At 44.5% G+C, this 131,617-nt stretch overlaps 2 protein-coding genes across 6 annotated transcripts; both read right to left on the reverse strand.

The window, feature by feature from the left end:
• Nucleotides 1–7,756: 7,756 nt before the first annotated feature.
• LOC109897275 (WAS/WASL-interacting protein family member 2) lies at nucleotides 7,757–15,525 on the reverse strand. 3 transcript variants are annotated; one of them, XM_031833899.1, is made up of 9 exons: nucleotides 15,263–15,525; nucleotides 14,348–14,467; nucleotides 13,233–13,365; nucleotides 12,893–13,003; nucleotides 11,659–12,342; nucleotides 11,059–11,256; nucleotides 10,498–10,599; nucleotides 10,307–10,343; nucleotides 7,757–9,980 (listed from the first exon to the last, which is right to left on the reverse strand). In XM_031833899.1, the coding sequence occupies exons 2-9, from the start codon at nucleotides 14,405–14,407 to the stop codon at nucleotides 9,953–9,955; spliced, it is 1,353 nt and encodes a 450-aa protein (XP_031689759.1). In that variant the 5' UTR covers nucleotides 14,408–14,467; nucleotides 15,263–15,525; the 3' UTR covers nucleotides 7,757–9,952. The 3 variants fall into 3 exon arrangements, with proteins under 3 accessions (XP_031689759.1, XP_031689760.1, XP_031689761.1); XM_031833900.1 differs by lacking the exon at nucleotides 15,263–15,525 and adding an exon at nucleotides 14,653–15,187; XM_031833901.1 differs by having other exon boundaries at nucleotides 7,757–10,343; nucleotides 15,263–15,522.
• Nucleotides 15,526–25,106: 9,581 nt separating this feature from the next.
• On the reverse strand, nucleotides 25,107–113,954 carry LOC109898349 (junction plakoglobin-like). 3 transcript variants are annotated; one of them, XM_020493299.2, is made up of 16 exons: nucleotides 113,802–113,954; nucleotides 57,655–57,709; nucleotides 56,912–57,076; nucleotides 56,213–56,466; nucleotides 40,696–40,934; nucleotides 39,342–39,543; nucleotides 36,894–37,038; nucleotides 36,631–36,734; nucleotides 35,607–35,945; nucleotides 31,908–32,060; nucleotides 30,675–30,794; nucleotides 30,363–30,513; nucleotides 29,390–29,511; nucleotides 28,603–28,645; nucleotides 26,574–26,723; nucleotides 25,107–26,324 (listed from the first exon to the last, which is right to left on the reverse strand). In XM_020493299.2, the coding sequence occupies exons 2-15, from the start codon at nucleotides 57,668–57,670 to the stop codon at nucleotides 26,587–26,589; spliced, it is 2,190 nt and encodes a 729-aa protein (XP_020348888.1). In that variant the 5' UTR covers nucleotides 57,671–57,709; nucleotides 113,802–113,954; the 3' UTR covers nucleotides 25,107–26,324; nucleotides 26,574–26,586. The 3 variants fall into 3 exon arrangements, with proteins under 3 accessions (XP_020348888.1, XP_031689762.1, XP_020348889.1); XM_031833902.1 differs by lacking the exon at nucleotides 36,894–37,038 and adding an exon at nucleotides 37,981–38,125 and having other exon boundaries at nucleotides 113,802–113,929; XM_020493300.2 differs by having other exon boundaries at nucleotides 113,637–113,928.
• Nucleotides 113,955–131,617: the final 17,663 nt, after the last annotated feature.

The following is a 131,617-nucleotide window of genomic DNA, read 5'->3' on the forward strand; positions in this document are numbered from 1 at the left end:
ACTCCAGCCACATGAGGTCTAGCATTGTCTTGCATTAGGAGGAACCCAGGGCCAACCGCACCAGCATATGGTCTCACAAGGGGTCTGAGGATCTCATCTCGGTACCTAATGGCAGTCAGGCTACCTCTGGCGAGCACATGGAGGGCTGTGCGGCTCCCCAAAGAAATGCCACCCCACACCATGACTGACCCACTGCCAAACTGGTTATGATGGAGGATGTTGCAGGCAGCAGAACGTTCTCCACGGCGTCTCCAGACTGTCACGTCTGTCACATGTGCTCAATGTGAACCTGCTTTCATCTGTGAAGAGCATAGGGCGCCAGTGGCGAATTTGCCAATCTTGGTGTTCTCTGGCAAATGCCAAACGTCCTGCACGGTGTTGGGCTGTAAGCACAACCCCCACCTGTGGACATCGGGCCCTCATACCACCCTCATGGAGTCTGTTTCTGACTATTTGAGCAGACGCATGCACATTTGTGGCCTGCTGGAGGTCATTTTGCAGGGCTCTGGCAGTGCTCCTCCTGCTCCTCCTTGCACAAAGGCGGAGATGGCGGTCCTGCTGCTGGGTTGTTGGCCTCCTCCACGTCTCCTGATGTACTGGCCTGTCTCCTGGTAGCGCCTCCATGCTCTGGACACTACGCTGACAGACATAGCAAACCTTCTTGCCACAGCTCGCATTGATGTGCCATCCCGGATGAGATGCACTACCTGAGCCACTTGTGTGGGTTGTAGACTCCGTCTTATGCTACCACTAGAGTGAAAGCACCGCCAGCATTCAAAAGTGACCAAAACATCAGCCAGGAAGCATAGGAACTGAGAAGTGGTCTGTGGTTATCACCTGCAGAACCACTCCTTTATTGGGGGTGTCTTGCCAATTGCCTATAATTTCCACCTGTTGTCTATTCCATTTGCACAACAGCATGTGACCTTTATTGTCAATCAGTGTTGCTTCCTAAGTGGACAGTTTGATTTCACAGAAGTGTGATTGACTTGGAGTTACATTGTGTTGTTTAAGTGTTCCCTTTATTTTTTTGAGCAGTGTATTTTTGCCATCACAGGCCAGAATCATATTAAATGGATGTGGTATATCACATTACCACATCCATTTGGTAGGTATTTTCATTATTAAAACATGCAATGAACTACACGGAGGAAAAGTACACTGTGCATTCAGCACCATGGACAGAACTCTTGTTAACGGGTATGCACAAAAACAAGAGCTCAACATTACATTTAAACCACTCAATCAGTGTAAGTCTCTGATGGGCATTGACTACAGCAGTGAAGTCAGGTATAGTTTCTGACGTCGCTATGCGCAGGATTGCTGAGAGGTGAGAGTCAGTAAGAGATGATCTGTGCCTTGACTTGTTATATTTCATCACTGAAAAAAATGGCTGTTCACATACTTAGGTTGACCCAAACAGTACAAACATCTTCTGAGCATGACTCCTAATCTTTGGAAAGTTTTGTTCATCGAGAGATGCGTAGAACCTCGTCCGAGCATGATTACTCGGGCGGTATTGAATCAGGCCGCGTACGGACCGGTGTTGTGCGGAAAATCTCCCCACTGTCAGAATCTCCCCCTTCGCGTGAACGCGCACGCACTTCTTCATTGCAGCGACTTGCTTGCTAGTTGAGATTTCTGATCACGTTAGGCTGTGTTTAATTTGATTTCGATTCCGGGTTGATCGCGGGGGAGGCACTAGTAATGTCTGCAGTTTTCGGTTTGGCTATTTGTTTCAAGTGTATTGGTCTATAAATAAATCTATTTTCCAAAATTCGTCATCTCTCCCATGTCTTATTCGACTCGTAGTTGTTCTGAAATGTTTATTGCTTGCCTACATGACTCCCTACTCTATGTTTAATATGACATATATATTAATTATTAATTTCGTGGAACAGTTTTATTTTTTTTACTATTTTCTACATTGTCGAATAAATAACAGTGAAGACAAAACTATGAATTAATACATGGAATTATGTAATATCCAAAAAAGTGAAGAAAAAAAAAACGAAATATATTTTAGATTCTTCAAATTAGCCACACTTTGCCTTGATGGCAGCTTTTCACACTCTTGGAATTCTCTCAACCAGCTTCACCTGAAATGCTTTTCCAACATTCTTGAAGTTGTTCCCACATATGCTGTGCACTTGTTGGCTGCTTTTCCATCACTTGGCGGTCCAACTCATCCCAAACCATCTCAATTGGGTTGAAGTCGGGTGATTGTGGAGGCCAGGTCAGCTGACGCAGCACTCCATCACTCTTCTTCTTGGTCAAATATCCGTTACACAGCCTGGAGGTGTATTGGGTCATTGTCCTGTTGAAAAACATATGATAGTCCCAGTATGCGTAAACCAGTTGGGATGGCGTATTGCTGCAGAATGCTGTGGTACCCTGGTTAAGTGTGCCTTGAATTCTAAATAAATCATAGACAGTGTCACCAGCAAAGCACCATCACACCACCTCCTCCATGCTTCACGGTGGTAACCACACATGCAGAGATCAGCAGGGGGCGGCAGGGTAGCCTAGTGGTTAGAGCATTGGACTAGTAACTGAAAAGGTTGCAAATTCAAACCCCCGAGCTGACAAGGTACAGATCTGTCATTCTGCCCCTGAACAGGCAGTTAACCCACTGTTCCTAGGCTGTCATTGAAAATAATAATTTGTTCTTAACTGACTTGCGTAGTTTAAAAAAAATATATCCAAAAAGGGCAGATTTCCACTCATGTTTCTTGGCCCAAGCAAGTCTCTTCTTCTTATTGGTGTCCTTTAGTGGTGTTTTTTTTGCAGCAATTCAACCATGAAGGCCTGATTCATGCTCTGAACAGTTGATGTTGAGATGTGTCTGTTACTTGAACTCTGTGAAGGGTTAGGGCTCCGAAGTGGCGCAGTGCATCTCAGCGCCAGAGGCGTCACTACAGACAACCTGGTTCAAATCAAGACTGTATCACAACCGGCTGTGATTGGGAGTCCCATAGGGCAGCGCACAATTGGCCCAGCGTCGTCTGAGTTTGGCTGGTGTAGGCTGTCATTGTAAATAAGAACTTGTTTTTAAATGACTTGCCTAGTTAAATAAAGGTAAATTTCATTTTTTTAAGTATTGATTTGGAATGAAATTTCTGAGGCAAGAGGGCCAGCATCCTGGAGTTGCCTCTTCGATGTTGATGTTGAAACTGGTGTTTTGCAGGTACTATTTAATGAAGTTGTCAGTTATGGACTTGTGAGGCGTCTGTTTCTCAAACTAGACACTCAAATGTACTTGTCCTCTTGCTCATTTGTGCACTGGGGCCTCCCACTCCTCTTTCTATTCTGCTTAGGTCCAGTTTGCGCTGTTCTGTGAAGGGAGTAGTACACAGCGTTGTACGAGATCTGCAGTTTCTCACATGGAATAGCCTTCATTTCTCAGAACAAGAATAGACTGATGAGTTTCAGAATAAAGTGCTTTGTTTCTGGCCATTTTGAGCCTGTAATCGAATCCACAAATGCTGACGCTCCAGATACTCAACTAGCCTAAAGGCCAGTTTTATTGCTTCTTTAATCAGAACAAAAGTTTTCAGCTGTGCTAACATAATTGCAAAACAGTTTTCTAATGATCAATTAGCCTTTTAAAATGATAAACTTGGATTAGCTAACACAACGTGCCATTGGAACACAGGAGTGATGGTTGCTGATAATGGGCCTCTGTACGCCTATGTAGATATTCCATTAAAAATCAGCCGGTTCCAGCTACAATAGTCATTTACAACATTAATAATGTCTACACGGTATTTCTGATCAATTTGATGTTATTTTACTGAAAATGTTGAAATATACTTCTCCTATGGGCAAAGGAAAAAAAGGGGTGATGATATTAACAATTTTGATCCAAATGTGCAAATTGTCCAAACAGATCTATAAGATAAGATTGATTTTTATTTGACCATAAACATATGTCTCATTAATCTATAAGGTCCAAATAATGATGATTCTTTGAAAATATACAATAATTGATGAAGCCTAAAAGCAATAGTTATTATGGTGGGAGATAATACGGTTTAAATACCTCAATGGACTGTAAAGGAAATCGCACTACAAACGATCACCCTCATGCACTTAAGGAAATCACGAATATCATGGATATATTAGACCTAGTGAGAGATACAGAGGTTTAATATCCTGACCTAGTGAGATATACATGGCAGAGGCTCAATCAAGCCAGTCATCTTGACTACTATTTTATGTCATTCTCGCTGGCACCAGAAAGTCTAGAAAGTATTGATAGGGGACAGAATGCGGTCGGACCATCAAATAAATTGGCATATACATTACTATTACAGAATTTCCACATGGGAGAATATTGAAAACTGACTTTTTCACCAACATAACATAGGTACAGCAGATCCACCTTATTGTTTTAGACACTTCTAAAATGGGCCTTTAGAGGAAATTCAATTCAATACTCATCTTTAAAACAAAAGCAATTTAGGTCAAAATAGTTCATATTAACAAAGGAAATAGAAGGACCAACAGTATAGATAGATCGCAATAAAAACTACCAGAGAGGCACAGAATAAGTTAGAGGGAAAACAAAAAGAAATGGAGGAACTTATTGTATTTACTTTGCCATCATGGCCTTTTTTGCCTTTACCTCCCTTCTCACCTCATTTGCTCACATTGTATATAGACTTGTTTATACTGCATTATTGACTGTATGTTTGTTTTTACTCCATGTGTAACTCTGTGTCGTTTTATCTGTCGAACTGCTTTGCTTTATCTTGGCCAGGTCGCAATTGTAAATGAGAACTTGTTCTCAACTTGCCTACCTGGTTAAATAAAGGTAAAATAAAATAAAAGAAAGAAAGAAAGAAAGAAAAGTCAAGTGTAATATATTATAGAAATACAGCAAACTGGATGGAATATGGGGGAAAAAATGTACCAAATTATAATTTCATCTTCACCATAGAAATGATACCAAAAATAATTGACTGAAACTTGTTACAAAATGGAGCCAGCCATGATTCACCAAACCATATTTTGAAACAGGAAGCAAAGTACTTTTAAGCATATGTGTTCATTTCAGTCTCCTCCATCTCCACTAACCAAAGTTAAATTGTATGGATTTTTCTTTCTATTAATAATGTCAAATTAACATCTGTACAGAAAGACTCATGTGAAGGCCAAATGATGCAATTAAAGCCTTTAAGCCTGGGAAAACTCCAGGGATGGATGGCAGACCCTTTTTTGATGTACCCGGAGGACCGTTTTCAGCATGTTTTAAACCATAAAAATGGTAGATTATCAGATACTTAACAAGGTGGTCTGATTTCATAACTACTTAAAACAGGACCCAAGAGATAAATATAAAGATGCAGTCCATTGAAAAAATTAGAGGCCCCCTTACACTTCAGTGTTGTGATGCAAACATTCTGGCAAAATGCATAGAATTAAAAAGATAGTCAGATATTATTCATCCTAATCAGTTAAAAAAAATTTTTTTTACATGGACGATAGATTGGTAATAAATCATAAGTACTGGACACAATACAATGGGTTAAAGTTATGTGCAGTACCAGTCAAAAGTTTGGACACACATACATTGTAGAATAAGAGTGAAAACATCAAAACTATAAAATTACACATATGGAATCATTGTAGTAACTTAAAAAAGTGATAAAGTGATAAATCAAAGTGATGAATCAAAATAGATTTATGAGATTCTTCAAAGTAGCCACCCTTTGCCAAAGTGTGCAAAGCTTTCTCTCAACCAACTTCACGAGGTAGCCACCTGCAATGCATTTCAATTAACAGGTGTGCCTTGTTAAAAGTACATTTGTGGAATTTCTTTCCTTCTTAATGTGTTTGAGCCTATCAGTTGTGTTGAGACAAGGTAGGGTGGTATACAGAAGATAGCCCTATTTGGTAAAAGACAAAGTGCATATTATGGCAGGAACAGCTCAAATAAGCAAAGAGAAATGACAGTCCATCATGACTCGGAACATTTCAAGAACTTTCCTATTTTATTCAAGTGCAGTCGCAAAAACCATCAAGCGCTATGATGAAACTGGCTCTCATGAGGACCACCACAGGAAAGGAAGACCCAATTATTAATTATACAAAATTCTTGCAACCAATGGGATGTTATATACAGAGCGTTAGGAAAGTATTCAGACCCCTCGACTTTGTCCACATTTGGTTACGTTACAGCCTTATAAATCATTTATTTAATCAATATGAAAATAAGGCTTTAACCTAACAAAGTGCGGGGGAAAAAAAATCGAGGGGTCTGAATACTTTCTGAATGCACTGTATATGGGGGATATAACCATGCCAGCTCTGCAGATTTAGCTGCAGAGACAGAATCATTCGATCATTTGTTTTGGTACTGTCCATATGTACCTTGGTTTTTGGACACCAGTTCAAAAATGGCTGAAGAATTTAAACATTTACATGGAGGGAACTCTGAAAATAGCACTGCTGGGTGATTTGAAAAGTCATCAATCGAATAATACCTTTAGCTCAAATATTTCTTTCAATTTACAATCTGTAGAAACTATGAGAATAGAAAAGGTTCAGAACTTTTGTGAAACATCACAGCAATCAAAACTGGATGGTGTTAAGAGAGATGGGGGATGGGGTTAAGGTGGGACTAAATATAAGATTAGGCCTGGCTCGCAGTCTGCGTTCCAATTGATCCCAAAGGTGTTAGATTGGGTTGCGGTCAGGCCTCTGTGCAGGCCTGCCAAGTTCTTCCACACCGATCTCAACAAACCATTTCTGTATGGACCTCGCTTTGTGCAAGGGGGCATTGTCATGCTCAAAAGGGTAAGGGCCCCAAACTGTTGCCACCAAGTTAGAAGCACAGTGTTAAGATTTCCCTTCACTGGAACTAAGGGGCCTAGCCTGAACCATGAAAAACAGCCCCAGACCATTATTTCTCCTCCACCAAACTTTAGTTGGCCCTATGCATTGGGGCAGGTAGCGTTCTCCTGGCATCTGCCAAACCCAGATTCGTCCATCGGACAGCCAGATGAAAGGTGCTTCATCACTCCAGAGAACGTGCTTCCACTGCTCCAGAGTCCATTGGTGGCGAGCTTTACACCACTCCAGCCGACGCTTGGAATTGCACATGGTGATCTTAGGCTTGTGTGTGGCTCCTCAGCAATGTTCCCGACAGATAGTTATTGTGCTGACGTTACTTCCCGAGGCGTATTGGAACTCGGTAGTGAGTGTTGCAACCTAGTATAGACCATTTTTATGCGCTTCAGCACTTGGCAGTCCCGCTCTGTGAGCTTGTGTGGCCTACCAGTTCGCAGGTGAGCCGTTGTTGCTCCTAGACATTTCCTCTTCGCAATAACAGCGCCTAGGTGACCGGGGCAGCTCTAGCAGGGCAGAAAGGTGGCATCCTATATAAACTCTTCAGTAATGCCATTCTACTGCTAATGTTTTGCTGTGGAGATTGCATGGCTGTGCACTCGATATTAGACACCTGTCAGCAACAGGTGTGGCTGAAATAGCCGAAGCCACTAATTAGACGAGGTGTCCACATACGTGTGCATATAATGTTAAAGCTAAGTGTTATTGTCTATTAGTTTACACCAATTTGGGGAACATAAAAGGAAACATTCTTTAAATGATGCAGACAATAACATTGTAGCTTCCATCAATCTACCCCCTAAAAGAAAACTGATGTAATTGTGTAATGTGGGTGAACTATCCTTTTAACCAAAGCCGGTGGCACATTATTGCATCCTGTCAATAACATCAGATGACAAGGGACTGGACAGAGACAGGAAAAGTTTACTTGTTTCCATCAGTGACATTTTAATTGGTACAACATGTCTGACGCAGAAGGGTGAAATGTACAGAAGGAACCAGGGCCTGGATTAAGCCAAGTATGAAATGGAGGGACGAGAAGAAGACACGAATAAGGAGGTTCTCTCAATGTGAGTGCATACTGCTCCTGTTGAAATGGCCACACAGGCCCTCTGACACAGAGAGGGAATATCTAAATAACGACAGAAGGCAAGAGAAAGACATATGGAAATACTAACAGTTCGTCACTGGTTTCTGACAAAAGCCTGCAGTCATCTATCCCAGTTTTATTCACTATATTACAAGCTTTATACATATTAACATGTAGAATTGCTATGACTACCATTTTACCCATATGAGGTGTATACACTTAATGATTAGTTTATTTTTGTATATTTTTTTTAACACATCCTGAATTGACTTACAGCGAATGCGTATGATAAGGCAAAAGACCAGCAAAGGGTTTAAATAAAAAGAGAATAGCGAGTGACAGTTCAAGGGGGATTCTGTCACAATGAGGAATAAGACTAACCCGACAAAACAAACAATAGGAACCAATCACAAGTACCAGCCTTAAAGGTTCACGCCCTTGGGTAACAATGTGCATTTGTTTCAGGCTTGTGGTCAAGTGCATTAAGCAAAGAAAAATGTAGGGACTACATTACATAAATGTTATTCTGGAAATCAAGTAGATTTTTCTTTTTTCTTTCAAAAGACAGAATGTAGACTATGCCTGAGATGAACAACTTGGCTGTTAAATCACTAGTTTGTCCATTCAACCCTCAGCAGAAGAGCTCAAAATTGGTACAGACACTGCCCTCTCGCTCAACATTGGCCAAATCCATAATACACAACTGTTTTTTTTTTTTATTACAAGTTGAAGGGGTACAGCCTCACAACCATGTAACTCCCACGTCTATGGGAAAAACAAAATACTGCCACCAAGTGGCTATTGTGGGTATCAACATGTGAAATCAGCAGGATAAGGTTTGTATTTGAAAGCATCCATTTACTTACCCAACAACATAATTTCCCGCCCCCATCAATTTTGAACAATAAACTCTTGAACTGCTTCCAACTCATTGCCTGGGTTCGGGTGAAGTATTTTAATGTCAATGTAATGGTGCAGTATCCTGTAGCATGCAATGCATTTGAAAAGCTCTGTCATTTTTAAGCTTTATTTTACCTTTATTTAACTAGGCAAGTCAGTTAAGAACAAATTCTTATTTTCAATGACGGCCTAGGAACAGTGGTTTAACTGCCTGTTCAGGGGCAGAACGACAGATCTGTACCTTGTCAGCTCGGGGGTTTGAACTTGCAACCTTCCGGTTACTAGTCCAACGCTCTAACCACTAGGCTGCCCTGCCGCCCCGGCTAGGGAGCTAGTGGGGTTGTAGTGTTGAGTTAGTTGTGAAATGGTTTCAGTGACCCAGAATAGTGTTTAAAGGCATAATAACCTTCTGCTTTGCATTTAGGACAGCAAGCTCACTTTTGTGCATTTTGTCAAGACAAGACACACTGAAAAAGAAAAACAACATGCATCTATCTGGTTAGTCTTTTTCTGCACAGAGAGGAAGGGAGGGAGAGATTCCTTGCTGCAAGATCCCTTTCATGTGCACTATCATTCTCAACAGGATGACTTTTTCCACAAACCAACGATTGTCACAGGTGTTGATTACTGCCAACCATCACCGAGAACATATGGAACTATTGCTTTTGTCAGTCCACCATTCCAACCAGTCATAAGAGAACCCCATGACAAGCCTTGCAGCAGGGAGACAGGATGGGGGATATGAGCTGTTCCCAGTTCAGTTTGGAATTAGTTGGCACTTTTGGAAAGAACCTCTTATCTTCTCCAGTTCTCTGTTCCACAAACCGTATACCTGAGGGAACTTTCAAACAGTTTGCCGTTAGGACCAGGCTGTAGAGTCACCGCCGTTAGGACCAGGCTGTAGAGTCACCGCCGTTAGGACCAGGCTGTAGAGTCACCGCCGTTAGGACCAGGCTGTAGAGTCACCGCCGTTAGGACCAGGCTGTTAGGACCAGTCACTGGTTTCTTCTGACTGGTGTTCTCCCATTTGATGGTGATGTGGGGCTCTCACAGTGCATACTCTGACGTGGAGCCCGTGTGGTAAGGAGATGAATGTCTATCATACCGGTGTCAAAGTGTTCCCCATCCACACACGAGCCTGGAAACACTATGAATGGGTAAGTATGCCTTTGTGATTAAACAGGGCAAGTTCACCCACGCGGACACAGGCTGGGAATGGCATAAGTAAGCTGCCAAACTCCACCTCCAAATGGAGTGAGACTGCCATAGAAAACAATTCCTGGGCTATTTTCAAGGGCGAGCGTGTGAGTGAATGGTTGTGGAGCTTAGGTGAAATGTTGTCAAATGAGAAGCATGTATATGTTATATGCTGTAGGTTCCATGTGAGAAGGTTGTGTGTGTGTGTGTGTGTGTGTGTAACCCTTGTCTCCTGTACACTAGAAGTGACGGAGTCTCAGTGTTCACCTTCCCACAGGTGGTGCAGGAGGAGCTCCCCTCATCACTGCCAAAGAAACAATAAAACATCATTACAATAAACTATAGGCCTATGGGGAAAATATTGATATTCCTTTTTTTTTTAAAGTACTCTGCACCAGAAAATCTGTGCGTACGTGACTTATTGGCATGTTGCGTCACAATGATAAGTGAGCCCTCACCTCTGTTGGCTTTGCTGGGGTAGATCTTGGTGAAGTGCCGGTACTCCTCTGGAGCAGGGAAGTCATCCAGAGGGTGGAAAGAATACTTGGACTCAAAGTCATCTGTAGGGAGAGAAGGTTAGGAAGATGACCGTTCAGGTCAGGTGGTCAAGGCCATTGAGGGGCAAAAGGGGAGGAGAGGATAGAAAGAACAGTAGGGAAGGGTGTGAAGTGTCGGTCGTTCTCAATCCCCTTTTGTATTGATCCAAATTGTTCCACCCAAAGGAGCCATGGATCAAGTGCCCTGAAGCACGAGAGATTAATCAGCTCTCACAAATAAAATAAGTGTATATAACAAATATATTTTTTAAAAGTCAGTTTACCCTTTACTCAACTGAAATTGATTTGACCAACTCCGATGCATCGTTTCCCATTCTCTTTCACAGATCCAATACTTACGTGGACTGCAACATTTTATACATTCCAAAATACTCCGAAGTAGATTAATAACCAACTCTCATTTTCTTAGTCAATGTAGAGGGAAACCAAATTTGGTTCCAGTATGGGGGGAAGAAGACTCACCTACGAAGGAGCGGGAAATGGAGGTGTGTCCATTGCGGATAGGTGGGGGAGGGGGCGGGGGTCCGGCAGGGGTACGGGAGGGAGGAGGGGGGGGCTTGCCACGGCTATGAGGCTCTGAAGGGCTACCTCTGTAGGGGGGTGGTGGAGGGGGGGCATCCCGACCACCGTTTCGTTGACTCGACCCAGGCGGGGGTGGAGCTGTACAGAAAACGAATGGTACAGTCATTAAGGACTAATAGAGAAGCCACACTGGCTACCCATCAGTCATTACAATACAACAGTAAGACAAGAACGCTAGAAAAACACTGTAGGCCTGTCGTGACACGCCACCGTCCTGACTGTAGCGCCACGCCTTGCCACACTACTTTTTCTACACTCGTTTAAAATGTCTACACTAATAAACAATCACCCCTCCTCGCTTGCCTCACATTAAGATAGGTGATTGACAAGAGGAGATCGAGGTTAAACGAGGCAAAGCAAGAATTGTGACACAGCACAGCGAGAAAAATATTTCGAACTTAATGGACTTGAAATGGGACTGGCCCTAACCCAGCTCCATTTACAGGTAAAGGTACAAGGAGAGCACTAGTAGCAACACACCTGCTCCTCTACCGGGGGGCTCACGGACTGGAGGGGGTGGGCGTCCGCCTGGCGGGGAGGGGGAGGGAGGCGGGGGTGGCGCTTGCCCACGGGTTGGAGTGTGTCCAGGTCCGGGCGACGGCTTCTTGCTGAGGGAGTTGTGTCTCTGAGGTAGCTCCGGGGCGGCTTCGTTAACCGGGCTGGAGGGGCCGTTGGTCATGGGCTGGCGGTACGGGGGAGGAGGTGGACCCAGAGAGGAGGAAGAGGAGGATGCAGAGGAGCCCCCTGACGTCAGGGGCCGGCGGTTGTTGTTGGGAGAAGGGGGTGGAGGGGCGCTGTTGCGGGCCGGCACCGGGGATGTCCCCCTCTGTCCTGGCGTGGGAGGGAGGGGCTTCTCCCGGTTGTAGGAGGGGGCGGGTGGTGGTGCCTTCTGAGTCGGGGCAGGGGGTGCGTTGCCCCGGCGAGAGAAAGGGGGAGGAGGTGGAGGGGCAGAGGAGCTGTGCTTCATGCCACTGTTAGGGCTGCCTCCGCTGAGGGGGCGGGAGAGGTCGGGGAGGGAGGGCCTCTGGGATCGGGAGTGCTCCGGGGGAGAGGCCTGTTGGGCTGAGCAGTCTGTGTTGTCCTGGCGAACAGGGGGTCCGGGGGGACGAGGAGCAGCGGGGCGCGTGCCAGGAGGGGTCAGGGCTGACCTGCCAACCGAACCATCTGCACCAAAAAATGTTTAAATAAAGTCATCAGCAATTCATACATGAACAGAGAAACATGTATAGGACATTTCTCAGTCCAGAGTTACTACAGAACAGAAATGTCTTGTTATGTTGTTTTATTCATCATAATCCATTTTCTAATATTTTCTCCCTGACAGAGGGTAAGGCCTTTCTTAAGATTAAATCTAAGACTAATGCAGACGTGCAGGTTAGGGAACTCATTATTGTGAAACAAAAAAATCTCCTTCAGCCATGCCTGTCAGATCTATTACAGCCCTGCCCTCTGACAACACTGAAACCTGACGTGCCCCATCTAAGCAGTCAAAGACCAGTGCTGATTTTTCAACCAATTGCAATCGTGCTTTGACGAAGAAGCTTGCTCCCAAACTTGTCAGAGATAAATGTAACGGAAGGGAATTAAATTGCTGTGCTAAACCTTCTTCTTCAACACAAGTTTGACAGACCACTCATTCGGCGGTCCAGATTGTTTTGGGAAATCTTTGTAAGTGACACCATCAGTAAAAACAGATTAGATATTAAATACTTGCCTCCGACTGGTCTCAATTTAGGCACACCTGCCTGGAAAATACCTCCCATCGGCTGAATGACCCCTGACGAGCCTCCTCCGCCTACATTACTAACGCCATCTCCTTTAGGATCTGGACAGGGAAGAAAGGGAAGAAAACAAGGGAAGAAAACAAGGTTAAATGACATGCATTACAATATTAACCTATTATATGTATAATTACACTCATGGTCTCTCCATGCACTACCCTAGCATCAGCAGTTCTGTGCTTCTTACTTCCATCCAATCAGATTAGTCAGTAAAAAACCACCAGAATAGTAGATCTGTTACAGGGGTGAACCTTAGTGGTGCCGTGGCCTTACTTTCTAAGATGGGTGCGCTCCTGTCATTTACCACGCCGACCTTCTTCAGCTTGGCCCCTTTGTGGATGTCCCCGAGCAGGGCTCCTCTGCCTTTGGCCTCATCTCGGTTGAGCTTAGGTGGGGTGGTGTTGGCCTGCAAGGGGGGAGGGGAAGAGAGAGCCCGCGTGTCCTCTAGTTAGCTCAGCATATCACACTTTATGCTACCGTAGAACAGACCCGAGTACACAACCCAATTTCTCGTGGACAGACTACATAAACGGTACAGTAGATCTGTCATGATACAACAGGATGTGTATGATAACGAGCAGCATTAGTTTGGGTGCTTTGGACAAATCACGATTTCAGAGGAGGCTTTCGAAATTGGGATGGGAGGGGCCATTCGGCCCATAGACTTGGTGTAACGAGCCAAGATTATACATAGCCTGACAGGTAACAGCTTGTGTCCGAGGGGATACAGCACAATACATTTTTAGAAGATTTATATTTTGTGAGTCCTTCACATCAAGTCATTAATTAGTTGTCCATTGCATAAATCCATATCGTTATGCAGCCCCATCTGCAGAGGCCTGGTCGGTTGACTGCTCATTATGTGAATTACTTCATGTGTAAACATTTTTATTTTTTGAGGATGATTACATGAGCAAGCAGCGCTAATCACCAGAACTGCTCTGCTACGTCCCGAATGGCACCCTATTTATTTAATAGTGCACTACTTTTGACCAGAGCCCTATGGGCCCTGGTCAAAAGCAGTGCACTATTAAAGCAAATAGGGTGCCATTTGAGACACAACCTCTGATTGGGTTTGGCAGGGAAAGGATGGCACATACAATCACAGGCCACGAGGAGAGCTCATTTCAGATTTCAGTAGTGTGCTCTCTGAACAAGGTAAAAAATGCAGCTTCACAATACCAGTGAAAAAGGGATCTGAGAGTTGTCAAGTTGGTTACAACTAATTTATGTAAACTACACTAGAGCTAGGCCAACATCATGGCTCATACCATTAAATATGTCCCTATCATTTGTTTGACAGATACAGTTCGCCATTAGATCCACACATTTCCACAGGAAACATTTTGCATCCAGGTGACACGTTGCATACTTGAATAAGGTCTTACCTGGCTGAGGGTGGGGGGTGGAGGGGGGCCTCCAGGGGGTGGAGGGGGGGGAATGGGCATCCTGACCTGCTCAACAAGTCTTGTGGATGGCCTGGGGTCTCAGATAAACTCAGTCACCACCTGCAATAAACGCAGAAAAACATGTTTCAGAGTCATCTAGTGACATATTTCAGTCTTATCTAGCATGAATTTGTCAACTAGTATAGTTCGCTAAGTAGAAGTGGTTCACTTTGATTTGATTGTTTCCCTTGCAATAAATTATATTTTAAACCACGCAGCTAGTCAGCTAATAAACGTTAACATACCGGTTTCATGTGACATTACTGATGACGTCTTCACTTCGTTAGCAAGTTGGCCTATCTAGCTAGCTAGTTATGCTAGCAGAGGGCTAACGTTGGGTCAGTGCTGCTGTGTAATGGAAATGAGCCGACTGTAGATAGCGTTAAATCATCCAACAGTGTGACGTCTCCAAATAAACCTGGTCCTCGGTAGCTAGGTCAGATTAGCCAATAGTTAGCATAAATCGGTTGACTAACGTTAGGTAGCAAGCTCACAAATGTAACGTTAGCTAGCTATCCAATTAGCATACAAACTTGAAGCCATTGCGGCGGCCCTTCAGCAAAAGGATAAGCTAACTCCATACATAACAGCTCAACTAGTTAACCATCTTGTAGTAAAGTATGGCTACAATACATCCTAACAAACGTAACGTTAGCTATGAATCTCAGCTATATCGTACATGGCGCGAACTCATCATGGCTATAATGTTTGTCTAATGTTCATGGCTATCATGTTAACTAACTACAGGATCTGTTGCGAGCTAACTACCTGGGTTAGCTTGCCAGAGTTGGCAACCTTTGCAAATTAGATTAATTAGGCGAATTGCTAGCGAGATTGCTTCAGAATGCAACTTACTCCAGTTTCTTAACAGTCCATTCGTTTGATATTTGACGTTTTAACTCATATTAGTTTCTTCGTTCTCGGTAGTTCCTTCATCTCAAGTGTATTAATAAGTTTCAAGCTGGCCATTGATATTTCACTCCTGCATTCACGCACACGCCCCTTCACTTGCAGCAGAGAAGATCGAAGTGTGCAGACGGAAAATGCCCAGAGATGGTAAAGAAAGCGAGACACCCCACTCCCTATTTTTTCGAGTCGGGACCACCGTGGTCTACCTATTGCCCCCGCCCCGCGGAGGGGGAGCCCCCAGAAACGTAACATCTTTCTAGGACAGGGAGGGGGGAATGGGGCACCAATGAGCGGTTCCAGGAAGTGAATTCTCAATAAAATCACCCGTTGTGATAAATATTATCGATAGTAATATTACTGTACAACGTACAATTCGTATGTTGATGTAGTGCCCATTGGTTAAGAATGTTTCAAACTCTGTCTTGAGAAGTCATGTCTTTACCGTCACTTTCTGCCACAAAGAGCACAAAATAACTACACGTACCATGAGCCTTGAGGTCAGTATCGTCAGAACACGTCACTTTACAGAGAACGATAGAGGCCTCTAATGGCCAAAAGGCTACATTCGCATGGCCAGCGCCATTGAGGGCTTCCACCATGCTTCTGCTATTTTAAAGTAGTCATAGTAGTCAACTGGGTGGGGATTCCTAAGGGTTGTTGTTGCCTCAATGGTGCTGCCCATGCTGTCACCGACTATAATGGCGCAGATTTAAAGATGAGTCCTCTATCTATCTCCATGTATATTTTTTAAATATTTTTTATCTCATTTTCCATCTACGGACTGAACATACTCTCCTGCAACCCGCCTCACCCAATGTGGTATGGATCTGCTAGTTTTTATACTTTAGAACCGGAACCCCCTTCAGAAGCTAGCCAGCCATCTACCTACTAGCTAGTAGTCACTTTTGCTGTTTTGGTTAGTCATTTTTGTCTTATTTCACTGTAGAGCCTCCAGCCCTGCTCACAATGCCTTAGCTAGCACTTATGTTCCATGCGGTAAAATGGTGCCTCTAGAGACAAAACTTCTCTCATTGTCACTCAATGCCTAGGCTTACCTCCACTGTCCTCATATCCTACCATACCCTTGTCTGTACATTTTGCCTTGAATCTATTCTTCCGCTCCCAGAAACCTGTTCCTTTTACTCTCTGTTCCGAATGCACTAGACAACCAGTTCTTTTAGCCCTTCAGTACTCTTATCCTTCTCCTCCTCTTCCTCTGGTGACGTAGAGGTTAACCCAGGCCCTGCAGCCCCCAGCATCACTCCCATTCCCCAGGCGCTCTCATTTGTTGACTTCTGTAACTGTAAAAGCATTGTTTTCATGCATGTTAACATTAGAAGCCCTGGTGCCCAACTGGGCAAGAGGACAAGTACATTAGAGTGTCTAGTTTGGGAAATAGATGCCTCACAAGTCCTCATACCAAGATGGCGTAGCAGTAAGTCGTCCTGTCATGTCGTGTCCCTGTATATTTCGTTTATTTTTCGTTTATTTTTCGTTTTTTTTACATATTTTTCGTTTTTTACATAGCTATCCCTTTAAAAACATTTTGCTAAACCTAAGCTTCCAAATACGCTGGATCTTCACAACTAGCTATCTAGCTAAACCGCAACCCCGGATGATTACCCCTGGCTAGCGTTTCCACCCACTTAGCTTGAAGCTAGCCCGGCCTGCGCTACCACCGTAGCATACTCCTGAGCTACAATACCCGGGCCCACGACCGGTCTATCGATGTCACCGCATGAAGAGGAATAAACAGACTCACCCCATCGCGACGTCCCCCAAAGGCTAACTCTCTAGCCCTCGCTATCTCCCTGCTTGCTAATTCGGCCTGCTAACTGCTAGCTTGTCCAGCTCCGGTCCGCTAACTGCTACCTTGTCTAGCCCGGGCCTACAAACTGTTAGCTTGTTAGCACAGGCCTGCTAACCGCCTGAATCGCTGCGTCCCAAACGCCCACCGGACCCATATTTACTTTCTATCTCTTTTGACTTTTAATTTGTTTATACCTTCCGGAAACCTGCCTCACCCAATGTGATACGGAATCGCTATTATTTTTTATTTATTTTTAGAACACACTCAAGAACCTCCAGAAGCTAACCAGCTAACTAGCTACAAGCTATTTAGTCATTGCTAGTTTTTTTTTTACCTGGATAACACTCGCCAGTCCAGCTTCCCTGCCCCATCCACCGCTGCCCCCTGGACACTGATCTCGTGGCTACATAGCTGATGCACGCTGGACTGTCCATTAATCACGGTACTCCATTCTGCTTGTTTGTTTTATCTGTTGGCCCCGTTGCCTAGTCTACGCCATTTTACCTGCTGTTGTTGTGCTAGCTGATTAGCTGTTGTCTCACCTACTGTTTTAGCTAGCTTTCCCAATTCAACACCTGTGATTACTGTATGCCTCGCTGTATGTCTCTCTCAAATGTCAATATGCCTTGTATACTGTTGTTCAGGTTAGTTATCATTGTTTTAGTTCACAATGGAGCCCCTAGTTCCACTCTTCATACCCCTGATAACTCCTTTGTCCCACCTCCCACACATGCGGTGACCTCACCCATTACTACCAGCATGTCCAGAGATACAACCTCTCTCATCATCACCCAGTGCCTGGGCTTACCTCCGCTGTACCCGCACCCCACCATACCCCTGTCTGCGCATTATGCCCTGAATATATTCTACCATGCCCAGAAACCTGCTCCTCTTATTCTCTGTCCCCAACGCTCTAGGCGACCAGTTTTGATAGCCTTTAGCCGCACCCTCATACTACTCCTTCTCTGTTCCGCGGGTGATGTGGAGGTAAACCCAGGCCCTGCATGTCCCCAGGCACCCTCATTTGTTGACTTCTGTGATCGAAAAAGCCTTGGTTTCATGCATGTCAACATCAGAAGCCTCCTCCCTAAGTTTGTCTTACTCACTGCTTTAGCACACTCTGCTAACCCTGATGTCCTTGCTGTGTCTGAATCCTGGCTCAGGAAGGCCACCAAAAATTCAGAGATTTCCATACCCAACTATAACATCTTCCGTCAAGATAGAACTGCCAAAGGGGGAGGAGTTGCAGTTTACTGCAGAGATAGCCTGCAAAGTAATGTCATACTTTCCAGGTCCATACCCAAACAGTTCGAACTACTAATTTTGAAAATTACTCTCTCCAGAAATAAGTCTCTCACGGTTGCCGCCTGCTACCGACCCCCCCTCAGCTCCCAGCTGTGCCCTGGACACCATTTGTGAATTGATCGCCCCCCATCTAGCTTCAGAGTTTGTTCTGTTAGGTGACCTAAACTGGGATATGCTTAACACCCCGCCAGTCCTACAATCTAAGCTAGATGCCCTCAATCTCACACAAATCATCAAGGAACCCACCAGGTACAACCCTAACTCTGTAAACAAGGGCACCCTCATAGACGTCATCCTGACCAACTGGCCCTCCAAATACACCTCCGCTGTCTTCAACCAGGATCTCAGCGATCACTGCCTCATTGCCTGTATCCGCTACGGAGCCGCAGTCAAACGACCACCCCTCATCACTGTCAAACGCTCCCTAAAACACTTCTGTGAGCAGGCCTTTCTAATCGACCTGGCCCGGGTATCCTGGAAGGACATTGACCTCATCCCGTCAGTTGAGGATGCCTGGTCATTCTTTAAAAGTAACTTCCTCACCATTTTAGATAAGCATGCTCCGTTCAAAAAATGCAGAACTAAGAACAGATACAGCCCTTGGTTCACCCCAGACCTGACTGCCCTCGACCAGCACAAAAACATCCTGTGGCGGACTGCAATAGCATCGAATAGTCCCCGTGATATGCAACTGTTCAGGGAAGTCCGGAACCAATACACGCAGTCAGTCAGGAAAGCTAAGGCCAGCTTCTTCAGGCAGAAGTTTGCATCCTGTAGCTCCAACTCCAAAAAGTTCTGGGACACTGTGAAGTCCATGGAGAACAAGAGCACCTCCTCCCAGCTGCCCACTGCACTGAGGCTAGGTAACACGGTCACCACTGATAAATCCATGATTATCGAAAACTTCAATAAGCATTTCTCAACGGCTGGCCATGCCTTCCGCCTGGCTACTTCAACCTCGGCCAACAGCTCCGCCCCCCCCGCAGCTCCTCGCCCAAGCCTCTCCAGGTTCTCCTTTACCCAAATCCAGATAGCAGATGTTCTGAAAGAGCTGCAAAACCTGGACCCGTACAAATCAGCTGGGCTTGACAATCTGGACCCTCTATTTCTGAAACTATCTGCCACCATTGTCGCAACCCCTATTACCAGCCTGTTCAACCTCTCTTTCATCTCGTCTGAGATCCCCAAGGATTGGAAAGCTGCCGCAGTCATCCCCCTCTTCAAAGGGGGAGACACCCTGGTCCCAAACTGTTACAGACCTATATCCATCCTGCCCTGCCTATCTAAGGTCTTCGAAAGCCAAGTCAACAAACAGGTCACTGACCATCTCGAATCCCACCGTACCTTCGCCGCTGTGCAATCTGGTTTCCGAGCCGGTCATGGGTGCACCTCAGCCACACTCAAGGTACTAAACGATATCATAACCGCCATCGATAAAAGACAGTACTGTGCAGCAGTCTTCATCGACCTTGCCAAGGCTTTCGACTCTGTCAATCACCATATTCTTATCGGCAGACTCAGTAGCCTCGGTTTTTCGGATGACTGCCTTGCCTGGTTCACCAATTACTTTGCAGACAGAGTTCAGTGTGTCAAATCGGAGGGCATGCTGTCCGGTCCTCTGGCAGTCTCTATGGGGGTGCCACAGGGTTCAATTCTCGGGCCGACTCTTTTCTCTGTGTATATCAATGATGTTGCTCTTGCTGCGGGCGATTCCCTGATCCACCTCTACGCAGACGACACCATTCTATATACTTTCGGCCCGTCTTTGGACACTGTGCTATCTAACCTCCAAACAAGCTTCAATGCCATACAACACTCCTTCCGTGGCCTCCAACTGCTCTTAAACGCTAGTAAAACCAAATGCATGCTTTTCAACCGGTCGCTGCCTGCACCTGCATGCCCGACTAGCATCACCACCCTGGATGGTTCCGACCTAGAATATGTGGACGTCTATAAGTACCTAGGTGTCTGGCTAGACTGCAAACTCTCCTTCCAGACTCATATCAAACATCTCCAATCGAAAATCAAATCAAGAGTCGGCTTTCTATTCCGCAACAAAGCCTCCTTCACTCAAGCCGCCAAGCTTACCCTAGTAAAACTGACTATCCTACCGATCCTCGACTTCGGCGATGTCATCTACAAAATGGCTTCCAACACTCTACTCAGCAAACTGGATGCAGTCTATCACAGTGCCATCCGTTTTGTCACTAAAGCACCTTATACCACCCACCACTGCGACTTGTATGCTCTAGTCGGCTGGCCCTCGCTACATATTCGTCGCCAGACCCACTGGCTCCAGGTCATCTACAAGTCTATGCTAGGTAAAGCTCCGCCTTATCTCAGCTCACTGGTCACGATGGCAACACCCATCCGTAGCACGCGCTCCAGCAGGTGTATCTCACTGATCATCCCTAAAGCCAACACCTCATTTGGCCGCCTTTCGTTCCAGTACTCTGCTGCCTGTGACTGGAACGAATTGCAAAAATCGCTGAAGTTGGAGACTTTTATCTCCCTCACCAACTTCAAACATCAGCTATCTGAGCAGCTAACCGATCGCTGCAGCTGTACATAGTCTATTGGTAAATAGCCCACCCTTTTCACCTACCTCATCCACATACTGTTTTTATTTATTTACTTTTCTGCTCTTCTGCACACCAATATCTCTACCTGTACATGACCATCTGATCATTTATCACTCCAGTGTTAATCTGCAAAATTGTAATTATTTGCCTACCTCCTCATGCCTTTTGCACACATTGTATATAGACCCCCCCTTTGTTTTCTACTGTGTTATTGACTTGTTAATTGTTTACTCCATGTGTAACTCTTTGTTGTATGCTCACACTGCTATGCTTTATCTTGGCCAGGTCGCAGTTGCAAATGAGAACTTGTTCTCAACTAGCCTACCTGGTTAAATAAAGGTGAAATAAAAAATAAAAAAATAAAAAAACTGGCAGCTTCATTAAATAATACATGCAAAACACCAGTCTCAACGTCAACCGCGAAGAGGCGACTCTGGGATTCTGGCCGCCTAGGCAGAGTTCCTCTGTCCAGTGCCTGTGTTCTTTTGCCCATCTTAATCTTTTCTTTTTATTGGCCAGGTTTTGCTCACCTGAGTTAGAGTATCTCATGATAAGCTGTAGACCACACTATCTACCTAGAAAGTTTTCATCTGTATTTTTCGTAGCTGTCTACATACCACCACAGACCAATGCTGGCACTAAAACCGCACTCAATTTTATTTATTTATTTCACCTTTATTTAACCAGGTAGGCTAGTTGAGAACAAGTTCTCATTTACAACTGCGACCTGGCCAAGACAAAGCAAAGCAATGTGATACAAACAACAACACAGAGTTACACATGGAATAAACAAACATACAGTCAATAACACAATAGGAAATAAGTATATATACAATGTGTGCATAAGCAAACAGGAAACAATTTTACCTCATTTTTATCAGCATGTTAAATGTGCATCCAGAGGGAAAAAAATTCTAGACCACCTTTACTCCACACACAGAGACACGTACAAAGCTCTCCCTCGCCCTCCATTTGGCAAATCTGACCATAATTCTATTCTCCTGATTCCTGCTTACAAGCAAATATTCAAGCAGGAAGCACCAGTGACTACTTTTTTTTAAAAAGTGGTCAGATGAGGCAGATGCTAAACTACAGGACTGTTTTGCTAGCACAGACTGGAATTCCTGGATTCTTCCGATGGCATTGAGGAGTACACCACATCAGTCACTGGTTTTATCAATAGGAGCATTGAGGAAATGCCCCCATAGTGACTGTATGTACATACCCTAATCAGAAGCCATGGATTACAGGCAACATTTGCACTGAGCTAAAGCGTAGAGCTGCCGCTTCAAGGAGCGGGACTCTAATCCAGAAGTTTATAAGATCCCGCTATGCCCTCCGAAGAACCATCAAACAGGCAAAGCGTCAATACAGGACTAAGAATGTCAGAATAATAGTAGAGAGAATGACTTATTTCAGCTTTGATTTCTTTCATCACATTCCCAGTGGGTCAGAAGTTTACATACACTCAATTAGTATTTGGTAGCATTGCCTTTAAATTGTTTAACTTGGGTCAAATGTTTCGGGTAGCCTTCCACAAGCTTCCCACAATAAGATGGGTGGATTTTGGCCCATTCCTCCTGACAGAGCTGGTGTAACTGAGTCAGGTTTGTAGGCCTCCTTGCTCGCACACAATTTTTCAGTTCTGCCCACAAATTTTCTATAGGATGGAGGTCAGGGCTTTGTGATGGCCACTCCAATACTTTGACTTTGTTGTCCTTAAGCCAAATTTGCCACAACTTTGGAAGTATGCTTGGGGCATTGTCCATTTGGAAGACCCATTTGCGACCAAGCTTTAACTTCCTGACTGATGTCTTTAGATGTTGCTTCAATATATCCACATCATTTTCCTACCTCATGATTCCATCTATTTTGTGAAGTGCACCAGTCCCTCCTGCATCAAAGCACCCCCACAACATGATGCTGCCTATGCTTCACGGTTGGGATGGTGTTCTTTGGCTTGCAAGCCTCCCCCTTTTCCTCCAAACATAACGATGGTCATTACTGCCAAACAGTTCTATTTTTGTTTCATCAGACCAGAGGACATTTCTCCAAAAAGTACGATCTTTGTCCCCATGTGCAGTTGCAAACCGTAGTTAGTTGTTTTTATGGCGGTTTTGGAGCAGTGGCTTCTTCCTTGCTGAGTGGCCTTTCAGGTTATGTCGAAATAGGATTCATTTTACAGTGGATACTTTTGTACCTGTTTCCTCCAGCGTCTTCACAAGGTCCTTTGCTGTTGTTCTGGGATTGATTTGCACTTTTCGCACCAAAGTACTTTAATCTCTAGGAGACATAACGCGTCTCCTTCCTGAGCCATATGACGGCTGCGTGGTCCCATGGTGTTTATCCTTGTGTACTATTGTTTGTACAGATGAACGTGGTACCTTCAGGCATTTGGAAATTTCTCCCGAGGATGAACCAGACTTGTGGAGGTCAAATACATTTTTTCTGAGGTCTTGGCTGATTTCTTTTGATTTTCCCATGATGTCAAGCAAAGAGGCACTGAGTTTGAAGGTAGGCCTTGAAATACATTCACAGGTACACCTCCAGTTGACTCAAATTATGTCAGCCTATCAGAAGCTTCTAAAGCCATGACATCATTTTTTTGAATTTTCCAAGCTGTTTAAAGGCACAGTCAACTTAATGTATGTAAATTCTGACCCATTGGAATTGTGATACAGTGAATTATAAGTGAAATAATCTGTCTGTAAACAATTGTTGGAAAATGACTTGTGTCATGCACAAAGTAGATGGCCAAGCTTCCTGACATCCAGGACCTCTATACCAGGTGGTGTCAGAGGAAGGTCCTAAAAATTGTCAAAGAATACAGCCACCCTAGTCAGAGACTCCTCTCTCTGCTACCGCACGGCAAGCGGTTCCCGGAGCGCCAAGTCTAGGTCCAAGAGGCTTCTAAACAGCTTCTACCCCCAAGCCATAAGATTCCTGAACATCTATTCAAATGGCTACCCAGACTATTTGCATCCCCCCCTTCTGTGATGCTGCTACTCTGTTATTATCTATGCGTATTTACTTTAATAACTCTACCTACATGTACATATTACCTCAATTACCTCAACACCGCACATTGACTCTGTACCGGTACCCCCTGTAAATAGTCCCAATATATTTATTTACTGCTACTCTTTTAAGTATTTGTTATTCTTATCTCTTACTTTAAAAAAATAAAAATAATTTATAGGTATTTTCTTAAAACTGCATTGGACTTGTAATTATGCATTTCACCTGTTGTATGAGGCGCATGTGAGAAATACAATCTGATTTGATTTGAGATGGAAACGTCAGACATCCTTCCCAGTGAATTACCACAACAGTCACTTGGTGGCAGTAGGCCTATACTGTATGAAGTCGGGAGACAAATCAAATCAAATTTTATTTGTCACATACACATGGTTAGCAGATGTTAATGCGAGTGTAGCGAAATGCTTGTGCTTCTAGTTCCGACAATGCAGTAATAACCAACAAGTAATCTAACTAACAATTCCAAAACTACTGTCTTATACACAGTGTAAGGGGATAAAGAATATTTACATAAGGATATATGAATGAGTGACAGACACACAACCACTGACTGCCTCCTTTCTCTTATGTTATCCCAGAAATCCTATCCCTATAATCAATGCTGAATTTCTACCTTCTCTTTATACACTTTATTTCATACTTCTCTCTTTTTTTTATGGCTCTCTTGGCACAGTAATGGCGGTTACATTGGAGCCGTAACCCGGATCCGATTCAATGGCGCCGTTTCAAGCTGTGGGTGAGTTTATCCGGTACGATCTCCCTCTGTTACATGCACAGATGAATAGGGGTTAGTGATCAGCATATTCATCATAAGCGTTGGGGTTGTTATTACTATTTGAAACCCGAATGTGGTACTGCGAGGGCAGATTTCCTGCCTCTTAGGGACACATGGGGGCGCTGTGAGACAGAGTTTCCTTTGGATTCTTCACCGCCAGGCTGCAGTGGTTTCAAAAGCTGGAGTTCGGGCCTTGCTTGACTGACAGTGGGTGAAAGCAATAATGACCTCAAGGCTAAATAAGATCCAATTAGCCACACAAATACACAGGAGACAGGCTAGTTAATATAGTTTGTTTATTTGAAAAAAAGTTTCAAACTAAAAATGTTCTGTAAAAATGCATATTCGTAGTGTTAATTTCCCCTTCATTCATATGGTACACTCCTCTCTTATCAACATCATCCTTCGATCATCCCTCGTTTTCCTTTGCCTTTTCTATCATTTGGTAGGTAGGAATGTGCAGCGGGGTCGCTATGGAACACACACTCTACAAACAACAGGATCACGATTACTGCTTCCCTCCACACAACCCCCCCACCCAATCAAAATAGAAAATAAACAGAAAGCTGTATGATTATCATCGTCACAAAATAAATCTCTTTGGCATACACCCCCTGCCTCTGACCTCAGTAAAACACACTCCCAATCTTCCTCCCCGCCTCCCCAAAACCCCCAGGAATCAAGACAAAATCAAAAACATCTTCCATAACAACGCACATACTTTGTGGAAACGTCAGTTGTAGTAGCTGTAAAAGCGTGCGGGCCTGCCAGACATGACATTTTGTGTCGTACACACATTTTTATGTTGAAGCACAATGTATTAGTCCATGATGCATATGTATGCGGTGTCGGTTGAGTGTCTGCAACTGTTGGTGAGCAAGACCGGTCCACAGGAACAGAGGGTGCACCAACCGCACCAGCTGAAGTTGTGGTCCAGTGTGCTTGGGAGACCACTCGACTGGGAGAGAGTGGTTGTGGACAAACCTTCCGGGGGGGGGGGGGGGGGTGCTTGTCTCGGAACCTCAGGCCCAGCAGCAGTCTGGATCATGGACTGGACTGGACTGGGGGGGGATAGACAGCACTGCTGGGCCTGAGCACTCATTACGTGATGAATAAGATTTCTTGTCTGAACTCAATGTTACTGGTTATTGTCGAGGACTACTGTATGTGGCTCTGCATACCGGCATGTAAATTATACGCATGACGAAAATGTAAAAAAAATTGCAAGGTAAATATGCAAGGAAACGCCTAAAACCAACACAGCATCTGAAAGTTAAATTTCAATTTCCCACCACATTAACTGTAACAAAGCAACTTTTCATTTTGAGGAACACAAAATTATTTTTTTCTTTTTTTATTACATTTTTCTTGTGTTTTCTGACAACAGCCCCTGATTGGCCAATGTCTCCCCATGAAATAGGAGTTTCCCTTTGTGAAATCCTCGTTCAGCTGTCCCTCCATGGTGTTCATGCCAATTTCACTCCTTCCATTTTGTGCCTTCAATGGAAGAGGCAGTTATTTAGACATAAGTCATGTTTCATGCGTGTCTTAAAATGTTGCAATGATGGTATGTTGAGGTATTCGTGTGTGTACTATGCAATTGACTATGTCACTACAGAGCTGAGCTGTCTGTTTTTTTTTACAGCCATTCTGGGCGTGTGTGTTTGTGTGTGCTGGGGAAAGTACGGGCTGTGCATTAGAGGAGTGCTGTGTAGCTGTGTGTGAGTATGCATCCATATCACTGACCTTGCACTGTGTGTTAGAGTGGCTCTGGGTAGGCCTGTCGGGGATCATAGGCCATCTCAGGCATGTACTGCTCATGCATCTCCGCTTCCAGTGGCATCTCGTCCACGCCCAGGTCAGAGTAGCCGTAGGGGGGGTAGCCTCCATCCAGCTCTGAGGGGAAGGAGGGCGAGAGAGATGAGAGAAATATAGAATTCACAGGCCAACAGAGAGGCAAGCTCATCTGGTGGATTGACACTGACAGACGGTGTGCAAGTATCCAAATTATTAGACAGGCAGTCAGAAAGGGGCTTTGCTCCCATCAGCAGGAGTTTTCCTGTGACGGATGGATAGAAGAGCAGGAATAACAATCTCTTCACCTTCACCTCTATTCTATTCCATTAATGCTATTTCATACCCTGTTTAATAATGTGAGCACTGCAATATGGATAAAGCGTCAGCAGCGAAAGGACGGATGGTGACTAATGTACCACACACGCGCACGCACGCACACTGGGGGATATAGGAGGGATAGAGTTCAGAAGTATAATTAAAGATATTGAGATGAGGAGGATTTACTGTATGCAGAGAGAGGGATGGATGAGAGGAGAGGAAGACAGAGTGGAGATTCACAACTAGGACATATGACAAAGGCCTGAAGCTTAGCTGGAGAAAGACGCCGTATGACTGCAAAGAGATAAAGTAGTGACCGATAGAGCTAGGGGGAAAAAAACAAAAGATAAATTCACCAGATAGAGAGAGTGCCAGTGTTTTCTGTAGAGGAGAAGTGTTACGCAATCACAGGAAGGCGGGAGGGAGCATTAGCCGAGCAGTGGAAAAGAGAGAGTGTGTGTCAACTCGGCAGCGTGTGTGTGTGTGTGAGAGAGAGAGAGAGCGGGATAGAGTGCGGGAGATCGCTTGACGATGATAGATGGCCAGTTAATGGAAATGTAAATGACATGGAAATGTGACCAGAGGGGAAATAGATAGATACCTCTGTGAATTTAATTCCATCCCAGATGACAGCACCCCCCCCCCCCCCTCTCCAGGGCATGGAGGGAGCAGACACATCAGAGAGAAACACACACACACATGAACGGACATGAATGCACGTACGCACACACACCCACACTCTCCGCAGTGTGGCCAGGGGGCCGAGTACATTGTATAAACAGCAGGGGTCCCCCACACTCCCTGGGGTCTGATGGACTGCTGAGGGGAAAAGGACAAGACCTGGCTCCGGCTTTCTATAGACACGTGTCTCTCGTTTCCCTCCTCTCTGATGCTCACTACTGTGTGTGTATGTGTACGCGTGTATATGAGAGAGAAACTCAATTATTAGTTTTTTTTCTTTTCTTCCACTCATGTTCAAGTAAGTGTTTGTGTGTGTGCGTGACTAGTGAGACGAGGGCAGACTTTGCTGTGACATTGCTTGCGCGTTGACTTAATGAACACCCTCTGGCACACACAGTCCACTGTCACTCGTCACAGCCACTAACAGGAAACCAATCAAGTGGCACTTAACCTAAATGCGGTCTGACGCTGGTGTGTGTGTGTGTGTGTGTGTCAATCCATTTCAATCCGTGTGTGTCAATCCATCTCTGCCTCTTTCTCTTCTGGTCTGCAATCTAACTCGCTCTTGCCTTTTTTTGGGGGGGGGGGGGTGAAACGCAGTAGTGTAATGTAAGATGTTCATTGCAGTAGTATAATTAAGCATTAAGGCCTGAGGAGGTGTGGTATGTGGCTGATGCACCATGGCGAAGGGCTGTTCTTACGGACGACGCAACGCAGAGTGCCTGGATACAGACATTAGCCGTGGTGTGTTGGCCATATACCGCAAACCCCCAAGGTGCTATTATAAACTGGTTACCAACACAATTAGACCAGTAAATAGTAAATATTTGTTATACCCATGGTATGCAGTCTGATATACCACGGCTTTCAGTCAATCAGCATTCAGGGCTTGAACCACCTGGTTTATAATATAGCATAGTATACAATAGTGGTGTACATTGGTGTATTGTACTGTAAGATAGGACTGGTCCACACTCACCATCCGCCAAGTATGCAGCTTGCATGGGTACAGCATTGTGGGCCTGGAGAGAAAGAGAGAGATTTAGAAATATTCATGTAAATCTGTAGCATTCTAGCTTCAAAACACGATACTTTCACCGATCCCCTTCTAAAAACAACGACAGAGGCAGACGTTGACTTTACACCTGGTGCCCACGACGCTCAGTCATTAAATCTATCCCTTTGGAGGTCGATACTTCCTCACGGCGGATGTAGTGTAAACAGTATACCTGTCTGCTTTGGGCCTCCCAGTCTCCTTTCCCCTTGACAACCTGATGAGTCAGCAGGTTCCCGGCTCGATGTGATTGATTCACACCTGGGCCAGATCCGCCACTAATCCAATCGGTGAGCCTCGATAGTGGTAATTATCCAATGAGCTTTGGGAGCCTGTGGCGAAGTGTGGGGCTCGGAGATACTTAGCGCATTAGGCATGCCGGTTTTGAAATCATGTTCAAACACTAGATATAGTTAGTTGTCGGCGATTCATTCTTATAGTAATGCAAGCATGGAAGGTAAACGTACAGATTGATTACTGAGTGGTATTGATTGTGTCGTGGTGTGGCGTGTATTTTGATTTTGCTACAGTTCTTCCCTGAAGCAATGACTGACCTGAGAAATATTGGATTGGTTTAAAGCAATCCCAGGGTGGAGGCCAGTCAAGCCCCTATAGACAACTGAGATGAACCTTAAAGGTGTTCAGCCACTACTGACTGATCCTTGTACTGATCGCTCCCAGGCTATAGGCGGCGTCAGAGGCAGAGGCTTACCATCTCCCAGGCCGCAGGGTCGTGTTTGAACAGTGAGTGGGTGAGCTCCACGGACACACGCTTCCTGTAGTCGGAACTCTTGTCCTCCGAGATACGGAAGAGAACGGCTGCCGCATAGGTGGCTGTGAGGGAGAGGTTGGGGAGAGACGTGGAAAGAGGGGGGGAGAGAAGAAGGAAGAGATATCAAGAGGTTGTTTGTCATTGCCTCTATGCTACGACAGTTATGATGAGTACTCAAAATGCTAATGGGGTACATTGAGAAACATTGAGAAAGTGAGATGGGCAGAGAGAGGTGGGAGGCAGAGATATAGAGAGATTTAAAGAGACAGAGAGTCATGTTTGATTAGTCAGCACACATTATTAAAAGGAGATGGAGAGAGCCCAGGGAGAGAAAGAGAAAGAGGTCATATTTGTTTGTAAGAGGTCTGTGTGCATATGCTTGTGAGAGAGAGAGAGAAAGAGAGCGAGAGAAAGAGAGAGCGAGAGAGAGAGATAAAATAAAGAAAGTGTGGCTTACGGTGTGTTTGTTTCTGAAGACTTGTGCATACACTCGTAGAAAAAAAGGTTTTCCAAAAGGTTTCTTCGGTTGTCCCCATAGTAGAACCCTTTTTGGTTCCAGTTAGAACCCTTTTGGGTTCCACGTAGAACCCTCTGTGGAAAGGGTTCTACATGGATTTCAAAAGGGTTCTACCTGGATCCAAACAGGTTCTACCCGGTACCAAAAAAAGGTTCTACAAAGGGTTTTCATATGGGGACAGCTGAAGAACCCTTTCAGGTTCTAGATAGCACCTTTCTCCTCTAAGAGTGTAGGAGTGTAACGTGTGTGTGCGTGCGTGTATATTTGTATGTACAGTATATGGCACTGTCTTGAAAGCCCAAGTCTGTAAACAAGATATATTTGATTGTTTGTTGAAAGTCCAAGTGCTACATAAAATCCACTAAAGCGCAAGCTGCTGTTTATGAAGAGACTGACCGATGCCCTCGTTGTTGGAGTGCAGCAGCTCCATGAGCGGGGCGGAGGCACCCTCTGCGTCGATCATCTCCGCAGACTGCTTGTCCAGGGCCAGCTCACACAGCACCCCCGCAGACACACGCTTCACGTTCTCCACGTACGAGTACAACAGCTACGGACGGATGGTGAGAGCGAGGGAGAGCTCAGACACATCTGCTAGAATACACCAAAAACTCACAAGTACACTCACTCGCTTATTTTCACTCTCTTTCCCACGTTCTCTCTCTCACACACAAGTGCATACAACACCAACTGAGAGTATGGTGTATTAACCTGTACAAAGAGTGGGATGGTCTGCATGCTGGCGATCTCTCCCCTGTTGACGGGGTCTCTGGCCAGGATGTGCAGGGCTCCTGTACAGCCCTCCACTATCTCCTCCATACGAACACCATCCTGGGAAGAGAGCGGGGAAGAGATTTAGGAAGTGTGTGTGTGTAGTATGTGTAACTTTGTGGAATCCTCTGTGGGATTATACATTGATGTATGGGTTTGTTTTCAGCACTTAACATTATGTGTGTGTGTGTGTGTGTGTGTGTGTCTGATCTACTTCATGTAAGCTGGTTTGACAATCTTAACAATGCAACAGCTGGGCGCCATTCACTTTGACACTCAGAGAGGACCTTAATCCCAATGGCGTCAAAACCCTGTAAAATGATTAATAGACTTGAGAGGGTGTATTGGTGTGTATGTGTGTGTATGTATCCTGCCTCATGTTTAAGTAAACCATTTACAGACAATGAGCAAGGGGAATGGGCCTGTTGTGCTTAGTAATGCTTTTTGGCTTGCTGGAAAAATCTGACAGGTGAAACCAGAAACAGGTGGGAGCATATGTCTGCAACCTTCTGCTGAGAATCAGTGAAAAACTCCCCGGTCATCTCTCACAAACTTAGCCTACATTTCTTGTTTTCCCTCAAGCCACAGCTCTCTGTCTATACGTGTGAGTATTGTTGTGCAGCTCAGAGTTCAAAGTGGGCCAGTGGACTGAAATGGATCTCTGTCACTGGGTCTCCCGAGCGGCCAACTGGCCTACACTGGGTTGGAGAGGCCTGGAATGGGGGGGGGCGTGTGCTGGCGCCGTGGCATGGTGTTGACCACTGGACTATCCTGCTGGGACCCTGTGTGACGCATTGCAGCCTTTTACTGAGTCTGAAATTACAACCTACTTGTTTTACAGCGTGAGGAACGGTTTCAAACACAGAGAATGCAGTCTTGGAATTTGTGTGATTTGATGTGCAGGAGTGCTGAAAGAATGTTGCCTCGAGTGCTTCAGTGTGTTTGAATTCTGTATTCGGCTGAGGTGATTGTGTGATATGGCTAGCGTGTAATGGAGTGGATTCATCCGTGGTATGTGGGTTGCAACGGAGGCGACTCCCTCTGTGCAAGTGCTGTGACTGTGAGTGACTTGCATATTTGTGGTGAAGGTGACATAACTTCTATCATTCTGGATTATGACAGTGTCATTCCTGTGACAGTGAGTCTTATGTGTTGAATGGCGTCGTGGCCGACCTGGTACGTCTGCTGAGAACTGGAGGCGTGTCTCTGGGTGTCCTGGTGAGCCTTCAGCAGCAGGTTGACCAATCGGGGGATGGCTCCAGCATCCCTCAGTGGGGCCTGATTGACTGGGCACAGCGCCAGGTTACGGATCAGACCAACCGTGGCCTACGGGAAAGAGAGGGGGGGCGGGTTGAACGTAGCTGTATGGGGAAAAAGCATCAATATAATCTCTTTTACTGCTACAACACCTTGTCCACAAATACATGATATACTGCATGACTATGAGAGTGCATGTATGAAAGCATACAGTACACATCTATTAAGGACTTGGCACGGCAGTGTGGCGCTCATGTGAAAGAATGCATGCGTACCCTAAGATATACACCTATATGTGCAACTGTGCAAGCCGTTGCACGCTGCGGCAATGTAACTGCAGTCACATTTAGCAGAACGTGAGATGCCATCTCCTGAAATGATGGTATGGCTTACCATAACCCTGCCCTGTCCTCTGATGTTTCCTCCCATTTCACATACCCCGACCTCTAGCCCCAACAGGGGCCAATAACATCTTATATAAAGTCCCCTTTTAAAAATCACATCATTCATTTCGCATCATAAAATAACAACATCCCCTTTATTAAAAGTGCTCCGGCTGGATTGAGAATCCTCCACTGGCGTGTGCTGTGATGGAGATCGGGTTGCCTAATTCTCCATACACACACACACGAGCACACACACATTCCCTGCTGTCTGTCAATGAGGAGTGCAGATCAGGAGGAAAATTCAGGCATGGCTCATAGCGTCTGCCTCTGTACCGCACTGAGAGAGAGGGAGAGGGAGAGGGCGGAACGATTGGCTCATTCAGACTGTAAATGAATTATTAAATCCCGTTTAGGCACAAACATGTCTGTGTACGCAGTCACAGATGAACATACACACGAGTGCATTCCAGCATTCCCAGGTAAATATTTATATGGCTCTCTCTGCTTATCCATATGGGTTTGGACAAACACACACACACACACACACACACACACACACACACACACACACACACACACACACACACACACTCCACCACAGTATGAGATTTAAATTCAGAAGGCGTAAATGAGTGATTAGGCACAGCTTGGTGCAGAGCGACCTTCTGGCTGACATAGAGCAGAAGGAGGCAGAGATAGAGGAGTGTGTGTGTGTTATGGAGAGAGCAGTGTGTGTGTGAGGGAGAGAGCTGTGTATGTGTGTGTGTGCGTGCGTGTGTGTGTGTGCGTGTGAGGGAGAGAGAGAGCTGTGTGTGTGTGTGTGTTTGTGTGTGTGTGTGGGAGAGAGCAGAGTGTGCGTGTCATTCATGTTCTTTCAGTGGGAACTAAGTACTAGTCAATCAGAGCTAATGAACTCAAAAAGCCTAATATCCCCCAAATGGGAAGAGTTGTATACATGGTCAAGGAATCGGGAACAAGGTGCCAATACATGGATAGCTGGCTGCCGATAGGCCTTAGAAAACACCTTTCTTTCAGTTGGAGTAGAGGATGAGAGACGTCAATGTTTACCTGGTGCTACAGATGGGGGAGATGTGTCACTGGAGTCATGAAGATACACATGGCCACTTGTCAAGTGTACAGGCATAGGCCTACATGCACACACACAGAGAGTACAAATACTCTTAAATTGATTACTTTCCTCTGTCCTTAAAGACCAATGACAGGTAGAAAAGACTAGATAGCTGCCTACCATAGTGCTTTCACTCACTCATCAAATACTTTCAGATCAGAATTGAAGGAAAGGACACAAGGAAAGAACACCTCGATGGACTATTGGGAGACAACCACGACACACAGAGAGGCTAGTGCACATCAGGGTAAAAATAAAGGGCCATTCTTGTGGACCAGTGCCCATGGGAACAGAGAAGGACAGCAAGACACACAAGCACACTCGACCATTGAAGGGTTCTGTTCCGATTGGCATGAATTCAAGCGTGCTTCACGGATGCTGCTTGCTCGGAGCGAATCAGAGGAGCATCTCAAAACCAATCAGCGATCAGACACTGAAGCACGGGGTTGGAGGGGGAAGGGAAACGAACCTTCCTTATCATACTAGTTGACTGTCTAGATCATAAGAGAGGAAAACAACCAATCATAAAGCAAAGGTGACATGAATTGGTAGGTGGTATTTTTAAAACAATGACAATGTACCATTGATATTACTATTACTGGTATCAAACTATTGCTATACTGTATTACTATTGATATTACTGTTATGCCTACTATCATCTTAGTATATCTACTGTAGATCAATAGCATAGCTAATAATGTTAGATATTGGTTTACCCTCATACTAGGCTGACATTTTAGCATGATTTATTTTGGCAAGTTGAGCATGTAACTAACTTGCCATCCTTAAATCCACCTGCTGTCAAAGATGGGAGTGCATTATTCCCTGATGAAACAATAACACATTGATATAAATTCCCAAGGTAGCCACTTTGGAAAAATCCAACCAATCTTGTTTTCATTGCAAAAAAAAAGAAATGACAGCGACGGCCTTGCAAATCCCAGATGATGTTATCCTGGTTTCACAGTGACATTGTTGTGTGAAGCATACTACACTCACTGCATGTGAGTCTCTCTCTCTCTCAACAAGTTAGCCATTTCTATTTTACTTCATCTTTGTGTATTTTCCCTCCCTCCCTCCCTCCCTCCCTCCCTCCCTCCCTCCCTCCCTCCCTCCCTCCCTCCCTCCCTCCCTCCCTCCCTCCCTCCCTCCCTCCCTCCCTCATTTTCTCCAAAACAAAAACAAAAAGCCAGAGAGTTGACAGTGGGAGCCAGCGGGTGTTGTCCCAGCAGGATTATGGGAGGCACGTCCTGTGCCCTGCCTCGGGGTACAGCCCAGAACCCTGCCTGCACTACATCTCGCATCGTGAACAACTTCATCCCCTATGCAGGTCTCACTCTCTCCAAAACATCCCCTCTGACCTGCTTTAATTTAAAAGTAATTCTTCATTAAAGTACCACAATTTTCAAACGACACTTCCAGCTAAATGAAGGGCTCTATTCAATCTCTAATACTGAAGTGTTACGGATTCCGCAGATAGAAATGTTAAGTTAAGGTCATTTCCAACTGGGCCGACATATGCAGTGTTCACTATGAACAAAGTCTCCACTAAAGCGGGAACATTCAATCACACTGTAAAGTTGAACTTCCGCAATGCAAATGAAATAGAGCCCTATATAATACAGCCATGTTGTTTCCAATTAAAGCCTCAAAGAAAATTCATTCATATGTACAGCGGCATCATACTTTGCAAAGAAGGGGACAATGAGTGGTGGCTGTACGCAATGGTTTTAACCTCACTCAAGCGCCCGTTAAATCAGGAATCATTAAAGGCGGACTGCAGCTGCTGGATATAGACACATAGACAAATTGGATGTACCACAACCAGTTATTTAGGTAAACAAAAGAACCACAAAGACAAAGCAGCCAACCAAACAAAACAACCGAACACTCAAGCCAGACAAAACAACAAACAAAAGATCAACTGGCCAGACAAAACAACCACAACCAACCTGCAAACTCTTTGATCCTTCAACCTCTCACCTTCAACTTCAACAGTAATGGAGCTTCCAGCCAGACAAGACAAAAAAAACAGTATACCCTTTTTCTCAGCTCTTCCCCACTCCCACTCCCTCCCCAACCAACTATCTCCCCTCTCACCTTCACCACAGGCCAGTAGTGGGGCTGCCCCAGCAGCTTGACAATGGCAGGAATACCATAATGCAGCCTCACAGCATTCTGGGCAAGCTCCGCGTCCTGGTGGCGTGACGTCAAGTGGCGCAGGGCGCAGACGGCGGGCTCGGCCACGTCCTCCTTTTCTCCGGCCCGCAGCACGGCGTGGATGAGCGCCTCGACGCCGCCGCACTGCGTGACCAGGGTCTTGTTGCGGGAGTTGTTGCAGGTGAGGTTGGACAGGATCCCCGTGGCGCATGTCAGCATGTTGACATCGTCCGAACCCAGCTGTCCCACTAACACCTGCAGCAGGCCGTCCAGACCCTCCTACAGACAGAGAACGGGGGGAGGTAGGAAGATTGGGGATTGAGAATTCCATATTTGTCTTTGTTTGTTCATTATATGTTTTACTGTAGAACTCCAACTACTGTATGTTACTGTCTCTGTGGAACTCGATGGTACTGTCTTTAACAGGGGAGAACGACTGCCTCATTGAAGCCACAGCAGTTCGCCCGATTTCGGGAGAAAACAGGATCTCCCATTATAGAAAATGAAAAAATGTCGATCTTCATGGTCCGTCTTCATAAAAATAAATACATGTTATGAAGACAATCTTGGTACCAATAACTGTTTTTCTAATACACAAGATGTACAGTATGTCCTTGAACCGATTATTTTAAAATCGCACACAGAAGAATTTAGTTTGCGAATGGCAGCCTGCCGTACCCTGGTCGGCCTTCAACTTGAATTTCTCAATGAAAGCGGGCAGCACTGAGCTAGCCTGCAACGTCAGCTCAAACTGTGCATGTTACATCTCCATGAGGTGCAATCTTAACCGACTTAATTTGGTTTCAATGCGCTATAGTCTTCACATAGGAATAGATACTGTCACGTGATCGATGGCTTTGTTCATTAATATATATAGTCATTGGTCTTTATAAACTCTGTACTATTTCTGTATTACTCTATGGTACGGTCTCTGCGGATTCAAAATGGACTCCTGAGCTCCTACCTGTTTAGTGGCAGCATCAGACAGATTCCTCAGGGTCCAGAGGCAGTTCTGTGTGAGGCGCTGGCTGGAGCCAGTCAGGTGCTGTCCCAGGGCTTGCATGCCCCCTGGAAGGATGAGAGAGGGGAGGTTAAATGGCTCTTTTATGGTAAGGATGAGATAACAAACACACGTACAGACACACACATATGTACTAACACACACATAACACACACCCTCCCCAAAAACACACACACACACACACACACACACACACACACACTCACCAGCTTCCACTATGGCGGGCTTGTTGCTAGGGCACACTGAGAGAACTTTGAGCACACGGCTGGTGGTCCACAGCAGTTTCTCATAATTATAGTTCCTCATGATGAAGACCAGCCCCTCAGGGCCCCCGTTAGCTAGGATGATAAGCTGAGAGGAATAACAATAACAATGAAAACACACTGTCATATACAATGAAATAGCATTACAGAGTTTGGACAGTACATTACATTGCATTGTTCAGTATATTACTGATGTAATAGAGGGTACATTACTAACCCCATACAGGGTTTTACATTTGCTGCACCAATGCAGCTGTAAGCAGCCAGTGTTAAGGACATGTACAGTGTGTGAGTGCTTGTGTGTGTGCATGTACACACACACACATCACGTGTATATACACCCTTGCTCTCCTGCAGTGCAACTGCAGGTGGCACTAAAAGGGACCACGCATAATCCAGACCTGCAACTACACACACACACACACACACACTGTGAGAGCAAGATTGCAAGATTATGCTATAATGCTGTATTTGCATCAAAGGGTTGTTTAATGCAACAGAATAACGGGTTGTTAGAACTCTCATCTGTGTGTGTTCTACTGAGGATGGGCCTCTGGAAGATTTACGATGTCTTTGGGTGATACCGCATTCCAGATCATGAGTTAATGTTTCTGTTCTATAAGGTAGCAGGGAGAGATGACTCCAGGGCCAGACCCTGGTCTCTACACAATCAGATACTGTCTGCTGTGAATACTAAGTATCTTTCATACAAATCTTCACCTTGTGACCCATTCCATACATCTGTTGTTTGTCATGTAGACTGAAGGGGGTGTATCTTGGCTATAAAAGACCTTTGCACCTTTGTCTCGGGGCTCTCAACGAATCATCCGAGGGTGATTCGTCGACCAGTCATCATTATCGTAGAGCACTCAATCGATTCACTTTATATGTGTGTGTTGTATTGACCTGCTCTCTTACTAATACGTGAATAAAGATTTAGATGAAGTATAACTCTGACTTGTATGATAAGTTTGTCTCTCCTCAATTGACAGTAAAGAAATTAACCACCACAACACACACACACACACACCAGCTTCCACTATGGCGGGCTTGTTGCTAGGGCACACCGAGGGAACTTTGAGCACACGGCTGGTGGTCCACAACAGTTTCTCATAATTATAGTTCCTCATGATGAAGACCATCCCCTCAGGGCCCCCGTTAGCTAAGATGATAAGCTGAGAGGAATAACAATGAAAACACACTGTCATGTACAATGAAATATCATTACAGAGTTTAGACATTACATTACATTGCATTATGAATTGTCTCGCATATGATTGTTAGAGTGTGTGTGTGTATTTAATTTAATTATATTTACTTCATGTTCAGTATATTACTGATGTAATAGAGGGTACATTACTAACTCCATACAGGGTTTTACATTTGCTGCACCAATGCAGCTGCAAGCAGCCAGTGTTAAGGACATGTACAGTGTGTGAGTGCTTGTGTGTGTGCATGTACACACACACACACATCACGTGCATATACACCCTTGCTCTCCTGCAGTGCAGCTGCAGGTGGCACTAAAAGGGACCACGCATAATCCAGACCTGCAACTACACACACACACACACACACACACACACACACACACACACACACACACACACACACACACACACACACACACACACACACACACACACACACACACACACACACACAGTGAGAGCAAAATTGCAAGATTATGCTATAATGCTGTAATTGCATCAAAGGGTTGTTTAATGCAACAGAATAATGGGTTGTTAGAACTCTCATCTGTGTGTGTTCTACTGAGGATGGGCCTCTGGAAGATTTACGATGTCTTTGGGTGATACCGCATTCCAGATCATGAGTTAATGTTTCTGTTCTATAAGGTAGCAGGGAGAGATGACTCCAGGGCCAGACCCTGGTCTCTACACAATCAGATACTGTCTGCTGTGAATTCTAAGTATCTTTCATACAAATCTTCACCTTGTGGCCCATTCCATACATCTGTTGTTTGTCATGTAGACTGACGGGGGTGTATCTTGGCTATAAAAGACCTTTGTACCTTTGTCTCGGGGCTCTCAACGAATCATCCGAGGGTGATTCGTCGACCAGTCATCATTAACGTAGAGCACTCAATCGATTCACTTTATATGTGTGTGTTGTATTGACCTGCTCTCTTACTAATACGTGAATAAAGATTTAGTTGAAGTATAACTCTGACTTGTATGATAAGTTTGTCTCTCCTCAATTGACAGTAAAGAAATTAACCACCACAACACACACACACACACACACACACACACACACACACACAACCCTGGCTGCAGTGAAGATGCAGGTAGTCTGTGCCAATACCACTATGCCAAATATGATGGCTCAAGCATTATCCTCCAAAGACACCCCCCCCCCCGCACCACACACCTTGCTTTCCTGGTTTCCATAGGAGAGCAGCTGCAGGCAGTCTGTGGTGATGGCCAGGAACTTGGGGTTGCTCTTCTTCAGCAGGGGCACCATCCTCTGCAGGCCGTCGGCCAGGCGCACCGCCATCTTGGCTCCCTCCTGATGCAGTAGCATGTTGTGTAGGGTGGTGATGGCATAGAACAGCACTGACTCCATGGGAGAACTGAGGGAAGAGGAGAGGGGAGGGGGAGGTAAGAGGAGAGTGGAGGGAGGGGAGAGGGAGAGGGAGGGAAATAGGGAGAGTAGGTTGAGAAAAAGAGAGAGGCAGAGGAAGAGATTGAGGTGTGAGAGAAATTAGCATGACCTTTCTTTTCCCAATTAGTTCCCTCTGAATTTAATTTGCTCGAATCTGCTCTTTGTATCATTAAAAAGCACATATTTTTCTATCGTGAATCTGCATCTAAATCCCTATTTGATAGTCTTGTACAGGTAGGTTTTTCCATTTGTATTTATCTGAATTATGTTTCTGAATTAATTAAATGTCTTGATTCAGTTTCTGTCTAATGCCTCCTAGACTGTTATACGGGGTTTATACTGTGTGAACAGAGATAAAGAGACTCTCTGCCTCTATGAGAAATAAATATGAAACATGGCCACCGCTTATCGTGAGGTTAAAATGAGCCTGGTGGTCAGGTTGAAATGATGTGCAGACCAGTTTGGCCAAGTTAATGAGCACAGCATGACACCTCATTTCTGATGGGTAATAATGTGATAGGCTAATATCGTAGCCTGCAGGCAGTAGTGGACATGGTGGTGGGGATACACACACATAAGCATGTATGCACGCACACACACACATGCTCAAGCTTGCATACATGCAAGCACACACACACACACACACAAATTAGCACACACAGCACGTACACAATTGCAGATGCAGAGACAGGCCAGAACAGTGCGTGCCTAAATCACTTTATTTCTAACACTGAATTCCATCTAACGAGTATATATTTTTCTCTCTTTCACCCCCTTGCTTTTTCTCTCTCTATATTTCACTAATTCACTCCCAATCAAACCACCAACCTACAATGCCTATAAAAATATAAATCCATCACCATCCATCCATCCATCCCTCCCTCCATTCATCCATCCATCCATGCCTATTCACCCCAACCAGTCCATTCCCTACTTTAACCATAAAAGTATCCAAACATCTATCGATCCTTCTATCCACCCATCCATCCATACCTACTCCTTCACATCAAACCATTTACCAACAATCTATCCAAACATCTGTCGATAGTTCCCTCCATCTATCCACTCCCATCTACCCCTCAACATCCATCCACCCACTAATCCATCCCTCCTCTCCTACCTGAGCATGCGGACCAGGGCGGGGATGCCCCCGGACTTGAAGATGGCGAGCAGGCCCTCTCTCTGGTGGGACAGGCTGTGGAGGATGCTGGCGGCACAACGGGCTGTCTCCATGTCTCCCGTGTTCTGCATGGCCCGCACCACCGCCGCCACCATCTGGGGGGACTGCATCAGCACCCGGCGAGACGCCTCTTTCCGCGTCAGCTGGTTCACGATCATGGCCGCCTTGTTGACCACCACCTGTGGGGAATGAGACAATGCATAATTGTGCATTTCTGTGCATGCAAAATGGTGACATTGGATTGGGGCCCAATGTTAGGTCTGCACATTTCTTTAGGGTCATGGCTTTACGGCATAGCTGATTTCAAACGTTGCACTTCAGCAATTCATTGGTTCATTGAACATAGGAATTGATAACAAGATTCAGGAACAGACCACGCCTTGAGTTTGAATTGTGAGTAGAAGACAGAGAAGGACTAGGGTTCATCATGACTTTCAATCATAATCAGAACTAGGCTTCAACACAAGCAATGTTGTACACTGAATCCTTTAAGGACAGCTGAAATTATGTTCAATGACAATATAAACCTATAGAGGATTTGTTTCTGGGGTAGTCCTAATCTGTGTCCAATCTAACTGGCTCAGTCACGACCTTGACAAGCACAGCCACAGCCACAGAGAGCTAGGAGCTAGTCAAGCATGGAACTGGATCAATGCTAGCCAGTAGGACGGTGCTCGAGTGTGAGGAGGGACAGCACACAATAGTGACAGAGTCAATGTCACTATTAAGTACATAATGGTACTTCTATAGTACAAGAGATACAGTGCCTTCAGAAAATATTCATACCCCTTGACTTATTCCACATTTTGTTGTGTTATGGCCTGAAACTAAACATTGATTAAATAAACATTTTTCTCACCTATCTACACACAATACCCCTTAATGACAAAGTGGATTTTTTTTTTTTGAAATGTTTGCACATTTATTGAAAATGAAATACAGAAATATCTCATTTTCATACTTTCTAGAAGCACCTTTGGCAGCAATTATAGCTGTGAGTCTTTCTGGGTAAGTCTCTGAGAGCTTTCCACACCTGGAAGGTGCAACATTTGCCCATTATTATTTTCAAAATTCTTCAAACTCAAATTGGTTGTTGATAGGGGATACTATATGATGTTGTGGTGACTCCGGTCACAACTTGCAGGCTTGTTTTCGAGTTGCTGTGCGTTTTGTTGCCAACCTGTTTTGCTACCTGACAACTTTACGGTTTTCACTTTTTAATTACCGTTCATATATTTATTTATTTTTTCCTCAACTTTTTCACTCCGGACGCTTTATCTGGACACGATTCGTCAGGACCTCCAACAGCCGAAGCTAAGTAGTAACATTAACATGATGCCTTCTAATTGCAGCCGCTGTACTCGCCTTACGGCGAGGATAGCTGTGCTGCAAGCCCAGCTTCAGACGCAATCGTTAGGCAAGGGTAATTTCAGTGTAGGAAAGGATGAAACAGCGTCTGTGGCACCAGTAAGTACAGATAGTAGTGTAAATCCCCTGGCACAGTCCCCGCAGCCGGACAACTTTCTCACGGTTTCTGGAAGGAAATGCTGTAGGAACGCTCAACCGGTGTCGCTCATTCAGCCGACAGAAACTTTCAACCGGTTTTCCCCATTAAGCAGCGGATCGGAGTCAGAGGCCGATTCTTCTCTGGTCTCTACTCCTCCCGTTACGGGGTCTGAGACGCCGAAGCTTCCCACCATTAGCTCTGACAAATTGAAAACTCTAGTCATTGGCGACTCCATTACCCGCAGTATTAGACTTAAAGCGAATCATCCAGCGATCATACACTGTTTACCCGGGGGCAGGGCTACCGACGTTAAGGCTAATCTGAAGATGGTGCTGGCTAAAGCTAAAACTGGCGAGTGTAGAGAGTATAGAGATATTGTTATCCACGTCGGCACCAACGATGTTAGGATGAAACAGTCAGAAATCACCAAGCGCAACATAGCTTCTGCGTGCATATCAGCTAGAAAGATGTGTCGGCATCGAGTAATTGTCTCTGGCCCCCCTCCCAGTTAGGGGGAGTGATGAGCTCTACAGCAGAGTCTCACAACTCAATCGCTGGTTGAAAACTGTTTTCTGCCCCTCCCAAAAGTTAGAATTTGTAGATAATTGGCCCTCTTTCTGGGACTCACCCACAAACAGGACCAAGCCTGACCTGCTGAGGAGTGACGGACTCCATCCTAGCTGGAGGGGTGCTCTCATCTTATCTACCAACATAGACAGGGCTCTAACTCCTCTAGCTCCACAATGAAATAGGGTGCAGGCCAGCATAGTGGAGTCTGCCATTAGCACAGTCAGTGTAGTCAGCTCAGCTATCACCATTGAGACCGTGTCTGTGCCTCGACCTAGGTTGGGCAAAACTAAACATGGCGGTGTTCGCCTTAGCAATCTCACTAGGATAAAGACCACCTCCATTCCTGTCATTACTGAAAGAGATCATGATACCTCACATCTCAAAATAGGGCTACTTAATGTTAGATCCCTTACTTCAAAGGCAATTATAGTCAATGAACTAATCACTGATCATAATCTTGATGTGATTGGCCTGACTGAAACATGGCTTAAGCCTGATGAATTTACTGTTTTAAATGAGGCCTCACCTCCTGGCTACACTAGTGACCATATCCCCCGTGCATCCCGCAAAGGTGGAGGTGTTGCTAACATTTACGATAGCAAATTTCAATTTACAAAAAAAAAAATGACATTTTCGTCTTTTGAGCTTCTAGTCATGAAATCTATGCAGACTACTCAATCACTTTTTATAGCTACTGTTTACAGGCCTCCTGGGCCATATACAGCGTTTCTCACTGAGTTCCCTGAATTCCTATCGGACCTTGTAGTCATAGCAGATAATATTCTAATCTTTGGTGACTTTAATATTCACATGGAAAAGTCCACAGACCCACTCCAAAAGGCTTTCGGAGCCTTCATCGACTCAGTGGGTTTTGTCCAACATGTCTCTGGACCCACTCACTGTCACAGTCATACGCTGGACCTAGTTTTGTCCCATGGAATAAATGTGGTGGATCTTAATGTTTTTCCTCATAATCCTGGACTATCGGACCACCATTTTATTACGTTTGCAATTGCAACAAATAATCTGCTTAGACCCCAACCAAGGAACATCAAAAGTCGTGCTATAAATTCACAGACAACACAAAGATTCCTTGATGCCCTTCCAGACTCCCTCTGCCTACCCAAGGACGCCAGAGGACAAAAATCAGTTAACCACCTAACTGAGGAATTGCGCAATACCCTAGATGCAGTTGCACCCCTAAAAACAAAAAAAATGTCTCATAAGAAACTAGCTCCCTGGTACACAGAAAATACCCGAGCTCTGAAGCAAGCTTCCAGAAAATTGGAACGGAAATGGCGCCACACCAAACTGGAAGTCTTCCGACTAGCTTGGAAGGACGGTACCGTGCAGTACCGTAGAGCCCTTACTGCTGCTCGATCATCCTATTTTTCTAACTTAATTGAGGAAAATAAGAACAATCCGAAATTCCTTTTTAATACTGTCGCAAAGCTAACTAAAAAGCAGCATTCCCCAAGAGAGGATGACTTTCACTTTAGCAGTGATAAATTCATGAACTTCTTTGAGGAAAAGATTATGATTATTAGAAAGCAAATTACGGACTCCTCTTTAAACCTGCGTATTCCTCCAAACCTCAGTTGTCCTGAGTCTGCACAACTCTGCCAGGACCTAGGATCAAGAGAGACGCTCAAGTGTTTTAGTACTATATCTCTTGACACAATGATGAAAATAATCATGGCCTCTAAACCTTCAAGCTGCATACTGGACCCTATTCCAACTAAACTACTGAAAGAGCTGCTTCCTGTGCTTGGCCCTCCTATGTTGAACATAATAAACGGCTCTCTATCCACTGGATGTGTACCAAACTCACTAAAAGTGGCAGTAATAAAGCCTCTCTTGAAAAAGCCAAACCTTGACCCAGAAAATATAAAAAACTATCGGCCTATATCGAATCTTCCATTCCTCTCAAAAATTTTAGAGAAGGCTGTTGCGCAGCAACTCACTGCCTTCCTGAAGACAAACAATGTATACGAAATGCTTCAGTCTGGTTTTAGACCCCATCATAGCACTGAGACGGCACTTGTGAAGGTGGTAAATGACATTTTAATGGCATCGGATCGAGGCTCTGCATCTGTCCTCGTGCTCCTAGACCTTAGTGCTGCTTTTGATACCATCGATCACCACATTCTTTTGGAGAGATTGGAAACCCAAATTGGTCTACACGGACATGTTCTGGCCTGGTTTAGATCTTATCTGTCGGAAAGATATCAGTTTGTCTCTGTGAATGGTTTGTCCTCTGACAAATCAACTGTAAATTTCGGTGTTCCTCAAGGTTCCGTTTCCGTTTTAGGACCACTATTGTTTGGCCCTGTCCGGGGGTGTCCTCGGATGGGGCCACAGTGTCTCCTGACCCCTCCTGTCTCAGCCTCCAGTATTTATGCTGCAGTAGTTTATGTGTCGGGGGGCTGGGGTCAGTTTGTTATATCTGGAGTACTTCTCCTGTCCTATTCGGTGTCCTGTGTGAATCTAAGTGTGCGTTCTCTAATTCTCTCCTTCTCTCTTTCTTTCTCTCTCTCGGAGGACCTGAGCCCTAGGACCATGCCCCAGGACTACCTGACATGATGACTCCTTGCTGTCCCCAGTCCACCTGGCCATGCTGCTGTTCCAGTTTCAACTGACCTGAGCCCTAGGACCATGCCCCAGGACTACCTGACATGATGACTCCTTGCTGTCCCCAGTCCACCTGGCCATGCTGCTGCTCCAGTTTCAACTTCCACCTGACTGTGCTGCTGCTCCAGTTTCAACTGTTCTGCCTTATTATTATTCGACCATGCTGGTCATTTATGAACATTTGAACATCTTGGCCATGTTCTGTTATAATCTCCACCCGGCACAGCCAGAAGAGGACTGGCCACCCCACATAGCCTGGTTCCTCTCTAGGTTTCTTCCTAGGTATTGGCCTTTCTAGGGAGTTTTTCCTAGCCACCGTGCTTCTACACCTGCATTGCTTGCTGTTTGGGGTTTTAGGCTGGGTTTCTGTACAGCACTTTGAGATATCAGCTGATGTACGAAGGGCTATATAAATAAATTTGATTTGATTTGATCATTGCTAGACAACCATTTTCAGATCTTGCTATATATTTAAGTCAACTGTAAAACTGTAACTCGGCCACTCAGGAACATTCACTGTCTTCTTGGTAAGCAACTCCAGTGTAGATTTGGCCTTGTGTTTTAGGTTATTGTCCTGATGAACTGTGAATTAATATCCCAGTGTCTGGTGCAAGGCAGACTGAACCAGGTTTTACTCTAGGATTTGCCTGTGCTTAGCGCCATTCTGTTTATTTTTTATCCTGAAAAACTCTCCAGTCCTTAACGATTACAAGCGTACCTATAACATGATGCAAACATAACATTGACACATTTTTTGCAGTATTACTTTAGTGCCTTGTTGTAAACAGGATGCATGTTTTGGAATATTTGTATTCTGTATAGGTTCCCTTCTTTTCACTTTGTCAATTAGGTTAGTATTGTGGAGCAACTACAATGTTGTTGATCCATCCTCAGTTTTCTCTATCACAGCCATTAAACTCTGTATCTGTCACCATTGGCCTCATTGTGAAATCCCTGAGTGGACTTGGGCTGTTGCAGTGACCATGTTACCGCCACACAGGCAGTCATGAGTCGTGATCACAGTAAAATTCCAGTTGACTGTTGAGTCACAGTAATCTAATTTTATGCCCTCTGGACATGCTTTGGTAGTACCCAATTTGCTAACTACCATCAGGTCCTAATGGCCTCTATTTTCCCCCTAACCGCTCTGACATCCATGAAAATGCTTCGAAAAACACATCAAACACTTATCATCTTATCAACAGTTGGCCAATCATACTTTAAAACTCACCTCACTGTGATGATTAATTTGAAGAAAGAAGTTCAACAGCAGGTTGAAACAGTGTTAACATGGTTGTTGTGGATGCTGTTTCAAAGCCTAACACGACGAACTGGACAGCCTTTCTAAAGTGATGATTCATTCGAAACACTCACGCATATTAAAGCTTCTGCATAGGCTTACCAGCCCAAGCCAGAAAAAAAACTCAATTACAATGATGATTGTGCCATTATACAACACACAGCCTAGAGCATATTATGCATGGCAGAAAAACATAAAAAACACTGATTTAAGACGTCTTGGTACATAATTGTTCTAGCCTATGCTCCAAAAGTAAACAAATTTGTATATATTTTTTTATTTTATTTTATTTCACCTTTATTTAACCAGGTAGGCTAGTTGAGAACAAGTTCTCATTTGCAACTGCGACCTGGCCAAGATAAAGCATAGCAGTGTGAGCATACAACAAAGAGTTACACATGGAGTAAACAATTAACAAGTCAATAACACAGTAGAAAACAAAGGGGGGGGTCTATATACAATGTGTGCAAAAGGCATGAGGAGGTAGGCAAATAATTACAATTTTGCAGATTAACACTGGAGTGATAAAAGATCAGATGGTCATGTACAGGTAGAGATATTGGTGTGCAGAAGAGCAGAAAAGTAAATAAATAAAAACAGTATGGGGATGAGGTAGGTGAAAAGGGTGGGCTATTTACCAATAGACTATGTACAGCTGCAGCGATCGGTTAGCTGCTCAGATAGCTGATGTTTGAAGTTGGTGAGGGAGATAAAAGTCTCCAACTTCAGCGATTTTTGCAATTCGTTCCAGTCACAGGCAGCAGAGTACTGGAACGAAAGGCGGCCAAATGAGGTGTTGGCTTTAGGGATGATCAGTGAGATACACCTGCTGGAGCGCGTGCTACGGATGGGTGTTGCCATCGTGACCAGTGAGCTGAGATAAGGCGGAGCTTTACCTAGCATAGACTTGTAGATGACCTGGAGCCAGTGGGTCTGGCGACGAATATGTAGCGAGGGCCAGCCGACTAGAGCATACAAGTCGCAGTGGTGGGTGGTATAAGGTGCTTTAGTGACAAAACGGATGGCACTGTGATAGACTGCATCCAGTTTGCTGAGTAGAGTGTTGGAAGCCATTTTGTAGATGACATCGCCGAAGTCGAGGATCGGTAGGATAGTCAGTTTTACTAGGGTAAGCTTGGCGGCTTGAGTGAAGGAGGCTTTGTTGCGGAATAGAAAGCCGACTCTTGATTTGATTGGAGATGTTTGATATGAGTCTGGAAGGAGAGTTTGCAGTCTAGCCAGACACCTAGGTACTTATAGACGTCCACATATTCTAGGTCGGAACCATCCAGGGTGGTGATGCTAGTCGGGCATGCAGGTGCAGGCAGCGACCGGTTGAAAAGCATGCATTTGGTTTTACTAGCGTTTAAGAGCAGTTGGAGGCCACGGAAGGAGTGTTGTATGGCATTGAAGCTTGTTTGGAGGTTAGATAGCACAGTGTCCAAAGACGGGCCGAAAGTATATAGAATGGTGTCGTCTGCGTAGAGGTGGATCAGGGAATCGCCCGCAGCAAGAGCAACATCATTGATATACACAGAGAAAAGAGTCGGCCCGAGAATTGAACCCTGTGGCACCCCCATAGAGACTGCCAGAGGACCGGACAGCATGCCCTCCGATTTGACACACTGAACTCTGTCTGCAAAGTAATTGGTGAACCAGGCAAGGCAGTCATCCGAAAAACTGAGGCTACTGAGTCTGCCGATAAGAATATGGTGATTGACAGAGTCGAAAGCCTTGGCAAGGTCGATGAAGACGGCTGCACAGTACTGTCTTTTATCGATGGCGGTTATGATGTCGTTTAGTACCTTGAGTGTGGCTGAGGTGCACCCATGACCGGCTCGGAAACCAGATTGCACAGCGGAGAAGGTACGGTGGGATTCGAGATGGTCAGTGACCTGTTTGTTGACTTGGCTTTCGAAGACCTTAGATAGGCAGGGCAGGATGGATATAGGTCTGTAGCAGTTTGGGTCCAGGGTGTCTCCCCCTTTGAAGAGGCTGATGACTGTGGCAGCTTTCCAATCCTTGGGGATCTCAGACGAGATGAAAGAGAGGTTGAACAGGCTGGTAATAGGGGTTGCGACAATGGTGGCAGATAGTTTCAGAAATAGAGGGTCCAGATTGTCAAGCCCAGCTGATTTGTACGGGTCCAGGTTTTGCAGCTCTTTCAGAACATCTGCTATCTGGATTTGGGTAAAGGAGAACCTGGAGAGGCTTGGGCGAGGAGCTGCGGGGGGGGCGGAGCTGTTGGCCGAGGTTGAAGTAGCCAGGCGGAAGGCATGGCCAGCCGTTGAGAAATGCTTATTGAAGTTTTCGATAATCATGGATTTATCAGTGGTGACCGTGTTACCTAGCCTCAGTGCAGTGGGCAGCTGGGAGGAGGTGCTCTTGTTCCCCATGGACTTCACAGTGTCCCAGAACTTTTTGGAGTTGGAGCTACAGGATGCAAACTTCTGCCTGAAGAAGCTGGCCTTAGCTTTCCTGACTGACTGCGTGTATTGGTTCCGGACTTCCCTGAACAGTTGCATATCACGGGGACTATTCGATGCTATTGCAGTCCGCCACAGGATGTTTTTGTGCTGGTCGAGGGCAGTCAGGTCTGGGGTGAACCAAGGGCTGTATCTGTTCTTAGTTCTGCATTTTTTGAACGGAGCATGCTTATCTAAAATGGTGAGGAAGTTCCTTTTAAAGAATGACCAGGCATCCTCAACTGACGGGATGAGGTCAATGTCCTTCCAGGATACCCGGGCCAGGTCGATTAGAAAGGCCTGCTCACAGAAGTGTTTTAGGGAGCGTTTGACAGTGATGAGGGGTGGTCGTTTGACTGCGGCTCCGTAGCGGATACAGGCAATGAGGCAGTGATCGCTGAGATCCTGGTTGAAGACAGCGGAGGTGTATTTGGAGGGCCAGTTGGTCAGGATGACGTCTATGAGGATGCCCTTGTTTACAGAGTTAGGGTTGTACCTGGTGGGTTCCTTGATGATTTGTGTGAGATTGAGGGCATCTAGCTTAGATTGTAGGACTGGCGGGGTGTTAAGCATATCCCAGTTTAGGTCACCTAACAGAACAAACTCTGAAGCTAGATGGGGGGCGATCAATTCACAAATGGTGTCCAGGGCACAGCTGGGAGCTGAGGGGGGTCGGTAGCAGGCGGCAACCGTGAGAGACTTATTTCTGGAGAGAGTAATTTTCAAAATTAGTAGTTCGAACTGTTTGGGTATGGACCTGGAAAGTATGACATTACTTTGCAGGCTATCTCTGCAGTAAACTGCAACTCCTCCCCCTTTGGCAGTTCTATCTTGACGGAAGATGTTATAGTTGGGTATGGAAATCTCTGAATTTTTGGTGGCCTTCCTGAGCCAGGATTCAGACACAGCAAGGACATCAGGGTTAGCAGAGTGTGCTAAAGCAGTGAGTAAGACAAACTTAGGGAGGAGGCTTCTGATGTTGGCATGCATGAAACCAAGGCTTTTTCGATCACAGAAGTCAACAAATGAGGGTGCCTGGGGACATGCAGGGCCTGGGTTTACCTCCACATCACCCGCGGAACAGAGAAGGAGTAGTATGAGGGTGCGGCTAAAGGCTATCAAAACTGGTCGCCTAGAGCGTTGGGGACAGAGAATAAGAGGAGCAGGTTTCTGGGCATGGTAGAATATATTCAGGGCATAATGCGCAGACAGGGGTATGGTGGGGTGCGGGTACAGCGGAGGTAAGCCCAGGCACTGGGTGATGATGAGAGAGGTTGTATCTCTGGACATGCTGGTAGTAATGGGTGAGGTCACCGCATGTGTGGGAGGTGGGACAAAGGAGTTATCAGGGGTATGAAGAGTGGAACTAGGGGCTCCATTGTGAACTAAAACAATGATAACTAACCTGAACAACAGTATACAAGGCATATTGACATTTGAGAGAGACATACAGCGAGGCATACACTAATCACAGGTGTTGAATTGGGAAAGCTACCTAAAACAGTAGGTGAGACAACAGCTAATCAGCTAGCACAACAGCAGGTAAAATGGCGTAGACTAGGCAACGGGGCCAACAGATAAAACAAACAAGCAGAATGGAGTACCGTGATTTATGGACTTTAGATCCAGCTTATTTGGAAGCTTAGGTTTAGCAAAATGTTTTTAAAGGGATAGCTATGTAAAAAACGAAAAATATGTAAAAAACGAAAAATAAACAAAATATAAACAAAATATACAGGGACACGACACGACAGGACGACTTACTGCTACGCCATCTTGGATGATCGCCTTTGAGTGTGGACTGTATTATTATTCATACTGGATGGACCTTACGCTACGCTCCAAAATGTATATGCACGAGTCTGGGAGAGAACATATAGCCAGGCCTAGGCGATGCTGTTGGTTCATTGTTTGTGCAGGGCGGTTTACAGTTAGCCTACAATTAGTGAATTTGTATTTGATTTGGAATAGCCTAGTAATAGGCATTTTTTACAAATATCTTCATATTAATTGAGTGTCACATCTTCAGCTATACAGAATATCTCACCACCAAGCATTTCCATCTCCTCCTCTCTCTCCTTTATCCTTTCTTGGGCACGCAGACAGGCTGTCAACAGTTGTTTTGTTACAAAAATACACTACTATTGATGTTCCCTATGCTCTATGCTCGCTTTGAGGCAAGCAACACTGAGGCATGCATGAGAGCATCAGCTGTTCTGGACGACTGTGTGATCACGCTCTCCATAGCAGACGTGTGTAAGAACTTTAAACAGGTCAACATACACAAGGCTGCGGGGCCAGACGGATTACCAGGACGTGTGCTCCGGGCATGTGCTGACCAACTGGCAGGAATCTTCTGCCTCTGATTGAGTCTGTAATACCAACATGCTTCAAGCAGACCACCATAGTCCCTGTGCTCAAGAACACAAAGGCAACCTGCCTAAATGACTACAGACCAGTAGCACTCATGTCCGTAGCCATGAAGAGCTTTGAAAGGCTGGTAATGGCTCACATAAACACCATTATCCCAGAAACCCTAGACCCACTCCAATTTGCAAACCGCCCAAACAGATCCACAGATGATGCAATCTCTATTGCACTCCACACTGCCCTTTCCCACCTGGACAAAAGGAACACCTATGTGAGAATGCTGTTCATTGACTACAGCTCAGCGTTCAACACCATAGTACCCTCAAAGCTCATCACCAAGCTAAGGATCCTGGGACTAAACACCAAGCACGTCCACATTCTCATTGACAGGGCTGTAGTGGAGCAGGTTGAGAGCTTCAAATTCATTGGTGTCCACATCAACAAAAAACTAGATTGGTCCGAACACACCAAGACAGTCGGGAAGAGGGCACGACAAAGCCTATTTCCCCTCAGGAAACTAAAAAGATTTTGCATGGGTCCTGAGATCCTCAAAAGGTTCTACAGCTGCAACATCGAGAGCATCCTGACCTGTTGCATCACTGCCTGGTATGGCAACTGCTCGGCCTCCGACCGCAAGGCACTTCAGAGGGTAGTGCGTACGGCCCAGTACATCACTGGGGCAAAGCTGCCTGCCATCCAGGACCTCTACACCAGGCGGTGTCAGAGGAAGGCCCTAAAAATTGTCAAAGACCCCAGCCACCCCAGTCAGAGACTGTTCTCTCTACTACGGCATGGCAAGCAGTACCGGAGTGCCAAGTCTAGGACAAAAAGGATTCTCAACAGTTTTTACCCCCAAGCCATAAGACTCCTGAACAGGTAACCAATGGTTACCCGGACTATTTGCATTGTGTGCCCCCCCCAACCCCTCTTTTACGCTGCTGCTACTCTCTGTTTATCTTATATGCTTAGTCACTTGAACTATACCTACATGTACATACTACCTCAATAAGCCTGACTAACAGGTGCCTGTATATAGCCTTGTTAAACTACACAATGTCTTGTGGGTACCTGCACAATGTTATTACAATACATTATCTTTCGATACATTGTACAAAATTCAGTATTTTCCCACACTCTACACCAGCCAAGTGCAAATTGGGGGAGGGACACAACAAATCAATAGCTTTGCATGTGTGGCTCATTACCACAATCAATCAGTACGCTCAGAGGGCCTTAGCCATTTGTTTTGCAGAGAGAGAAGCTAGTGTGGAAGAAATGTCTTCCACGTTGAAAGATGACGTATTTTCAGAATATTAGAAACATGTCTCTGTCAATTCGGAGTCTGACAGTGAGTTGGAAGAAGAGGATGACATTGACCCTCAGTCAGCCCCAGGACCAGCCCGTCAGCAACCAGCTCATCAGCAGCCTGCAGGAGCAGAAATATGGATGTAGAAAATAAATTGAATGGTCTTCTTTCCCAAGGAATGAGCCACCCGCATGGCTGGCAATGTGATAAGGATGCAACCAAGGTTGACGCAGATGGCGGTAACTCATGGGCAGAGTCTTCTTCTGAACTGTTCATCCCAGACACCATGTAGAAAATCATTCTGGACTGCACTAATTTGGAGGGAAGGCGTGTTTTTGGTGGAAGGAGATTAACCAACTCATTTACATGTATTCTTTGGGGTTCTTATCCTTGCTGGTGTTTTCAGATCTAATGGGGAATCAACAGAATCCCTGTGGGGATGCAGAAACTTGCAGAGAACATTCCTGTGCAACAATGTCCCATTATTTCCAGGATGATCCGCTTCGATAATCGAGACACCCGACCAGCTCGGTGGCAGAGAGACAAGCTAGCTGCAATCAGGTCAGTGCAGAGAGACAAGCTAGCTGCAATCAGGTCAGTGCAGAGAGACATGCTAGCTGCAATCAGGTTAGTGCAGAAAGACAAGCTAGCTGCAGTCAGGTCAGTGCAGAGAGACAAGCTAGCTGCAATCAGGTCAGTGTAGAGAGACAAGCTAGCTGCAGTCAGGTCAGTGCAGAGAGACACGCTAGCTGCAGTCAGGTCAGTGTAGAGAGACAAGCTAGCTGCAGTCAGGTCAGTGCAGAGAGACAAGCTAGCTGCTATCAGGTCAGTGTAGAGAGACAAGCTAGCTGCTATCAGGTCAGTGTAGAGAGACAAGCTAGCTGCAGTCAGGTCAGTGCAGAGAGACAAGCTAGCTGCTATCAGGTCAGTGCAGAGAGACAAGCTAGCTGCTATCAGGTCAGTGTAGAGAGACAAGCTAGCTGCTATCAGGTCAGTGTAGAGAGACAAGCTAGCTGCAGTCAGGTCAGTGCAGAGAGACAAGCTAGCTGCAGTCAGGTCAGTGCAGAGAGACAAGCTAGCTGCTATCAGGTCAGTGTAGAGAGACAAGCTAGCTGCTATCAGGTCAGTGTGGGACAAGTGGGTGGACCACCTTCCCCTATTTTACAACCCTGGGCCCAACGTTACTGTTGATGAGCCGGTCATGCCATTTAGGGGCCGCTGCCCCTTTCAAGCAGCACATACTGTCTAAACAAAATATGGAATCAAGTTCTGGGCTGCCTGTGATGCTGCTTCATCATATGCGTGGAACTTGCAAGTGTGTACGGGGAAGCCAGATGGAGGAGCCCCTGAGAAGAACCAAGAGATGCGGGTTGTCCTGGACTTGACACAGGGACTCCGTGCCCACATCATCACATGCGATAACTCATGAGTACGCTGCATAGGGGATGGGAGAATCGGTGGCCAGGAACATAAAAAAACGCAAATCATAATTGATTACAATGCCACAAAAGGTGGGGTGGACAATTTAGACAAGATGGTGACTGGCTACAGCTGCAAAAGAAGAACCCTACGCTGGCCACTTGTGATATTCTTCAACATCTTGGACACCTCGGTGTACAACGCGTTTGTCATCCAGGTGGCGTTGAACCCAGATTGGACCAGAGGGAAGCTCCAGAGGAGACAGTTCTTTCTCGAGGAGCTGGGCAAGGCATTGGTAAAGACCTCAAATCCAGAGGAGGCACCATATCCCAAATGACCCCAGATTCTGGAGCCATCATGAGGAGGATTCAGGTGAAGGATGCTGATGCCCCATCAGCCCGACCCACAGAACCAACAACTCCAATACCAGAAGTAAGTGTGAGGGATGTTGTTGTATTTGTGTGCGTCTGACTCTCTTACCTTGGCCTGCTGTAACTATATCATGTATGTGATTGAGTGAGTGTGATGTTAGTACAATTCCTGAACTAAGTGTTATCATCCTTCTAGATTGCAGCCAGTAGCAACAAGAAGAAGCGCTGCGATGTGTGTAGACCCAAGGACAGGAAGACACAGTAGACATGCATCAAGTGCAATAAATACATTTGCAACACATACAAACGAACACCACACAATTATAATAACATAGTCCTACAGTAGGCCAACTCATATTCAGTTTTTCTGAAATACATTTTCTTCATATCATAATGTTTATTTAGAACGGACTAAAATAAATAATGGATGCGTTGTGATGGTGTATTTTAAATAGATGTATTAAACGCTAGTTAAATGTAGATGTTTCAAAGGCACGCATCAGCAGCTTGAACGCGTGGAGGCCTGGCGATGCTAAGCGGGTTAATGTTAATTAACGGGAAATTACCATGAGACCGGCAGTCTTTTGCATGACAGTAACGGGCTGACACATTTCATGACCGCCACAGCCCTAGGAAGGACGCCTGTTATCTTGGTAGTGACTGGGTATATTGATACACCATCCAACGTGTAATTGAAAACTCCACCATGCTCAAACAGATATTCAACGTCTGCGTTTCCCTTGCCACTGTGGCTGAATCTGTGAAATTCACTGCTCCACTGAGGGACCTTACACGTAATTGTATGTGTGTGTCGGGGACAGAGATGTGGTAGTCATTCAAAAATCATGATAAACACTATTATTGCACACAGAGTCCATGCAATTTATGTGACTTGTTAAGCAACCCTTTACTCTGTATTTAGGCTTGCCACAGCAAAGTGGTTGAATAATTAATGACTGAAGACATTTCAGCTTTTCCTTAAAAATATATATATATTTCTAAAAACATAATTCCCGTTTTGACATTTTGGGGGGTATTTTGTGTAGGGCAGTGACAAAAAAAAGAAGGTAATTTCATGAATTTTAAGTAAAGGGGTGTGAATCATTTCTGAAGACACTGTACATTAGATACACATAGTACACACATTTATCTTACAATAGTCACTGGCTGAATCATTTCCAAATCAGCCTATTTGTTTAAACAGTGCACTAGAGTTTTATCAAAGATTGCTCCCACCAGGCAGCATGAGGCGGTTGAGTGGGGGAGGAGGGACAAGGTCATCCATTGGAATGTCTTTAATCTAGAAATCAAAGACCATCTCTTCTATTTGATTAGCTGCATCACTCATTTATTAATACTGATTAATACTGAATACTGAATACTACTTAAAATTTTTTAAATAGGAGCACATTGGAAATAGTGTTGTTTAATGCATTCATGTGTTAACAGCTAGGCTTTGTGAAAATTGGATTTATAACAAAGTTCAGTTTTTTTTGTTAACTCTTAGAGGTTAGTTACCGCATCATCATCGGCCAGCAGCTTGGTGAGCTCTGGCACGGCGCGAGTGGCCAGCTCGGCGTCATCCTGGTAGTTAATGAGGTGGACGATGGCGGTCTTGAGGAGCTGCGAGGGCTCAGCTAGCCGCTGTACGTTGGTCTGCTGACCCGGGTCAGTCTGACTGGACAGCACCGCCTCGCCCTCCACCAGGGTCTCTGGGAACATGGCCGCTCTCACTCGCTGGGCCCGTGTCAGGGTGTACTGGGCCTCCATCTCTGGTGGGAGAGAGGGATGAAAGAGGGTGGAGAAAGGGAGGAGGAGGGGGAGATCATTGGATACGTGATAGATACATCCATAGATAGTGTTTCAAACTAGTGATAGTTTGAAAGTTGTTCTAGCACCTAGTCAGTGAGTTCCTAGTCAGTGAGTTTTCAGAAGAAGAATCATGCCTATTTTAAGACATGAGGACAGTCCAAACTGGCCTGTGTACGTATGTGATGGCGTATGAGCGAGTGAGTGAATCACAGCATGATTATGACATTGAATGAGTAAGTGTTGACCTATTTGTACAGACAGACAGAGAGATGTAGAGAGACTGAAAGAGAAGTAGAGAAAGAAGGAAAATTGGAATGAGAGAGAAAGGGAGGGACGGGAAGAGAGAGTGGGAAGTGGGACTATGAGAGAAAGGGAGAGAGCGAGAGAGAGAGAGAGAACTTATACCTGTAGGGTTTTCCACCAAGGTGGTGGTGACGGCATACTTCTTGGCGCTGTACTCTGTGCCCTCATCATCTCGCATGGTGGTGGCACCTGATTGGATGCCGGAGTCGTGGGCATAGTACGTCTGCTGCCACTCGGCCACCTTCACTGACCCCTCTGCCTCGTTCACTGTGAGGAGAGGGAGAGAGAGAAGAGAGAGAGGGAGAGAGAGAGAAGAGAGAGGGAGAGAGGGAAGAGAGAGCGAAAGAAAGACAGAGGAGAGAGAGAGAGAGGGAGAGAGAGAGATGGGGAGAGAGCGAGAGAAGAGAGAGATGGGGAGAGAGCGAGAGAAGAGAGAGATGGGGAGAGAGCGAGAGACAAAGAGAGAGAAGAGAGAGGGAGAGAGAGAGCGAGAGAGAGATAAAGAAAGAGAGAGAGAGAGAGAGAGAGAGAGAGAGAGAGAGGTTGGAGACGGGTTGGAAGAGTGACATATCCCTTTTCACCATCCTAGACCCTGGATTAACCTTGTGACACAGTGGATATGTAAAACAGGCTATAAAAATAGTGTGATTGATTGACTGACATCCAGTGGTCTGTTGTCTCCCTCTGCACCATATTCAGACACTATACTTATGCTCAGTCACTCTGAAGGGACGGTTGCTAGTGTGTTTCTAGGGTACAGCAACACAGTGCTCCAAACTTTGGTTAATCAAGAATGATTCTTGGCAGATTAAACGAAGCCAGCGAGTCTTTAACAAAATACTTACTTTGCATGGACATCATCACAGTCCACTCTCAAAACTGGCCTTTGGAGAAAACTTTCTAGAAGAAAGGAGAATAAAAGAGAAAGAGAGAACATTAGGCCGTGAATCATGGTCCTGTGTGGCTCAATTGGTAGACCGTGGCCCTTGCAGCGCCAGGGTTGTGGGTTGGTATCACTACTGTAAGTCGCTCTGGATAAGGGCGTCTGCTAAATGACATAAATGGAAAACGACCATCAGAGAGCTAATAAATCTGAAGAAAAACAAAAACGAATGCATCCAGAGCAACTATACATTACAATGCCCTTATTGCTGCGGGATACCAAAACAAATGGAGCATCTACTGTAATAACTCATTGTATAAACAACTAGACTATTATCTGCCTGGTAACAACTGAAAAGTTCATAAAACACCTTTGGCTGTTGATTTGCTTCATTGAGTCCAATGCTCCCATGTAAGTGAGGCACAACTAAACTGGACACTCCAACCAATGTAAAATGTCAAATTAATGTCAACATAATATTAAGTGCCCCCATAAAATCGAACTAAGTTTGTGCGTCCCCATAAAATCAAACAAAGTTTGTGCAGCACGACAGTAAGGACTGAGAGTGGCGTAAATGGGACAGACATATCCTGTCCCTACGGTACAGCCAGGCCCAACTACTGCAGGGCGGGTGGGGGGGGGGGGGGGGAGGGGGGAGGGGGAGAGATGGTGACATTTAAGAAGTGGTGAGCGTCACTCCCTGAAAAGGTTTGTCCTTTCCTTTCGCAGAACAATGCTTAATTCATGACTATAATTAGGCCAATGGTGGAGATGAGCGACAGAGGGAGGAGGCTGGCGGTGGTGTTGCAGAGAAATAATCCAAATGCATTATGGGAAAGAGCATTGTCCCCTGCTGTTTGTGACAAAAAATTCCCCAAGAGACATCAGAGAGCTTTTCTGCATGTTTGTCGCTGATGTAAATAGCTGCAAAGTACTCGCTGGAAGGCTCTTAATCAATTATTGACCCTAATTTTGGGTGGGAAATCTTGTTTTTCTTCTTCTCTCCTCTGAGCTAATCAATGTCTGAATTGGCCATTCTGCCAAATAGCTCAGATCTATTTGCTAACCACTTACTGAGCAGCACATAAAACAAAGTGATAAATGCATGAGCGAGTGATCTAGGCTACTTGGAATGTGTGGTCGTGTGGAGCACAATATGAGTGTGTCTGTGTGCACGGTGTATGTCCACTGTCCATGTACAGCTGAAGTCAGAAGTTTACATACACTTAGGTTGGAGTGATTCCATTTCTTGTTAACAAACTATAGTTTTGGCAAGTCGGTTAGGACATGTACTTTGTGCGTAACATAAGTCATTTTTCCAACAATTGTTTACAGACAGATTATTTCACTTATAATTCACTGTATCACAATTCCAGTGGGTCAGAAGTTTACATACACTAAGTTGACTGTGCCTTTAAACAGCTTGGTGTACCTGTGGATGTATTTCAAGGCCTACCTTCAAACTCAGTGCCTCTTTGCTTGACATCATGGGAAAATCAAATCAAGTCTGGTTCATCCCTGGGAGCAATTTAAAAACGCCTGAAGGTAACACGTTCATCTGTACAAACTATAGTACACAAGTATAAACATCATGGGACCACGCAGCCGTCATACTGCTCAGGAAGGAGAAGCGTTCTGTTTCCTAGAGATGAACGTACTTTGGTGCGAAAAGTGCAAATCAATCCCAGAACAACAGCAAAGGGCCTTGTGAAGATGCTGGAGGAAACAGGTACAAAAGTATCTATATCCACAGTAAAACGAGTCCTATAACGACGTAACCTGAAAGGCCGCTCAGCAAGGAAGAAGCCACTGCTCCACAACCGCCATAAAAAAGAGACCACGGTTTGCAACTGCACATGGGGACAAAGATCGTACTTTTTCGAGAAATGGCCATAATGACCATCATTATGTTTGGAGGAAAAAATGGGGAGGCTTGCAAGCCAAAGAACACAATCCCATCCGTGAAGCACGGGGGTGGCAGCATCATGTTGTGGGGGTGCTTTGCTGAAGGAGGGACTGGTGCACTTCACAAAATAGATGGAATCATGAGGTAGGAAAATTATGTGGATATATTGAAGCAACATCTCAAGACATCAGTCAGGAAGTTAAAGCTTGGTCGCAAATGGGTCTTCCAAATGGACAATGACCCCAAGCATACTTCCACAGTTGTGGCAAAATGGCTTAAGGACAACAAAGTCAAGGTATTGGAGTGGCCATCACAAAGCACTGACCTCAACCGTATAGAAAATGTGTTTTGCAGAACTGAAAAAGTGTGCGAGCAAGGAAGCCTACAAACCTGACTCAGTTACACAAGCTCTGTCAGGAGGAATGAGCCAAAATTCATTCAACTTATTGTGGGAAGCTTGTGGAAGGCTACCTCAAATGTTTGACCCAAGTTAAACAATTTAAAGGCAATGCTACCAAAAACTAATTGAGTGTATGTAAACTTCTGACCCACTGGGAATGTGATGAAAGAAATCAAAGCTGAAATAAATTATTCTCTCTACTGTCATTCTGACATTTCACATTCTTAAAATAAAGTGATGATCCTAACTGACCTAAGACAGGGAATTTTTTACTAGGATTAAATGTCAGGAATTGTGAAAAACTGAGTTTAAATGTATTTGCCTAAGGTGTATGTAAACTTCCGACTTCAACTGTATGTGCATCTGATACTAATCTTGTTCGAAGCGAGATATCTAAAACTCATTATGCTAGCCTGCATATAAACCACATTTTCTCCATTCCGAATGAGAAATTGCTAACAAATGATGACAGATACACTCTCTTTAACTGAACTTAAACTGACTGGAAGGCAGACGGAGAACAAAACAAATGAGCAAAGCGTAACTGCTTTTCTCCAGGCATGGAAAACGGCTCATACATTTCATCATCACCCCCTTCACGACGTAATGAAGTGTTCCGCGTGACTGACAGGTAGATGAAAGACCTCCAGTTTCCACACCAACCACACAATCACCCATAGAGCCAATGAGTGAGGGCCTCGATCCGCACCCACACTAAGAGATAATGTAGCCTGTCTGTCTGACACAAAATGGCAGGGTGACATGAAAACAGAAGCAGATTTGGACATTTGGACTGTCACAACAGGCTTTCAGAGAGCCATTTTCTCAGGTTTACTGTTCGATGTTCAGTGGCACCTTGAGAGAAAAAAACCTGAATGTTAGTTCTCGATCTAAAACATTTAGAAACCTCCACTAAGACAAACTGACAATTCTCTTTAGCACAAGGGTGTTTTTGACAGAAGCCGTCATTCTTAAGTTTGTTTCTGCAATCTCTACGGACACGCCTTTTTCTCACAACCTCTTTTTCCTTTCTCTATTTCAATCCATCCCTCATGTTCTCTCTCCAAGGACACCCAATCTCTTTGATCACTTTCAGCCACACCATTAAACTCTCTAGGTTGTATTTTCTCAATCGTACCTTCAACCCTCTATTAAAAAATAACTTTTCCTTCAAATGTTTTTTTCTCTCTCTCTCTCTCTCTCTCTCTCTCTCTCTCTCTCTCTCTCTCTCTCTCTCTCTCTCTCTCTCTCTCTCTCTCTCTCTCTCTCTCTCTCTCTCTCTCTCTCTCTCTCTCTCTCTCTCTCTCTCTCTCTCTCTCTCTCTCTCTCTCTCTCTCGCTCTCTCACTCTCACTCTCACTCTCTCTCTCTCTCTCTCACTCTCTATTTACTCTGGAGAAGAAAAAAAAAAACAACTCCACCATTCTCTCACTGTCGCTGGGACACACACAAGGCTTCTGGGAAATAGCTTTTTTAATTGTTGTTGTTATGATGCCACAGAGTCTGTTTTCCACCAAGTCATTAATCAAACTGGCCATGGAGTGTCTCATGTCGATGCATGCACACACGCACACGCACACACACACACACTCCCCAAGAGCCAGTTGGTCTAGCCTTCGTTAGTGTTCGTTAATGTTCATTCAGTTTATCTGAAGGCTTTGATTTGGTTCAAAGGGCAAAAACCTCCTCTATATATTTTTGTATTTCCTTTCACATTAGAATACAACTGTGATACTATTTAAAGTAGGCTATACACACGTACTGCTGGGTTTAATCTTGATCAGTTGCTTTGAAGAGTATTAAATGTGTGTGTGTGTGTGTGTGTGTGTGTGTGTGTGTGTGTGTGTGTGTATACGTGTGTATCCTCATAGGTCAAGGACAGAAATAACCAGGGCAGGAAAGAGCAGAAGAGAGGAAATTCCTGTTTTCTGTCCATTGTCCCAGTGAAGGTCATGATTATATTCACGTAATCTCTTTTTCACTTTCCCTTTCTCTATATCCCATTCTTTCTTTCACCTTTATAAGTCCCCTGCTTGCTTTCTCAATAATTATTGGCTTCTCTCCTTGTATGTTTCTACTTCTCTCTTGTATTCATCTCACATATCAATTTCTCTCTTTCTCTCTTTCACTCACACACACATCAAGGCTGCTGTTGCCAGGGCTCTCAGGCGCAGGAAGGATGTTTTTGGACGGCGCACAGCTGAACAATGATACACCAGCGGATCTGCCTTCTTCCATCTGACCTCAAGGGCCTGTGCAAGTTTGGCAGTCTGCGTTTGTGTGTTTTCGTTTGTAAGTCGCAGGTCAACAGATTGTGTGCGATGTGTTTGTATGTGTGTAAGACGTATTGATGTTCATGACACACAAATGTATTGGTGACTGACTCACGGGTCCTTGGTACTTATACTTCACTGTGGATCAAAATGTGTGTGGGTGAGTGACAGTGTGTGTGTGTGTGTGTGTGTGTGTGTGTGTGTGTGTGTGTGTGTGTGTGTGTGTGTGTGTGTGTGTGGGTGCAGACAAGGTCAACGGTCACCCCGTCTCTCCATGACTGACTCATCTCCGGGATCTGATAATGAGATGACAGTCTCTCTCTCTCTAACTCTCTAATCGCTATACACACCGGGCCATGCAAATGAAAGCAGCGGCCGTTTATTTGGCGTCACAGTCGGCTGCAGACACGCCATGTTTGCCAAATTCCTGGAGTGGATCTGATGACACCGTCACTCCCCCCCGCCGGTCGCCCTCCAATTACAAACCCAGACAGTGTTCCCAACTTTCCTTCCCCCCCGATACCTGTGCTACTGATCTCAGACCTTTGAAAAGCTACTGCTGTTGCTGTTGCTGTTGTTAATTATATTTCTACGTTGTTGTTCCCCAGGGCAAGCCCTACGCTTTTGGGGCCTTAAGTGAACAATTGTTGCCCCCATCCCCTCCACCTTGCAGGAAATCAAAAAATGTTTTAGAGTTCATTCCCTGCAATTCTACACATTTTGCCATGACTTAAGCCATGTTATGCTATCTGAGAGAGAGTGACTTAATCAAATGAATGGGGGCCCCCTGGAGGTCAGGGCTCCTGGGCACGTGCCCTACATGACCAGTCGATAATTGAGACCACGATTAGTACACGTTTAGATAGCTGTCTAGACTAACTTATCAACCCCAAAAAATCTTAGCTGACATGGGCAAATTGAGTGACTATCAGTGACTGACATTACAAGAGATAAACTGTTTATGCACAACCAAATTTATAAACTGCACCTTGTGTATTCTACTATTCTAACTCTCAAAAGTAAGTTGAGACCATGACTGCGTTCCCCTCCCCACATAAAAGGTGCGGGAACCTAAGCGGTCGCTTATGCCACTTATGCCTAGGGATGGCCCTGTTGTTCCCTCCACAATGCTCTCCCACTGTTCCTAGACCTGTGAAAAGGTGCTGCTGCTGCTGTTATTCTAAGCTCACTGACACTCTCCCACTGTTCTCAGACCTTTGCAAAGGTGCTAGTGCTGTTCCTGTTGTTGTGCCCTCCCAGTTGCTCTATTCACCCACTGTTCCTAGACCTGTGAGGAGCTGACTGCATGTTAAGTAGTGATCCCTTGTTTGGAGACTGACAGTAACATTTTGTACTTTGATAGGTCAGGTTGACCTAAGTATTCCAGTGGAGACACAACCACCACACTGAGCTCCAGAGAAACCATCTCACTGAGCTCCAGAGAAACCATCTCACTGAGCTCCAGAGAAACCGCCACACTGAGCTCCAGAGAAACCATCTCACTGAGCTGCAAATTAGTTTGGAGAGTGGACGCTGTGCAGAGTTCTGCTTTTGTCCTCCCAACCTAAATAATTCAGGTGTTTACAACACCCTTCTGTCACCATCACCCTGACAGCAGCTCAAATGTCACTTAAAGGGATAGATCAGGTCAAATTTATATTTGAGTCGAATTACCCTTACCTGAGTTGTCTGAAGGCCATGCTGACAGAATCCACAAGAATCCATTAGTTACTTCTGCCACGGTGGCGAGTTAGCAACCTTGTGTATTTTAGAGAAACCATCACACTGAGCTCCAGAGAAACCATCACACTGAGCTGCAAATTAGTTTGGAGCGTGGATGCTGTGCAGAGTTCTGCTTTTGTCCTTCCAACTTCGTTAAAATTCATGAATGTAAACAGCCAAAACGATGTTAGCAATGCTGCACTACAAGCCCAAACCTCTTCAAAAACACTTAAAACGACTATTTTTGCAGTATTAAGCTAATATTCCAATGCTCTGATAGTTCAATTAAGCCACTGTTGAGTTTGTTCACAGCTCTGGTAATCAATCTGTGAGTGCCCAATGGAATACAATACAACTTTTTACAGCATAGAACAGAAAAATATGCGGCGGTGCGACTACATGAGTAAAAAGTTCCAGTTTAAAGTGTAAAATGTTGGTCCCATGTTTCATGAGCTGAAATAAAAGATCCCAGAAATGTTCCATATGCACAACAAGCTTTTTTCTCTCACATTTTGTGCACAAATTTGTTGACATCCCTGTTAGTGAGCATGTCTCCATTGCCTAGATAATCCATCCACCTGACAGATGTGGCATATCAAGAAGCTGATTGAACAGCACGCCCATTACAATGGTGCACCTTGTGCTGGGGACAATAAAAGTCATTTCTCGACCATTAGCTGCCTCTAACGTCGTTTTAGAGAATTTGGCAGTACGTCCAACCAACCTCACAATCGCAGACCGTGTGTAACCACGCCAGCCCAGGAACTCCTAATATGCTAACTCCTGGCTGTGGCCTGACACCATGGGGCTTCAGACACAACTCAAGGTAAGGGTAATTCAACCCAAATATAGATTTGGCCTGAAATATGCCTTTAAATGCATCTATAGAAGTCTAGGGCTGTGTCTACACATGACATTTACAGTGCATTCAGAAAGTATTTAGACCCATTGACTTTTTCCACATTTTGTTACGTTACTGCCTTATTCTAAGATGGATTCAATAAAAAATGTTCCTCATCAATCCACACACCTAACATTTATTTGCACATTTAGAAAGAAATATATATCACATTTACATAAGAATTCAGACCCTTTACTCAATACTTTGTTGAAGCATCTTTGGCAACAATTAACAGCATCAAATCTGATGCTACAAGCTTGGCACACCTGTATTTGGGGAGTTTCTCCCATTCTTCTCTGCAGATCCTCTCAAGCTCTGTCAGGTTGGATGGGGAGCGTCGCTGCACAGCTATTTGCAGGTCTCTCCAGAGATATTCGATCGGGGTCAAGTCCGTGCTCTGGCTGGGTCACTCAAGGACATTCAGAGACTTGTCCAGAAGCCAGTACTGTGTTGTCTTGGCTGTGTGCTTAGGGTAGATGTCCTGTTGAAATGTGAACCTTCACCCCAGTCTGAGGTTCTGAGCGCTCTGGAGCAGTTTTTCATCAAGGATCTCTCTGTACTGTGCTCCGTTCATCTTTCCCTCGATTCTGACTAGTCTCCCAGTCCCTGCCGATGAAAACATCCCCAAGGCATGATGCTGCCCCCACCTTGCTTCACCGTAGGGATGGTGCCAGGTTTCCTCCAGACGTGACGCTTGGCATTCTGGCCAAAGAGTTTAATCTTGAATTCATCGGACCAGACAATCTTGTTTCTCACCACCCTGACCAAGGCCCTTCTCCACAGTTTGCTCAGTTTCGCCGGGCGGCCAGGTCTAGGAAGAGTCTGTGGTTCCAAATTTCTTCCAGTTAAGGATGATGGAGGCCACTGTGTTCTTGGGGGACATTCAGTGCTGCAGAAATGTTTTGGTACCCTTCCCCAGATCTATGCCTCGACACAATCCTGTCTCTGAGCTCTACGAACAATTCCTTCAAACCTCATAGCTTGGTTTTGCTCTGACATGCACAGTCAACTGTGGGACCTCATATAGATAGCTGTGTGCCTTTCCAAATCATGTCGAATCAATTACATTTACCACAGGTGGACTCTAATCAAGTTGTAGAAACATCTCTAGGATGATCAATGGAAACAGGATGCACCTGAGCTCAATTTCGAGTCTCATAGCAAAGGGTCTGAATACTTATGTAAATAAGGTATATTTTTTATTTTTTTTATATATTTTTTAAAAACATTTCTAAAAAACCTTTTTTCGCTTTGCCATTATGGGTATTGTGTGTAGATTGATGAGGAAAATGTTTTATTTAATCCATTATAGAATAAGGCTGTAACGTAACAAAATGTGGAAAAAGTCAAGGGGTCTGAATACTTTCCGAATGCACTGTACATGCAACTTCTTCTATCAGAATACAAAGATTGCATTGACAAGACAGGTCGCATTGTAGTCTGACTTCATTCAGATCAGGGATATATTGTGTGCCAATTTCTCCTCAGTCTAGATGTTATCAGGCTACCGAAAGCGCATATTGTGGGCGACGTCGTCAAGACTCTGCCCACAAGTCTCCAGATAACTTTGGGAACAAGAGACACCTTTAAAATGTTTGAGGAAATTAAATTCCAAGAATGTAAAGGCATGTGTCTGCAATCCTTTTAGCTTTGCTTGCTAGCTAGCTACAGCTGGCTAGTTAGTTACAGTAGTTAGCTAGCTACAGCTGGCCAGTTAGCTACAGTAGTTAGCTAGCTACAAGTTGGTGTTGTGTTATTTTCATGTTTAGCCTATTCCACCATTTGCAGAATGCACATTGGGAATTTGAATATAGCATGGGAAAAGGGAATCCGGACTCAATGTGGACATGGTGGACACATTTACAGACATCATTACAGACATCATTTGAGTCAATTGGAGGTGTACCTGTGGATGTATTTCAAGGCCTACCTTCAAACTCAGTGCCTCTTTGCTTGACATACTGGGAAAATCAAAAGAAATCAGCCAGGGCCTCAGATTCTTTTTTTAGACCTCCACAAGTCTGGTTCGTCCTTGGGGGCAATTTCCAAACGCCTGAAGGTACCATGTTCATCTGTACAAAAAATACTGCGAGAGGTCCCGGGTTCAGATCCCGGATGAGCCCCCACTTGTCACAGGCCGGCTCATAGCCTGTGGCAAAAATGAGGGGACACGAACAACAGGTATGGGCCAATCAAAAAGGTTCTTTATTATAAACCAAACTATTAACTTTAAACAAAGAAAAAGGAATGAGGTGTGAAAGTATCATAATGTAAGGTGTATGTAATGTGCAGGGATGCGTGAATCTCTGTGTGTGAATGACTGAGTGAAAACTATGCAAAACTACAAAGGAACAAACAAAACAGGATCATACCTGGAGGAGCAGAGAGAGAGACAAGAGTGATTAGTGAAGCGGTTTAAATACCCTGAGCCCAGGTGACTCCAATCACTAACGACCCTCCTCTGCCTGCAGGAGGAACCGCCCCTACACTGCAGAGAAGGGGCCGTGACAGTACGCAAGTATAAACATCATGGGACCATGCAGCCCTCATACTGCTCAGGAAGGAGACGCGTTCTGTCTCCTAGAGATGAACGTACTTTGGTGTGAAAAGTGTAAATCAATCCCAGAACAACAGCAAGGGACCTTGTGAAGATGCTGGAGGAAACAGGTACAAAAGTATCTATATCCACAGTAAAACGAGTCCTATATCGACATAACCTGAAAGGCTGCTCAGCAAGGAAGAAGCCACTGCTCCAAAACTGCCATAAAAAGCCAGACTATGGTTTGCAACTGCACATAGGGACAAAGATGGTACTTTTTGGAGAAATGTCCTCTGGTCTGATGAAACAACAATAGAACTGTTTGGCCATAATGACCATCATTATGTTTGGAGGAAAAAATGGGGAGGCTTACAAGCCGAAGAACACAATCCCAACCGTGAAGCATGGGGGTGGCAGCATCATGTTGTGGGGGTGCTTTTCTGCAGGAGGGACTGGTACACTTCACAAAATACATGGCATCATAAGGTAGGAAAATTATGTGGATATATTGAAGCAACATCTCAAGACATCAGTCAGGTCAGCTTGGTCGCAAATGGGTCTTCCAAATGGACAATGACCCAAGCCTACATCCAAAGTTGTGTCAAAATGGCTTGAGGACAACAAAGTCAAGGTATTGGAGTGGCCATCACAAAGCCCTGACCTCAATCCTATAGAACATTTGTGGGCAGAATTGAAAAAGCATATGCGAGCAAGGAGGCCTATAAACCTGACTCAGTTACACCAGCTCTGTCAGGAGGAATGGGCCAAAATTCACCCAACTTATTGTGGGAAGCTTGTGGAAGGCTACCCGAAATGTTTGACCCAAGTTAAACAATTTAAAGTCAATGCTACCAAATACTAATTGGGTGTATGTAAACTTCTGACCCACTGGGAATGTGATGAAATAAATAAATCATTCTCTTTGCTATTATTCTGACAATTCACATTCTTAAAATAAAGTGGTGATCCTAACTGACCTAAATTTTACTAGGATTAAATGTCAGGAATTGTGAAAAACTGAGTTTAAATGTATTTGGCTAAAGTGTATGTACATTTCCGACTTCAACTGTACATGTAGGTGTAAACGCATGTTGTGTTTGGAATTCCATGATCAGAACTCCACGATCAGAATAGAAAAACTGCATTACTGTCAAGTCATAGCCTAGGTAATCTAGAATCATCTTGCACTCCTCCATTGTTAACCTTAACTATGATATAAAATGTAAAACTGGCCTTAGATCAGTGTCTTGAGGTTAACTTTGTTCTATTCCATATAGTATTCCATATAGGACATTGGCTTGAAAAGAACATGTTGATTCCACAGCAACACTGCACTGCATGATGAAAGGCAATATGAAAGGCTTTAAAGAGAGTAGCTGGTTCAGTTCAGGGAAAGTACTTTTTTGCTACTGGAGTTTCTTATTCCTCACAGTGAGTACATTTACATAATCAGTTTAATATGAAAGCATTACTGTGTATGTCAGTAGGCAGATTATGCAATAGTCATGTAAACACCTTACCCTGCTAGTCTTAGTCGGCGTAAGGTCAACATTTCAGTAATTATAATGGCGATTAACACATCTGGTTTTCTAAGCAATCTTTGAAATTATGAGCACATAAGAACACTGTCGTTGGCGTTCCAGCAGTGTATTTCGTGCATGTGCTAGCACCAGCCGAGCGAGCCTACCTCTTCAGCACTGCCATCTGCCCGGTACAGTTGAAACCCGGGATTCATCTGCGAAGAGAACACTTCTCCAGCGTGCCAGTGGTCATCGAATGTGAGCATTTGCCCACTGAAGTCAGTTACAACGCCGAACTGCAGTCAGGTCAAGACCCTGGTAAGGATGACAGGCACGCAGATTAGCTTCACTGAGACAGTTTCTAACCATTTGTGCAGAAATTCTTCGGTTGCGCAAACCTATAGTTTTATCAGTTGCCCGGGTGGCTGGTCTCAGATGATCTCGCAGGTGAAGAAGCTGGATGTGGAGGTCCTGGGCTGGCGTGGCTACACGTGGTCTGTGGTTGTGAGGCCAGTTGGACCTACTGGCAAATTCTCTAAAACGACGTTGAAGGCGGTTTATGGTAGAGAAATTAACAGTAAATTCTCTGGCAACAGCTCTTGTGGACATTCCTGCAGTCAGCAAGACAATTGCATGCTCCCTCAAAAATGTGGACATCTGTAGCATTCTGTTGTGTGACAGAATTTGTTGACAAATGTTTGAGTGGCCAGCACAAGGTAATGCTCATGCTGCTTAATCCGCTTCTTGATATGCCACACCAGTCAGGTGGATGGATTATCTTGGCAAAGGATGCTCACCAACAGGGACGTAAACACATTTGTGCACAACATTTGAGAGAAATAAGCTTTTTGTGCACATGGAACATTTCTGGGATCTTTTATTTCAGCTCATGAAACCAGCACCTTAAATGTTGCATTGATATTTTTGTTCAGTATAGTTTACAAACTTTTTGAGAAGAATCAAATATTCTTCAAAAAAATCGCATGTGGTAGAACATTTATTTTCATTGGTGATTTTCTGAATTGATCAAAGTGCCATCAGGTAGCCTGATTTCAGATGTATCCATGTAAACCAGAGTATTAGGAATATCATTCTTCTTGCAAAGCATGTAAACATTTTAAACAAACTATTCTATTAATCTGACTATCCGCAATACTCACATTATTGTGTGCATGTAACCGTACTCAGAAGATGCAAGAAGATGTTGTTTATAAGGGATAGACGTATACGAGACATCTTTTATATGTAAAGCCTTTACAAGCAATATCTTCACTTGCTCCCTCACATTTTTTTCCACATATTATAGAGGCAACTGTATGCTTTCCTTTTCTGACTTTACAGAAAATGAACCACCTCTTTCTTTCTTTGCCCCAACCGCCATTTCTCTGTTCCCTCTCTCTCCCCATCCAACCAGATTCCAATCAAATCGTTTGTGTTTGCACAATTGTTGCTATACGACTTGAAACAAGGGCTATAATGGATTTGGATATAAAGAATTACTGGATTTTCCCCCTACAACATCATTACAACAATATTTTGTTGTGGTTTTCGCATTTCAGCGACAACACAGAGTTACACATGGGATAAACACACGTACAGTCAATAACACAATAGAAAAATATATGTACAGTGTGTGCAAATGTAGTAAGATTAGGGAGGTAAGGCAATAAATAGGCCACAGAGGCGAAATAATTACAATTTAGCATTAACACTGGAGTGATAGATGTGCAGATGATGGGGTGGGGTGCAAAAGAGCAAAAAATAAATAAATATCAATATGGGGATGAGGTAGTTGGGTGTGCTATTTACAGATGGGCTGTGTACAGGTACAGTGAACGGTAAGCTGCTCTGACAGCTGATGCTTAAAGTTAGAGAGGGAGATATAAGTTTCAGTCATTGGCAGCAGAGAACTGGAAATGGTGTGTGCACTTGTATAGGTAGGCTAGATCTGTAGGAATATCTCGAAATGATCATTCCAAGTAATTTTGTATTTTTAATAATGTTCTCAACTGGCCTACCTGATTAAATAAAGGTGAAATAAGAAAAAATATATTTAAAAAATGTGTCTAGCTGAATCACCTCATCCTCTGCAAGTGGCTACAATCAGTAGTTAACAAACTCCATAGGGTAGATGATCTAATATGACTAATCATCAATCAATACAGACTGATCATTGGAGGATGGCGGGTGATCATTAACTGAAATGATGTCACTAATGTACTTATGGAGATCGATGAGGTGATTAAACATGGTGCACTCTCAGAATAGGATAGGAGAATATTGGGAATTAGTAGATGTCATGTTTCCATGTGAACGAGCGCAGCATGGACTAGCATTCAAACTCAGAGGTAACAGCAGGGTTTAGGCTCATTTGTGCCATAGCTCAGCTCTATGCAGTATATTTTTAAAGCTAAGCCAAGGGCCAGGTGTCATAAGAAAGTTTCCAAGTGAGTCGCGGAGGGTGAGAAATGATTTGAGCACAACAAAAAACGTCCCTGCTAGTGGTGAACTTTCTATGGATTTCAATGGAATGATGGGACTGACCAGATGGAAAGGAATGATGGTCTATTGTATTGGACCAACTAACCAAGACATTATAGCCAGGACCTTTTTTGCTCTCCCTTTTATTCAGTTTGTTCAAAAGAACTGCCCTTCACACAAGCACGATCAAGGTGATGAGTTTGGTTTGTTCAAAGGAGCTTTAGGAATACCTTTCTGTAATAATGAGTTGGCGTAAGAACTTAGTGTGCAACAAACTACAAAGCGGGTCAAATGTGAGAAACAGAATAAATAAAGCGGACCAAAAGGACAGTCAATTATTTATTCGTTCCAGTAAGAGTAGTAGCGTTGCCTCACATGACTGGCTAATTATCTCATATCTGCCACGTAAGTGGGCTCAGCTCACAAGGAACCCGAGCACAAGGGGGATGAGGATACAGGTCAAAGAAGAGACCCGAAAACTGCCTTTTCGGGTTCACAAAAGAACATGCCTAACCTCACATGCCCCCAAAGAGGAACAACTTATTTTCTATCCCTTTCTCCTAATCTTAAATTGCACTGGCAAGTGCTGTGCCCCGCAGAGATAAGGTAAAGAGACACCAACCCGGCCAAACGTTTGAAGGCCAGGTAACAAATGGATCCTGTCACGACAGTGTCATGAATGAATTAGTTGGGCATTTTTCAGAATGCACCCAGTTCCAGTTCCCAGCCAGACTCATCCACTAGACTGAGGGAACATCAAGAGGAGACTTTTTAATGAAGTGTGAAAAACTATTTCCGACTTTTTGTCAAGAATCGTAATGTTCCCCCAATGGGCTACTTAACGTTGGCAAAAAAACAACAACAACTGCAGCTTTCTGTTCTAAAGACTTCAAAAGGTCCTGAAACTGGTGGCTCAATTCAAAGATACCAGGCAGACAGACAGACAGTCTGGCTTTAAGCAGTTGAGCGATGCATCCCGCAACTTCAAACAGCCACCAAAGATTTGAGAAAAACAGAGCTACAGGGTGATTATCGAAAGTGAAAAATCCTATTATCATCCACTTCTGAAAACAGTCATGAAATGACGGCTGGCGTCAATTCAGCAGCGGTATTAGAATCTAAATTTAGACTATAAAAACCATTGGAAATCGGGATGCATTTTTTTGTGTGTGATGGCTGCACCTTTGATGTCAACCTGGAAGCCTTGTTGGCTAATGAGGTGTGGGAAGGGGATGCTGAAAGAAAAGACCTCCACTTATCTCCTGCCTGTATCCCAGCACAGCAGTTTCAGTACAACAGGATAACCAAGTCAGCCATGCACGCACGCACACACACACACACACACACACACACACACACACACACACACACACACACACACACACACACACACACACACACACACACACACACACACACACACACACACACACACACACACACACACACACACACACGTCTCTGTGGGGAATGAAAGCCTTTTCATCTTCAGTCTTCAGTAATCCGCTGCTATTAGCAGTGCTGAGAGGAGGGAGGGAGTCGCGTAGCGGCCCTGGGATGACGGATATGTGCCAGCATGGCGGTGACTGGTGATCCTGAGAGGCAAGCTGAGGCGGCAAATAGAACAATCCCTCTCATCTCGACAAGCTCTGCACATGGGACACGGAGAGGGAATTAATCCCTAGGAAGCTCGCTAATTAACTAATGCAAAACGTATTTGAGCCTAACGAGACTTCCGTCATCATTGCCTTATCAACGCCTCCCTCGCTCGTTATGAGTCTGCAAGCTAAGCTAATCATAGTTTTGAGAAATACTCTACATGAGGGTGCTGAGAATCAGAGTATGGAAGAATGGATACTGAACGATAGCCTGTGTTTGGTTTGCTAAACTGCCGTTGGACATGCAGTTCTGGAAAGGAAATGAGGTACACTCAACAGTAGCAAATTAAAGAGGGATAAACCTGCGCAACTGTGCGAGACATAAAATGCTAATTAAAGAGCATGAAAACTCGAAGGTGTTGATGCCCGGTTTGTGGAATATATTCAGCCAATTATGCTTTTCAAAACACTAGCCTCTGACTGTACTGTCTGTTCAGCCAAGGCCAAAGCTATGGTCCACTGAAACAAGTTTATTGCGAAAAATGAAACCTTGAAAGTCTGCTACAGGAATAAAATAAACACATCCGTCAATAACTTCACCCGAGTAGAATGCTGAGTGGGAGAGTGTTGTTGGAGAGGAAATGGATTTCATGTTTCATGTTCAGTGGCGATTTTAGCATGTAAATCTTGGTGGGGCAAACCCCCACACTATAACGGTGACAAACGGTGCCCACAAACTGTCAGGGCCTACATAAAGCTGTCCCTACAGCAGAGTCCCAACAGTAGTCCCAACACCTTACCACTGCTACAACTGGCTATCAGTGGAGCCTTGTCTGGCAGCGAAACAGTTAATTCAGCCTCATTTACCTAGAAACACAGAGCTGATATGACTGACTTGCTTAAACAAATGTGGTTTCTACTGACAATTGAGATGCACAAACTATGGCATAAGAGGACGATTTTGATTAAGACATTAATAAGCGAGCTAGGATGGAGTCAATAACTATTTGTTCAGCGATTTTGAAATGTACAGAGGCAGAATTCAGAACATGGGCCGTTCTTACATTGTTCTCCCTGTACACCAAGTCAGAACCATATAATAAATAAATGGGGCATATAAGCAGACAATGAAAGCTCTTACAATATTTGATGATGACATTTCTCTAGTGTTTCTGTCATTTCTTTAGGCCACATGTGCACCACCAAGTCAGAACAGTAGGCTAAGTTATTAGGGTGAGGCACATGGGCTACTACACAACATACACTTAGTATGACTTCCTTAGCAACAGTATACATATCTCCCTGGCATATTACATAATTTATGCAGCAGCATACAATACATTTTCTGACTCACCTTGTTATGCTGTATTCACTTGAACAGGAAGGAGGCGCAGAGGTCCTTTGTTGGTAAATTTTGTCAACAAACTTTGTCATCAAAGTCTGGCATTCTCTGGATTTATGGTGCTTTCAAGACAACTGGGAACCCTGAAACAAACAGGTCAAATCATGATGACGGCAGTGATCTTCAGTTCAGAAAAAGAGGCCAGAGTTCCCGACATGGAATTCCCAGTTGGATGACCGTTCACAACATATTTTTCCAGTCGGAGCTCGTTTTTTTTCAGAGTTCCGAGTTGTCTTGATTTTCCAGTTCCAAGTTTCCAGTTGTTTTGAACGAGGCAGAAGTCATGGCCAAAGTTGAATGTTTATCCTTTTAAGCTTGGTCCACACACCCACTCCACTGAAAAGCAGTCTTATGATTGCTTTGCAATGCTTGCAATTAGGCACTGATTCCATCCAAACCCCTCATTGTTGAATTTGCAATTTCCAAATTGTTGTGTAATGTCTATGTCCAATGGCCGATGAGCACCAATACATTTTTATCTATAATTTATATTCACAACTTCTCTTCTAGCTTGATAGCTAAGATTTTGAAAGTATGATGTTGACATGATCAGTACAATCAAAGCTACGGTGAGACATAACATGATTTGACATCATTTTATCTGTGGCCAATAACCTTGAGCCTACTTGGATGGGCACTTCTAATGTAACTATATGGCAGCACCAAAGGGGCTAGAATTTTAGAGCTCTCCCTGTCGATTTCGCTGTGACGTAGTGTCCCCATGAGTAACAGAACTAGAGAACATTACCAACCCCTACGCTCCGTATTTTCCGCTGGCTGCCCCACTACCACAGAAAGCACTGAGCTAGGCTGAAACACGTGCATTATGGAGCTGCCTTCCTCAAGAAAACAAAAAAGAGACCATGTTTGTATGCAGCTTTATTAACACAAATATGTTTTTTTTCTCTCCATTGTTTTGAAACTGATATATGACATGTAATAATGACAAAATAACATGCAAAACATGCAAAACATTTTTTTACTAAACAGGTGAGGGTCAAAAGAGGTGGGGCATCTCTCTAAATTCTCTTTCCCATCCTTGTCTCACTCACTCAATTGCGTTCTGACCGCTTCCTCTACACACGTGTGCTGCTGAGTGCGCACAGAAGCTCCCGGAAGCCTACAGAAATGAATGCCTATAAAAATGTATCTAACTGATGGGATACACAAGCTACATTCCTTGCCAAATGATGACAGTTTCATCACACTTTCAAAAATGACTGGTTGATTGAAGTAGGGAAATATGTGCTCCAACAATGAGCTGCAGTTTTGGAATAATTGCATCCCGTCTATTTTCCGCTTAGGCTACTTTTGTGAACTACTAGAGCCATTTAAAAGTATTTGTAAAAAAAAAATATTTCACCTTTATTTAACCAGGTAGGCTAGTTGAGAACAAGTTCTCATTTACCACTGCGACCTGGCCAAGATAAAGCAACGCAGTGCGACACAAACAACAACACAGAGTTAAACAAGCGTACAGTCAATAACACAATAGAAAAAAATTATGTTTATATACAGTGTGTGCAAATGGCATGAGGAGATAAGGCAATAAATAGGCCATAGTAGTGAAGTAATTACAATTTTGCAAATGAATTGTTTAGCCTAGGCCATAAACCTTCTAATAGACAGATTCCACACTGAAAATATGCAAAAACATTAATTTGATAAAGAGTGTCTTTTCATCCGAATCATTAAGCTTAGGCCTACTCATCAAACAGATGTTGGGGCTGTAATTCATCGCCATGCAGTGTGGAAATATCCATACATTTGGAAAATTCCAAAGAACAGGCAGAATAAACTAAATTGAACGTCGACTGATTATGTTTTTTCAATGCCGATACTGATACCGATCATTGGCGGACCAAAAAAAGCAGATACCAATTAATCGTCCGATTTCTATATATACAGTTAAAGTCAGAAGTTTACAAACACTTAGGTTGGAGTCATTAAAGCTCGTTTTTCAACCACTCCACACATTTCTTGTTAACAAACTATAGTTTTGGCAAGTCGGTTAGGACATCTACTTTGTGCATGACACAAGTCATTTTCCCAACAATTGTTTACAGACAGATTATTTCACTGTATCAAAATTCCATTGGGTTAGAAGTTTACATACACTAAGTTGAATGTGCATTTAAACAGCATGGAAAATTCCAGAATATTATGTCATGACTTTAGAAGCTTCTGATAGGCTAATTGACATAATTTGAGTCAATTGGAGGTGTACCTGTGGATGTATTTCAAGGCCTACCTTCAAACTCAGTGCCTCTTTGCTTGACATCATGGGAAAATCAAAAGAAATCAGCCAAGACCTCAGAAAAAAATTATAGACCTCCACAAGACAGGTGGGAGCAATTTACTCCTTGGGAGCAATTTACAAACTGAAGGTACCATGTTCATCTGTACAAACAATAGTACATCATCTGTACAAACAATAGTACGCAAGTATAAATACCATAGGACCACGCAGCCGTCATACCACTCAGGAAGGAGACGTGTTCTGTCTCCTAGAGATGAGCGTACTTTGGTGCGAAAAGTGCAGATCAATCCCAGAACAACAGCAAAGGATCTTGTGAAGATGCTGGAGGAGACAGGTACAAAAGTATTGACATCCACAGTAAAATGACTTGTATATCGACATAACCTGAAAGGCCGCTCAGCAAGGAAGAAGCCACTGCTCCAATATCGCCATCAAAAATCCAGACTACAGTTTGCAACTGCACATGGGGACACAGATGGTACTTTTTGGAGAAATATCCTCTGGTCTTATGAAACAAAAATAGAACTGTCTGGCCATAATGACCATCGTTATGTTTGGGGGAAAAAGGTGGGGGCTTGCAAGCCGACGTTCACCATCCCAACCGTGAAGCACGGAGGTGGCAGCATCATGTTGTTGGGGTGCTTTGCTGCGGGAGGGACTGGTGCACTTCACAAAATAGATGGAATCATAGGAAAATTATGTGGATATATTGAAGCAACATCTCAAGACATCAGTCAAGAAGTTAAAGCTTGGTCGCAAATGGGTCTTCCAAATGGACAATCACCCCAAGCATACTTCCAAAGTTGTGGCAAAATGGCTTAAGGACTATAAGTCAAGGTATTCGAGTGGCCATCACAAAGCCCTGACCTCAATCCTATTGAACATTTGTGGGCAGAACTGAAAAAGCGTGTGCAAGGATGCCTACAAACCTGACTCAGTTACACCAACTCTGTCAGGAGAAATGGGCCAAAATTCACTCAACTTATTGTGGGAAGCTTGTGGAAGACTGCACGAAACGTTGGACCCAAGTCAAACAATTTAAAGGCAATGCTACCAAATACTAATTGAGTGTATGTGGACTTCTGACCCACTGGGAATGTGATCAAATAAATAAAAGCTGAAATAAATAATTCTCTCTACTATTATTCTGGTATTTCACATTCTTAAAATAAAGTGGTGATCCTAACTGACCTAAGACAGGGAATTTTTACTTGGATTAAACGTCAGCAATTGTGAAAAACTGAGTTTAAATGTATTTGGCTAAACTGTATATTCTTAATATTGACAATTACAACAATACTGAATGAAGACTTTTATTTTAACTTAATATAATACATAAATACAATCAATTTAGTCTCAAATAAATAATGAAACATGTTCAATTTGGTTTAAATAATGCAAAAACACAGTGGCGGAGAAGAAAGTAAAAGTGCAATATGTGCCATGTAAAAAAGCTAACGTTTAAGTTCCTTGCTCAGAACATTAGAACATATGAAAGCTGGTGGTTCCTTTTAACACGAGTCTTCAATATTCCTAGCTAAGAAGTTTTAGGTTGTTGTCACGGCGTCCGCCGAAGTCAGCCCTTCTCCTTGTTCGGGTGGTGTTCGGCGGTCGACGTCACCGGCTTTCTAGTCACCACCGATCCATGTTTCAGTTTCATTTTGTCTGTATTACACACACCTGGTTTCAATTCCCATATCATGTTCCTTATTTAAACCTCTGGTTCACATTTCTGTTCTGTCCGTGATTGTTGGTGTCTTTAGTGGTTGTTGATTGTGCTAGTGTGTATGTATGTTCCTATTTGGAATTTTTTATTGACTTTTTGAGTAAACTCAGTTGTGTCCGACTCCGCTACATCTCTGCACCCAATCGCTGACAGTTATAGTTATTTTAGGAATTATAGGACTATTTCTCTCTATACCATTTGTATTTCTTATACCTTTGACTATTGGATGTTCTTATAGGCACTATAGTATTGCCAGCCTAATCTCGGGAGTTGACAGGCTTGAAGTCATAAACAGCGCTGTGCTTCAAGCATTGAGAAGAGCTGCTGGCAAACGCAGGAAAGTGCTGTTTGAATGAATGCTTACGAGCCTGCTGCTGCCTACCACCGCTCAGTCAGACTGCTCTATCAAATATCAAATCATAGACTTAATTATAATATAATAAACACACAGAAATATGAGCCTTGGGTCATTAATTAATATGGTAAAATCCGGAAACTATAATTTCGAAAACAAAATGTTTATTCTTTCAGTGAAATACGGAACCGTTACGTATTTTATCGAATGGGTGGCAACCATAAGTCGAAATATTGCTGTTACATTGCACAACCTTCAATGTTATGTCATAATTATGTAAAAGTCTGGCAAATTAATTACGGCCTTTTTTTTTAGGAAGAAATGGTCTTCACACTGTTCACAACGAGCCAGGCGGCCCAAACTGCTGCATATACACAAAACCACTCTTTGAGAATAACGGTTCCAGACGCAAGATGCGCATCACTTCGCGTTGGCAACTTTTTTCCTTAAGAAACATATTATTCTGTTATATTACATCATGTTTTTCATATATAAAAATATAAAATAGGTGTGTCTTGACTGTGATAAGGGCTCGGGAAACAAGAGTGTCTTGTCTGCCAAATTAACAAAACAAGGCTATGCCATTGCACCGCCATAGGCTTCTACAAGCAAGCGCCATTGTTGAGGTTACTATATACTAGGGGGTGTCAGAGGAAGGCCCAATAAATTGTCAAAGACTCCAGTTACCCAAGTCATAGACTTTTCTCTCTGCTACCACACGGCAAGCAGTACCGGAGTGCCAAATGTAGGACCAAAAGGCTCATTAACAGCTTCTACCCCCAAACCATAAGACTGTTGAACAATTAATCAAATGGCTAGTCGGACTCGTTACATTGACCCCCTTGTTTTTACACTGCTGTTACTCGCTATTTTTGATCTATGCATAGTCACTTTACAAATTACCTCAACTAACCTGTACCCCCGCACATTGACTCGGTACCAGTACCAGTTGATATTACGGTGTAAATAAATTAATCTTAAATGGCACTTGTTTTTTTATTGACTGAATAGTATACTGTATATGGGGCAATTTAGCAATTCAGCATATTTTTTTCCAGTGCCGGCCTTGTGTTCTAAAAGTATAGATTTTTTTCATTTGAGTACCTGAGTACTCCAAAAATAAATAATGCGAGTACTCGAAAAGTAAAAAAATGTCAAATACCCCTCGCTACATCAGACATCATTACCAATGTAAATACATTCATTTCAGAGTAAAAAATGTCTAATAACCTTCACAGTGAGCAGTCAAAATGTTTTTGTTTGTTGTAGGTGGTCTTTATTACAGGCCGAATGGCATCCTACTGAATCCATAAGACCCTGAACGTGCCACCTGCAGATAAATCAATGGGAAGGCGCAAGGCAGGGATCGATAGTGCTTCTGCTTTCTCTCTGGTGGATGGAGGCTGTCAGCCCACAGAACATCAGGACATCTGACGGCAGGAATGGGGATCCCAGGGAATGATGAGAGAACGATGAAACGTAAACACGGGAGAGATCGAACCCCCTGCTAATATCCATGATGGATTCTGTGAGTGTCACGGTGGGGCGCTGTGGTATGTGTTTGTGTGCACGAGATTATGTGTGTGTGTGTGCGTGCATATGTGTACAGTGCACTGCGTGTATGTCAACGTGCATATAATTGATATCCGGGGGGGAGCAACACTTCCTGCATTTAAAGTTAACAAGGGAGGTTGAAGGTCGCGGAGGATGAGTCTAGCTGTCATTTCTACAGGATCAGATCAGGCAGGGGATGACATTTACAGCACCATCCATATCCAATCCAATGTCTGACTGTCTGTTCATCCGGAAAAACACTTCAAATGGTTGAGGCACGATCGTGGTTTTTGACCAAGATGTGATTATTTTGATTTACATACTGTAGCAGCTTCTGACAAACCTTGAATGCTTTCTGTCCCGACTGCATAGTGACCTTCTGGAGGTATCAGAGGATCATGAAATATGAAATTTCTGCGTAAACACAGAGAGAGAGTGAGGAGAGTCATGTATTATTGAATTACACAGAGGAGATATATCAGGAACATGTCTACAGCTGGTCACGAACCAACACTGTAAAGGTGTCAGTCTCGACATAGTGGAAATGGAATTTACACATGGCCACACATTCAATCTCAGACGTACTTCCCCATATGGGTCCCGGTAGAAGCGCACCCAAATCACAGGCTAACTAAAGCCAAATGATTTAGCCGACATATCCAGTCAAAGATCCACGAAGATGGGAAACATTCTAGCGCTTCCCTCAGCTTTTGTGGCATATGTACAGTACTTTGTCACCGTGGTTACGATTCATTCCTAGTTTGAGAGCGCTGTGGGAGCTGTTTTTGACGACAATGTCAGCTCCCACGCCGCACCTGCTCCCCCATGCGCTTGGTAATTATTTAGTAGGAAAGCAGCGTTTCACCTTTTCGCCAAAGTGATCAACACTGCAAAGCAGAGCCACTCCGCAACCAACTGTGATTAAATCAATAGAGAGGTAGAGGTAAATTAAATCCTGCTCCTATGTGTGCACTGCAGAGCTGAGCTGAAATGAAAACAGTGTTTGGGTTGGTAAAGTGTATACGCGGTGCACGCACGCACGCACGCACGCACACACACACACACACACACACACACACACACACACACACACACACACACACACACCTCCTCTGTTCTACCTTCTTTCAGAGGTCAGTTCAGAGAGAAAACTAGTGAGCGAAGGAAGACCATGACGAAGCCCAATCACTATCAAGTGTAACACTATTCTAGGTTCTCTGAATCGTTTTTTACGTCTAAGTCCGTAAATGTTGACAAAGGGCTCTCTTATCTGATTTTTTTTGGTCGACATTGTAGTGGATCCGTTGGACCTTGTTCCTGGATGTGATTTGCCAGTTCAATAGCTCATATCAAGTGCTCTTGGGAAGGTTGAGGGATGAAGGTTTCTCTATTGAGACTGAACGAGAGACAATAGAAATTAACCTTTATAGTGATTAAGCTCGCCCTTTCAAAAACGTCTCATTCAGAGGACCGTAAGCTGCACTATATGACATGTTAAACTCTCAAATCAATAAAAAACAACAACAACAACAACATCCAGTTTAACTGCAAACACAACACATCTGAAATCTGACTACAACTCTCATTTCTACCATTTCATCACAGGTCTTTCCCCTTCTACCGAATGGGCAGTCACCTCAAAGACACACCAAACCGTAACATACATAATGATCACATGTACTCCGTCTTGGACTGTAGCTTATTCTGTAATAGTCTCATGAACAAAACAAATACGTTGTCTAACTTATACCATACTATCCACATTGTCCTCTCATGCCTTCCTTCCAAATGGGCTGACACTGCAGCTGTGGTATGGTGTGTGGTTGTGTTAAAAGTAGAGAGGAAGGAATTTCCCTCTGTTCCTAACCGCCACCCACCCACCCTCTCTGCTCTGTCCCCTCTGTAGGATTTTAATGAAGCACAGAGTGAGTGGGAGGGGTGCTAACCTAACAACCATCATAAGTTCCAGTCTCTCTCTCTCTCTCTCTCTCTCTCTCTCTCTCTCTCTCTCTCTCTCTCTCTCTCTCTCTCTCTCTCTCTCTCTCTCTCTCTCTCTCTCTCTCTCTCTCTCTCTCTCTCTCTCTCTCTCTCTCTCTCTCTCTCTCTCTCTCTCTCTCTCTCTCTCTCTCTCTCTCTCTCTCTCTCTCTCTCTCTCTCAGTGCTATTAGCCTTATAGGATCTCTCACACATATGGATAGAGTGAGTCATTAGCCACTAGCAGCAAGTTCACTGACATAGTCTAATTGCAAGCAGTGTCTGCAGCTCCCACGCTAGTCTGTAGTCTGTGTATGTGTGTGTGCGTGTGTGTCTGCATCTATGTGTGTATCAGTCAATGCACTTGAGGATATGTCCGTGTGCGTTTACAAGCCAGTAAATGAGAACGAGGGAGAAGCGTGGTTTAAAGGCCCAGAAGGTTGGGCTCAAAGCTGACGGAGGGGAACGATGAAAGCATCAGGTCTTCAGAGAGAGGAAGGCGGGGGGTTTGAGCTATCTTCACTCATCAGATCCCTTATCCGTTTTGGCATGCCGTCCTGTGCTATGAGTAAATGGGAAGAGATCCCCGAGCCGACGGAGGATGACTTTAAACAGTATGAGGGGGAGGGTTGTGTGTGGCTAGCTCACTGTAGGTTGATTAAAGCTGAGGAAATGAAAATGAAAAGCAGCGAGGGATGGACACATACTGGAATCCAGGCCAATATGGTACAGTGGATCCAATGCTAGATATACACTGTGGGTGGAACCACTAGGGCCGACCCTCACAGGTCAAGGTCAGTAGAGCAAAAGCCTGGACATGGCAGAAAGTGCCTCTAGCGGGTCAAAGGTCTCTGGTAGGAGAAACAGCAGTCTCAGCAGCACATGAAGGAAAAAAAAGGAAAAATGGACGAGGTTCGGGTTGAGAAAGCCAGGCTTCACAAGAGTAAATCAAAATGCTCCGTTGCATTTCCTCACTACAGTGCAGTGCCTGGAGGACTGTGGGGGGCCAGGGTGGGGGACAGGTTATGTCCTGGCCCTGCCAGGGTGGGGGACAGGTAAGGGACAGGTTAAACCCAGGCCATGTCAGGGTGGGGGACAGGTTACGTCCTGGCCATGCCAGGGTGGGTGACAGGTTATGCCCTGGCCATGCCAGGGTGGGGGACAGGTTACGTCCTGGCCATAACCACTGATAGCATCTCTATTTACTAATTTTATCAGCAAATTAGTGACAATTTGCAGACATGTTTTATACCAGGTTTCCCCCACATCCTTCTCTCCACACAGGTTGTGAATACCCGTTATGGATAACTAGGATACGAGAGTCCATTACGCAACAAGAAACATGGCTTACAAATATAATTGTGTTGGCAAAATTGCACGTAGCATGTAGCATGCCAAAATCAACTCAGTCCTTTTAAACCAAGGTGAAAAGAGTTTCACTTCTGTGAACTCTTGTGGCGTGTTGACTTTCAATAGCAACGTAGAAAGGGGAAAAGAACAGTGTGAACGTTGTGAGGAATGCTGTGTGGTGTGAGTTTCACAACGACCCTCCAACCAGGACTTTCAAGTTCCATCTCAAGCTCCATTCCCCAACTTTGTTTTGCTACTTCCCCCTGGTACCAACCACAGCCAGCCTCTTCTTTGATTGTGCGATATGAGGAGGCGAGCGTTTTACCCAGCAGATAACATCATTTTTGTAGCAGTACCCTTTATCCACGCGCCACACTCCACAATCTATCCAGTCCTCCTTCATACCAGAAAAAAGCTCCAGGGACTGAGGCGAGGCGGCCGAATGTTTGTTTTCTCCCTCTCCAGGTTTCCCTTGAAGTGTTGTTTTTATTTCCCCCATTCAGTCCATTTTACCCACAACCCCCTACCACAAGGGGTGGCAGATAGCCGAATGGTTAGAGCATTGGGCCCACCAATCAATGCCAGGCTCAGCAATGGCTAAGATGGGGACAGACTTTGAAATGAGTACAGGAGGAGAGAGAAACGAAGGATCGAGAAAAAAAAGAGTGCTGGCTCCTGGTGAGCGTGGCGGATTTGTGGCGATTACACACTAGGCGTTAAATAAATCAGCCGAGCGCCTAAACGGCTCACTTTGAAACTGTGCCCATGGGATGGAGAGCTGAGAGCCCGACCACAGAGACCTCAGAGACAGAAAATGAAAGATGAGGGGAGTGAGAGAAAGCGAGAAAGAAAGGGTGCATGAATTGGACAAAGAAGCAGAAAAATATACAGAGAAGATTGAACAGAAATAATAAACTAGAGGGGAAAAGAAAGAGGGATGGAATTGGAGCGATGAGAATAGAGAGGAAAGAGTGACAGAAAGAGAGTGAGGGTGACTGAGGAAGACAGAAATAGTGGAGGGAGGCAGAGGGCTAGAGCCTATGTTTACAGGCAACATTTATCCAATTTTCTATATCGGATGGATATAGAATTTACTTTCCCTCTGTTTGAAGGGAGCAGAGAAAATCCCCCAAATTCCCTTTAGAGCTTGTCTGGAAAATAATATAACATTCAACAGGAGAAAACATTTGGAGATACTAGCCTGCCTTGCCAGAAGAAAATGGATTTCAAAGATCAGACAGAGAGAGAGAGAGAGAGCGAGAGGGAGAGAGGCCTCCAAAAATGTGTCTCAGCTGCTGAACTGCACAACAGAATTCATCAAGCAACTTGTTATTGCCTAAACTCATAGTTCTTCCAATAAAAGATGTTGGTTTGTTTTCTAAATGAACCCGCTTGGTTTGCTAACAGTGACTATTTAGCCCCTCATCTGCTGGTGTGTGACGCCAGGAGGACATTATGCTGTCACTGCACTGGGTGAAAACCCAGCCAGCTTCTCAGCTTTGCATACTGAAGCACTGCAGGATGTCGTAGCAATGCAGCCAATTCCAACTCTGCCGCCGACAGACTGAGCAAAAGACAAGGCAACAGAGAGAGTGCGAAAGTGGAAGCGGTTCAAAGACGGTGAGGACCGAGGGCAAGCGAGGCGAGATAGAGAGAGGAGAACCGGACAGACGAGGGATAGGGGGAACGTAACGAGTAGAAAAATAAATAGTCGGAAAAGAAGGAGGGATATGGCGCAACAGAGGAAAGGAAAAGTACGCAGAAAGACCGTTATGCAGGAAAGGAAAATGGTAGAGAAAAGCAAAGAGAGATAAGGAAGACGGAGTGAAGAGCCGGAGTGGAGGAGATCGTGAAGAGGTTGGAAAGTGAAGGAGGTGGGGGGAGACAGTGACGGTAATTGGAGAAGACAGGGCCTTCAATATTCTGAGCGAGGCATCAATTGAAAGGATTCGACTGGCTCACTGGAGGGGCCTGGCTCGGTACACATCCTCTCACTGGAGACACACGGGTTATAGACTACTGGGGCTTGCCTGAACACACACACCATACACACACACATGCGTGTATGCAAACACACATGTACACACACACATGCACATGCTACTTTTCTTTCACAGCGACAAAGCAGGGATTGAAATGGTGCTTATTTAACTGCAATTCTCCCCACTGACATTGCATGCTACATTTTTGCAAAAAGCATTATTGGTAAAAACCACCTAATTTCTGTCTTTCAACAAGTCTAAGTCCTTTCATCATCTCCATCTCTCCACCCTCTGTCTCCAGCCTCCCGCTCTCTGTCTGTCTAGATCTGTCTCTATCTCTGCCTGTCTTCCTCTCTCCTACTCCTCTACTCCTCTCCCCGCAGCCCTCCTTTCTTCTTAGATCCTGTGGGAGCTGTTCCTTGACCAGAGAAACTGTCTCTGTCAGATAGAGATAAAAGTGTGTGTGTGTCTATATGTGTGTGCGTGTGTGTGTGTGTGTGTGTGTGTGTGTGTGTGTGTGTGTGTGTGTGTGTGTGTGTGTGTGTGTGTGTGTGTGTGTGTGTGTGTGTGTGTGGAGTGCGTGTGAGACAGCCTCAGGGGATGGCATTGTGGCCTGCAATATGTCACCCTTCCCCTCAAAAAACCCTGATAAAACACAGCACCGGATAATCTGAGGTCATGTCTCTTAACCACTATCGACACTGCTCTGTTCTCACGCTTGCGCACACATACATATATATATATATATATATATATATATATATATATATATATATACACACACATACACACACAATACTGACAAATACACACAAAAACATACAGCCATTGGACCAGAACACTGTATATACACAATATGTTTTTTTTTAATCAAAATGCCTTTTTTGGCAGAACATTTTTGCCTTCTGGAACATGTGAACTTTCATGTTCCTTAATAACAAACGTGTATGCCATCTGTAAGTACAAATACAATTGTTCAATTAGGAACCTGGTTGGTTTAGCCACAGAAAAAGACAGAAACCTTCTCGCTAGCCATGATTGCCTGAGATAATGGATAGGACATGCCGAGAGATGAGTTTGGGTTGGTCTGCCATGTAGCAGGCTTCTGTCTATAACATGAGCTGCTCAGTATGTGTAGATAATCCTTTCTACTGTGTTTTTTTGAAAGATGTCATGAAGAACTGCAAAAAGAGCTACCCTGAAATTAACAGGCACTATGGACGAAGATCAGTGGGAAAATGTTGTAATGGAATTACCTTCTGGAGGACAATCGTGCCACGTCGACTCTCTCTGACGACGAGGAAATACCTGATTTAGGTAAAAACATTTTCATTGAAGCAGACATTGTAGAGCCTTCTGATGACAGTGATGGGGAAGAAACGGCAGTCAACAGTGTTGTTGTCATGGAAGATGTTGGAATGCCCGGTGGAAGCAGAGGATGATAGCTCAGGAGATGGATAAAATCCTGGCATTTCTTTACACATATGTGGAGGGGAGTCGAAAAGAGAACACAGAAAACACCTGTCTCCGGTTTACATCTTCAAACTAGTCTAGTAGGCTACATTTTCAGATATTTTACGTTTCTAATTTTGTCAGAAAGTAATTTTCATTGAAAGTTAAAGCATACTATTAGCTATCTAACATTATGTGTATGATCTGTGTAGTAATATTATTTGTATCTCAGAAATGTATTTGCATAGCTAGTTATAGCCTAATGTTAGCTAGCTAGCTAACATTGAACCTAGTTAGTTAGCTTTAGCTGCCTGCAGATTCATGCATGTTGGCTAGCTATCACAATCAGTTTGTATTTCTAGTAGTATGAGTTGGGATTATTTCCACGGTCAAAACAACTGGGAACTCTGAACTGGGAACTTGGAAATCTCCGACTTCCGACTTCAGGGCGTTCAAGATAACAGGGAACTCAGAAAAAAGCATACTCCGACAGGGAAAAATAATTTTGAACGGTCATCCAACTTGGAATTCCAACTCGGTGACTCGGGCCTCTTTCTAGAGCCCCAATTTTATGATCTGAAGATCACTGACGTGATGATTTGACCTCGCATTTTTCCAAGTTTCCAGTTGTCTTGAAAACACCATTAGGCACATTGTTTAGCTAGCTAGCTACATATCTAAACAAAAGACTCCACTTCGTCAGATGATTACATGCCCTATCAAGTTAGACAAGTGTATCTGGTGGTGATTACGGTCATCTATTGTACAGTATTTCATGAACATGTGTACATGTCTAAACAATAGTTACCCGTCCACTTAGATAGCTGTGGCTGGGGGTTGGTTATAGCATTTCCTTCACATGTCCATCAATTTAGACAAGTGTGTCTGGGTAGGAGTCATCTAATAACTATAAAATATTTATAGAATATTTATCTGGACACTTTCTATTTTTGATATTGCTACTATGCAAATACGCAAGTAACCATTTCACTGTACAGTTTACACCTTACGTATCCTGTTCATGTGACAAATAAACTTAGATTTGATTTGATATAGTGTTTGTTAACCAGAGACAATGTGAATAACAACATGACCTGTGGCAAAGTCAGATTAGGACAGTGTTTCCCAACCCTGATCCTCGAGTATCCCCAATAGTACACATTTGTATTGTAACCCTGGACAAGCACACCTGATTCAACTTGTCAACTAATCATCAAGCCCTCAATGAGTTGAATGAGGTGTGTTTCTCCATGGCTACAATGAAAATGTGTACTGTTGGGGGTACTTGGGGAAACACTGGATTAGGATATAGGTCAAGGACTAGATAAAGTGTATTTTTGCTACTACTTTCACCACTTTTAGTCTTGAAATGTTTGGATGTTTACTACACTACCTAACTCACTCTGTTTAGCACATGGCCTTAAATCTGAATTCTTAAAGAGATGGGTGAGGCTAAGGCTTAAGAGGGTGTGAATGATACTGAATGGGTGTAGACCAGTGGCGGTCGGTCCGGTCCAAGGTGAGGGAGGATGATCATTTTCTTTTATGAGCATGGCCTTATTTCTATTACAGCATATTGTATGGCTGTCATTCATATTTCATTCACCCAGCTCAATGTAACATCGATAGGTTTACTTGAATTTTCCCTGTACCCATCACGAGGTTGCTACAACATAGCCTATGAATGAAAATGTTATCTGGAACAGAACAGGAACAGTGTCAGAACCGGGTAAAACAACGAACATATGACAATCAATGGTGAAGCGGGGAACAAAGCTGGGGAACAGACAGATATAGGGGAGGTAATAACACAGGTGAGTCCAGGTGAGTCCAATGAATCGCTGATGCGCATGACGAGTGAAGCAGGTGTACATAATGATGGTGGCAGGAGTGCATAGTGCAGGAAAGCCCGGCTCCCTCGAGCGCCAGGGAGGGAGATTGGGAGCAGGCGTGACACGCCTTGCACACTCTTGCCTTCAATTAGCCAATCTAGGGAGTAATCATCAGTCCAACAGTTGCAAATTAGAATTTCTACTGGACAAATTCAGGTATTTTCGTTCCGTTTGCTTCCGTTTAAGAAACGTTTTTGAACACAATCGGCGGAATAAATATACCCCTGATCACACGCAAACACAATTCACTTTCATAGCAGCCACATGAAAAAAGCAACTATCTACGCACTCTCCTCCTCTCACCTTTTTCCTTTGCTTGTGGACTTCAGTGCACAACACATCAGCTATCTGTGACTAGACAACAAAAAAACTTTCCAAGCCAAACCCTCATAACATGACCGCTATAACCGCTGCACACAGCCTACATTGTTATCACTTCATAGTCAACATAGCTACAAGAACTAACGTGTTAGTAAACCCTCTACAATCATGCAGTACAGTGTACAGTCAGAAAACAGTTTAGCAGTTACACCGGCAGGCCCCGGTGGCAAGAAATGAATAAAACCAAAAGCTTACCTTGACTTGGAAGAGTTCCAGTGTTGGATAGCCATAGCCAGCTAGCTAACATAGCATCCCTCTCTGTTTGAGCCGAGTGTGTGAGTAGGCTAAACTAGCTAGTTGCATTCAGTAGCTAAGTGAAAGTGAGAGAAGAAATACAAACAAATATAGGTAGCTCTCTCTCTCGCTTCTTCTTCATTTTGGAATAAATGAATTTGTTCAAAACTGTTCAACTATTGTCTTTCTCTCTCTTTGAGTCAACTACTCATCACATTTTATGCACTGCAGTGCTATCTAGCTGTAAGTTATGCTTGCAGTACTAAATTCATTCTCTGATATTTTGATTGGTTGGACAACATGTCAGTTCATGCTAGAAGAGCTCTGAAAGGTTGGAGAACATCCTCTGAAAGTTGTCATAATTACTGTGTAAGTCTATGGAAAGGGGTGAAACCCATGAGCCTCCTAGGTTTTGTATTGATGTCAATGTACCCAGAGGAGGATGGAAGCTAGCTGACCTCCGGCTAAACCATGGTGCTAACCTACCGACTGCTGTTGTGGCTACTGTAGACCTTCATTGCAAAACAGTGTTTTAATCAATTATTTGGTGACTTGAATATATTTAGTATAGTTTTATCTAAAAAGGCTAACTTTTTTAATGTTTCACTATTTGTATTTTTATGAAATTCACTGAGGAGGATGGTCCTCCCCTTTCTCCTCTGTAGAGCCTCCACTGGTTTAGGCAAAGAAGAGCTCTCCAGTAGGTGTACCAGAACATTCAAGGGCCATTTTCTCAAAAATTGGGTTACAAGTTTATCAACTTCAAAGCAGAATTACTTTCCCATTGTTCCTCAACTGCAGTGTATGATATACCATTTTCTAGCTTTGAGTCTCTACTTTTATCCACTGTAAAAAATAAAAAATAAAGTTTTTAAAATGTTGCTAGATAGAACCAAATCGAGCTGGTCGGTCACATATGGCCAAAGCCAGTTGGACTAGTGTAAGGATCAGTACAGATAAAGAGAGTCAAGTGGACCTCTGAGAGAAACATGTTAAAAGTGAGGAAGGCTGAGAAAACGACAGAGGGAAAAGATGGACAGGAAGACAAAGTTAAGAGACAGGGAGAGTGCATCAGTGGGGGAACGGGGTCAGAGATGGTACGACAAAGAAGAAGGAGAGAGAGAAAGTGAGAGAGTACGAGAGAGAGAGAGAGAGACAGAGAGACAGAGAGAGAGAGAGAGAGAGACAGAGAGAGAGAGAGAGAGAGAGAGAGAGAGACAGAGAGAGAGACAGAGAGAGAGAGAGAGAGAGAGAGAGAGAGAGAGAGAGAGAGAGAGAGAGAGAGAGACACAAAGAGAGACAAGAAGCTTGTAGGCCAAAACCTGAGCCCTCCTACACCCTCTTGTCCTCCAGTCATCCTGATTTTGTGCAGAGGAGCCAGCTGTATGCTGTATGGCTCAACAGGCCTACACACACACACACCCACGTACACGCGCACACGCACACACACACACACAGATGGAGAACAGAAGTGGGTGTGGTGGACTACAAGACCAGAGTATGCAAAGGCCATTTGAATAAGACCTTAACCTGAAAACAACAGGCGCTGGCCATTGTGGAGATGTAGCCGGTCTGGTCTGGTCTGTCGCGGGGAGACCTGGCAGAGACCTGACAGCCTGCAGACACCCGGCTCCACTCTCCCTCCCACCCTCCGACCCTAGGGGTTGGCACGGTAACCGCGAGGCAACGTGGGCAGATCTGACAGACTGGGCTCTCCTCACCCCCTCAGCCTCATGGGAGAAATAATCCGCACACTGAGTGAACTCTTCCTCCACACACAGACGGAGAAAAACAGGGGACGGTTAAGCCCTGTGAAATTTAACAGATCAAACTGCCCAGAGCTGAGGAGGAAGAAACCAAGCAGGAGTGCAACAAGCGGGGGAGACGTACCCATTGACATAGCATGTGAAGAAATGGATATGTTCGTTCAAGGCTAAAGTGGATTGCTCGCGAGCCATTTCAGACGACTCAGTCAGTTCTAATTTTCTCATGTTCCAATCGATGCTTGTTGACGAGAGCACCTCATTGTTCTGTTCCTTGAGCTACACTCATTATACCTCAATGTGCCAATTCAAATTGGTTGCCATCGCCTAGAATTCAAATAAATGAAGGCTTACATCAAAACAATCATTACGTAAACACAAAGGAGGAAAGGTGGAGGTGGAAGTCAAGGAATAAATTGAAAAGCATTCTTTATAAACGGGCAGCGGATTGGCTAAGTAAATTGTGTCGTAAACACAGAGGCTGAAATAATCAACCACTTCTCTCCTTTAAAGATTAATTGAAGATTATTTTTAAAATTTTTATTTCACCTTTATTTAACCAGGTAGGCTAGTTGAGAACAAGTTCTCATTTGCAACTGCGACCTGGCCAAGATAAAGCATAGCAGTGTGAGCAGACAACAAAGAGTTACACATGGAGTAAACAATTAACAAGTCAATAACACAGTAGAAAACAAAGGGGGAGTCTATATAAAATGTGTGCAAAAGGCATGAGGAGGTAGGCAAATAATTACAATTTTGCAGATTGACACTGGAGTGATGAATGATCAGATGGTCATGTACAGGTAGAGATATTGGTGTGCAAAAGAGCAGAAAAGTAAATAAATAAGAACAGTATGGGGATGAGGTAGGTGAAAAAAGGTGGGCTATTTACCAATAGACTATGTACAGCTGCAGCGATCGGTTAGCTGCTCAGATAGCTGATGTTTGAAGTTGGTGAGGGAGATAAAAGTCTCCAACTTCAGCGATTTTTGCAATTAGTTCCAGTCACAGGCAGCAGAGTACTGGAACGAAAGGCGGCCAAATGAGGTGTTGGCTTTAGGGATGATCAGTGAGATACACCTGCTGGAGCGCGTGCTACGGATGGGTGTTGCCATCATGACCAGTGAGCTGAGATAAGGCGGAGCTTTACCTAGCATGGACTTGTAGATGACCTGGAGCCAGTGGGTCTGGCGACGAATATGTAGCGAGGGCCAGCCGACTAGAGCATACAAGTCGCAGTGGTGGGTGGTATAAGGTGCTTTAGTGACAAAACGGATGGCACTGTGATAAACTGCATCCAGTTTGCTGAGTAGAGTGTTGGAAGCCATTTTGTAGATGACATCGCCGAAGTCGAGGATCGGTAGGATAGTCAGTTTTACTAGGGTAAGCTTGGCGGTGTGAGTGAAGGAGGATTTGTTGCGGAATAGAAAGCCGACTCTTGATTTGATTTTCGATTGGAGATGTTTGATGTGAGTCTGGAAGGAGAGTTTGCAGTCTAGCCAGACACCTAGGTACTTATAGACGTCCACATATTCTAGGTCGGAACCATCCAGGGTGGTGATGCTAGTCGGGCATGCGGGTGCAGGCAGCGAACGGTTGAAAAGCATGCATTTGGTTTTACTAGCGTTTAAGAGCAGTTGGAGGCCACGGAAGGAGTGCTGTATGGCATTGAAGCTTGTTTGGAGGTTAGATAGCACAGTGTCCAATGACGGGCCGAAAGTATATAGAATGGTGTTGTCTGCGTAGAGGTGGATCAGGGAATCGCCCGCAGCAAGAGCAACATCATTGATATACACAGAGAAAAGAGTCGGCCCGAGAATTGAACCCTGTGGCACCCCCATAGAGACTGCCAGAGGACCAGACAGCATGCCCTCCGATTTGACGCACTGAACTCTGTCTGCAAAGTAATTAGTGAACCAGGCAAGGCAGTCATCCGAAAAACCGAGGCTCCTGAGTCTGCCGATAAGAATATGGTGATTGACAGAGTCGAAAGCCTTGGCAAGGTCGATGAAGACGGCTGCACAGTACTGTCTTTTATCGATGGCGGTTATGATATCGTTGAGTATCTTGAGTGTGGCTGAGGTGCACCCATGACCGGCTCGGAAACCAGATTGCACAGCGGAGAAGGTACGGTGGGATTCGAGATGGTCAGTGACCTGTTTGTTGACTTGGCTTTCGAAGACCTTAGATAGGCAGGGCAGGATGGATATAGGTCTGTAACAGTTTGGGTCCAGGGTGTCTCCCCCTTTGAAGAGGGGGATGACTGCGGCAGCTTTCCAATCCTTGGGGATCTCAGACGATATGAAAGAGAGGTTGAACAGGCTGGTAATAGGAGTTGCGACAATGGTGGCAGATAGTTTCAGAAATAGAGGGTCCAGATTGTCAAGCCCAGCTGATTTGTACGGGTCCAGGTTTTGCAGCTCTTTCAGAACATCTGCTATCTGGATTTGGTTAAAGGAGAACCTGGAGAGGCTTGGGTGAGGAGCTGCGGGGGGGGGGGGGGGGGGGCGGAGCTGTTGGCCGAGGTTGAAGTAGCCAGGCGGAAGGCATGGCCAGCCGTTGAGAAATGCTTATTGAAGTTTTCGATAATCATGGATTTATCAGTGGTGACCGTATTACCTAGCCTCAGTGCAGTGGGCAGCTGGGAGGAGGTGCTCTTGTTCTCCATGGACTTCACGGTGTCCCAGAACTTTTTGGAGTTGGAGCTACAGGATGCAAACTTCTGCCTGAAGAAGCTGGCCTTAGCTTTCCTGACTGACTGCGTGTATTGGTTCCGGACTTCCCTGAACAGTTGCATATCACGGGGACTATTCGATGCTATTGCAGTCCGCCACAGGATGTTTTTGTGCTGGTCGAGGGCAGTCAGGTCTGGGGTGAACCAAGGGCTGTATCTGTTCTTAGTTCTGCATTTTTTGAACGGAGCATGCTTATCTAAAATGGTGAGGAAGTTACTTTTAAAGAATGACCAGGCATCCTCAACTGACGGGATGAGGTCAATGTCCTTCCAGGATACCCGGGCCAGGTCGATTAGAAAGGCCTGCTCACAGAAGTGTTTTAGGGAGCGTTTGACAGTGATTACTCTTGTTAAGGTCCCATTTGATGGTGTGTGAGTCCAGAAAATGCCTTAACTAATGTGGGCAAAGCAGCATTTTCACTACTGCATGTGTTTCTTTATAAACCATTTTGTGTTGTTTTGACTAGTGCGTCAAGTTAGAGGTCAAGTTGAGTGTCAAGAGTGTCATGTCTTCAGAATGATGTGTGAAGTCTTTGCACTAGAACTACCTTGTGGTATTCAGAATTAAGGGTACAGTTAACTCTTAAGATGACTACGTAGTGCACTCTTTAAAGCAGAACTGAACTCAAAAACCATCTTCCCTAGTTGAAAATGACATATGTGACACCAATATTAGTCAGAAACATTTATTCCAGTGCACAAATTGACGACAAAGTGCAAGTAGGTTCATTTCTGTCATAAAGTCAGTATCATCCAAAAGACAGTTTTGTGAGATTTGTGTAGATGAGCTCGTCATGACTTATTTAAGGGTTGGGTTTTGATTTCGACAATATCCACTTTCTGACTACCATGGGATAAACAGCTGTGGTGATTGTGGTCTATCCAATCGTACAGCAGAACACACTAGACAGTGTGACAGACGTGCCCAGCAAAATACAATCAACTATAGCTAGCTCTCTCTCACTTCTCCTTAATTTTGGAAGAAATGAATTTGTTCAAAACTGTTCCACTACTGTCTTTCTCTCTCTTTGAGTCAACTACTCACCACATTTTATGCACTGCAGTGCTAGCTACCTGTAGCTTATGCTTTCAGTACTAGATTCATTCTCTTGTATTTTGTTTAGGTGGAAAACATGTCAGTCCATGCTGCAATAGCTCTGATAGGTTGGAGGACGTTCCCCGGAAGTTGTCATAATTACTGTGTAAGTCTATGGAAGGGGGTGAGAATCATGAGCCTCCTAGGTGTTGTATTGAAGAAAATGTACCCAGAGGAGGATGGAAGCTAGCTGTCCTCTGGCTACACCATGGTGCTTACCCTACAGAGTGCTGTTGAAGCTACTGTAGATCACTTTTTAATGTTTCAATACTTTTATTTTCATTAAATTCACTGAGGAGGATGGTCCTCCCCTTCCTCCTCTACGAGCCTCCACTGGTATAGACAAAGAATTGGCTAAGTAGATTGAGTTGTAAATACAAAGGCTGAAATAATCAACCACTTCTCTCCTTTAAAGATTAATTGAAGATTACTCTTGTTAAGGTCCCATTTGATTGTGTGTGAGTCCAGAATATGTTTTAACTAACGTGGGAAAAGCAGCATTTTCACTACTGCATGTGTTTTTTTATGAATAATTTATTGTTGTCTTGACTAGCGCGAGTAGTATCAGTGTTTTGACTGCTGTAAGATGTCAATTTGAGTGTCAAGAGTGTCATGTCTTCGGAATGATGCTGTGTGAAGTCCTTGCACTAGAATCCAATCGTACAGCAGAACACACAGACAGTGAGACAGACATGCTCAGCAGCACAGCGGATAAAACTTTGACCTGCGAAATACTGCACCAAACACCTTAGCTAGTAAAATTGCTATCTAAAAGATCCTCAGAAAAAACATCAACATTAATTACAGATTTCTTGATTTATCTTAGATTCATTTAGACTATTTTGAGGAAGTGATACTGGCTTTGTTCTTATGGTGTCCAATGTGGGGCAAACTTAAGTAACTGCCACATCAAACCACAACCCCAAGACTAAAATCTTGTTTTTCTTATTAATGAGCAAAATAAAAATATGCAGAATCAGTGCGTTCAGTCGCTCTTTAAACTTCTTAAGGCTAGGGGGCAGTATTTTGACGTCCGGATGAAAAGTGTGCCCAAAGTAAACTGCCTGCTACTCAGGCCCAGAAGCTAGGATATGCATATAATAGATTTGTAGATTTGGATAGAAAACACTCTGACGTTTCTAAAACTGTTAGAATAATGTATGTGAGTATAACAGAACTGATTTGGCAGGCAAAACACCGAGCACAATCCATCCAGGGGAAAAAATGTTTGAGGTCATTGTGTTTTCCAATTGGTTTCTTTGGGAAGCCCTATTTATGAGGAACCTGGTTGCAGTTCCTATGGCTTCCACTAGATGTCAACTGTCTTTAGAAATTGGTTGATGTTTTTCTTTTGAGAAATGAAGAAGTAGTGCTATTCATTGTAAGTGTCACTCCAGGTGGACTCTACTGTTTTGGTGAGCGTGAAGCGGAACGCGCTTCATGTTGTTTTTATCCGGTTTTAGAAACAGTGTATTCCGTCTTAAATTTGATAGATTATTTACGTTTTAGGGTACCTGAGGTTGGATTAGGAATGTTGTTTGAAATGTTTGGACCAAGTTTACAGGTAACTTATTAGATACTTTGTAGGCATGTTGGGTGAGTTGAAACCGGTGTACTTCTGAATCAAACACGCCAAATAAATGGAAATTCTTAGAACATAAAGAAGGACATTATCGAACAAGAGGACAATTTGTGATGTTTCTTGGACATTTTGGAGTGTCAACAGAAGAAGATCTTCAAAGGTAAGTCATTAATTATATAGCTATTTCTGACTTTTGTGGTGCACATGTCTGGTTGAAATATGATTTTCGTATGTTTGTATGCTGAGCGCTGTCCTCAGATAATCGCATGGTCCACTTTCGCCATAAAGCCTTTTTGAAATCTGACACAGCGTCTGGATTAACAAGAAGTGAAGCTTTATTTTGATGTATAACACATATATTTTTGTGAATGTTGAATATTGATATTCGTGTAGTTTGAATTTGGCGCACTGCCATTTCACTGGATGTTGTCAAATCGATCCCGCTAAAGGGATTGGCGCGTGAAGGGATCCATAAGAGGCTAAATCACTGTTAGAATAGTGTTTAAACTACAATATGCAGAACGATGATTAAAAAATCAGGAGTGCTCAAACTACTGCCCAAAGGCCTAGCTTTAGTGTATAAATTGCATAGTTAAGTGGTTATGCACAGCACTAGAATGTTGTACAAGGTATTTGAACAACAGTGTCGTTTTGAATACATAGAGTATTTGGGTCATACTATCGAGGGCAGTGTAGTGTAGTGTTCCGACAACAGTAGATGTGGGACAATACTGCTCGGAGCACGGGGGAGAAATCCTGGTCGGCGGGAAGTATAGGAATACACCAAACTGACAGGTTGTATAATAATTAGGCCTTACATAACCATAGGGAGAATATACCTGCTTTTGACAACAAAGGTCATTTCCAGTATCCACTGCCAGTTCTGTCACTGAGCAGCACACACACAAACACAGAAAACGCAACGTAAAATGCATGCAAACATAATAACAGACATGCAGAGCACATATACCCACACACAGACACACACCAAATGTGTGCCCTCTACAGATAAGGCAACATGCCGACACACACACACACACTGCACACGAGGAAGAGGACCAGAGCAGACCCCACTATCAGTGGGGGAATATAGGACTAGCTGATCCAGGTGTAACCTGCCATCTCTCTCAAAGGTCCCTGACAGATAGAGTACAAGCAGCAGGGATGGAGGGGGGAGAGAGATAGAGAGAGTGTGTGAGGGAGAAAAATAAAGAAAAAGAGAGTAGGCGTTTCCAGCATGGTGAAGGATGGGTTGGAGGGGAGAGATAGAGTGAGAAAGAGAGAGACTGACTTAGAGAGATGGAGAGAGAGAGTGAACGAGAGACAAAGAAAAGAGAGTCTGGACTTCGACTATGGTGGGGGAATGAGATTAACTAGGCTGACTGCCTCAAACCAGTCTCCTCTGAAAGGACCAGACACTGCTTTGCTGGCAGCCTGAGCCCTGCGGAACGTCAAACCTTCGCCAAACACCCCTGACGTTTAGCCTAGCATATTTAACAGACCCTTTCTATTATAAACCTCCTCTTCTAGGCAAAGCAAAGCACTCTCCACTCACGTACACACAACCCAGTTTCCTTTTCACCACCACTTACACCAACCGTAACGCCTATCATACTGTCACTGTCACGGTGCAAACCTGACGACTAGAGGACGCTTATTAAACCGACGCTGTCATGAATATGCTACTCACGATTATTCCCGCTTCTCTCAGGGAGAGAATTGACACACTCCATGGATTGAGGGAGGTTAGTGCTTTTGGGGGGGGGGGGGGCATGTTGGCAGGCAGTAGTGGGGCTGCAATATCCCTGAAGCTTTGCTGAGGGGAGTGCGAAGGATGGGGGGTGGGGGGTGGGGGAGGAGGGAGCGGGCGATATCGCGACGTGAGCAGGTGGTAGGGGATAAGCAGAAAGGCTCCACAGGGGAAGCGCCTTTAGCGTGTCACTTTAGCTTGTCAGGCTCCGTCTGCAGGTTTCTCTGATGATATGGGCGAAAGGAACAGAAAGATAATGTTGGCTAGCGCTCTTACACTGCTGGCAGCAGTTGGATGGATGGTTGGAATGTGTGTAGGTAAGGTAGAGAGTGAAAGGAGGAGGAGAGAAGAGGGGGCTGTGTGTGTGGATTTGTTTGAATGGTCTCACTTCTAAGCTATTCTGTGGTTGGAATGTGCTGAAATTCTCCATTGCGACCACTGACATAGTCCCTTTAAATCTGGGCTCATGATTTCAGAGGTACTATAAGAAGAAGGGGCTTTCGTTTTTATCTTGAATGGCAGCTTACCTTGAAAGTGTCTGCAATGTACTTTTTCCTTGAATAAGTATCGTCTTTCAGTACTGGCACTGAGGCGCACGCAGGACTCGTCTCACACTGTGCCTTTGCTTCCCATTTGCTTCAATTAGAATGCTCCTGACATTCAGCCGCATTAAAGGCAGAGTGATCCTTAAATTGAACACTACCCTAAGGACCATTACAGAGCAGCACTTACAGGGCTAAAGCTGTGCTCATATGGACGTTATCTTCCCTTTTGTGAGTTTGTTTTTTAAATGGGATGTTTTTTAATTGGAGGCCTTGGCATTGTTTCTAGTTGAGTTCAACTTTGAAACTGACCTAGTGAATCTTCCTTGACCTTTGAGGGATGTTGTTGGCAATAGCCAGCGGTTTACAGTATCTGAAGCCACCCGCCCATTGCTTTGATGCTATTCCACCATCAGATGAGCCCAAAAGCTATTGGAGAAATGAAACAAGAGTCCATTGATTGAGGCCTAAGATCATTCTTCCACAAAGCGTCGCCTTGATGCCAAATGTATGTTGCAGGGAGAGATGAAGTGAATGGGAGAGGAGCATGCTGTTCCCACCATCCAACCACGTATCACAGGTCTCGAGTAATGAAGAAGCCTTGTATCAAACAATCCCTTTGCATAACCCACAGATTTACCACTTGTACACACTCAGGTCAGTGCTAACACCCACACAAATACTCAGTCACACCAAATCCACAGATGTAGCTAGTAAACACTTGACGCCACTCAAGGCTTCTGCCACTCACCCACTCTTAAGCACGTATGCACAACAGACACACACACACCAGCCAAACCTGCAGATACCACACACACACATGGATGTGACAACATACTGTTGTTACTGGTGTAATTAGAGTACTATTTAACAAACTAAACCCAAAACACGAGACAACTACCAACATACCAGATGGACGAACAAACAGACAGACAGACACACACACACGCGCACGCATTTCGTTCTCTATTCTCATGGGGACATTAAATGTATTTACATCCTATTTTTCCTGACCCCCTAACCCTAAACGTAACCCTAACCTTATCCCGTAATCCTAACCCAAACCATAAACCTAACCCTAACCTAATAACCAATCCCTTACCCTTACCGTAATTCTTACCCTAATTCTAATTCTAACCCTAAACCTTATGCTTAAAATAGCCTTTGTCCTCATGGGGACGTGATAAATGGGGAGAATTGTCCTTGTTTTACTATCCTTGTGGGGACTTTGGGGGATTTTAGGTCCCCACAAGGATAGAAGAACCCCCCCCCCCACACACACACACACACACTCCTTGTCACGCCCTGACCATAGAGAGCCCTTGTTTCTCTATGGTGTAGTAGGTCAGGGCGTGACTAGGGGGTATTCTAGTTTATAATTTCTATGTTGTGTTCTAGTTTATATTTTCTATGTTGGTGTATGATTCCCAATTAGAGGCAGCTGGTAATCGTTGTCTCTAATTGGGGATCATATTTCAGTAGCTATTTTTGTGTTTGTTTTGTGTTTGTGCATGTGCACCACGTAGTCAAGTTTAGTTGTTCGTTTATTGATATATTTTGTTTTGTTTAATTTTCTCTTTGAATTAAATATGTGGAACTCAACATCCGCTGCACCTTGGTCCCATTCTTACGACAGCCGTGACAGAATATCCCACCAAAAGATGACCAAGCAGCGTATCCACGAGGTAAAGGAGTTTTGGACAAGGGAAGACGGGATGGGTAGATGTGAGACCCTTCCTTGGCGACAGACGGAAGGTAATAGTGGAGGACAGCGACGACGACAGGGTTCACGTCCACAGAAAGCCCAAGGACAAGGGAGATTTTTGGGGGGAAGGCACAAGGGGTGGCCGGCTGAGCCGCAGGAAGAGCCAGAGCACATGGAGCAGGCGATAGAGATGTGGTCAGTCGACCCAATGAGAGTGCCAGAGCCCGCATGGGAGTCGATGGAACAGTGTGAGGAAGGATACCGGAGAATGGAGTTGGCTAGGAGTATGCAGCAGCGCAAGCGTGCTGAAGAGTGGGTCATCAGTCCGGTGCCATATGTGACGGCTCCACGCACCAGATCTCCGGTGCGCCTCCTCAGCCCGGTATGTCCTGTGCCGGTTCCTCGCACTCGCCATAAGGAGCGTGCCATCAGTCCGCTGCCAAAGAATCTTTGGGGGGAGGCACATGGAGCTGGCGGTCGAGCAGCGGAGAGTGCCAGAGCCTGTGTGGGAGACAGAGGAGGAATTCGATGAAAGATTCCGGAGAGAGGTGGTAGAGATGAGAATGCTGCAGCACACTCGTCCTGAAGTGCGTGTCCCCAGTCCGGTACGTCCTGTGCCAGCTCCCCGCACTCTCCCTGAAGAGCCAGAGACCGTCAGGGAGGCGATGGAGAAGTTGGGAGAGAGAGGAGGGAGAGGTTGTGCAAGTGTGTTCTGCTCAACATTCGACCAGATGATCCGGTAGGCAGTCTGGTGAAACCTGTACCGGCTCCACACATCTGGACTCTAGTGCGCCTCCCCAGTCCGGTACATCCTGTGCCTTCTCCCAGCACTCGCCCGGAGGTGCGTGTCACCAGTCTGGTGCCACCTTTACCGGATCCACGCACTAGGCCTCCAGTGCGCATTCACAGTCCAGAGCTTCTGGCGACGGTTCACAGTCCGGAACCTCCTGCAACGGTCCACAGTCCGGAACGTCCAGTCCAGCTCCAGGGCAGGAGCCTTCCTCTGCGCCGTTGGCCAGTCCAGGCACGGTGTCCAGTCCAGCTCCAAGGCTGGAGCCTTCCTCTGCGCCGGTGGCCAGTCCAGGCACGGTGTCCAGTCCAGCTCCAGGGCAGGAGCCTTCCTCTGCGCCGGTGGCCAGTCCAGGCACGGTGTCCAGTTCAGCTCCAAGGCTGGAGCCTTCCTCTGCGCCGGTGGCCAGTCCAGGCACGGCGTCCAGTTCCGCTCCAGGGCAGGAGCCTTCCTCTGCGCCGGTGCCCAGTCCAGGCACGGTGTCCAGTCCAGCTCCAGGGCAGGAGCCTTCCTCTGCGCCGGTGGCCAGTCCAGGCACGGTGTCCAGTCCAGCTCCAGGGCAGGAGCCTTCCTCTGGCCAGTGGCCAGTCCAGGCACGGTGTCCAGTCCAGCTCCAGGGCAGGAGCCTTCCTCTGCGCCGGTGCCCAGTCCAGGCACTGTGTCCAGTCCAGCTCCAGGGCAGGAGCCTTCCTCTGCGCCGGTGTCCAGTCCGGGTACGGTGTCCAGTCCAGCTCCATGGCCGGAGCCTTCCTCCGGGGGGGGGGGGGGGTACTGTCACGCCCTGACCATAGAAAGCCCTTGTTTCTCTATGGTGTAGTAGGTCAGGGCATGACTGGGGGTTAGTCTAGTTTATATTTTCTATGTGGGGTTTTAGATTTGTTTTCTATGTTGGTGTTTGGTACGATTCCCAATTAGAGGCAGCTGGCTATCGTTGTCTCTAATTGGGGATCATATTTAAGTAGGATTTTGTCACCTGTGTTTGGTGGGATATTGTTTATGTGTAGTTGCATGTTAGCACTCCATTGTCATCACATTTCGTTGATTTCTTTATTGTCTTGTGTGTTTCTCTATTAAATATGTGTAAACCATATCGTGCTGCACCTTGGTCCGATGATTATTGCATCGAACGTAACAGTTTTCTAGTTTATAATTTCTATATTGTGTTCTACTTTATATTTTCTATGTTGGTGTTTTGTATGATTCCCAATTAGAGGCAGCTGGTAATCGTTGTCTCTAATTGGAGATCATATTTAAGTAGCTATTTTTCCCACCTGTGTTTGTGGGATATTGTTTTGTGTTTGTGCATGTGCACCACGTAGTCGCGTTTAGTTGTTCGTTTATTGATATATTTTGTTTTGTTTAAGTTTCTCTTTTAATTAAATATGTGGAACTAAACATCCGCTGCGCCTTGGCCCCGTTCTTACGACAGCCGTGACACTTCTGCCCACTCAAAAAATACCTTATTATAACTTTATCCCATGACAGTCCCTGTGTGAACCCGGGGCCCTGGCAGTACTCCCTTCTGGTCTCTTGCACATGGGCAAGACGCCACAACCCACCGAAGAGAAGTGATTTTGATGGGCAGTTTCAACAACAGTGTCAACAAACACTGCAAGGCAACCGTGAAAATGTTGTAAGCAGTTTGGTAACCACTAATCTAGGCTAAACAGAGACTCTGGCTACATTTCATTCTGCAAACTTCTTCATGGATCAGATAAGAAAGCAATATGGCGGAAGGCAATGTGAAACTCCTCTTAACAGAGGGCAAGATGGAGCTATAGGCATGTTTTACATTTGAACTTCCAGTCGGTTCCCTTTTCCACCTGACAATACACATTATGTCAGCCACCTAGGTAAAAACCTGTCTCCGGGCTTCAGTCGGCTCAGGTTGTCCCTAGATAACTTGGCTATAATCCATCTTATGATGTGGTAGGCTATATTTGACACTTCACAAAAGCATTCAGCCATCTAGGTATTGAAATACGGATGACTGGATTCACCTGATAACCTGAAAACTATTATGGGTGTTGAGATCTGCCCAAGTTTGACGTCAGTTGCCAACCAACCAGCTAGAAATGAGATTTCATTAGCACCCAGAGCAACCTGGCTTAATGTCATAAAAGGCTACTGCAGACCAAGATGCACTTGAAGATGTAATAAGGGGGAAAAGGAGGAAAACCACTATGATAGTGATTCAAAGAAGAGGGATAGGTTACCACCTGGAAATATCTATGAGGAGAGGAAAAAAGCTATTTGGAGAGGGGGAAAGGCTGTGGCCTATATCTCAAAGGCATATTATGTGGGGGGGAAAGTGAGCTACTGAATGAGCAACTGAATGACGGCAATTTTACAGCATTTGGACAAGAACATGACCATATCCTATTTTCACAAAGGGATAATTATTGACAACTAAAGTGGCCGTAGTAGGTCTGCGCGAGATGGAGTGAGCGGTGGCAGTTGAGAGGCGTGTGATTGGGGGCTTGTAGACCGCAAAGCAGAGCATCCACTGTCACAGGCTGTTTTAGAAACTTGTTTCCCAGCCTGGTCTCATAGACTAGACGTAACATAGTAAATGTAAATTGGAGACACGCAAATTAGTATGATATGTTATGTTTGGTATGGTTACATAAGACAGATGGAATCGGGTGGTTGGTCAGGGTGGATGGGTAAGCGTACAATGCGAACATCTAACAACCCAAAGGTTGCAAGTTCGAATTTCATCACGGACTACTTTAGCATTTTAGCTAATTAGAAACTTTTCAACTACTATTACTTTTGAGCTACTTTGCGACTACATAGCATGTTAGCTTACCCTTTGCCTAACACTAACCCTAATCTTAACCCTTTTAGCTAACTCTTCCCCTAACCTGGGGTTGGGTGGTATCCAGATTTTCATAGCGTTATACCGTCCTTCTCTTATATCATGATATATGGTATTCCCGGATTACATCAAGGGGACGCCCAAAAACGCAAAAAAAAACATTGGGCATCTATTACCAGAATGCTAACAAAATTAGCACAAGTAATAGCGAATTTCCATGGAGGCTGCTAGCTTAATATGCAAACGAGCGGCATGTGTAATCCAAGATGGCGTAGCAGTCAGACGTCTTTGTCCTGTCGTGTCCCTTATATATATAGTTTTTTTCTTCGCATATATTTTAAAATATTTTGCTAAACCTCAACATCTAAATACTCTCCTGCAAACCGCTTCACCCAATGTAGCGTGGATCTGCTTTTTTTCTAAAGTATCTATATTTACTTCGGATCTGGAATCCCTCAACTGAAGCTAGCCAGCTAACTACCAGCTATCAGTCAGCAAACCATTGCCAGCGGTCATCAGCTAACCTTCAGCTCGAATAGCTCTCGCCAGTTCTAACAATGTGACTCTAACCAGAGCATAATGGACCTATTATTTTTATCCCCGGATTCCCACCGCAAACTGAACATTTTCATCTGGATCTTCACAACTAGCTAACCGCAACCCCGGATGACTACTCCTGGCTAGCGTTTCCATCCACTTAGCTTGAAGCTAGCCCGGCCAGAGCTCCTGTGCTACCACCGAAGCATACTCCCTTCAGGCGCGACGCCCGCTGAAGGCCCATTATGCTAACCAGCTAGGCCTGCTAGCTACCTGGAGCTACTTGGAACCCTACTAATTCCACGACCGGTCTATCGACGTCACCGCATGAAGAGGCAAAAACAGACATAACCCCATCGCGACGTCCCCGAAAGTCTAACTTTCTAGCCCCTGCTATCTGCTTGCTTGCTAACCCAGCCTGCTAACTGCTAGCCTGCCCCGGTCTACTAACTGCTAGCTTGTTTAGCCCCGGTCTGCTAACTGCTAGCTTGTTTTAGCCCCGGCCTACTAACTGTTAGCTTGTTAGCACAGGCCTGCTAACTGTCTGAATCGCCGTGTCCCCAGCCAGCCCAACCACTCACTGGACCCATATTTATTTTCAATCTCTTTTCGATTTTTAATTTGATTATACCTTCCGGTAACCTGCCTCACCCATTGTGATACGGAATCGCTATTATTTTTAATTTTAGAATACATTCAAGAACCTCCAGAAGCTAACCAGCTAAATAGATACAAGCTGTTTAGTCATCGTTAGCCACTGCTAGCGGCTTTTGACCTTCTGCACAGCCAGCCCTGTTTTTAGCCTGGATAATACTCACCAGTCTACCAGTATCGAACTGTCTCTCCACAACAACGCCGGATTCCTGCCGTAATCCCTGGACCACTACTTCTGATCTTCACAGCTAGCTTGCACCCAGTACTGAAGCTATCCCTGAGGCCCACCTCCCGGCCTACTCAGCTGTTCACCCGAACCCCACTCATACACCGCTAGAGCCCAATACTCCACCGGATCCTTGCTGTAAACTCTGGACCTTGGCTAAAGCCACTGCCACGAAGCTAGCACCAGTTAGCCGTGAGTCAGGCACATCTCCCTGCTAGCAAACTAAATTATACAATACCTCTTTCGCCATCTGGCTTGGATTCTCTGTCGACACGGCCCCCCGCCGCACCACCACGACTGGTCTGCCGACGAATACTCCATCCGCTGTGCCTTCAACCGGCCTCCGTCTGAGCAGACGACCCCCGAGCTATTAACTTTAAACGCCATGTCGCCCACATGCTAGCGTAGTGGCAGTTTACCTGTTCCATGTACTGCTTCCCCCTGGACACTATGATCACTTGGCTACATAGCTGATGCATGCTGGACTGTCCATTAATCACGGTACTCCATTCTGTTTATTTATGTTTTATCTGTCGGCCCCAGCCGCGAACTCAGGCTCTGTGTGTAGTTAATCCGACCCTCTCTGCCTAGTCATCGCCATTTTACCTGTTGTTGTGTTAGCTGACTAGCTGTTGTTGTCTCACCTGTTGTTTTAGCAAGCTCTCCCAATCAAAACCTGCGATTACTTTATGCCTTGCTGTATGTCTCTCTCAAATATCAATATGCCTTGTGTACTGTTGTTCAGGTTAGTTATCATTGTTTTAGTTTACAATGGAGCCCCTGGTTCCACTCCTCACACGTCTGATACCTCCTTTGTCCCACCTCCCACACATGCGGTGACCTCACCCATTATAACCAGCATGTCCAGAGATACAACCTCTCTTATCATCACCCAGTGCCTGGGCTTACCTCCGCTGTACCCGCACCCCACCATACCCCTGTCTGCACATTATGCCCTGAATATATTCTACCACGCCCATAAATCGGCTCCTTTTATTCCTTGTCCCCAACGCTCTAGGCGACCAGTTTTGATAGCTTTTAGCCGCACCCTCATCCTACTCCTCCTCTGTTTTTCGGGTGATGTGGAGGTAAACCCAGGCCCTGCATGTCCCCAGGCACCCTCATCTGTTGACTTCTGTGATCGAAAAAGCCTTGGTTTCATGCATGTCAACATCAGAAGCCTCCTCCCTAAGTTTGTTTTACTCACTGTTTTAGCACACTCTGCCAACCCTGATGTTCTTGCCGTGTCTGAATCCTGGCTTAGGAAGGCCACCAAAAATTCAGAGATTTCCATACCCAACTATAACACTTTCCGTCAAGATAGAACTGCCAAAGGGGGAGGAGTTGCAAAAGTTCTGTCATACTTTCCAGGTCTATGCCCAAACAGTTCGAACTTCTAATTTTAAAAATGTATCTCTCCAGAAATAAGTCTCTCACTGTTGCCGCCTGCTACCGACCCCCCTCAGCTCCCAGCTGTGCCCTGGACACCATCTGTGAATTGATCGCCCCCCCCATCTAGCTTCAGAGTTTGTTCTGTTAGGTGACCTAAACTGGGATATGCTTAACACCCCGGCAGTCCTACAATCTAAGCTAGATGCCCTCAATCTCACACAAATCATCAAGGAGCCCACCAGGTACAACCCTAAATTCGTAAACATGGTCACCCTAATTGACATTATCCTGACCAACTTGCCCTCCAAATACACCTGTGCTGTCTTCAATCAGGATCTCAGCGATCACTGCCTCATTGCCTGTATCCGCTACGGGTCCGCGGTCAAACGACCACCCTTCATCACTGTCAAAGGCTCCCTAAAACACTTCTGCGAGCAGGCCTTTCTAATCGACCTGGTCCGGGTATCCTGGAGGGATATTGACCTCATCCCGTCAGTTGAGGATGCCTGGTCATTTCTTTAAAAGTAACTTCCCTCACCATCTTAGACTAGCAAAAACATCCTGTGGCGGACTGCAATAGCATTGAATAGTCCCCACGATATGCAACTGTTCAGGGAAGTCAGGAACCATTACACGCATTACACGGTGGTGACCGTGTTACCTTGCCTCAGTGCAGTGGGCAGCTGGGAGGAGGTGCTCTTGTTCTCCATGGACTTTACAGTGTCCCAGAACATTTTGGAGTTCGAGCTACAGGATGCAAATTTCTGCTTGAAAAAGCTGGCCCCGCGATATGCAACTGTTCAGGGAAGTCAGGAACCATTACACGCAGACTGCGTGTATTTGCATAATTTGCATCCTGTAGCTCTAACTCCAAAATGTTCTGGGACACTGTAAAGTCCATGGAGAACAAGAGCACCTCCTCCCAGCTGCCCACTGCACTGAGGCTAGGTAACACGGTCACCACCGATAAATCCGTGATAATAGAAAACTTCAACAAGCATTTCTCAACGGCTGGCCATGCCTTCCTCCTGGCTACTCCAACCTCGGCCAACAGCTCCGCCCCCCCCGCAGCTACTCGCCCACGCCTCCCCAGCTTCTCCTTTACCCAAATCTAAATAGCAGATGTTCTGAAAGAGCTGCAAAAGCTGGACAAATACAAATCAGATGGGCTTGACAATCTGGACCCTCTATTTCTGAAACTGTCCGCCGCCATTGTCACAACCCCTATTACCAGCCTGTTCAACCTCTCCTTCATATCATCTGAGATCCCCAAGGTTTGGAAAGCTGCTGCGGTCATCCCCCTCTTCAAAGGGGGAGACACCCTGGACCCAAACTGTTACAGACCTATATCCATCCTGCCCTGCCTATCTAAGGTCTTCGAACGCCAAGTCAACAAACAGATCACTGACCATCTCGAATCCCACCGTACCTTCTCCGCTGTGCAATCCGGTTTCCGAGCCGGTCACAGGTGCACCTCAGCCACGCTCAAGGTACTAAACGATATCATAACCGCCATCGATAAAAGACAGTACTGTGCAGCCGTCTTCATCGACCTGGCCAAGGCTTTCGACTCTGTCAATCACCATATTCTTATCGGCAGACTCAGTAGCCTCGGTTTTTCTAATGACTGCCTTGCCTGGTTCATCAACTACTTTGCAGACAGAGTTCAGTGTGTCAAATCGGAGGGCATGTTGTCCGGTCCTCTGGCAGTCTCTATGGGGGTACCACAGGGTTCAATTCTCGGGCCGACTCTTTTCTCTGTGTATATCAATTATGTTGCTCTTGCTGCGGGCGATTCCCTGATCCACCTCTACGCAGACGACACCATTCTGTATACTTCTGGCTCTTCCTTGGACACTGTGCTATCTAACCTCCAAAAGAGCTTCAATGCCATACAACACTCCTTCCGTGGCCTCCAACTGCTCTTAAACGCTAGTAAAACCAAATACATGCTTTTCAACCGTTCGCTGCCTGCACCCGCACGCCCGACTAGCATCACCATCCTGGATGGTTCTGACCTAGAATATGTGGACATCTATAAGTACCTAGGTGTCTGGCTAGACTGCAAACTCTCCTTCCAGACTCATATCAAACATCTCCAATCCAAAATCAAATCTAGAGTCTGCTTTCTATTTCGCAACAAAGCCTCCTTCACTCACGCCAATCTACCTACCTCATCCCCATACTGTTTTTATTTTATTTACTTTTCTGCTCTTTTGCACACCAGTATCTCTACCTGCACATGTTCAACTGATCATGTATCACTCCAATGTTAATCTGCTAAATTGTAATTATTCACTCCTATGGCCTATTTATTGCCTACCTCCTCATGCCTTTTGCACATAATGTATATAGATTCTTTTTTTCTACTATGTTATTGACTTGTTTATTGTTTACTCCATGTGTAACTCTGTGTTGTTGTCTGTTCACACTGCTATATGCTTTATCTTGGCCAGGTCGCAGTTGCAAATGAGAACTTGTTCTCAACTAGCCTACCTGGTTAAATAAAGGTGGAATAAAAAATAAAATAAAAAAATGTGTACACGCTGTGTCTTTGTGGAGTCTGGAGTCGCTAGGGCAACAGGGCTCTCTACTCTGCTCAGGGAAGAGAGGGAGGAGAAGACTGGCCGAGAACGGAGAGGAGAAAAAACATAAGGAAATCAAGATAGTGGCAGCTGTACAAATAACTAATCCAAATAACTTTGACTTCTCAAACATGGCAGAAAGCTGGTACTACATGATGCCCTGTCACTTTATTAATTCAGACACTTACTTAGATTAACTAGCAAGTTAAATATAGGGTTTGGGTTAAGGCAAAATTCAGAGTTTTTCACACCAATTCAAATGTTTTAAATGCAGGTGTAAAATGCTTCTTATCGTAATTTCTGCTCGGCATCAGATGCATTTTCTGCTTCAGTTGCACTTCTCCACTCAGATGAGAATTCCCGAACAGGCATTCTATCAGCATACAGCTCTCTGACTGATGTGTAGCTACTTTTCTCCAGTACTTTTCTCATGTAGCCAGCAGCAGTCCCATCCAATTCCATTCACCCAATGTGCTCCAAAAAAGGTTGCCATGTCCGCAGTTTTTCTGTAAATTGGGCAACTTTGAAAACGATTTGAAAATGTATTGGTCCTAGGTTGCGGGTTTTTGGGCTACTTCTACTTGCTACGCGGCCGCCATGGCATTTCTCTTTAAAGAAATACAAGTCTATTTCATTGTGACCTGCTGCTGTTGACTATCAGGCAATGAGGCAGGGTGTTGAGAGAGCACTGCAGTAGGCAGCTTAGTCCACTATTGGCTGAGTCATGTGAGTGAGAGGAGACAGAGCAGCACATGCGCACATCGTGACAACTTTTTCCGCAGTTGTAGGTAGGCTAGGTAACTTGTCATTATGCACAAATGGAACATTTTCATGGAAGTTATGGAACTCCATGATGTGCTTCTGTTATGGTGAAAAGTCCTCAATGAAACTGACATTAAATGTGGAGAATGATACATTTGCGTCTGCTGGCCATCAAGTAGCATATTCGTTTATATGCCATTGCAGGCTACTGTAGGCTAACATTTGATACAATAAATATGTTGAAATAATTATATTACTGGAGTCATTGCAAATCAATTTGTGCCACTTGTGTAGCCTACCTGGAGCTGTCAAACAAATGTAATACATAGCCTATAACTTCAGTGTATTGTTGTTGTAGCCTTGTGTAATTATGCAATTATTAATGGCCATGTTTAGTTAATTAACTTGGAAGTTCTAAAAGCTCTATCGCAAATGCTGATCAGTTGTTGGAATGCATTAGACTGACTGCAACATTCAGTCAGATTAGGCAACAGGTAAAATAAAATGTACCACTACTAAAGGACACCAATAAGAAGAAGAGACTTGCTTGCTCCGAAGAAAGACGAGCAATGGATATTAGACTGGTGGAAATCTGTCCTTTGGTCTGATGAGTCCAAATTGTTATTTTTGTTCCAACCGCCATGTCTTTGTGAGATGCAGAATAGGTGAATGGATGTGTGGTTCCCACTGTGAAACATGAAGGAGGTGTGATGGTGTGGGGATGCTTGCTGGTGACACGATCCATGATTTATTTCAAATTCAAGGCACACTTAACCAGCATGGGTACCACAGCATTCTGCAGCGATACACCATACCATCTGGTTTGCACTTAGTGAGACTATCATTTGTTTTTCAACAGGACAATGACCCAACACACCTCCAGGCTGTGTAAGGGCTATTTGATCAAGAAAGAGAATGATGGAGTGCTGCATCAGATGACCTGGCCTCCACAATCACCTGACCTCAACCCAATGGAGATAGTTTGGGATGAGTTGGACCAGGGAGTGAAGGAAAAGCAGCCAACAAGTGCTCAGCATATGTGGGAACTCCTTCAAGACTCGTGGAAAAGCATTCCAGGTGAAGCTGGTTGAGAGAATGCCAAGAGTGTGCAAAGCTGTCATCAAGGAAAAGGGTGGCTACTTTGAAGAATCTGAAAGTCAGTTAAGAACTAATTCTACTTTACAATGACAGCCTACTGGGGAACAGTGGGTTAACTGCCTTCTTCAGGGGCAGAATGACAGATTTTCACCATGTCAGTTTAGGGATTCAATCCAGCAACCTTTCAGTTCATGGCCTAACGCTCTAACTACTAGTCTACCTGCCACACTTTTTTGGTTACTCCATGGTTCCATATGTGTTATTTCATAGTTTTGATGTCTTCACTATTATTCTACAATGTAGAAAATAGTAAAAATGAAGAAAAACCCTTGAATTAGTAGGTGTATCCAAACTTTTGACTGGTACTGTACATATTATTCATATTTAATTCAGTGGTTGAAATTACGACCCCATCCTCAGTATCCTATTCCAGCAGGCTATTGTGAAACTCAAGCTCTTCTTACCTCGAAATCGCCAAACTATTCATGTTGAATCAATTACTATGTTCATTTGAACCAAGCAAGCTGCTAAATCGTTTAGTTTACATCTTGCCTTCATCTCGCCTAGGTTACTGTAGCCTATCTGAAATAAGATGTAGGCCTATCAGGGGCTATAGGCTAGCTGCATCTATCTAAGCAAACCATGGCAAGGTTGAATTACAATCATAAACCCAGATTTTAGTATCTAGCCTATGCTTACTGAAATAACAAGTAAATCTCATAAATGGGTCATTTATAACTGTTTGTAGTCTTAACATATGGTTTGTGGTATATGGCCAATATACCAAGGCTAACAGCTGTACGCAGGCACTCTGCGTTGCATCATGCATAAGAACAGTCCTTCGCCATGATATATTGGCCATATACCATACCCCGTTGTTCCTTATTGCTTAATCATAGTAGTCAGACAAGTTAAATCGACATCCATTGATCGAAAAAGATCTTCACTGATGAGTTTAATATGGGCAACTAATCTTTTCTCTTGCAACATATTCAAATTCGTTTGCAATCATTATTATTTTGGTGAAAACCGAATTTTATTATGTTATGGAAAAAGGGTTTATTGTATCAATGTGGCAACTCCTGTCTTGCTGTGAAGAAAACAAATAGGCTAGTTTTCAGGCTTTTTGCGTGGGTTTTGGGTGGTCACTGGGCTAGAAATATTAGCAAGACCTGGCAACCCTGGCTCCGAAACAGAAAGTTAAACATTGATTTTCCCTAACGGCAAGAACTCCAATCCGTTTTACACGTAGCCTAGGCTACAATTAGGAAACATGACTGACGCTCACGATGAGTGTGAGATAATTTGATATAGGTGTGGTGGCACTTATGGGACTCACTCACGTATCGATTTTCACAACGAACACCACTACAAAACAACTTCTACTGTAATTGTAATTACCATGACGGCATCGTCCGGATAGCAACGCACAGGAGAGGACATAACTGTAGCATACGGTAACACTGAGCATAATGCAATACCCACACAAATATTTGGTGAATTGACAACAGGGTGAGTTTCATGTTTTAGAATGAGCTAAAACAATAGTCTATGCTACTTATATCAAACTAGTCATGCCTACGCTATTCTACTCGCATGTATCCCTATTTGGAGATAGAGGTGCATGCACCTCTATTCCTGAGTTCCTATCAATAAACAGTCAAGTTTCCCCTAGCCAGGTCACTCGCACCGACACCGATGGGTTGCTGCCTACACCCATGTCACAGACAAAGAATGTCGATTCAAAAGCAACAGCAACATTGCAGAAGTGTGAGACAATTCTGGTAACAATTATATAGCTCAGTGCGTAGCCTATTCGACCGAAACAAAATGTCCCACATCTGGCAAGACTGAAACGCTCAGGGAGGTTGGCTGGCTACGTTCACGGACACAATCAAAAATGCCAGACAAACACGACATAGAGGGAGTATATCATTCTCAGCAGCTGGAAAGGAATGTCACTTGGTATTGATAATGCTATAAACTACACCTGATCAATACCTTACCTATTCACAACGCATCACAGCATCTTGTTGGAGAAAACACTGTTGCTCGAACATTCGCTTTCCGAACACTACAAAACATGACATTATCTCAAATAAACTCCACTATGTTACAGCATGCGACTGAAGCGACGCCCCAGAGCGCCAGTGTGTTGACAGGTTGGTTACCTTGCGCAATTAAATCGGCGGTTTCAGGACCTCCTTGCGCGCAGCACTCCGAGTATAAACTTTTCTTAAATCCCGTGTTCGCCTGCTCGTTCTGGATCCCTCCGTTCCAAGCAAGTCGGGAATGTGTTGAGCAACGGATCAGTGACAACGTCAATTTCGTGGAGTCTCCACCCACGGCACCAAGAGAGACCCAATAGGCGGGTTGTTGAAACGGTCATTGGCTAAATCAACAAATACAGTGTTATTACAAGGTAATTGAAAAGTATGTGCAATATCGGTAACAATTTTCAATTCCTTCTGGAGTGAGGAATAGCCTAAATATTCGTCTCCTTTATGTTTCTCCCTGCACAATTTTGAAATAGATTGTGATACATCATGAGGAATAACTATCATCAACAGACATTCAATAACAATTTAAAAACATAATGTCTAATATGACATTCACCAAATGTAATAATTCCTGCTTGTTTTAAATCTAAGCAGAAAAGCCTACATTGAAATGTTTGCTTTCCATCACCCATACATCTCCAGAACCTGCCACAATAATTACAACCAAATGAAATATGTGGGCAATATCATTTCTCTTCCTCTCTTATGTACATCTAATCTAATTAAACGTTCAGTGCCCTCATTAGAGAGTTATGACCAAATAATCCCTCTTAACTCCTGTACTCTGCCAGCCTCTCCACTTAAAGATTGTGATGTGTGATTGTCACTGAGGCAACAGAGAAGCACTGTGAAAGTAATTAATCAATGTGTGTATTATACAGAATGTGTCTTATAAGTTTGTGTGTGTGTGGGGGGGGGGTCTCCCAAGTGGTGCAGTGGCCTAAGGCACTGCATTCGGGTTAGGGGAGGGTTTGGTCGAGGGGGCTTTACTTGGCACATCGTACTCTAGTGGTGGGCCGGGCGCCTGCAGGCTGACTTCGGTTGTCAGTTGAACAGTGTTTCTTTTGACACATCTCGACCTTCGCCTCTCCTAAGTTCATTGGGGAGTTGCAGTGATGAGACAAGATTGTAATTGGATCGCAATTGGATATCACGATATTGGGGAGAAAAAAGGGGTATAAAAATACAAAATATAAAAATAAGTGTGTGTGCATGCATGTGTGTGCGTAGGTTAAGAGAGCTCAGAGGTCAGATGGGTCAGTCTTGGCCAGGGACACCCAATGTCAGCCTAACCTGTCTTTCTGCACCCGCCATCATACTCCATGTATGTGTTCCTGTCATGTGTTCCACTTCATTGACCAGAGAACATACTGTACACTGAAAAACACTTAGGGCCTAACCAACTGGACCACAAACCACCAGCTCACCACTCAAGGCAGAATGTGTGAAAGAAGAACTCCATTGACCAGTCTCTGTTCTCTATGACGGCTATATCTAAGAGGTTGGATTCAGTCCTCTCCTGACCTGACACTTCTTCACATGGCATACGAGAAACCATTTTGGTTTGTCTATCAGGCATCTGGTATGACATTTGGACATGTTTCTGAAAACATGACAACGCATGTATGAGATCTAGTCACAAAATGACCATGAATCAGTCAGTGTTTCCGACAACAGACTTTTGTGTGGCTAATGTGAAGACGAATAGTTGAATTAGAAGAATAGGAGGTTTGCAGCTACACTACTGGAAGGGAAATCCACAATCTACGAGAACATATATTCCATGACCAAATGTATGTGGACACTTGCTTGTCAAACATCTCATTCCAAAATCATGGGCGTTAACATGGAGTTGGTCCCCCATTTGCTGCTATAACAGCCTTAACTCTTCTGGAAAAGCTTTCCACTAGATGTTGGAACATTGCTGCGGGGACTTGCTTCCATTCAGCCACAAGAGCATTAGTGAGGTCGACACTAATGTTGGGCAATTAGGCGTTGCTCGCAGTCGGTGTTCCTATTCGATGGGGTTGAGGTCAGGACTCTATGCAGGCTGGTAAAGTTTTTCCAAACCGATCCCGACACACCATTTCTGTATGGACCTCGCTTTGTGCATGGGGGCATTGCCATGCTGAAACAGGAAAGGGCCTTCCTGCAATGGTTGCCACAAAGTTGGAAGCACAGAATCATCTAGAATGTCATTGAATGCCGTGGCATTAAGATTTCCCTTCAAGGGGCCTAACCTGAACCATGAAAAACTGCCCCAGACCATTATTCCTCCTCCACCAAACTCTACAGTTGGCACTATGCATTAGGGCAGGTAGCTTTCTCCTGGCATCCGCCAAACCCAGATTCGTCCATCGGACTGCTAGATGGTGAATCTTGATTCAGAGAACACGTTTCCACTGTTCCAGAGTCCAATGGCAGCGAGCTTTAATCCACTGTAGCTAACTCTTGGCATTGCATGTGGTGATCTTAGGCTTGTGTGCGGCTGCTCGGCCATGGAAACCCACTTCATGAAGATCCTGGCGAACAGTTATTGTGCTGAAGTTGCTTCCAGCCGCAATTTGGAATTCGGTAGTGAGTGTTGCAACCGAGGACAGACGATTTTTACACACTACACGCTTCAGCACTTGGCGGTCCCATTCTGTGAGTTTGTGTGGCCTACCATTTTGCAGTTGAGCCGTTGTTGCTCCTAAACGTTTCCACTTCACAATAACAGCACTTCCGGTTAACCAGGGCAGCTCTAGCAGGGCATACATTTTACAAACTGACTTGTTGGAAAGGTGACATCCTTTCCAGCCATGTTGAAATTCACTGAGCTCTTCAGTAAGGCCATTCTACTGCCAATGTTTCTCTGTGGAGATTGCACGGCTGTGTGCTCAATTTTATACACCTGTCAGCAACGGGTGTGGCTGAAATAGCCAAATACACTAATTTAAAGGTGTGTCCACATACTTTTGCATATATAGTGTATTTGTGTGGGTTGGCCCATGGCAGCGACTTGAATTGAGGAAATTAACTCAACCAATTTCACACTGGGGTGCCCATCTAAGAACTGTGCTCGACTGGAAGGCAAGCATCTGCCTCCTACCTTGTGACTTCCTCCCCATTTAATTGCCAGTTATCTGCTGAGACATTGATTGTTTTGCTACTTGACATGTTTCTCTGAATAAATGAGAAAGGGATTTAAAGGGGAGGTAGATGTTGAAAAGGTGAGAAAAAAACACACTTCATAATGGGTTCAAATGAACAACACCAATAATATGATGATGGAGTGTCTCAGAAGAAAACAAATGATTCCATTGATATTGTCTCTGCCCACCTTCATTATCAAGTGAATGTTGAAACCCATTTTCAGTTCATTTTAAGGGGTTTTAATGCCAAATGTGACAGTGTGGGGGAAGTTATGATGATTTACTTTGCGCTATCCCCTTAGGCATGTACATTCCTCTTATGATGGCATCTAATTGTGGTCATCGTTCAAGGCTTCTTATTGTTAGGGAAGTGATGGAAAGGCCATGTGAGATATGATTGAAGAAGAAAATTACTTTTTCAATTGTCACTGAGATACTGATATTTGTCTCTTTCCTTTATCCTAACCCCTGTGAGACACACATACACACATACTGTACACACACCCACAGAGAGCTTGGAGGACACGGTCAGCAGCAGTGCAGTGCCCCTGCAAGGCTACTACTCTGGCAGTCTGGTAGTTAAAAAAGCTATGGAGAAGAAGCCAAATACAATCAAATCAAAGTTTATTCATCACATATGCACAGGATACTGTGTGAACTGTGAAATGAAATGCATTGCAGTAAATACATCCTGAGTGGTAGTCCAGTAGAAAGTCATAGACGATAAAGACGATACATCAACATTTTGGCTTGTGGTAGCTGTTAAATACTGTGTTTATGGTACCAGCTAAACATTTGGCCTAAATCTCTGGGGTTGGGGTGAGGACAGGGATTTTTGTCTACTTCTAGACCAGACTTCACAACAATACCCAGGGGCGGACTGGCCATCTGGCATTTCTGTCACGTTCATCGTATGAAGGAGACCAAGGCGCAGCTTGGTATGCGTACATTCTCTTTATTAAAAGAATGAACACCGAACAAAATGACAACCGAACCGTGACGCTATATAATAGAGTGCTGACAGGCAACTACACATAGTCAAGATCCCACACCAGAAAGTGGGGAAAAGGCCTGCCTAAATATGATCCCCAATCAGAGACAATGATAAACAGCTGTCTCTGATTGGGAACCATATCAGGCCAACATAGACATACAAAAACCCTAGACATACAAAAACCTAGAGTACCCACCCTAGTCACACCCTGACCTAACCAAAATATATAGAAAACAGTGTTTGGGCCAGTGTTTGGGCCTTCAGGAAAAAAATTGTCTGGTGTGGGGACCTCAAGGAAAAAATGGGCCGGTGTGTTAGAAATGCCAGGGCCGATTTCTGGTCTCAGTCCGCCCCTGACAATACCCAACAGTTGTGTGGATCTTGATGAGCTCCCAGTCCCATTAGATTTACTGCCCTGTTTTTGGAATAGATTGAGTAATCTCTTTCAGATTGAGCAATATCTATCTTCTAAAGTAAAGCAGGGGCTTTACTTAAACACCCAGTCGTGAATGAGACTATTCCCAAACTCATAATGCACCAGATAGCTGCCTCATTCAGCCTACACATGCAGGACTCGACACAATCATCTCCCCTGCCTGTACAAGTCATATGACGGCACAAAATGCCACAAAAGCTGAATTTCCCTATGATTATTGAAGGTGCGGCTGACGTTTCCCCTGATTACCATGGCTGGTTAAGCATGACGAAAGGCCTCCATTTTGTTGCCATGGTGAGGAATATTACTCCCTGCCTGTGAGGAGATAGCAGCTAGCGTCGTATGAAGACCTCTCTCTCTCTATTACTTTAGGCTTTAAAAAGTAGCTTAATTTCCGGAGCAGGGCTATTCTATTCGCTGTGCCTGCGGACAATTACTGTCTTAATCGTGTCTGGATTGGTTGGGCAGATGAGGCCTTTATACGTATCTATCACAGACACATTAGTTACGTCAGGTGCACTCACCATTGTTAGGGATTGATATTAGTTAATTAAATCAAATCAAATTGTATTTGTCACATGCGCCGAATACAAAAGGTATTCAACCTTACAGTGAAATGCTTACTTACAAGCCCTTAACCAACAATGCAGTTTTAAGAAAATAGCCCCCCAAAAAGTATGAAATAAGAATAACAAATAATTAAAACAGTAAATAACAATGGCGGGGCTATATACAGGGGGTACTGGTACAAAGTCAATGTCAATGTGCGGGGCCACTGGTGTTGAGGTAATTGAGGTAATATGTACATGTAGGTAGAGTTATTAAAGTGACTATGCATAGATAATAACAGAGAGTAGCAGCAGCGTTCCAAGGGAGTGGGGGCAATGCAAAAAGATCCTTCCTCTGACAACGCCTGGTATAGAGGTCCTGGATGGCAGGAAGCTTGGCCCTGGTGATGTACTGGGCCGTACGCACTACCCTCTCTGTAGTGCCTTGCGGTTGGAAGCCGAGCAGTTGCCATACCAGACAGTGATGCAGCCAGTCAGGATGCTCTTGATGGTGCAGCTGAAAAACCTTTTGAGGATCTAAGGACCCATGCCAAATCTTTTCAGTCTCCTGAGGGGGAATAGGTTTTGTCATGCCCTCTTGGTGTGCTTGGTGATGTGGACGCCAAGGAACTTGAAGCTCTCAACCTGCTCCACTACACCCCTGTCGATGAGAATGGGGGCGGGCTCGGTCCTCCTTTTCCTGTAGTCCACAATCATCTCCTCTGTCTTGATCACGTTGAGGGAGAGGTTGTTGTCCTTGCACCACACTGTCAGGTCTATGACCTCCTTCATATAGCCTGTCTCATCGTTACCACTGTTATGTCATCAGCAAACTTAATGATGATGTTGGAGTCGTGCCTGACCGTGCAGTCATGAGGGAACAGGGAGTACAGCAGGGGGTTGAGCATGCATCCCTGAGGGGCCCCTGTGTTGAGGATCAGTGTGGCGGAAGTGTTGTTACCTACCCTTACCACCTGTGGGCGGCCCGTCAGGAAGTCCAGGATCCAGTTGCAAAGGGAGGTGTTTAGTCCCAGGGTCCTTAGTTTAGTGATGAGCTTTGAGGGCACTATGGTGTTGAACGCTGAGCTGTAGTCAATGAACAGCATTCTCACATACAGTTAAAGTCGGAAGTTTACATACACCTTAGCCAAATACATTTAAACTCAGTTTTTCACAATTCCTGACATTTAATCCTAGTAAAAATTCCCTGTTTTAGGGCAATTAGTATCACCTCTTCATGTTAAGAATGTGAAATGTCAGAATAATAGGCGAGAGAATTATTTAATTATTTAATTTTATTTAATTTCTTTCATCACATTCCCAGTGGGTCAGAAGTTTACATACAGTCAGTTAGTATTTGGTAGCATTGCCTTTAAATTATTTAACTTGGGTCAAATGTTTCGGATAGCCTTCTTCAAGCTTCCCACAATGAGTTGGGTGAATTTTGGCCCATTCCTCCTGACAGGGCTGATGTAACTGAGTCAGGTTTATAGGCCTCCTTGCTCGCACACGCTTTTTCAGTAAAAAATGTTATAAAATAAAAAATAATAATATTAATTAAAAAAAATGTTTTTTACCCACTTTTCATTGTATCCAATTGTTAGTATATTGTCTCATCGCTACAACTCCCGTACGGACTCAGGAGAGAAGAAGGTCGAAAGCCATGCGTCCTCCGAAACACAACCCAACCAAGCTAATCTGCTTCTTAAACCTCTAGTGACACCCCATCCCGTGAACGGGACCGTTGTCATCATCTGACACTAATTAGCATAACGCAACGGACATAAATCTTCCTAGAAAATATTCCTATTCATGAAAATCACAAGTGAAATATATTGGAACAGAGTTTAGCCTTTTGTTAATCACCCTGTCATCTCAGATGTTCAAAATATGCTTTACAGCCAAAGCTAGACAAGCATTTGTGTAAGTTTATCGATAGCCTAGCATAGCATTATGCCCTGATAGCAGCAGGCAACCTTGTCACGAAAATCTGAAACATAACCTTAAAGGTTATCGACATAACCTTAAAGGCCGCTCAGCAAGGAAGAAGCCACTGCTCCAAAACCACCATAAAAAGCCAGACGACGGTTTGCAACTGCACAAGGGGACAAAGATCATACTTTTTGGAGAAATGTCCTCTGGTCTGATGAAACAGAAATAGAACTGTTTGGCCATAATGACCGTCGTTATGTTTGGAGGAAAAAGGGGGAGGCTTGCAAGCCTAAGAACACCATCCCAACCGTGAAGAACACTATCCCAATCGTGAAGCACGGGGTTGGCAGCATTATGTTGTGGGGGTGCTTTGCAGCAGGAGGGACCGGTGCACTTAATAAAATAGATGGCACCAAGAGGATGGAAAATTATGTGGATATATTGAAGAAACATCTCAAGACATCAATCAGGAAGTTATAGCTTGGTCACAAATGGGTCTTCCAAATGGACAATGACCCAAAGCATACTTCCAAAGTTGTGTCAAAATGGCTTGAGGACAACAAAGTCAAGGTATTAGAGTGGCCATCACAAAGCCCTGACCTCAATCCTATTGAACAATTGTGGGCAGAACTGAAAAATCTAGTGCGAGCAAGGAGGCCTATAAACCTGACTCAGTTACAAAATTTCAAAATTCACCCAACTCATTGTGGGAAGCTTGTGGAAGGCTACCCGAAATGTTTGACCCAAGTTCAACAATTTAAAGCCAATGCTACTGAATACTAATTGCGTGTATGTAAACTTCTGACCCACTGGGAATGGGATGAAAGAAAGAAAAACTGAAATAAATCATTCTGACATTTCACATTCTTAAAATAAAGTGGTGATCCCAAACTGAGCCAAGGACAGGGAATTTTTACTAGGATTAAATGTCAGGAATTGTGAAAAACTGAGTTTAAATGTATTTGGCTAAGGTGTATGTAAACTTCTGACTTCAACTGTATGCATAGGCCCCCGCTCCGTGTCTTACCAGTGTATAACCCGCCAGTTGTATGTTCTTAATGTCGTCGTTCAGCCACGACTCGGTGAAACATAAGATATTACCGTTTTTAATGTCCCTTTGGTAGGATATAAGTGCGTTCAGCTTGTCACATTTATTTTCCAGCGATTGAACATTAGCTGGCAGGACAGAAGACAAGGGCAGATTAGCCACTCGTCGCCTGACAAGGCACCCAAATCTTTTTCCACTAAATCTCAGTTTCCTTCTCCAGCGAATCACATGGATCTGGGCCTGGTCGGGTGTCTGTAGTAGTATATCCCTCCCATCTGACTCATTGAAGAAGAACTCTTCTCCCAGTTTGAGGTGAGCAATCATAGTTCTGATGTCCAGAAGCTCTTTTCGGTCATAAGAGACGGTAGCAGCAACATTATGTACAAAATAAGTTACAAACAACGCAAAAAAAAAAATTGCATGGTTGGTTAAGAGCCGATAAGTGTACCTTGGCCAATGCGATGTCAGTGTGCTTCTTGAATATGAGAGTGGAAGGATAGTGGATTGTGGGAGTTTTGAGGGGTGTTCAGTAAGACTGTTTGCACAGAGAGAGGCTGAAGGAAGAGGCAACTTGGAACAGATTTGATGAATGTGTGGTTAACTCAGTGCTGTAGCTGTACCACTATTAGTACACTGGTCAACTGTTTCTTCTCCTCCTGCTACAAACACAACTCATGTTGAAGACCAAAGAGTCTCCGTTCAGGCTCCCGAGTGGCGCAGCAGTCTAAGGCACTGCATCTCAGTGCTAGAGGTGTCACTGTAGACCCTGGTTCGATCCCGGTCTGTATCACAACCGACCATGATCGGGAGTCCCATAGGGCGGCGCACCATTTGCCCAGCGTCGTCCTGGTTAGGGGAGAGTTTGGCCGGGTAGGCTGTCATTGTAAAACAAGAACATGTTCTTAACTGACTTGCTTAGTTCATGTGATGTAAAGTGCTTTGGAGACAGTGGAAAGTGCTTGGCTATTAATCCATTATTATCACGCCCCCCGTCTAGACAGCCAGCAACTAACTCTGCTGCAATCACTGACTGAACTGGAGGCAGGCTCTGAAAGAAACTTCCCCTCTGCATTTGAGAACAACAGGCAAAGCATCCACTATCACCATCACGGCATGCCTATGGGATCCTGCTATCACAGCACTGGCTTGCAGTGCTATAGAGGGGAGCTGGGAGTGGCTGTTGCCAGTATGTGAAAGCAGCATATTTCTTGAGGCGGTGGCAATTTGCATGATTAATAAAAGTATTTTAATTAGGACTCATTCTTATCAATGAAACTGTTGTTCGCAGCGGAACACAACAACCACAGCCGTTATCAGGCTGTCCTCCCACGGCTGCTTCACAAAATGAAAAACTGAAATAAAAAACAGGCTGTGGTTTGGCAGCTGGCAGATAGGCGCCATTATCATTGTAATTAACATCCAAACACAGTGTAGCGCAGTGGAGGGAGACTCACACTGACACTCACTGTTGCCTTCTGCCCAAAAACCAGTGGGAGGAGCAGGATGCAGGAGCACGTATTACCACCATTATCCACGTCTGAAAACACTGTGGTATCACTGCTCCCGGTGCCCAAACCCATCAGCTATTTTGTATGTGTTGAAATGACTGTGCACTGCAGCAGCTGTGTTGAATACACATTGATTGTTTTATAGTCAATTGTTCAAAATACTCGGGTTCCATGAAAACATTTTTCTGTTTTATTTTTGTCTTTGGTTTGCTACTCATGAACATAAAATAGCAGTGTGTTCTGTTCTGACCATGCTTGTTCCACAGGAATGAGAGGACCGACATAAATGGTACCAGGACAAGATGTTAATTTGCACATCTGGAACACAACCAGAAACTGTTCAAGATATGTGTGTCTCAAAGACACAGCAATGCCCTTTTTTGAAGCTCTGAAACGTTGCTACTGTAATTGTAGCGTTACTACACAGGTATAGAGCAAGTTAGTGTAGTGTTACCGTCTTTGCCTTCCTAATTTCTAGTCCTCTTTCTTTTTTTTTTACCCCTTTTTTCTTCCCAATTTTGTGGTATCCAATTGGTAGTAGTTAGTCTTGTCTCACCGCTGCAACTCCCGTACGGACTCGGGAGAGGCAAAGGTCGAGAGCCATGCGTCCTCCGAAACACAACCCAACCAAGCCAACTGCTTCTTGACACAATGCCCATCCAACCGGAAGCCAGCCGCACCAATGTGTCGGAGGAAACACCGTACACCTGGCGACCTGGTCAGCGTGCACTGCGCCCGACCCGCCACAGGAGTCGCTAGCCGGCCGGTCGCGGCCGGCTGCGACAGAGCCTGGACTCTAACCCAGAATCTCTGGTGGCACAGCTAGCACTGCGATGCAGTGCCTTAGACCACTGCACAACCCGGGAGGCCAATTTCTAGTCCTCTTTAACCATACTAGAAGGCTTTCTAGTACCTCCTTATGCCTAAAATGACATCTTGTCTGTGACTCAACTGGGTGATAATGTATGATATGGAGGTTAAACTCCCAGTTAACAAGCACTGCTTCGTGTCTGTAGCGATCGTGACCTTCCAGTTTGTTGTCCTATCATCAACCTTTTGACCTCTGACCTTCTCCGTAGCCGATGGCTGATTTAAAAAACATTCTTGTGACAAGTTACGTGTAGCACGTTTATGATGAAAAACCTAATTTGAGTCTGGTTCTGGTTATAGGTTGTGGAAAATCAAACCTAGCTCATTCTTCTCCCTCCCTTGGTTGGCTTGTTATTGTCTAACCCTGAGGGTACTGGGAGAGATGTGCATCGTTGCTGAATTTATCGGCCAGAGGAATGTGCTCCTGTTTAATCTCCTGAGACCCATGCAAGCTGCCCGTATGTGTGTTTGTTTGTTCAAGCATGTGTTTATATTTGTGTGTTTGTGCGTGTGTTTGCATGTGTGCCTGTTTGCGTGTATATAAACAAGCGTGTGTTTACACACTTACAAGAGAGATCTTATTCTCAATGTGACGTCCTGATAAAAATACGTGTCATGCATACATGTGTATTTGTGTGTGTGTTTTTGTGTGTGTTTTTGTGTGTGTGTGTTTGTACGTGCGTGCGTGCAAATTATGCTATTGCACGTATGTGTGTGTGTGTGTGTGTGCGCGTAGCGCCACAGTCCTATAACACGGTTGAAGCCTAATCTCCATGATACCACCATACATATAAGATAATGCTGGTGAGCTTTAAATGCCTCAGGGCTTATCATCCTCACGTTGCTTTCACTCTCTATGGCCTTTTGTTGAGTCCCTCCCTCACATTTCACACACACAGACGTGCAAACACACACACTTGCGCATACACACACACTCTCGCATACACACACTCGCGTATTCACATACACACACATACACACACACACACTCGTGCATACAGACACACACACACACTTGCGCATACACGCGCAAACACACACACACGTGCATACACACACACACACACACACACACAGTCCTTCACTGTAGCTGTTACTAGCTGTCATACTGTATGTGTTGAGTCTCTGTAACAACAACAACAACAACAACAACCATGTATTCAGAATGACTAATGTATTCAGCAGTGCCTCAACAGGATTACTCATATGTCACTACCTGCAGGGCAGGCAATGTGCTGCTGTGCTGCTCTGTTCTAGTATTTGGTGTGTGTCTCACTTGTGAAGTAAAGGCAGAAGATGAGGATTACAGCTGCTGATGTGCTAAGTGATAATTGCAACATATGTTGATCCTGTTTGATTATTTACTTATTTGCTTAGTGGGTAGAAAATAATAACATGTGGGGAGGATGGGAGGAGAGGGAGTCGACAAACCAAATCTCTTACTTACACACATATATGCACACACACACACACACACACACACACACACACACACACACACACACACACACACACACACACACACACACACACACACACACACACACACACACACACACACACACACACACACACACACACACACACACACATACACACACACACACACACACACACACACCTGAAGAGCCATCAGGAGCACATGGTTACTCGAGTCAAGACTGTGATTCATCTTGATTGGATATTTAAAAGTTTAGTGGGCCTGAAATCCTTGAATTTTAAGAGCCACTCAGGACCTAGAGATGCCAACTGTGGTTTATTAAAATGGCCTTGAGTGCAGCTGGATAATGAGATCATACAGAAATACCTTTAGTACAATTGATTGGAGGTAAGCCACAGATACTCTGACAACAGTGGGGGTGGTATTCACTCTCTTAGAGCAACCTCATATACTGTACTGTATTTGTTTAGTACTCCTGTATTCCTGCCATTCCCGCGGAGTACCAGGACCTCTGGGAGTTGTTCAGTAAGGCCCAGGCCACTTCGCTGCCACCACACCGACCATATGACTGTGGGATTGACCTTCTCCCAGGCATCACTCTGGCCCTGGGATGACTGTACTCTTTGTCGGGTCTGGAGACCAAGGCTATGGAGACCGACATTGAGGACTCCCTAGCTGCAGGGTTCATCTGTCCTTCTGCCTCCCACGCCAGCGCAGGGTTCTTCTTGTGGAGAAGAAGGACAAAACTCTGCACCCATGCATCAAATACCGGGGTCTCAACAATATCACGGTAAAGAACCGCTACCCGCTACCTCTCATCTCCTCGGCCTTCGAGCCGCTCGGGGAGGCCACCGTGTTCTCCAAGCTGGAGCTATGAAAAGCTTACCACCTGGTGCGGATACGGGAAGTAAAGGGTATGAATACTTGTGTGAAATTTCTGTTTTTTATTTTTAATAATATTTCTATTTATTTCTAAAAACCTGATTTTACTTTATCATTATGGGGTATTGTGTGTAAAAACAATTTAATCAATTTTAAAATAATACAATGCGGAAAAAGTCAAGGGGTCTGAATACTTTCCGAAGGCACTGTATATATATACAGTGGGGCAAAAAAGTATTTAGTCAGCCACCAATTGTGCAAGTTCTCCCACTTAAAAAGATGAGAGAGGCCTGTAATTTTCATCATAGGTACACTTCAACTATGACAGACAAAATTAGAAAAAAAATACAGAAAATCACATTGTAGGATTTTTTGGAAATGATGCAGCCAATTATATATACTGTATATATACAGTATATAGTCATAGTATTGATACAACGCACAACCTCCCTTAGAATGGAGGTAAAATACAGCATCAGACTGTAGCCTATATTATACTATTCCTGTCCTACTGTAGACTTCTTTAACTTCACCTCTTCCATCTCCACACAGGGTCTGAAAGGAGTGTGGCTGTCACATCCTTCTCAGAATGAAGGGAGAGTTGACACAGCGGAACATGCACTGTTCACTGTAAAGTGTCAGGCCTCTATGATGGGTGACTGCTGCGTCTCATGGCGGGGAGCCAAAACCTGATTGATGTCGGATTCAGAGAGTGCTCAACACTGCGGGGACTTCCACTTTAAAACCCCATGCATTAACTTACGCTAATTCAATGCAAGTAAATAAAATTAACTGTGATGTTATATTATATTAGAAATCATTGGAGAAGAACAGGGAGTTCTTGCCATTCAAAAGCAGGTGCTTGCTTATGCACGAGGTAGGGAAATACTGTTCGATTTCACTCCAGCCTAGCTTATCTGCACATTCTCATTATCACCAGCTGGTTGTTTGAGGTCTTGTATGGTCCCTTTCTTACAGGAAATAAATGCAGTACACATTATTGCATTTTGCGTCAAAAAGTAATCTGGCCCTCTTTGATGTCTCGTAGATCAATGCATTGTACTCTTTCCGTCCGCCATACCTTACCTCATTGTTAACCTTCAGACGTATAAGTTACCAGACCCGGACTCAGGAAATGCTAACCCTGGAGATCCCTTTAATCTCCACCTGTTTTATGTTTTATGCCTATCATGTGGAATTATCTCTAAAACTCCTTAAAGCTGGTGGAGTTGGTGTCTATAGGGCAATTCAGGTGGATGTTGCAGAGCCTTATACTGAAGAATATGTTTGTTTCATGTGATTGTGTTTTGCTTTTCATGTTTTGTGAAAGAGACCGTGGTCTCAGCATGACTCCCTGCTTAAATAAAGGTTAAATATATCTTATATGGTGCCAAGCATAGAAATCAACCTAAACACGACTTGTCAGTTCAAGGTTAGGAGGACCTTCTATGAGACATGGTGCAGGTATTAACAGAATTAACAAACAGAATCCCCAGGAGAATCACTGTTTTACTACAAGTAAGTTTGGGACAGGTAATGAGTGCCTTTGGGCGGATCATGAATAAAACATCTGTCTTGACTCTTTTTCCTGACATTCCTGTCAATCTCCACAACAAAATATCTGTTGTTTCTAATGATGAGTGTGTCTGTGTGTGTGCTGTGACAATGTGACACTGCTGTCGTCATTAAAGGCTACACATTAACTTATGACAGGACTCACAGATGATAGTATATCACGCCTGACAGGAGAAGAGTGCAATTGAGGTTCGTAATTCGAGGCGTTCCTGCATCTGCAGGAACTCCTCTTTATACTTCGATTGGTTCATTATTTAAGTTAGGACAGGCAAGGGGCGATCCAGTACAGTAGGTGGCATTAATGTACAATAGCGTTGGATGCCAGCCGCCGATGAACCCCACAGAAGAAGGGGAGAAGGGGTGGGGCTACAACGGTAGCTAGGTAGTCGTACACTGGTAGATAATGTCCTTCACCCCGCCTGTCGGGGACAGTTTTCACGCAGTTCTGTTAACGACAGTGAGGGCAGGTTTTTGGCAGGTGGGAGCGAATGACACTGTGTGCTAGCTTAGCCAGCTTGTACTAAGGAGGACTCTGGTACACATCAGGCAGGTGGCGGGAGTGACACCGTGAGCTGCAACTGGAGCGAAAGACACTGTCTGCGGCTAGCTAGCAAGAAGAATTCCGGTAGGCAGGGGTGATAGGACTTTTATTTACCTTCCTGTAGGGTGCTCAAGGGGGGGCGTTCATGAAGAAACCAATGGGATGTTCGAGGGGAGGCGGTCCTGCAGATGCATGAATGCCCACATGCAGGAAAGCCCCGAATTGCAGGCTGCAGTCGTATGCAATTGCCTGACTGGGGTGACATGATGTTCTTTCCAAGCTATTAGCCAATTACCAAATCGACTGAACAAACCGCAGATAATTGTCATTGCTTTAGAATGAAAACCAGAGGGGTATACTACAAAGTAAGCTAAATCTACTCAGGGTTTTCTAGCCAGCTTCCGTTAGCTTCACATTCTAGCTCAGGCTTTATCCGTACTACGATTGCTCGTCCTCCTGCTGCTCCAGCAGGCTTGTAACTACGCGTGCATGTCGCACGTGGCTAGTTGAACGCGGAAACAATGCTGAAACATAAACCCATGGGAAGTCAGTGCCACATTTAAATTTGTGCCAAAATAGAAATTAAACTAAAGTTATCTTGCAAATTCAGCAGGCTATGCAAAAAAACATATTTGTCAAATAAAATATTTAATCAGTCATCTTCCTGAAATGAAGAGGATGATGACACGATCTTTGCAAGAGGCCGAGTTGGCCTGCCCGGGAGCAGGTTAGTTCTGAACGATTTGTTGCCTTATACATTTTCCTGGCTAAAATGTGAGCCACTTTCGTGGTACCGGTTATCCTGAGTTGAACTCAGAGTTGTACAAAGTTACCTCGGTAACTCCTCAAACCTTATTCGTAGTATTAAAGCTCTGGTGTATGTTAGACTGACCTTGAGTTCCCATGGTCCCTATTGTTTTGAGTTGAATGTACGGTAGAGCGTGAAACAACACACAGTATACTGTCTCCAACTGATTTTGTGGAAGAAATCATGGTCGGGTTTGGGGATTTTTGAGACAAAGTTATAGTATTTTTGCATTTTTACCAGATAAGTTGACAGAGAACACATTCAAGAGATGCACAATGCATCTGTAGATTTATGACTGACAAGTAACAGGAACATGATGGGTGATGATATCACCCTGCACTTGCCCCACCGACACAGGATACATGGTGGATTCATTACCCATGGTCCTTCATTGATTAGGCTCAAGGGAACCAGCCTTCCTAGGCCCGAGTCTTAGGACCAGGATGTTGTGGACACTTATCTGGCTAAACAGGAAGTGTATTTAAATCAAGATTTAATGACTCTCGGGTTAAGAGGCACGGTAATCGTGGAGGGGCTTTTCGACATCCTAGGGGAGATATTATACGTAGGTTAATGTGTTGTATATTGAATGGGAGTAGATTATCACCCCTATGCCCGTTCAAAATCTTTCTGTGTAGTCTCCTGGTGCTTGTTATGATATTTATGGTGCTATTATTGACTACACTCTCTTTCTCTCCTGTACGATTCACACAGCTGTGCAGTAGGAGGCATGTGCACACACACACACACACACACACCAATTTTTGCCAGATGTTTATGGAAAACGTCTCTCACGGCAGCTGTCGTTTCTGGCTGGAGAACCCGCAACCTGTTCAGCAGCTGTTCTGATGGACTGATGCGGCTGCTCCCCAACAACGCTGCCATTTGAACTGTCCAACCCTAGCTCCACCCCCTTCCCCTCCAGCACCCAGGCACTCTCCCTTCCCTGGGCACGAGACCGGAAGAACCAGCAGCTGCCTGGGATCCGGCCATGGAGGGCTGCCCATTGTCCAGCTCAGAGAGGCTACACTGAGAACAGGCTTAGTGTTCCTAGGCAGATGGATAACTGGCTGGATGTTGACTATGAGCCCTACACTGTCCACCAACCAACAGCAACCCCCTGACCCCCCTCCACTACCCTACACAACAGAGCCTGTTTAATCACAGTACAGTGGCTGGTTTTTGTCTGGCTCACCATAAAGTCTGTGCGGGTGTGACGGATGGAGGTGAGGGACGATTGGGACAGAGGGGGGTTGATTAGCATCTCTGGACAATGTCCCCTTACACACACTTCTCACTCACAGCACCAGACCCAGTCTTTTAGAATGCAGCTCATACACACTCACACACACAAACACACACTCAAAACAGAGCATAGCCCAAGTGTTTTGTCAGGCTGGAAACATTTCAGTCACAATGGGACTGAAGCAGAAAATTATACACAGGGGAGTGAAGGCTTTGTGGACACAATATGGAGCATATGGACACAATACTGCTGCCTCATGCCATGATGCACTCTGTGTTGTTGTTGTTGTAGTGAACACAGGCCTCAAGATGTAATGCAAAAAAAATTATTTTCACATTTCGATTGAAGATGGTTGTTTTGATACCCCTTCAAACACATGCTGACAATTTGATTCATCACCATGGTTACATACGAAGACTTAAGATTTTATTTGTATTTCTTAAATTATACACTATAAGGAAGGGGGGATAATGGATTTTTTTTGTGCTGCAGTACAGTACAGTAGGAGCTTTTGCCCACTTCAGTGGCTGTTTGAGAGGGCGTGTGCATGAAAACATTGCATTAGGGTTGAAAAGATGTGCCGCCTCCACCCAAACACATTTCACAGAGTGTAATGTCAGAGTGCTCCCAGCGAAGCCCACTGCGTCCATCAGAGAGAGTCATGATTATCACAGGAAATGTGTCATGACATGCTGTGCCATGTAGTCAGTGCTCTCTGATAAAAGCCATCAGAAACAGGCTGAGTGGATGCGTTTGGAACCATAGCCACTATTCCGACACACACATAAGCAACACACGCACATGCGCGCACACGTGCGAGCACATCATTCTCTAACATGCGTCAACGCTCACACATACAACACCTGTAGACACACTCACATATTCATGCTTCCAAACATAAGCCGTCAACTGTCACATTCCAGCCAGTTCGCTCAAGATTCACTTCAAAATTGTACGTCCATGC

Source organism: Oncorhynchus kisutch, linkage group LG10, assembly GCF_002021735.2.
Source record: "Oncorhynchus kisutch isolate 150728-3 linkage group LG10, Okis_V2, whole genome shotgun sequence".
Lineage (NCBI taxonomy): Eukaryota > Metazoa > Chordata > Actinopteri > Salmoniformes > Salmonidae > Oncorhynchus > Oncorhynchus kisutch.

What these genes read in the sequence shown, in the direction of transcription:
- LOC109897275 (XM_031833899.1), bottom strand. Translation starts at nt 14,407, where the DNA reads ATGCCCATTCCCCCCCCTCCACCCCCTGGAGGCCCCCCTCCACCCCCC. An exon ending in CATTTCCCGCTCCTTCGTAG is followed by an intron (nt 10,600 to 11,058) that starts GTGAGTCTTCTT and finishes CTCTCCCTACAG; the next exon opens with ATGACTTTGAGTCCAAGTAT. An exon ending in CCCCAGCAAAGCCAACAGAG is followed by an intron (nt 10,344 to 10,497) that starts GTGAGGGCTCAC and finishes TTTCTTTGGCAG; the next exon opens with TGATGAGGGGAGCTCCTCCT.
- LOC109898349 (XM_020493299.2), bottom strand. An exon ending in GCCCTGGTCCGCATGCTCAG is followed by an intron (nt 39,544 to 40,695) that starts GTAGGAGAGGAG and finishes CTCTTCCCTCAG; the next exon opens with TTCTCCCATGGAGTCAGTGC. An exon ending in CTGATGCTGCCACTAAACAG is followed by an intron (nt 35,946 to 36,630) that starts GTAGGAGCTCAG and finishes CTCTGTCTGTAG; the next exon opens with GAGGGTCTGGACGGCCTGCT.